General features: G+C 45.0%; 1 protein-coding gene and 1 long non-coding RNA gene across 4 annotated transcripts; one reads left to right on the top strand and one right to left on the bottom strand.

Annotated features, from left to right (window-relative positions):
* Nucleotides 1–12,045: 12,045 nt before the first annotated feature.
* GLDN (gliomedin) lies at nt 12,046–75,540 on the bottom strand. The gene is made up of 10 exons (XM_026518474.4): nt 75,160–75,540; nt 43,917–43,968; nt 36,230–36,247; nt 35,771–35,878; nt 24,885–25,022; nt 22,606–22,734; nt 19,855–19,938; nt 19,631–19,756; nt 18,482–18,632; nt 12,046–15,909 (listed from the first exon to the last, which is right to left on the bottom strand). Exons 1-10 carry the CDS (start codon nt 75,520–75,522, stop codon nt 15,432–15,434), a joined length of 1,647 nt encoding a protein of 548 aa, XP_026374259.2. The 5' UTR covers nt 75,523–75,540; the 3' UTR covers nt 12,046–15,431.
* LOC125282776 (uncharacterized) lies at nt 21,398–25,726 on the top strand. 3 transcript variants are annotated; one of them, XR_008957090.1, is made up of 4 exons: nt 21,398–21,767; nt 22,441–22,578; nt 25,107–25,287; nt 25,535–25,726. It is a non-coding gene; the product is annotated as an uncharacterized LOC125282776 (long non-coding RNA). The 3 variants fall into 3 exon arrangements; XR_008957089.1 differs by having other exon boundaries at nt 21,407–21,767; nt 25,211–25,287; nt 25,446–25,726; XR_007190050.2 differs by having other exon boundaries at nt 21,408–21,767; nt 25,211–25,287.
* Nucleotides 75,541–113,456: the final 37,916 nt, after the last annotated feature.

Genomic DNA, 113,456 nt, shown 5'->3' with positions numbered 1-113,456 from the left:
AGGAATCACTAATGAAACCATCTGGGCCTGGGGCTTTCCTTTTGGAAGGTTATGAATCATTGATCCTATTTCTTTAATAGATATAAGCTTATTAAATATATACTTCTTTCTCATTTTGTGAGTTCTGGTACATCGTATCTTTCAAAGAATTGGTCCATTTCATCTAAATTATTAAATTTTGTGGGCATAGGTTAATATTTATTTTCTTTTTAATGTACATGGGATCGGTAACGATGACCCCTCTCTCATTTCTGATATTAGTACTTTGTGTTTTCGCTTTTATTTTCTTGGTTAGCCTAGCTACAGGTTTGTTTTTTGTTTTTTGTGTTTCTTTTTTAAGATTTTTTAAGTAATCTCTACATCCAACCTGGGCTCGATCTCATAACCCCGAGATCAAGAGTTGCACACTCCACTGACTGAACCAGGCAGCTGCCCTTACAGATTTATCATTTTAATTGAACTTTTCAAAGAGCCAGCTTTTGGTTTTGTTGAATTTCTCTATCGATTTCCTGTTTTTATTTTTTTTTTATTTTTATTTTTTTAAAGATTATTTATTTATTTATTTATTTGACAGAGAGACAGCCAGAGAGAGAGAGGGAACACAAGCAGGAGGAGTGGGAGAAGAGGAAGAAGCAGGCTCCCAGCGGAGGAGCCTGATGTGGGGCTCGATCCCATAACACCAGGATCACGCCCTGAGCCGAAGGCAGACGCCTTACGACTGAGCCACCCAGGTGCCCCGATTTCCTGTTTTTAATTTCATTGACTTCTATACTAATTTTTATTTTTCTTCTACTTTCGATTTGCTCTTATTTTTGTAGTTTCCTAAAGTAGAAACTTAGACAATTGATCTTAGATTTTTCTTTTTAATAAATGCATTCAGTGCTATAAATTTCCCTCTAAAAGCAGTGCTTTTGCCAAGCCCCACAAATTTTGATAAGTTGTACTTTCATTGAGTTCAAAATATTTACTTTGAGACTTCTTTGACTTGCGGTATTTAGAAGTGTGTTTAATCTCAGATATTTTAGAATTTTCCAGTTATCTTTGTCACTGACTTGTAATTCAACCTCATTTTAGTCCGAGAGCATACTTTGCTTGATCTCTATACACTGACATTTGTTCAGGTGTGATTTACAACCCAAAATTCATCTTAGTAAATATTCCATATTTACTTGAGAAGACTGTGTATTCTCTTGTTAGGTGATTTAATTTTTAAGTGTCCATTAGATTCAGTATTTGTGGCGCTGTTAAATTCAACTGTATTCTTACTGATTTTCTGTCAATTACTGACAAAGGGGTGAAGCCTCCAACAATAGCAGTGGATTTAACAATTTCTCCTTCCACTTCTGTTAGTTTTTGCTCCTATATTTAGACACTGTGCTGTCAGGCACATTCATGTCAAGGATCATGGACCTCTTCAGCATGTCATGTTTCTCTTTATTCTTATCATTTTACTTGTTATAAAGTCAGCTTTGTCTGAAATTAATAAAGCTGCTTTAGCTTTCTTTTGATTTGTGTTAGCATGGTTTATCTTTCTTTACTTTTATTTTTTTTAATGATTTTTTTATTATATTATGTTAGTCACCATACAGTACATCCCCGTCTCTTTCTTTACTTTTAATTGATCTGTGATTTTATATTTAAAGTGGATGGTGGTGAATCATCGAGCCTCACATCAGAAACCGGGGATGTACTGTATGGTGACTAACATAATATAATAAAACATCATTAAAAAAAAATAAAGTGGATGCTGGTGTTTGTTTAATCCTGTCTTATTGGTTTATTTACACTGTTTGCCTTTACAGTGAGTATTGATATAGTTGTATTAATATCTACTATCTTCCTAACTTTTTTTGCACTTTTATACTTTTTGCCATCTGATTTTAATCGAGCATTTTACATTACCATTTTATGTTCTCTTATTGTATCAATTATGCTTTTTAAAAAGGAGTTTAGGTGGTGTCCTAGAGTTTGCAGTGTACTTTTAAAAACTAAGCTACGTTCAGGTAACCTTACACCACACCGTAAGGAGTGCGGTACATTATAACACAGCATCCCCAGTTGCCCCCTCCCATCACGGTAACACTGCTGTCGTTTACGACCTTGTCTATAATCCCAATACATTGCCACTGTTATTACTTTGAAAAGTTATCTGTTAGATCAGTTATGAATATGAAAAAGAAAAAGTTCCATTTTACCTTCGCTTATTTCTTCTCTAATGCTCTTCTGTTCCTGGTGTAGATGTTTCTGCTCCGTATAATTTTCCATCTCTCTGCAGAACTTCCTTTAACATTTCTTGTAAGGCAGGCCTACTGGCAAAAGAGTCTGTTTTTACTGACCTGAGAAAGTCCTTTCTTCACTTTGGAAGGATAACTTCACGGGATACAGAATTCACCCCTCAACACTTTAAATATTTCACTCCACTTCCATGGTTTCTTATTCCTCTACTTACCTTAAGAAGTTGGTGAGCTTCTGGCGGTAAATCCCACAAACGTGTGGGGTCCCTTAAGACTGGGCTCCAGGAGTTTTTACCTCTCAAGCTGGTCCACACCCAGCCTCCAGGAATTTCTTAAGTACCTCTTAAGTGTTCCTACCAGTGACTGGCTCTGGCAGCTTCTGCTCGAAGTAGGCTGTCATTCCCTGTATCAGCAGTCTCTCCAGTTCTGGAGTGGCACTTTTCCCTGGGCTTTCCCATCCTCTAATGGATCTAAGAAAATATGCTGATTTTTATATTCTGTGCTTTTTTTCCCGAGATAAGGACAGGAAAGAGGACTTCCAAGCTCCATACCTTCAGCCTGAAACAAAGTTCTACTTTGTGTTTTTATAACCATTATAAACTGTTTCTGTAACTAAAATTTTTCTGTGCCATTGTATAATTTATATAAAGTTAAATTTGCATGAGTCAATGTTATGTACCCAGAGTACTTATATATTTAGGCTCCACTGGAAGTTTTAAAGGATATTGAGATGCAATTATGATGGCAGTTTCTCCAGGGAAATGATGATTTTTTATGGATTACTTACTGTACCCTAGCCCTGGGCTAAGCAATTTACAGAGATTATCTCACTCCCAAAACCTATGAGACATTGTGTCGGTTGTTAGAGATAATGCATTTTTAAAAACCCTATTTTTCAGTTCGTTTCTCAGAGTTCAGAGGGGAGGGGAGTGGGGGAATGGGATAGACCGGTGATGGGTAGTAAGGAGGGCACGTATTGCATGGTGCACTGGGTGTTATACGCAACTAATGAATCATCGAGCTTTACATCGGAAACCAGGGATGTACTGTATGGTGACTAACATAATAAAAAAACATTAAAAAAATAAAATCCCTGTTTTTCAAATGAAAAGTAGTTGACACTTAGAGAATTGAGTAATATAACTCAGAAGTATAAGGATTCTACATTAGTTTGACTCCAGAGTTCACACCCACTTAACCCTACATTATATTGTAAACATTCTCCACAGATGTGTAAGTCCTCTCCACAGATCCCCTGAAGTTCCTCACAGAAACATAAGCTGGGTATATATTACTCGGCAGATCTTTGAACTCCATGGGAGATTCTTTAACATAAGCTATGTGTCAACAAAAGCTTAGCAGCTGAAGCAGACAAAAACAAAACAAAAACCTTGACTTACTACCTACCCAAAACTCAAATCTGAGTCTTGGCTCCTATGTTGCTTCAAAGTAGAGTACACACATGTTGAAAAGGAAAAACAGAGCTGGGGGCATCACAATGCCGGATTTCGAGCTGTACTACAAAGCTGTGATCACAAAGACAGCATGGTACTGGCACAAAAACAGACACATAGACCAATGGAACAGAACAGAGAACCCAGAAATGGACCCTCGGCTCTTTGGGTAACTAATTTTTGACAAAGCAGGAAAAAACATCCAGTGGAAAAAAGATAGTCTCTTCAATAAATGGTGCTGGGAAAATTGGACAGCTACATACAAAAGAATGAAACTTGACCACTCTCTCACACCATACACAAAGATAAACTCCAAATGGGTGAAAGACCTCGATGTGAGACAGGAATCCATCAAAATCCTAGAGGAGAGCATTGGCAGCAACCTCTACGACATCGGCCAAAGCAACCTTTTTCATGACACATCTCCAAAGGCAAGAGAAACAAAAGCAAAAATGAACTTGCGGGACTTCATCAAGATAAAAAGCTTCTGGAGGAGGAGTTAAGATGGCAGAGCAGTAGGGGTCCCCTTTTTCAGCTGGTCCCCTGAGTCGAGCTGGACAGGTACCAGACCATCCTGAACACCCACAGAATCAGCCTGAGATGCAGGGAGATACACCTGGACCTATACAAACGAACATCTCCAGCGCTGAGTATTGAGGTACGAAGAGGGGAGCCGTGAAACCGAGCACAGATATCGGAAGATAAACGGAAGGGGGAGGGAGCCGCCGCGTTCGGGCGCCGGGAAGCGGTAGCCACTTGTGTTAGGGAGCGGGCAGACTTCGGGATGGGCACCTGCAAGAGAGCGGACTGAGACTGTGAGCCTGAGAACGTGCGTGCGACTAGACTGAAAACCAGAGCTCCGGTGTACTCACTGGAACTGGACTGAGACCGGGAACTCAGGAGCGCGTGCGTCCAAACTGAAAACCGGTGGTACAGAGACACGCCGGCCCTGGAAGTGAGGGCTGGGACGCCGGCTGTGGGGCGCACATCCCAGGACGCTGCAGGGTTGAGCAGCACCAACAGTAACAGAGTTAAAGCGGCCAGAACATCAGTGGAGAACGGGCCGCAATCCCTCTGTTCTGTGACAGAGGCTGAGATTTGGCCACTGCTGCTCTGACTCTCAGAAGAGGCACAGCAAACCGTCAGGGAAAGCCGCCAGAGAACAAAAGCCTGGAAACACCGGCTCACAGTGTGCCTATCCCCATCCCCCCTCGCAGGGGACACGGAGACTCTACCCAAACAGGGTTGCCTGAGTATCAGCGCGGCAGGCCCCTCCCCCAGAACACAGAAGGCAGGCTGAAAAATCAAGAAGCCCACATCCCTAAGATCCCTATAAAACAAGGGTGCACTGCCTGGGTCCTGGTCAATAATTTGGGCTCTGGACAACCCCGCAACCTCTCCTCATCAGAATGACGAGGAAGAGAAATCCCCCCAGCAAAGAAAAGATAATGAGTCTGTGGCCTCTGCCACAGAACTAATGGATATGGATGTAACCGAATTGTCAGAAATGGAGTTCAGAGTAACAATGGTCAAGATGATGCGTAGACTTGAAAAAAATATTAACGAAAATATTAACGAGAATATAGAATCTCTAAGGGCGGAAATGAGAGTGAATCTGGCAGAAATTAAAAATTCTATGAGCCAAATGCAGTCAAAACTAGAGGCTCTGACGGCCAGGGTAAATGAGGCAGAAGAACACATCAGCGAATTGGAGGATGGGTTAGTAGAAGAGAAAGCTAAAACAGAAACTTGGCTCAAAAAAATCCAATCTCAAGAATGTAGGTTACGGGAGATTACTGACTCAATGAAACATTCCAATGTCAGAATCATCAGCATCCCCGAGGGGGTGGAGAAAAACAGAGGTCTAGAAGAGATATTTGAACAAATTGTAGCTGAAAACTTCCCTAATCTAGTGAGGGAAACAAACATTCGTGTCCAAGAGGCAGAGAGGACCCCTCCCAAGCTCAACCATGACAGACCTATGCCACGTCACGTCATAGTGCAATTCACAAATATGAGATCCAAGAATACAGTATTGAAAGCGGCCAGGGCAAAGAAATCTCTCAGGTACCAAGGCAAAAGTATCAGGGTTACGTCAGACCTGTCTACACAGACCTGGAATGAGAGAAAGGGTTGGGGGGCATTTTTAAAGCTCTTTCAGAGAAAAACATGCAGCCAAGGATCCTTTATCCAGCAAGGCTGTCATTCAGAATTGATGGAGAGATAAGGACCTTCCAGAATTGCCAGTCACTGACCAATTTTGTAACCACGAAACCAGCCCTGCAGGAGATATTAAGGGGGGTTCTATAAAGGTAAAAAGGCCGCAAGAGTGATACAGAACAGAAAGTTACAATCTATAGAAACAAAGACTTTACAGGAAACATGACATCATTAAAATCATATCTCTCAATAATCACTCTCAATGTGAATGGCCTAAATGCTCCCATAAAACTCCACAGGGTTGCAGATTGGATAAAAAGACATGACCCATCCATTTGCTGTCTACAAGAGACTCATTTTGAACCTAAAGATACATTCAGACTGAAAGTGAAGGGATGGAAAACCATCTTTTATGCCAATTGACCTCAAAAGAAAGCTGGGGTAGCAATTCTCATATCAGACAGATTAGATTTTAAACTATAGACTATAGTTAGAGACACAGAAGAGCACTATATTACTCTTAAAGGATGTATCCAACAAGTGGATATGACAATTATAAATATCTATGCCCCCAACAGGGGAGCAGCTAAATACACAAGCCAACTCTTAACCAGAATAAAGAGACATATAGATAATAATACGTTAATAGTAGGGGACCTCAACACTCCACTCTCAGCAATAGACACATCACCTAAGCAGAAAATCAACAAAGAAACAAGAGCTTTGAATGACATACTGGACCACATGGACCTCATAGATATATACAGAACACCACACCCTAGAACAACAGAATACTCATTCTTTTCAAATGCACACGGGACTTTCTCCAGAATAGACCATATACTGTGTCACAAAACAGGTCTCAACTGACACCAAAAGACTGAGATTATTCACTGCATATTCTCAGACCACAATACTTTGAAACTGGAACTCAATCACAAGGAAAAATTTGGAAGAAACTCAAACACTTGGAAACTAAGAACCATCCTGCTCAAGAATGATTGGGTAAACCAGGAAATCAAAAATCAATTTAAACAATTTATGGTCCCTGGGTGGCTCAGTTGGTTAAGCGGCTGCCTTCGGCTTGGGTCATGATCCTAAGGTCCTGGGGTGGCACAGCGGTTAAGCGTCTGCCTTCAGCTCAAGGCATGATCCCAGCGTTCTGGGATCGAGTCCCACATCGGGCTCCTCCGCTATGAGCCTGCTTCTTCCTCTCCCACTCCCCCTGCTTGTGTTCCTTCTCTCGCTGGCTGTCTCTATCTCTGTCAAATAAATAAATAAAATCTTTAAAAAAAAAAAAATTTATGGAGACCAATGAGAATGAAAACACAACGGTCCAAAACCTATGGGACACTGCAAAGGCAGTCCTAAGGGGAAAAAACATAGCCATCCAAGCCTCACTCAAAAGAATAGAAAAATCTAAAATGCAGTTTTTATATTCTCACCTCAAGAAGCTGGAGCTGGAACAGAAGAACAGGCCTACCCCAAGCACGAGAAGGCAGTTGATCAAAATTAGAGCAGAAATCAATGAATTAGAAACCAGGAGCACAGTAGAGCAGATCAACAGAACTAGAAGCTGGTTCTTTGAAAGAATAAATAAGATTGATAAGCCACTGGCCAGACTTATCCAAAAGAATAGAGAAAGGACCCAAATTAATAAAATTATGAATGAAAAGGGAGAGGTCACAACCAACACCAATGAAATAGGAGGATCATTAAAAACTTTTATCAACAGCTTTATGCCAGTAAATTAAACAACCTGGAAGAAATGGAGGCCTTCCTGGAAACCTATAAACTACCAAGACTGAAACAGGAAAAAATTGATTAAACAGACCGATTAATTATGAAGAGATTGAAGCAGTGATCAAAAAACGAGAGTCCAGGGCTTGACAGATTCCCCGGGGAATTCTACCAAACATTCAAAGAAGAAGTAATACCTATTCTCCTGAAGCTGTTACAAAAAATAGAAACAGAAGGAAGACTACCAAATTCATTCTATGAGGCCAGTATTACCTTGGTCCCCAAACCAGGCAAAGACCCCATCAAAAAGGAGAATTACAGACCGATTTCCCTGATGAATATGGACGCCAAAATTCTCAACAAGATCCTAGCTAATAGGACTCAACAGTATATTAAAAGTATTATCCATCGAGACCAAGTGGGATTCATCCCTGGGATGCAAGGGTGGTTCAAAATTCGCAAATCGATCAGTGTGATAGATCATATCATCAAGGAAAGTGTCAAGAACGATATGATCCTCTCGATAGATGTAATAAAAGCATTTGACAAAATACAGCATCCTTTCCTGATTCAAATCTTCAGAGTGTAGGGATAGAAGGTACATTCCTCAATCTCATAAAAACCATCTATGAAAAGCCTACAGCGAATATCATTCTCAATAGGGAAAAACTGAAAGCCTTTCCCTTAAGATCAGGAACACGACAAGGATGCCCACTCTCACCATTATTATTCAACATAGTACTAGAAGTCCTTGCAACAGCAATCAGACAACAAAAAGGGATAAACGGTATCCAAATCGGCAAAGAAGAAGTCAAACTGTCTCTCTTCGCAGATGGCATGATACTTTATATGGAAAACCCAAAAGACTCCACCCCAAACTACTAGAACTTATAGAACAATTCAGTAATGTGGTGGGATACAAAAATCAATGCTCAGAAATCAGTTGCATTTCTCTACACGAACAATGAGACTGAAGAAAGAGAAATTAGGGAATCCATCCCACTTACAATAGCACCAAAAATCATATGTTATCTCGGAATTAACTTAACCAGAGACGTAAAGGATCTATATTCTAGAAACTACAAATCACTCTTGAAAGACATTGAAGAAGATACAAAAAGATGGAAAAATATTCCATGCTCATGGATCGGAAGAATAAACATAGTTAAAATGTCTATACTACCCAGAGCAATCTACACTTTCAATGCTATCCCGATCAAAATACCAATGACATTTTTCAAAGAACTGGAACAAATAGCCCTTAAATTTGTGTGGAACAGAAAAGGCCCCGAATCACCAAGGAATTGATGAAAAGGAAAAACAAAGCTGGGGGCATCACAATGCCGGATTTCGAGCTGTACTACAAAGCTGTGATCACAAAGACAGCATGGTACTGGCACAAAAACAGACACATAGACCAATGGAACAGGACAGAGAACCCAGAAATGGACCCTCGACTTTAAGGGCAAGTAATCTTTGACAAAGCAGGAAAAAACATCCAGTGGAAAAAAGATAGTCTCTTCAATAAATGGTGCTGGGAAAATTGGACAGCTACATGCAAAAGAATGAAACTTGACCACTCTCTCACACCATACACAAAGATAAACTCCAAATGGATGAAAGACCTCGATGTGAGGCAGGAATCCATCAAAATCCTAGAGGAGAGCATAGGCAGCAACCTCTACGACATCAGCCACAGCAACCTTTTTCATGACACTTCTCCAAAGGCAAGAGAAACAAAAGCAAAAATGAACTTGCGGGACTTCTTCAAGATAAAAAGCTTCTGCACAGCCAAGGGAACAGTCAAAAAAACTAACAGGCAGCCCACGGAATGGGAGAAGATATTTGCAAATGACACTACAGATAAAAGACTAGTATCCAAGATCTACAAAGAACGTCTCAAACTCAATACACGAGAAACAATCAAATAAAAAAAATGGGCAGAAGATATGAACAGACACTTTTCCAATGATGACATACAAATGGCTAACAGACACATGAAAAAATGTTCAAAATCATTAGCCATCAGGGAAATTCAAATCAAAACCACCCTGAGATACCATCTTACACCAGTTAGAATGGCAAAAATGGACAAGGCAAGAAACAACAAATGTTGGAGAGGATGCGGAGAAAGGGGATCCCTCTTACACTGTTGGTGGGAATGCAAGTTGGTACAGCCACTCTGGAAAACAGTGTGGAGGTCCCTTAAAAAGTTAAAAATAGAGCTACCCTATGACCCAGCAATTGCACTACTGGGTATTTACCCCAAAGATACAGACGTAGTGAAGAGAAGGGCCATATGCACCCCAATGTTCATAGCAGCATTGTCCACAACAGCGAAATTGTGGAAGGAGCCGAGATGCCCTTCAACAGATGACTGGATTAAGAAGATGTGGTCCATATATCCAATGGAATATTAGCCATCAGAAAGAATGATTACCCAACATTTGCTGCAACATGGACGGGACCTGAGGAGATTATGCTAAGTCAAATAAGTCAAGCAGAGAAAGACAATTATCATATGGTTTCACTCATTTATGGAACATAAGAAATAGCAGGAAGATCAGTAGGAGAAGGAAGGGAAGAATGAAGGGGGGGTAAACAGAAGGGGGAATGAACCATGAGAGACTGTGGACTCTGGGAAACAAACTGAGGGCTTCAGAGGGGAGGGGGTGGGGGGATGCGCTAGCCCGGTGATGGGTAGTTAGGAGGGCACGTATTGCATGGAGCACTGGGTGTTATACGCAAACAGTGAATCATGGAACACTACATCAAAAACTAAGTATATACTGTATGGGGACTAACATAACATAATAAAAATTATTATAAAAAGAAATTTAAAAATGAACTACTGGGACTTCATCGAGATAAAAAGCTTTTGCACAGCAAAGGAAATAGTCAACAAAACTAAAAGGCAGTTGATGGAATGGGAGAAGATATTTGCAAATGACATGTCAGATAAAGGGCTGGTGTCTAGACTCTATAAAGAATTAATCAAAATCAACCCCAAAAATAATCCGGTTAAAAAATGGGCAGAAGACACAAACAGACTTTTCTCCAAAGATGACATACAATAGGCCAACAGACATATGAAAAAAATCCTCAACATCACCCATCATCAGGGAAATACAAATCAAAACCATAATGAGATACCACCTTACACCAGTCAGAATGGCTAAAATTAACAACTCAGGAAACAACCGATGTTGGTGAGGATGCAGAGAAAGGGGAACCTTCTTACACTGTTGGTGGGAATGCAAGCTGGTGCAACAACTCTGGAAAACAGTATGGCATTTCCTCACGAAGCTAAAAATAGAGCTACCCTACAACCCAGCAACTGCACTTGTAGGGATTTATCCAAAGGATACAAAAATGCTGACCCGCGGGGCACCTGCACCCCAATGTTTATAGCAGCGATGTCCACAATAGCCAAACTATGGAAAGAGCCCAAATACCCATCAACTGACGAATGGATAAAGAAGATGTGATATATACACACAATGGAATATTCCACCCACCAAAAAGAATGAAATCTTGCCATTTGCAACGACATGGGTGGAACTAGAGTGTATTACGCTAAGCAAAATAAGTCAGAGCAAGACAATATCAGACGATTCGCTCGTATGTGGAATTTGAGAAACAAAACAGATGAACATGGGGGAAGGGAAGGAAAAAATAGAATGAAATAAAAACAGAGAGGGAGGCAAACCATCAGAGACTCTTAACTCTAGGAAGCAAACTGAGGGTTGCTGGAGGGGAGGTGGGTGGGGATGGGGTAACTGGGGGATGGGCATTAAGGAGGGCACGTGATGTAATGAGCACCGGGTGTTCTATGCAACTGATGAATCACTAAATTCTACCCCTGAAACCAATACTACATTCTATGGCAACTAACTTGAATTTAAATTAAAAAAATAATAAAGGGGCAAGATTACTATTTTTAATGGGCTTTTCTTTTTGCTTTGTAATCTTTTATTTACAAAAGTCATCATCAGTGCACACAGGGGCTACCCAGTAGCACGGACCCTCCAGGAGAGTTCTGAAAGGAGCTCTACAGGTCACACCAACAGGTTTTCAAACAGTATTTTTCATTATTTGGGCCAGTTTTATCATAAATTTATTTTAGAACTAAGAACCCTTTTTTGCTTAGTGCTGGTATGAAGTGTCAACTACCTAATCGAACAGGCCAGCGGACAGAAACCATGATGCCGGCTGTGGTCCCGACCCCTCTCTGCAGCCCCTGAATCAGGCTGTGAGAACAACAGGGTCACTCTGATTCTCCGCAGATATGAACTATAAAAGTAACAACAATCATTTCTCCAGAATTGTACAATTTTCACAGCATTTCTCATTTCACATAGAAAAATGCAAGGAGGTAAGAATACTGTTAGACATTTTACGGATGAAACGGAGGCGCCGAGGGATGAAGATACCTGCCCCAATCCACACAAAGTCAATTTTTAAAAATCTGTCCTTTTTTATTTTTAGGCCAAAAGGTGATCCTCTTTTCAAGTTGCTTTGCCTATGCCAATAAGTTAGCAGATCTTCATTGCATTTATATAGTTGCAATTATAGTTTTACAGCTTTCATGTTTTCCTATAAAGAACACACAGTCCATAGCAATGACTTTTCAGTTTTCAGAAGGAGTTAGCAAATTGCAGGAGTTTCAACAGAGGAGCAACCAATGTCATTCTTCAACAGTATTGTTTTTGGTGGTTACCTTCTCCTTTTAAATGTGACATGTAAATTAACAGGAGAGAAAAAACAGAATACACTTGTTTCAACACCTGATTGTATTCAGCAGGGATTATTTTACTGACTAACGTCAAATAAATGACAACCAAAAAAGATCCATTCACCATGATTCACTCATTGCTCAGAACGGTTCAGATCTGTGGTCACAGCCTGGAAGTCATGGTTTTGAATAGCGCCCTCCACCGGTCACAGCAGCGGACTGAACACTGAAAAGCCCCGTCACGTACTTCCCCAGATGGTTTGACATCAAATAGTCACAGCCTACATGTCGTCTTGCACTTGGGAAAGGACTCCTGGCTCTTCAAGCATCGTAGGGTCTCATTTGACCCTTCACTTTACAACCTTGAAGGTAATAGGACTATGGTGGCAGGGTGGGGGGGGCGCGAAGCAAAGACCAGAACACCTCATTTTAAAACTTTCACCCCAGATCTGTTTCTCTGTCCTAACACCTGTGCTTAGTGATACACTGAGACCCTAACTGCACGGCTTCAACAGGGCACGTTATCAGTTTGAGAGGAAAATGCTTTGAAATAGGGTCCGGCCTACAGTTGAGGTTGGGAGGACGGTGTTATTTACTTTCCAGGGGAAAGCTATCTGCTTTAGATTAAAGAAGAATTGGAGCATTCTCTGCTTTGATTCTGACATCAGAAGTGCAGATATTTGGAAAGTGCTCTAAAACAACTTTGATTATAAATGACAGTGTAAACTTCTAAAATGATATCTTGGCTTTGAAACATTAGGTTGTATGTTCTTTTTTATCAGGGAGCCCAAACTTTTTTTTTTTAATAGACTAGTGCTTGCAGGCAAGACTGAGTAAAATCTTAATTCTTGAAGTTTTCCAAATCTTAAAAAAATCTCTCCTCCATGAAGACAGACTTTCAACCATATTATAACATTACACATTATACCTCAGTCAGACTCCGTTGTCCTGGTAGTACTCTGCCATGGGAAAAATAAAATCCCAGAATGAGCTTTTCTAGAAGTATTATGATTCCATCCCCACAATTAAGGGAGCCAGGATAGCTCAGATATCAAGACGGAGGTTTCTAAAAAATTTGCTCTAAAAGGAGTACTACTAAGTCAATAACCTTTTTTGGTTGCTACCAGATATACAATTAGTATTGTATATGTTACTATTACTAATATACTATTACTATGAAACTATATTCATATCCAGGTCCCCTGTGTCCAGAAACAGCAATGCATATATTTAAATACTTTAAAAGAAGACTAGTATTCATTAGATATATTGATCTTAAACATGAATCTGAAAAGTATTTTTTTTTCAAAGCTATGCTGACATGACTACAATCAGTCTGATAGAAAAGTGGAGAAAAAGTTTCAAATATTGGCTATTTTGAGAATACAGCAACAGTCCCCAGTAGCTGCCTAAGTGTTTTTAGGGGTTAGGGGGATTTAAATATTCAAATCTGTATGGCCCCTAATTTTTAAAATGCTTCTATTAATAAGGCATGAAGCCAGAACGCAGGGCCACTGAGTATGAATGGGAACTCACGGGGAAAAACGCCCGAGGGCATTGCTCTCCTCCCACACACACATGAATTCAGTGAAGGCAAATGGATGAAAAATCCCTAGGTCCCCTTTCTGGCTGTAAGACCCCAGTAATTTTCCAGATTCCGCTCTCCTCTTAGCAGCCCTGCCTGGACCCCAGGCTGCAGAATGTCTAAAGAACAGATATGGCAGAAAATATATACTTAAGGGCATTCAGGTGCAAGTTAAGCTGGATTTTTCTCCTGGCGTCCAAGGGGACCCCATCACATCCTGTAAACCTATATTAGGGAAAGAACAGTTTAGGAACTGCTTTGGGGAGGGCCGCTTCATTTTATGCTGTTCTCACCCTTCCCCTCGACCAAACACCCAAACCATATAAATCGTTCCTTCTTAGTGTGGAACCAAACAAAACATAATAAACTGCCCCTGGTGAATAAGCCTTCCAACAGTCAGGTTCACTTTATATCCTAGCTCAGGGGTCGGCAAGCTTTGGCTGTAAAGGGCTAGAGGGTAAGGGTTTTAGGGCCTTTGCGGGCCCCTACTCGACTCTTTTGCAACGACTCAGTTCTGCTATTGGACAGCAAAAGTAGTCAGAAACTAGGATACGTGCGCAAATGGGTGTAACTGTGTCCCAGTACAACTTACAGGAACCAGCAGTGGGCATGCTTGGCCTCAGGGCCATAGTCTGTCCGTCCCCGCTCTAGGTAATAGCCACATACGGTGCCTCTCCCGCAAACTGCCAAGGGCTTCCCGTGGTCTAGCCGGGTTCATGCCTACTTACACAATATTTACTTCTCTGAGCGCAGAGGCGTCGCTGGGGAAGAAGCCGCCAGGGTGACCCAAGGAGTCGGCGTTTATCCACAGCTGCAAATCAGCACTATCAGAGATGGATGGGAGCCTGCAAGGGCCTGTGTCTGTTTCACTAGCAAAGCCGAGCATGCGGCTGTGCCTGGCTTTTGCTAATCCTGGAGCAGCAATCAGGAGCTGAGGATAATGGTCATTCTGGTGCTGGGGTGGCAGGTGTGGAGGCAGAGAAAGGTGATAAAAAAAGGGCACTCTGGTCCCTCCGCAGCCTGAAAGGGTCCATGAGGCTTCCCAAGGCACTGAAAACAAGTCAGTGCTCAGGAATTCACTGCTCAGCTAATTGGGCTTAGAAACGCGGAGGTACATTTGCTCAGCACGTGGCCAAACGCCCCAAAACCAAAACCAAATGTATAACAGTCGTGACAGCAGCAACAGCCAAGAACCACAGTTTCCCACAGGTAGAGGGATTCTTGCCAGTCCTCTTCGCCAGCCCTTTCATATTACCGGTCAGGAAAACAAGGCCCGAAGAGGGAGGGGTAACTCGCCCAGCTAGTCTGTGGAGAAACCACCCAATCTCAGCCATTTTGGCTTAGTCTTTGCTATTTTCTCCTCAGGAATCTGAACTTCAAGGGGGTTCCCTGACCACATCAACACTCATATCATGAGATTATGACAGCCGAGTACCTGGTTACCCTAAAGACAAGTTTTATGTTGGGGATTAAATGATGCCAGAGAACATCTGGAAGTTTCTGAGGGGAACAGGTGCCTCTCCTCACTGGTTTAATGGAGATGACAAAAACTGCACAGGGTAAAGCATTAAATGGCCATCTTCCCACGAATATAAATGCTGGTCTCTCATATTGTATGATAACATGGCAAGAACAGACTGGGAAGTTCTTAAATCAAAGTTAGCATTGATCTGTCTCCCTCCTAACAAATCAAAAGCAAATGTTATCCTCATATCTTTGGTGTCTGTGACATAAAGGACCCCCCGGGCAATGAAGGCGTTGCCGGCCTTGGCTCTGGGGTACGTGGTATTGACGTGCTGTCCCACCGAGAATGTCCTCTCATCCAACGGGGCGACAAGAATGCTCGAGCCGTCCACACTTGAAGCATAGATAACCCAAAGCCCCTTTTCATCCACAGCTATATTGAAGTACGTCTTGGAATTTGCAAAGAGGTATTTTCGATCAAAATACAGGGCATTTTCAAGCTTCAGAGTTCGGGAGGTTTCCTGGCCAAAATCAAATCTGAAATGTGGAAGAAGGCAGATATGAGTCAGCGTTTCTGTGGACAAGGGTGGTTTTGTTCGTGACTATCCTCTGTTAAACTGGGTGGGGCCTGGGACTCTGCATTTCTAAGTTCTAGGTCTTGCCCATACTAGTGGTCTACCCACAAGGCTCTGTGCATCAAGGATGTCAAGGACGGTCGCTACATGTGAGTGGCCGCCTGCGAGCCACGTGACCCTGGAAACGTTCCTTACCCTCATGACTCCTCAGGTGTTTGCTAACCTCCTGAAATGCCCTACGATTCTTAGACCTGCAGGTGGCCTTAAAAATGATCTAGTCCAGTCTTTGCATTATACAAATGAGAAAGGAGAGGTGACTGGCCCGGGAACGTAAGTAGCCAGAGTTTGAATTTAAGTTTTCTAACTGCAAGTTTGCGGGTTCTTCCTCTACCCCTGCTGGAGTTGTTTTTTTTTTTTTTTTTAAAGATTTTATTTATTTATTTGACAGAGACAGAGACAGCCAGCGAGAGGGGGAACACAAGCAGGGGGAGTGGGAGAGGAAGAAGCAGGCTCATACCGGAGGAGCCTGATGTGGGGCTCGATCCCATGACGCCGGGATCACGCCCTGAGCCGAAGGCAGACGCTTAACCGCTGTGCCACCCAGGCGCCCCCGTGCTGGAGTTTTTAAGATGAACATGTCACAGCAGTCTAAATGAAGCGGGAAATCGCCCGCCGAGAAGAGATGTAGCAAAGTCAGTGTGGTGAAGTCAATGTTCTCATCAGGAAAGTGATTCGGTAACTTGACCTGCGGCGTGGACTCCCCCTGCCCTCGGCTCCTGGAGGCTGTCTGCTTATGCAGACTCCACGCCCAGACCAGATCGAAAAAGCTGATAGTGATCCAAAGGTTACCTAACTCCAGGAATGAAAATTCGGAAACGTTAGGCTAAAAGAAAAGAAGAACACAAGAGGGTGCCATTGAGCAGCAGAAGAAACGGGGACAGTGGGACTGTGGCTGGAGCCTCACAAGCTGGAGGCCAATTAGGAAACCCTGGAGCAAGCGTGAGAAGAAGCCAGAGGCAAGCGAGGGCTGGAGAAGAGCCCGCCTGCCCAGCTCAGCTCACGGGCTTCTCCGAATGCCTGGAGGTCAGGACTGCCAGTGCTCTGGTATTGGTGCCTGGCGGCTGCGTTTCTCAAAAAAGCACACCTCCTTCGCAGGAGAAACGGGGTCTAATTCCAGCCTGCCCCCTGCCCCGCCACCTGCGGCTGGCGGAGAGCAGGGCTGCAGGACAGTCCTAAGCAGCACATCACACGGGCTAAGCTTCGTTTGAAGCCACTCTTTCTTGGAGTGGCTGATCCTCTTTCTGGGGCTCATTCACCCCAGAACTCCCTCACCACCCTCACCCCTAGGTAAACACAGCCCGGGGGCAACAAGGAGGAGAAACACATGAGGAGAAAGGGCACAGGAAGGAGTGCGTCTGGGGAGTGCTGGCTTCTACACAGGAGGGGGGTTGGTTGCTGTTTTCTGTTAGCACAAGACTCTCCAAATGAGGCAGACAGGGAGATGTTGCAATGATGGGGGGGCCGGGAAAGGGGGGGATGCTTCCAGCCCCAACTAACGTGTGTCCCCAGCCTAACCCACACTCCAATGCCAACAAGGTTGTTGTGGCTGGGCCTCATCGAGGGGAGGGGGGAAGGTGGGAGAAGAGGGACCCAGTTTTCCCCCAGATCCTTATCTCTTGTTTGGAATGACTAGGACCATAGCTTTCATCATACTGGCATTATTTCAGATCGGACTCCCGCTGGAGGGCTGCAGGGGCCCTGGTCCATCCTCTCATTTTTACTGAGGACCTGCAGACCACAGGAGGTGGCGTCTTGTCCAAGGCCACGGAGTGAGTAGGCAAAGCTGGAACCTGACCGAGTTCGCTGCTTTCCTGATTTGCCCAAGATGACCTGCTTCTGTCTCTAAAACCCAGAACTTGATGTCTTCTTCAGCCACAAAGACAGAATTTAGCAGTTCTTTTGGGGAGCCAGGAAGACTTGGCTCAGTCTACCCAGACGGCCACCTCCCTCCCCCCTGGGGGAGCGAAGGGGAGGAGAGGTGGCCTGGCCAGGGCTCCATCGGGATGACAGATCAATCTAAACACGAAGGTGCCCGACTTTGCCCTGTCTTCAGTCTTCAGTCTTCAGTGATCTGAGCTGCGACATGAAATTCTTCACACCCCAAGTTTTTCAGAATACAAGTGATGCCTTCCTGACAGGGGAGTGCTAGGTTCTGCCTGCCTCTTTTTTCAAAAGATAAGAAAGCTGCAGCCCTTATTACTCCAGATCTACTTCTCTCTGGTTCTGACCCTACTCCTGGTGTCCCCACCAGCAGCATGCAGACCCCAGGCTGGGGCTGGGTTATGGGGCTCACTCACTGTGTCCTGTGGTTCATTCAGTCAGCAAACCCTGACCGACCCCTGTGTGCCAGGCTCTGGGGCAGAAAGATGAAGGAACCATGGTCCCTACCCTTAGGCAGCTCTCAGATAACGAAAGCACCACACAGGTGCTGTCTGGGATGCGTGAGGAGGGCATCTGTGGCCTGAACGCCTCACCTCACTATGGTGTTGGAGCCTCCTTTGTGGTAGTAGAGCGAGTTGTTGTGAACGGCATGCCCGCAGCCATGGAAATAATACGGCAGGTGCACGAGTGTGTAACTGCCATTCAGCAGTGAGGGCTGGTCTTTGAACTCCTTCACCCTGATGCCTGCAGGGGAGAAGCCAGGGAAAGGCACAGGAGTTAGTCGGGAGGGAGTTTAAAGGACGAAAGTTGAGAGCGAAGTGTCTTGCAAGAGTCCGTGTCCACGTTGGAGTCTCAGACTCCCAGATACAAAGGCCAGTTCTCTTCTCTGGATTCCTGAACCGTCCTTCAAAGGTAGAAGCCACAGAGTTGGCTTTGCCCCTCCCAGGACAACTGTATGGCTCCCTCCCAGACCACTCTGGATTGTTTATAACCTCTTCTATCAGACTGACAGAGGCTTGTCCTGGGATCAGCGAACCCTTGGCGCTTCTGCGATCCCCTCTGCCTGCTCCTGCCACTGCTGAGTGTTCCTCTTTCCTTCTGAGCCAGAGTCCTTCTCAGATGCTAAGCTGGGCCGTCACTGAACCCTGATGAGATGAAGCAGTGTCTCAGCAATCGCTCTGACCAGTGAGTGTGGCCAGACCCCTTCTGGAACGAGGCTACTGCTACCACCGCTGGCCATCCCTGACCACGTCTCTCTGGGACCGTGCAATCAGAGTCATGCTTCAAGGCAGTATGCCTGCAAGTAGGCACTTCACCTTCTCCCTGGGCTCCCTGTCCAACAGATCTCTAAGAAAAATGGCCAAAAGTGCCCTCCTTCAAGAAAGATGGACAGTGCACAAGAATTTGACATTTCTTCCATGTTATGGTTTTGGGCTTATAAGGCTGTCGTCATAATGCTATTTGTTTCCTTCTGGATCCTTTGCCTGAAACTGGATAAGCTACACTGGGAGCACCCTGGTCCTGCCCCAGTGACCTGAACTGCAAGGCTCATCCCCAGTGAGAAATCCCCAACTGAGAAAAAGTGTGCTGCCCATGCATTCGTGCTTTGGAAACAAAGAGCAGTTCTGTGACACCGGTCGGCAGGTGTTTCAGACACACAGACATAGAAAGAGCCTGCAGGCAGGCACCCAATGGAGGGCACAGCCCCCGCACAGATCTGCCTCCTTGCCAAGGGAAGGTACCTGAGAAGTGTTCAGTCACCCAGATCCGCTCATCACTCTTGTGCGCAGACTCTCTTATCCACGTTCCAAATGTCTCTTTAACTTTCAGGACTTGGGTTGGACTTCCGATGGAAGCGATCATGGATTCTACCAAAGGAAGAGAAAGGAAAATCACTCATCTACCAGCTAGGACTTTAAGGCATCCAATTTCTGAATTTCAAAACAAGACGCTTTGCTCCATGTACCTGCTGGTGGAGAATGGTGATCCCCGACCTTCTCATCAGCTTTTCCAACCAAGGTGCCATCGTTCGGTGTAACGCATGTCTCACCTACAACGACGACAGCAATCAGAGCGCGTGCAGGCACTGCGGTGAGAGTCCTGTAACTTCCTAACGGGCGCTTTCCCCACTTCACTCCAGGCTCTAGTCCTATAAGCGTCCCTTACAATAGGCCCACCGCATTTTTTGGTTGCTTGCTTATAAGCAACAAGTCAAATACTTCCAATTCCCCCCACCCCACTCCACCCCCACCCTCCGCTTGGGGAGTTCCCAGCAAGCTTTCCATAATCACAGTTGCTAAAATAATGCAATCCCAAGAGAATGTCAGTCAAAGGGAAAAAGTGGCCTGTTCAAGCCCTCAGCATTCTGGGGTGGGGGAGGGGAGAGCCGTACTGACACTTTCCTGGCCCCTCTGGCCAGGTGGTATCGCTATCATGGATTGCATTTTCCTGGAAGGATTTATACCTTCAGGGAAGCTGATGGGACCTCATGACAGGGTGGCCCCCTTTATCTTGTCTTCCTGGACTGCCAAAGGGAGGAACCACAGAGGAAGAAGGAGCCCGGAGATGTCTGAGCTCCCCTCCACCATTTCCCACCCGCGTCTGCTTGAAGGTCGGTAGGACATGCAGGTCCTCAACAGGTGGCTGATTCACAGTTAGTTTGAGGCTATCCCTCATCCTACCTGGGTTGCAATTGTTCCCTTTAACAGATGGGCTTAATTCAGACCTTTGGCGAAGAGGTGTCCAGGGTTGGCAGAAGCAGGACAGAAGGGAGGAAGCCAGCCAGTGTGAAGACAGAGGGAGTGGACTGGGGAGAAGGACCTGGTCTGGGGCAGGATGGGGCAAATCAAGCTTTCTGGACTTCAGCCCACTTGCCTAGACCAATTCTGAGAGGTTCAAATGACCTGCTAGTTAGGAGCTAGGGGCACCTCCATTGTTCCAAGGGAAGCTCACAGGTTTCTTTATCAGTAAAATAAAGGGCAGGACCCCCTGTACTCTAAGCTTCTTTCTAAAAGCGGGATGAGCCTGTGTTTCCCTGAAGTCCTCCTGTCCCCTGCTGAGAGCAGTCCTGGGGACAGTGTTATCACTCCCCCACATGCAATCCTGCTGCCTCGGAGTTTCATCTGGAGTTTCTGTTAAGGAACGTGGGTTTTGCGCAGGAAAGGGACAGAGAGACCCTCCTGTTCTTAGTCTGAAGAAAAGGCTCTCATTAATTCATGTTGTACCAACCTGCTTCTAAACCTGCGGGGGCAGGTGGGGGCTTAAAGAAATGGAATTGGAGGAGGAGAGAAGGCCACGTTCAGATGCAGGATGCCTGGCAACCGAGCACTCATTTCTAGAAGGCAGCGTGGAAGATTACGGCCTCTCATTTCAAGCAGTTTTCACAACCCTGAGGCCCAGCCCCTGCTGACCAGCCTCTTAGTCGGAGGGCGAGGCAGGGGCGGGTCCTTCTGCAAGCACCCGTGTGCTGGCTGACACAGCCTATGGCAAACTGGGACTCTGCAAACGCTCAGCTCAGACTCCCCTCCCTTCTCCCGGGCGAAGGTTCCCGCTTGGGTCATTGTGGGAGGGCAGCTCAGCAAAGAGCTGGCGCTAAAGGAGGGGGTGGTGCTGAGCGCCGGGCAGAATCATAATCAGGCTCCACTGACTGGGGGGTGGGGGGTGACATCTTTGAGAGCACAGATTCGCCCACTCTGACTGCTGAGTGTGCCCCCCACACTGTCTTCCCAAAAGAAGAGGGCACTAAACAGAACGAAAGAGCATTTAGGGAAGTGGCCGTGAAATCCACAGCAAGAGTGGAAGAAACTCCAGGCAGGCTCCTCCTCTCTGTTTGCCACTGAAGTCATGGCATCAAGTTGTGCCTTCTCATGGCCTCAGCAGGTGAGTAGGTCCCAGGTCACCTCCCTGGGGAGAAGTTCTAGCATCACCTTAGAAATATTTCTCGTTACGATGGCCCTTCATTTGTAATTAGCTTTCAGTCCCATGGCCACCTCTGTCACCAATTGGCCCACAAACAAGTCCTCCTGGCCTTCCAGAGATCAGGCGTCCCTTGCCCTTGGTTGGCTTAGTCTCAAAGTGTGAATTTCCATCTCTGAAAGGAAGATGCTCGAAGAGCAGAGCTTTAGAGGCAGGCAGGCGTGAATCCCAGCTCTGTCACCTACTGACTGAGTGCCCTTGGGCAAGCTACAGGGCTCCTTGGCGTTTCAGTTGGGATCTGTAGGTTGGTGGCACTATCGATTCCCATATTGTGGCACCGCTGGGAGCCTCCAACAAACTAAGCACTTAGCACCGTACCCCGCACATGGTTAGCACGCAGAGCTTAGCGGTGGTGAGCGCAGAACCGTAGTACTGTGTCTCGCCGGCATCAGCCAAGCCCTTCATGCTCCCAGAGCAAATGGCTTAGCCTTTGAGACTGTTTCAGGGGAGAGGGATGGTGGGTTTGGCAAGGAAGAGGAATAGTCGGGATAAACGGGGGGGGGGGGGGGGGGGGGAGGTAGGGAGGGGAGGGTATGGGAGGCCCAGTTCTAAACCTGCTACAATTTCTCACCCCCAGGGCAGAGTGCTCAAGCAGCCCACCAGCCTGGAGCAAGGGGGAATCTCTCACTTTAGGCAAAATCTCCACCCTCTGTTTAAAAAATCTGGTTGCAAAGCCTGGGTGAAGCCTGAGAGTTTGGGATCATTAGCCAAAGAGGTGGGTTCCCTGGGAGGGGCTGGTGACCTGCACACTGGCCATTGAGCATGTTTGGCTGCCGAGGGCCTTTAGGTCTTCTGCTTCCGGGTGGTCCTGGAGGACCTGGAGGGCCCGGGGGTCCGGCGGGGCCAGGCGGGCCTTGGTCACCTTTGGCACCTGGTGAGAGAGAAGGGGGTGGGGAGAGAGATTTGTTCAAGAACCATAAACAGAGATGGGTTTCTCCCAGGGGAAAGGAGAATGAGCAGCTCCAGGGAGGATGGCTGGGCTCCCCCTTCCCAGACCTGACTGCATTCTAGCGCTCGTCCGTGCAAAGTTGAGGAAGCACCCACAGCCGGCGCTGCGTTCCAACTCTGTGCTGGGAACTGTGCTAAGAATTTTACAAATCTCCTCCCCGTTGTTCTCCCCACCCATTCTGTGAGATGGTGCTAGTAGCCCTTCAGTGGCCTGATCTTGGGGAAGTTCAGTGCTTTGCCCAAGCTCACAGCTGGGAACAGGCCTGGAACTCAACCTCAGGTGTGTCTCGCGACAAAGCTCATGCTTATTTCCCTGGCCATGTGGAAGGATCTCAACCTTGACTGCTTACTAGAGTCACCTAAGGAGCTGTAATACGATGCTAATGCTGGGATCCCACCAGAACAATTAGATCAAAATGGTGGGGAGACTGGTCGTCTGGATTTTTGAAAGCCTCCTCAGGGGAGCCTGCCCAGCCTGTGACCTTGGGCAGGCAGCTGAACCCTCTGAGCCTGTTTCTTCCTTTCCAGACTGAGTCTCATCCTCCCTGTCTTGCCCTGTGAGGAGCCCCTGAGGTCAGTGGAGTGAGTGCACTCACTTTCGATGGCCAGTGTGCGTGGGTACAGTCCTTTGCAGGTGCTCCTGTCTGGACCCATCATGGATGCCACGAGGCTGGACCATTTAGCCCTTTGGTTCTACCCTCCTGTCCTAAGCTGACTGGTGATCTCAGGTCTTACTAGCTGCCTCTTCTTGGCCAGACCAAATAAGCCTTTCCAGTCTCTCTAGAATGGGCAAGCCAGGGTCACAGATGCTAGCGGCAGGTCCAAGCCCACTCTGAAAGGGGCAGAGATCTGACGGCAGGGCAGACATGAGCCATCCTCATATGCCTCGTTTGCTGTCTGGCCAGGGGACACTCAGCTCTGCCCAGTGTCTGGAATTGGGATAAACTCAGGGCGGTTGCTTTTCTGCATAGCTTGTGGGCAGCCCTCACTTGCTAGGTACTGTAGGAGAGTGTGGTATCTGGCATGTGCGGATTCCCATATAACCGAAGTGGAACATGATCTCATATTTTCACAGTATATTCACCTATATTTGATCCTGTCAAATCCTTTCTTAAATTTTCTGTATTTTGCATAGCAACCTCCCTGTTTAAGAAACAAAACGTGCGAAACATAATTTGAGCTTTGGGCTTAGCACGGTACCTGGCAAACAGTAGGTGCTCAACACATTTTGAGTGGCTAGATGGGCTAGATGGGCGACTGCTTCAAGGTCCTTGCTCTTGACTTATCATCCTAGCTTCTTCAGGACAGATGTCCTGTCTCACTCACTCTCATCTTCATAGTCCCAGCTACTAGCAAAGTCTTGAATCCATAAATGGTGTTCTTTGACATTCACAAATATTTATTGAATACATAAGGAGAGTTATGTTTTTATGATATAAGTCCTCTGAAGTACTGTGGTTATAAAGTTCTTCTGCCTCTTCCTCCTCCATGACCATCAGCTGTCACCTACTCTTTCCACCATGTCTTTCTGTGGTTTGCTGTGCCTCTCCCCCCCTCACCCCTCCCAGGTGCCCACTGTCTGCTCTGAACCTGGGCTGGAAATCAGAAAAAGGAGATCAGTAACCCATGTCTGCTCCAATTCCATGTCACAAGGCTTAGGATAAAGATCTGAAGATGACCCTACCCGGACTGTGAAGAAAATGCCTGAGATTTCTGTCACTTGTCCCCGGAAGTATCTTAAGTTGCTTGCTTACTTGTCTTGTTCTAGACTGTGCTAGACTTAAGAGATATTTGAAAAAAGGAAGTCCCCTTCATCCTCATTCAATCTAACCATGATGTTGAGACTGGAGTTATCTAAACTACTTATGCTTGGATCTCAGATTTGGTCTCGCCAACATTGGGATAACATGCATGGTTTTCTCCTTTTTGAAAGCACCTAACTCTAAAACATGCTGCAAAGCAGATGGGCACAGAGAGCAGGTAAGGAGAGAAGACCCAAGCAGCCTTTCTGCTAAAAACCAGGCCGGGTTCTGGGCCTGTTCATCTGAGAGAGCCCGAGTGCCAGCTGCTTACCTGTGGGGACCACATCATTGGACACGTCCCCTTTGTCTCCTTTGTCACCCTTTGGCCCTGCTGGGCCCTCATTTCCAGTCAAGCCCAGCTCACCAGGGTCTCCCTTCTCCCCTGGAGTTCCTGTGGCTCCAGGCAGCCCTAAGGGGAGGAAAATGATTTATTAGCCTGTAATGCAAGAAATTCTGGTATACCACGTTGTAATATTGTACGTTGTCCTTTTAGGGTGAACAACCAAATACCTAACATTTGTGACCATTTGAGGACAGCAGCATGATATAAACTCATTAAAGACTAGTATTCCCAGGTGGTTCTTCTGAATATTTTAGGGACCTTTGGCTGGCCCAACAGGTTGGAGAGAGGAATGAACCAGAAAAGGGGCAATCACAGCAAGAGCAGAAGGAAGGTAAGGCCTGATCCAAAGTCTGCCACCCTGGGAGGATGGAGCGCGCAGAGGGGTCTGTGCGGCGCCCTGAAGGGTGGGTGTTGTCCGCTGCCTTCTGGGTCCCTTCCTCACAACATATGGGGTGGTGGGCCGCTCAGTCATCCTAACTCTCATTGTAGGGAAGCTGCAGCTCAGGCTTGCAGTGCTCATCACTGAGGCCACCAAGTGAGCAGCAGAGATCTGATTCCATGCTCTCTGTGCATTCCAGTGCAAAATGTTCTTCATCAAAAGAGCACAATGGGGGGCGCCTGGGTGGCGCAGTCGTTAAGCGTCTGCCTTCTGCTCAGGGCGTGATCCTGGCGTTCCGGGATCGAGCCCCACATCTGGCTCCTCCACTAGGAGCCTGCTTCTTCCTCTCCCACTCCCCCTGCTTGTGTTCCCTCCCTCGCTGGCTGTCTCTCTCTATCAAATAAATAAATAAAATCTTTAAAAAAAAAAAAAAGAGCACAATGGGTAAAGTTGCTGTAGCACAGCGTTAAGAGGGATGGTGATAGTGCAAACAAAATCCGCAGCGGGCGGACTGTCTGCCTCTGTTCCCGGGGAGCCATAACTGCAGGGATGGCGGACCTGCCCCTCTCGGCTAGACACGGGCAAGAGTCTGGGCAATGGCCCCTCTCAGCAGGGATCATGGACCGCACAGCATTCTGATCTCTGGGAGGAAGGAAGCAAACTAGGTGCATGATACGATTGCTCTGGTCCCTGCTGGCAGGTAGTTTCCAGACAGCAGCAAAGGGAGTGGTGCCCGAATAGAGCCTCGCAATTTCCCCGAGGTGAGGAGACAAGAACCAGAGTCTGGGGAGATAGAGGGGGCTAGGTTTCATGAGACAGAAGGAGGTTGTAAAGACGGAGCTCTGGAGAACTTCAGAGGGCTCTCCTTGGGTCTGCAGGGTGCATCTCTGCAAGGCAGAGCAAGAACAAATAGGAAGTTCCCTGTACAACTCCCCGTGCTTGCCCAGGGAAAGGGCTTCATTCCCACCAGTCAAAGCAGAGAGATCTCAGAAAATGATAGGACGATATTGGGTAAAGTTCTTGGAAGTCTTGTCTCAGTACTGAGGCTAAATTAGCCCAAGAGTCAATGCTGCTGTGGGTCCATTATAACTAAGGCTAAAAACCAGCTTCAGAAGTATGAAGCAGAGCTGGAAGCGGTTTTGCTGCCAGAATGGAGTCCACGATTTGAATCGTTCAGTGAATGTCATGTAGCCCATTAACAATTTAAGAAAGAAAAGGATCGTATCCTCTCAGCAGATGCACAAAAGGCATTTGTAAAATGTAACACCCATTCTTAATAAAAATTCTCATCAAGGAAAAAAATAGAAAGAAACCTCCTCAATCTGAAAAAGGGCCTCTCTAAAAATACCAATTGCTAACCTCATCCTTAGTGATGAAAGACTAACTGATTTCTCCCTAAGAACAGGAACAAGGCAAGGGCATCAATACTCATTTCTTTTATTTCACACAATACCAGAGGTCCCAGCTAGTGCAATAAAGAAAAAAAAGAAAGAAAGAAAGAAAGAAAGAAAGAAAGAAAGAAAGAAAGATTGGAAAGGATGGGGCGCCTGGGTGGCACAGCGGTTAAGCGTCTGCCTTCGGCTCAGGGTGTGATCCCGGCGTTATGGGATCGAGCCCCACATCAGGCTCCTCCGCTGTGAGCCTGCTTCTTCCTCTCCCACTCCCCCTGCTTGTGTTCCCTCTCTCGCTGGCTGTCTCTATCTCTGTCGAATAAATAAATAAATTCTTTAAAAAAAAAAAAAGATTGGAAAGGATGGATTCAAATCATCTTTATTTGCAGATAGCCAATTGTTTTGTAGAAAATCTCATGGAACCTATAAAAAAGCTACTAGATCTTCTCAGCACCCAGGGACCCTGGGGCCCTGAGAAGGAAAGGGATTGCCTAATATCAGGCAGAGGTATTGCCAGATATGAATCTATTAACACAGTCCCCTATCTGCAGGGCCCACATGCTCATTTTCACAACAGCTTCCTGGAGATACTGCACAAAGTGACAGATTTCAGGCAACAGGGAAGAACCAGAGGCATGTTTTAGTGCAAACAGACCTTTAGTTCCTCTCAACCTCTATAACCAAGAGGGCTTAAGATCCAACCATTTTCTTTTCTAATTACCCTGCCGGTCCCGGAGATCCCCTCTTTTTTTTTTTTTTTTAGACTATTTATTTATTTATTTATTTATTTAAGAGAGACAAGAGGGGAAAAGGGGACAGAGAGGAAGAGGGAAAGAATCTCAAGCAGATTCTGCAGTGAGCATGGAGCCCAAAGCGGGGCTTGATCTCACAACCCTGAGATCATGACCTGAGCTGAAACCAAGAGTCAGATGCTTATTGGACTGAGCCACTCAGGTGCCCACCCCCACCCCATGTTCCTTCTTATAGGCTCTGGCTAAGTGACCGCCCACAGCCCCTCTCTTACGCCCATCAGCTTGGCTGGTCCCCACTCTCCAGTTGTCCTCCCTCCAGATAAACACTCCAGATTTTAAGATCTGCACCCACCGCATCCCCACTTCCTACCAACCCCACAAGATTCCAAAATCCCTGTCCCAAGAGAATCCGAGAATTCGGGATTGGAAGGCACCTTGGAGGTCATTCAGATTAACCTCCCGTGGCAGCCTAGAAGCCTCTCTACACTACCTGATTGGCTCTTCTCAAGCCCTGTCCGCAGTGGGGAGGTTAACACATCCCATCATAGATCGTACTGGAAACCCTGTACTGCCCTCAGAGGCGTTATTCCCCCAAACCTACATCTGCAGCCCTTAGCACCTTTCCTTTATGCCGGGGAAGTGATACACACTCCATATGGCATTTGCTCTTCCAAGTTCAAGGGACCCTGCGCGGACCACCCCCAGGAGGACGGCAATGAGCTCAGGAACCTTCAAGTGCCGGTCACTGTTAGACAACGCAGCGCACAAAGGCGTGTTCGCTGGACTTCAGCCAACCACAGAAACCGCATCTTCGTGAAAGCCCTGACCTGCAGCCGCTGCGGGCGCTTAGAGCCCGGGCTTCCCGCCTCTGCCCTTGGCCGCGCCGGGTGGGCGTGGCGCGCGGCTGGAGGCGCTGGGGACACGGCGGGAGAGGCCGTGCACAGGAGCAGGGGCAGCCCCTCCGTGGCGGGCGCGTGCTCGGCGTGGACTCGGTCACGCAGACGGCAAACCGCGCGTGCGGGGAGGGCCAGGCTTCCCTCGCAGCGGCCCCAGGTCACCCCTGCCCACGGTCGCGAGGACAGCTTGCTGGAAAGTGGCGCATCCCTCAAGAAGAGCCCTTAATCAGGGGCCTCTGCCTAGGAAGACGTCCTTTTGTGGGGATTTTAAACAGGCAATCGGGCACATTATCCGAAGGACACAAGAGGCAAGAACGTTGCCATAGAGCCGGGCCACGCGATGCGCCGGGGAGAACTGACACCTTCTACAGGTTTCACAGGACCCAGATTGCGCCGCGCTCAGGGAAAGGGGGTCTTCTAGTTCCTTCCGGGTCTTCTCTTTCAGGCGTCTATTCTAGTCACAAAGAGCCTCTGCATCAGCATCCGATTTCCCCTCCATTCCTCCCTCGTGTGCCTTTGCTTTCTCCAGGAGGCCGTGTGTGAGACCGGAAAGCGTTCATTCCGGGAGGCGGCTGTGGTCCTGCCGCCCCCACAGGGGTGACAGTCTGCCGCTAAAGATATTAAAGACCTTTGCTGAAGAATGGATTTTGACTCTGAGCGGGGCGCGCATGATCGTTTTCTCCTCTTCTGTTAAGGAAGGGTGGGGGTGTTCTGTCTCCATAGGGTCTGTCTTTCTCTCATGACAGGTGCCTCCGACAGTTTCCTCTCGTCCCACCTTGGCCGTGCCCTGGCCCTCTGGCCCCCTGGCCCCCTGGCCGTGGCACGTCGGAGGTACAGCACCGCCTAATCCCACTCACCGCCGGAGGTTCCGCGGGGGGCACTTTTTCCCCTGGCCTGACTCAGCGGCGCCGCGCAGCGCTGTTACACTGTGCGCATCCTGGCCCCCCGCACAGTGCGTCCCCCGTGAGTCCCGGCAGGCTTCGAGTCAGCGCATTCTGCAGAGAAGAAAGGCCGGATTCTGCTCCTCCGCCTCGTGTGCTAGGAGTGGCTCTCTGCTATTTTCCTTCCCCAGGGGCGCCCACTCAAAACAAACTGTCTCACCAGCTTTAGAGTTGGGGGTTGCGTGATGTTGCTGGGGTCAGCTTCGGCATCCTCGCGGCAGGGGGTGAGGGAGGATGGCTTATTTTTGACGGAACCATCTGTCACTGACGGAGGCAGGGCTGCGAGAGGGGGCCAGGGGGTGTCATAAAAAACCCGGTCCCAAGATGGGGATGAATAAAGAGGAGGGCATTTATTTCTGTTGCATGAGGATTCGATTTTTAAAGAAGGCGATGCAGTATTAACTCTTAGTGAGGAAGCGAGAGACAGATGGGGAAAAAGCAAATGCTTGGTTTTGAGGCAATGGAATGTCAAACTTCATAGAAGATGCCAGTTGCAAAACCGACCATATTTAAGTCTCTTTAGTTCTTCTCTCCACATCTAAGTTGATGTTTTCAAATGAATACAGGCATTTCAACTTACATTTCCCTCTGGGTTAAAATCAAGTTTTGGAAACAATAGCTAACACCAATAGGGCACTCACTACGTGTCAGGCCCTATTCCAAGCTCTATATAACTTTCTCATTTAATCTTCTAGATGGCCTTATGAGGTTGATACTACTATTGTTCCCATTTTACAGATGAGGAAACTGGCACAGAGTGATTAAGTAACTTGCCCAAGGGCACACAGCTACCACCGGCAGAGCCAGGACCCAAACCATGCTATCAGACGCTGGCTGCAAGCTATTCCACTGTTGTTCTCAGCACTGCTAAGGTCAGAAACCGAGGGTTATCTCCGGTACTTCAGTCTCCTGGAAACAGTGGTTAGGCTAGAGCTCTATACTCTGGTTTCATCAGATTCTTCATCTCAAGAGCCCACAGGGGCTCCCTGTGGGCTCCTGCAGACATGCATCTGGCCAGGGTCCCCTCCGGCGTCCAGGGGCAGTCTCACTAACAGTCCCTCCAGGCTAGGCCTTTCTCTTCTCCCCCTGCAACGCCCTCCACGGCTCCCCTCTGATTATTTCTAAGATGCTGATCACACTTCTCTCTCTTGTCCCTTACCCTTAGCCCTACTATACAACCCATCTTCTACACACGGCCCTATTTGTCCATTATGTGCCCAGGGAAGTTCTGCATTCTCTTCTAGCTGTAAGATACGGCTTCTCTTTCACTGGACGGGAAGCCCTCACAGACAGAAAGTACACTCTATGCGTCTCATTCACACACACACGCGTGCATTCTTCATTCGTTAATTATTTAGTGAGCCTCACCTGGGCCTGGGGAGAGCTGAGCCAAATAATAGAATATATAAGACATGGTCGCTCCTTCCTGGACAAGCACTAGAGCAGAACTATTTAAAAATTAGAAACCATGTTAGAGTTGTGGGAACCCGACCTCCTCACTCTACAGATGGGACCAAGGCTCGATGGTGAAGTGACCCATCCAAGGCCTCAGAGCCGGTGGGGGACCAAGGCAGGTGCTCCCGGAACTCCTTCCACTGCCCTCCTCTGCCTGGAGAGCAGGAAATAAGAGGCACAACATCCACTCCGCCCGCCTGCCAGGCTATTCCTCACTGAGCTGCATACTCTTGCTCACGTTGTGCAGGCGTCTCTGAAGGGCTGGGGGCCTCCCAGCCTTCCCCGTAAGACTCAGTGTCAGGCTCAGGCTGGAGGGGTCCTCTGCCCTACGTCCTGCAGGAATTAATGGCACTAGCTCCCAAGGCCAGGCCTCCTTCCCGTCCGCTCCTGCTCTGTGGCACCTCTGGGGCCGCGGCTGTCACAGCTGGGGGCCGGGCCCTCCAGCCTGGAAGCTCAGTGTATAAGAGCAGGGGTCCAGGAGTCAGAGACACCTCCTCCACTTCTGACCTTTGCAACAGTGGACAAGTTACATCCATTCGTGTCAACAGTGACTTTATTGTCCCTCTTGGCTGTGTGTTCCAGGCCCTGGAGTTTAGTTCAAAGCAAGATAGACATGGCTTGGCTGTCATGGACCTCCCATTCTCCCTAGGGAGTCAGACCACCAGCGCATATACAAGCAAACGCAAGGAGAGGGTTTCTGGGAAGGGATATGTGTTTTGACAGAACAGGGAATGTGACCATGTTGATGAGGCAGGGGCTAGACACAGAGGTGGGGGACGAATTTGAAGAGGGGTGACAGTAGAGCTGAGACCTGCACCAGGACTAGCTGCAGGAAGAGCAGGGAAAGAGTATTTCAGGCAGTGGGCACAGCAGTGCAAAGGTCCTGGGGCAAGGGTGGGCTTGGCCTGTTTGAGAAACAGAAAGATAGGGCTTCTTCATCTGGAAAAAATATGGCCAACAAAAATATCCATCTCCTTAAGGTTGTTTTCAAGAGCAAATGAGATAAGTATAGAGAGTCCATGGTAGCATGCCTGACAATAGATATTAGCTACTTGCATGCTATTGTTCAGAGGAGCACTGCTAGAGGGCATAGTCCAGCCTGAGTACTGTCTCTGTGGAACACAGGCTCTTTTTCCCATTTTTAGAAACAGTACTTGTTGTCCCCTCTTTCTGGAATGCACACCCACTCCTCCTCTCTCCCACCCCTGCCTGGCAAACCACCATGGATCCTGAAACTCCCAGCTGGAATCATGCTTCCTTCTCCACAGTCATGACCCTGGCCCAGCAGGTCACATCCTGTGTGAGACCCTGCAGTGCCTCCCTGGGAGCTAACCAGGAGACCCAGACTACTAGTCAGAAGGCTCTGGAAGGGCCTCCCTTCCCCAGCCACACCTGTCGGGCTTTTGTGGGTGCCATGCACTCCGCCTGGGCCACCCTCTGCCCGCTCACATCCTTCAAGTCTGACCTCAGACTTTGCCTCCCCGACCGTCTCTGTACTGTATCTCTTAACCCCCTGCTCTCTCCTCCAAACGAGTAGCTCACATTGTGATTGCAGATGTATTTGATTATCGACTGTTAAATTCTGCATTCCCACCAAAGATGGAAAGTTCCAGAATAGGGGTTGCCTCTGTTTTGTTCCCCCACTGGCGCTGGGAACCTGTTCAATAAATATTTGCTGACAGATGTTCCCACCCTCTCCTGGTATTCTTGCTACTCAGGGCCGTTCTTGGCCTCCTTTGCTGGCTCATCCCCCTCCTACTTGGTCATTAGATGTTGCTTCTCAGGGCTCAACCCAGGCCCTTCTCTCCGTTAGCTCCCTCCAAAAGTGACGGTGCCCATGCCCACATGCCCACTGGCCCCCTCACGTATACTCTAGCCCCAGGGTCTCCTCTGACCGTAGACCTGACTGCATCTCCAAGGCCCCCCTGACATCCCTCCTGGACGTTTCAAGGCACCTTAAACTCAGCACACGCCATGCTGAGCCACACTTGTTTCCCTGAACCTGAGTTGATATGGGGCTCCTCTCCTCGGGACAGAGCAGTCATCAGGGACAGAGATCTCAGAGTCGGTCTTGGGGTCCCCCTCCTCTTCCGCCTCAAATCCACCCACCCCAGGTACTGCTGATTTCCCCCCAGAATATCACTCAACTCCACCACATTCTCCATCCCCGGGCCTGCCATCCCTTCGACGTGCACGCTTAGTAGCTTCTGAACTGTCTCCCTCCTTCTGTCCTTGCTCTCCTCGGGTGCTCTCCACGCAGCAGCCACAGTGTTATTTTGGAAAAGCAGACCTGACCTTGTCACTCTCTCCTACCTGAGACCCGTCAGTGGCTTCTCAGTGCTCTCCGAACAGAGCCCAGGCCCCCTGACCAGCTCTCATCTCTCCTCCCTGCAAGAACACTGAGTGCCAGGCAGGGTGTGCACCCATCGTAGGGCAAAGGAAGGAAGCAGAGGAAGAAAAGCACAGCTCCAGGGCTTTGGCCAGGTGACCGGGCCCTCACGCTGGAGCTCAGGGTCCAGGTCAGAACCGAAGCTGCCCCATGGTGGAGCTGTGCTTTCAACAACCTCTCCATAGAGCCAGGCTTGTCAGACAATCTTTGTGTTTGTACCTCTAGGATGGTGTTAGTCCCCCCTTCCCCTGGCCTGCGGCAAGGACAACTGCCTGGGCCCTTAGTGACTCAAGTTCTCTGCTTAACCCTAGTGGAGGCTTCTTGTTCTCATGCTGCTGACTCCTGAGGCTTCCTGCGCTGGGAGACAGCAGCAGAGGACGGTCTGTGTCCTTGCTGGAGGTCCTGTGGCATCTCCAGGAGACCACGGATTTGGTCCCCCTCCCCTGACGAATGGATCCTGACCCCTCTCACTGCTCCACCGCGGCCCCCCTGCCCTCCCTCGGCACAGGTGCAGGGGGATCCTTTCCTGGTGAGGCAGGGCAGCTCTCCGTGCGGCTGCCAATGCTCCCAGGTCCCTCCGAGTAACAACCACAGTTCTTATGATGCCAGGGCCAAGCTGACTTGGCTGCTGTCTCTCTGGCTTCGACTCCACCACATTCGCTTTGCATCCCCCCTGTCCGGCCGCTCTGGCCGCCTTGGTGTTCCTCAGACCCTGTGGGCACTCCGGACTCACACTCTGCTGGAGCCCCCTCCCCCGATAGCCCGCGGCTCCCTGTCTCCCTTCCTCCAGGTGTTTGCTCAAAGGCCTCCGGAATCCGCAGTCACCCTCATTGCCACCCCTGCCGCATACACACACTGGTCATTCCCTCTCTCCACACCGCGTTTTCTCTTTAGCGCTTAGCACCGCATAACAGATGATTCTTTCTACTTACTGAGCTCGTTCATTGTCAATCTGCCCAGACTGGAATGGGGGTTTCACAAAGGTAGGGATTTTGTCAGCCTTTTCATTTCTGCATCTCTAGCACCTAGAACAGTTCCTGCCACATAAATAGGTCTTACAGGGATGAATGAACTTTTTCTGTCCTGGCTTCCCTGGGTCGTGGGCTACATATCAAGCACACGTCTTCAAAGCCAGGGATCTGTAAGCTTTTCGAAAATCACCCCTTTCCCACCTGCTCCATACCCATGCTAGCTAGCATGGTGGTTTCCTCCCCCTCATAGACGGCTCTCAGAATATTCATTGCTGAATCCTCAGAAAAGGACTGGATTACATCTCTGGGGCCTTTCTGGGATAAACCAAATGTCTGCACACTGAGGGCCATCATTATTCAATGCCCATGCTCATTTATAATTATGATTATTATCTAATGTGGAAGGATCCGTTTCTGCTCCATAATTAAAGCTGGGACGGCTAGCCTTGTGAGGACTGAGCTGACTGTGACCGTGTGGACCCATCTTCACAGAGGCTGCCCCGGGAAACAGGAGCATGTCGGCTTGGCCAAGCGGCAGAGCCACTTAACAACTTTCTCTCTTTCCACTGGTTCTCACTTAAAGTGCTTCTAAGAGCAGAGGTGATGGGAGAGGGTACTGTGCCATTTGGAAGAATGTTCTAGTAATTATTCTAGCCCAGAGCCTGTCTAGGTGAGTTGGTGCCGCAGAGCTAAGAGGCTGGAAATAAACAAGATGGTTTGGTCGAGTCGGTAGGGTCTGCAGTGGCTCAGAGCCAGGCCTTCTGGAAGCCTCCTGGGGAGTCTCTCTGCCCCCTGCACTGACGCCTCCACTGTGCCACATGCTGGCTCTTGCCAGCTACATCTTCTAGGCCTGCTCCGTGGACGCCCCAGAATTGGTGCTCAGAGCCCCTCAGAACTTGCCTACCCCGTCCTACAGCCTCCTGCCAGGCTCTGCACGAGCCCCTGCTTCTCACTGCTCCCTGGACACGTCTGACACTGATGTTTCCAGGGCTTTGCTCGTGGCAATGCTGCCCCTCACTGCAGAGCAGCGGAACCTCTTCGGAGACACCAGCCACAACGGTGTCATCATCCTGTGATGCCAGGACAGCAGACGCCGGCCGCCGGGACCACATGATCAGAGTGCCAGCCTAAGGGGGGCCCAGACGCTACCCTGCTACCCAAATGGTTTAGCTACTCCTCTAGCTGAGAACACCTAGGAGCCAGTATCGATCAGCTGATTTTCAGTCAAACACAAGGATTTGCTGGGCAGGAGGAGGCAGTGAGAGGACAGCACAGGACTTGAGCCTCAAAAGAACTTGGGGCGTCAGCACACACGGCCGTTACACAGCCCCTGGAGCATCCCTCCCCAGGGCTGCTTGCACTGGCCCATCCCATCCCTCCGTCTGCTTCCAAAGTAAGCAGAAGAGCGGGAATCAGTTCCCAGGGAGGCCGCTATCCAGGGAGATGTAAACCTTTGTCAGGGTTTCACCCAAAAGCATGCCCTTGGCACCTCAGCACACAGCGGCTTCCTGGCGAGAGTTAGAGCAGTCCTGCAGGCAAAGAGGAAACACTTTCTCCCCACTGCATCCTGCTTGGGCCCATCCGAAAAGCAATAATTGAGATAAGCAACAAGAGAATTAACTAGAAAGTTGCCAAAATACCCATTTTTCCTCTTTTTCCAGTTGCTCCTTTTTCTCCTTTTGGGCCCTGGGGACCAGGATGTCCATCTGATCCATTGTGTCCTGGTAACCCACCAATTCCAGGAGGTCCTGCGTCGAAACATGGGAAACAAGCACATTTTAAAAAATTGTCACTGAACTTAACATGATTTGCTTTAGCAAATGGATAGGCATCAATGCCTTTTCCAGATCTTTTCCTGCCTCTTCCCCTTCTTTTTCCACCTTTGCTGCACCCCCGCTCCCAATGCAGTGACAGATGGGGAATGGTAATGGCAGGTTCTCAAGTGCGAGGGGACAGGAGAGCTTATGATTTGGGTAGAGACAAGGAGGGGGACACACTCCAGATTCTTCCCCCTTTCCCACCTCAGTCCCTCTGAGTGATCCTGGGGAACTAGCCCCCCACAACCTCCCCAGGAAGTAAGGAAATCCATGGGCTCTTACCTGGTGGGCCAGGTGGTCCTACAACAGAAAAAGAAATTTAGATGATAAAGCATGGCTGGAAGGAAGTGAAGCTAGCATCACAACCCCCAAATCAAAGAGCACCTACCCCGTCTTAGTAAGTACTAACCATCTACTGGCCCTAAGCAATCACTCCACGCCTTTTATTTAGAACCCAGCACGTTCACTCAAAAGATCCTTAAAAGCAATTCAACACTTTGCCAATCAAAATCACTTCTGCTTGGGTTTCAGTGGATTAAGAATAATTTCTGAGTGGGCTTCACCATAGATTCATAAATCAGTCATCTCTCAACATTCAGCTTTACTAAATGAGGCTTGGTTAGAACGCAGAAGGGTGCTAGTGCAGCCCGGGCCCAGGTAAGCATCGGGAATTGGTCGTGCTGTCATTGCAGGACTGAGGTCTGGCTGTCGTGAGAAAGCAGTCCCAAGAGCTCTCATTCAGCCGAGGTGTCTCCTGCAGGCCACCCAGGGCGACTGAGAGCAGGAGCTGATTCTCAGGTCCCTATTCTGTTGCACAAAAGGCCTGAGAACAACTGACAGCCCAGATCGGGTAACAAACACCTTGCTTAGTGTGTAATTACCCAAGGATCTAAGGGGTTCAGATGAACCATTTACACAGAATCTTGCAAAACAATTTTGCTTCCACAAATAGGAGAGTCTCATTGTCAGTTATTTTGTTTAAGCACTCAGACAAGCCAATGGGTTTATAACATGTGCGGCTGAGGTCCTTCTGTTTCTCCAGAACATATATGATGATTACCCATATTGGAGTAGAAAGGTCTTTCTACAAATCCAAGTCTGTGACTTTTCAGAAGACCACCGTTTAGTAAGCACTTACTGTGTGTACCACGCAGCAGCAATCGTGGTCCCTGTGTCTCTGGTGTTTACAATCTAGCTAGACAAGGAAGACACCCTGAAACCACAATGAAACATGAAGGAGAAAGCTACAGAGAAGCAGCCCCTCCAAAGGGTACTGGGGTGGTCTGGTACTCGGCCGTCTGAGAAGATGTCCAGAGAGGGTGAGCCTTCAGCTGTGGCCCTGACACGGCCACAGGGGTGAGGGCTGGGCAGCTCAGGTCGGGGGACCAGCAGGAGCAAAGGCACAGGGGTGGGAACTTCCATGATTCAGGGTGAGAGAAAGGAGGAAGATTGGCCAAGCGGGCATGTGTAGAGATGAGGCTGAGTCAGCACTCGGCAGGGTGGGTGTGGGGCAGCGGCATTTGAATGCCAAGAGGAGAGGTGTAGGTGGTGTCTGCCAGGCAGTGGGGAGCTACAGTAGGTCTTAAGTGGGGGCTGACACCGTGAATCAGTGTTTTTGAGATCCTCTCTGTAGATGGAAGTTGAATACAATCAGGGAACAAGATGAGAGAGAGAAAGAGAGGTGGGATGGGGAGAAAACACCCAGAGGATCTTTGTAGTTAAAATGAGGGGCAAGGTTGTGGACAAATTGGTTGGTAACTATAGAGTTGTAGGGAAAACTAGAAATTCAAGAGGTATTTCAGCAGAAGAATGAGCAGGGCTCCATATCTGATTGGGTAGGGGCAAGAGAGGAGGACTCTTGGATGATGGGGAACCGAGGATATGGATGGAAGGAGACATGAGGACTCTTGGAAGAAGTGTATGAACGTATACTTTCTATACATGCAGTTCCAATTTGAGCAAAAATGATTTGATGAAAATGGTACCACATTTTCCAGGGTCAGTGTAGCCTGTGGCTGCACGACTTTACCACCAGATGGCGCGTTGTGTGTACAGACACGTAAGGAGGTGATGGGAACAGTGGACAGACGGCCGAAGAAATCAATCATCATTCCTGACTACAGATGGAACCATATTCAGATGTGCAGATTGGTAGAAAAAGGTCACCAAGCAGGAATCGGCTGTCTATGTAGGTTTCAAGAGTTCTCGGGACAGCCCAATAACCATTTCTATGCAGCAGGAGTATTGGAGAGAGGTCCTGGCTAGAGCCGTACATTTAGGACACTTTGGTCATGGCCAAAAGTGTCACTATGGCGAAATGTGTAGATTAGGGTTTTCTGACATTGACCTGAGGTTCATTGACACTTACTGGCTACAGTTCTTAGTCATTTGAGTCCATAGAATCACCTAGAATGCTTGTTAAAATGCAGATACCCAGACCCCAGCTAGAGATTCTAATTCAGTTTGCATTTATTTTTTTTTTTAAGATTTTATTTATTTATGTGACAGAGAGACAGCCAGCGAGAGAGGGAACACAAGCAGGGGGAGTGGGAGAGGAAGAAGCAGGCTCCCAGTGGAGGAGCCCGATGTGGGACTCGATCCCAGAACGTTGGGATCACGCCCTGAACCGAAGGCAGACGCTTAACGACTGCACTACCCAGGCGCCCTTCAGTTTGCACTTAGAGTGAGGCCCAGGAACATGCATTTTCACCAAGCACCACAGGTGACTGGGAGGCGGATGGTCCTGGGTACCCCTGACCAGATGTGAAACTTTTCTGGAAAAAGAATCAGTCACTATCAACAGAGTCCTAAAGGGTTCCCTTCCTAGAAAGGCTGAGAGCTATTAGTCTGGAGGCAAGAGTAAATGTCAAGTGAAGTTGTGGGATGGAGAGAGAGGGGGACACACACTACATCTGGAGAAGGCAGGTGATAGAAGAGGCACCAGGAAAGAGAAAATGAACCAAAGGCATAGGAGGGAATCCAGGGGGTCCTGAGACCTGACACTAATGGAGAAGAGAATTTCAGAAGAGAAAGGAGACAAACACTTCCAAAGAGCTAAGAAGCAGAGTGCTATCGTGATGGTGAGCCTGTATCCTGACGCCCACTCGGGATGCCTGCAGGGCTGCCCAAGGGCCCCTTACACCGGAAGAAGCCCTAAGTATGTGTCATTATAATAATGTCAAATGTCAAATAGTATGTGCCAACTGGGCCTTGAGAAAACCATTTTCAAGGTGTTTTCTCAGCTCTTGACTCTTCTCTTCTTCACTAACAGAACCCCTGGGGATACACATGGACAGCCAAGTTCATGTTAGCACTGTATGCGGGGCTGGCCCAATGGGATAATGGAGCCTGTCTCAGGGACTTTGAGCCTTGGTTCCTACGTGGTCCTGCCTCCCACCGCCTCCCTGTTTCACACTGCCTCCTGGGCTTCTGATGCATTTGCCCCACTCCCCGCCCAGTCAAGGACTGTTGTCACCTTCCACACTGGTGGGGGCCTGGGCTGGACATGTGCCCTGAATGCCTTCATCACAGAGTGGGGTCTCCTGTGCTGGTGAGGGCTTGTATCCATTCTATGAGAATCCCACACCTGGAGGACAATGGCAGTAAATAGCAAATAAAAAGCCCCACTACAGCAAGTGGAGAGTAAAACCACTGAAGAAAGGAGGAAGCGCTTGTCCTGCTTTTTGACCAAGGAACTCTGCGTTTTCATTTGCACGGGGCCCCACAAATGCCCCAGGTGGCTCAGAGTGTCCCAACCCACATTCCTAACCAGGATCAGGTAGAAGTCGGTGGATGCTATAGGACCTGCGCCGCTAGAGTTTTTTTCTCCTTGCAATCCAAGACTGACCCGCAGTGCCCCTAGTTATGTAAACTGGAGGTCTGGGGATGGCCCTGCAAGGTAAAACAATCCAGAGAGCCCGGGGAGAGATGATCAGAGAGGAGAGGAGAGGCGGTGACTGGTGTTGACATGATGGAACCACAAGATGGCAGCACTGGGACCCCGGAGTCCCCAGAACCAACTTGGAGTGTCCCGGACTTTGAGGACAAAAAAGCCTTTTTTGCTGTGTTATGCCACTGAGGTTTTATGGTTCAATTATGACCAGAGCGTGGCCTAACCTATCTTGACAAATACATCCCTCTATCCTTACAATCACTGGTAACCCCTTGACCTTTTTTTTTTTTTTCTCAAATAAGCTTTAGCAGGTTTCTGCTAGTAACAAAGAGAAGAATTTCAATGCAGACAGGAAACGCAGGCACAACAGTTATGAGGAAGGAATAATAAAGAGGTGTAAGACTCACTTCCAGTCTCTGAAGGGGGGGCGGGGTATTGGCCAGCGGCTCAAGCTACAGTCTCCAGAGAGCCTGCCCACATGGCTCCTCTCACCACGGCCATTCCAAATCACAGGGCAAGATTTTACTACTTTCCCCTTACACCCGGGATGGTGTCACAATCGCTGTTGCCAGACCCAAGGCACCTGCTTAGCACAGCAATGACCACGAGGGATGTGGCTGACAGAGGAACACAAAGAAGCCCCCAAAGAAAAACTCCAAATAGAAACATGTCAGAAAGGGAGGCCTGGTTCTGCCACTTTAGAAAGAGCTGGTAAAAGACGCAGCTTCTCAAACCTGATAAGGCCAGGCCTGGCCCCTGTGAGATCGATAGCCCTGATTCTCTTCCTCTCCTGTTCCCAGCAGGGACTCCCCGGGGCTTGGGACTCAGGCCAGCCAGCACAGCTTCGGGCCCAGACGGGAGCCCTAGCCAAAGGCAGTGTGGCTCCCCTTTCCCTGGGGAGTCAGGAATACTTGGCCGTCCTTCAGGGATGGCCTGAGAGGGCCCTAGCTCCCACACGTGGAGCTGGAATCTCCCAACTCTAAACAACAGGCTAGCCGCTCAGTGGGGTCAGCTGAGCGAGAGCGTGAGCAGCTATACCAGCTGTTTCTGAGAACAGCCTGTCTGTCGGTTTACCACATGTTGCCCTGGCCACAGCTCTGAGGCCTCGAGACCCACCTCTGTGTGCTGCTACACCCTTTGTGGCTGCCCCTGCTGCCAACGGCTGGGCCGGTCCCAGGGCACCTAATGTGGAAAGGCGTCTTCCCACACACATCCCCACTAAACCGCAGCTTTGGTCCAATCCCATTTATTTGGTGCATTTCAACTTTGGACTATGGCGTGGCAACCTTAAAGAATTAGAGTAGGGATGGCAAATAGGTTTTATTTCAAGTGCCAATTCTTATCCATTAGTACAGCTTTCTGGAATGCCAGAAAAGAATTACATGAGGCCATGCTCAGTGATGGCTGTGATCCATTCTCAATGTCTGCCCGGGTATAGGGTAAGGAGGAGTAACAAGTGGGGTTGGAGTCCCGCGGCTGTAAGGAGAACAGGAACTATGGATGCAAAGTGGCTCTGCCCTGAGAAGCAGTTCAGAAATGGGATAGTTTAGACATTTGCTGAAAAAGCCCATATGCAGAGTCCACTGGAAATGAAGAGTTACCCAAGTACCTGCCTTCTTCAAGATACCTGCTATTCCAGAAGATATGTCTCTGGGGTCCCAAGGACATCTGGGCTTAGGGACAGGCTGCATCCCGAAAAGCATGCTGTTCGTACTCAAAAGCACAAACGGCACTAGCAAAACCTGTAACTACTCTAGAAGCTGAAGGGCCCTCACTATTTGCCTGAGAGGTTCCAGGCTGCACACATCTGTCCTTGTCTCCATAGCAACCACAGCTGTCTCCAGAGAAAGGAGCAGGGATGGGGCTTCACAGTCAGAGCTAGACTAGCCTCAAGTTGCAGGGCCTGCTTTTTCAGAGGTCAGTCCCGTCTAAAGCTAGATCTTATTCTCAGGCCAAGGGACCCGAGCCCGGGGTCTGCTCCGGCAGCCACTCCTGCCCGCATCTTCCTGGGGCTCTGGACCAAGGCCCTCTGCCCTTCTCCCTGTAGTTCCCAGTTCACTCCCGGGTCCTGTCACCTTCCTGCCCCCAGTGCAGACGGCGTGGTCTATCCCAAGGTACGACCTCACTGGGCAACCTGTACTTTTCATACCTAAGTTTTAATTGAAGAGCTTTCTGCGTTAAAAGGGGGCCCAGTTTCAAGCTGGCATGAAGGGAGAAGGTGCTGATTTTTGAAAAGATTTCGAGGTGCCAAAGAACAACCTCCTCGACCCATTTCCAGCACAGATGTGATCCCCAGCCCCCCTCCCCCTTCTTCCCTAAGTGGTCTTAACAGCTCCATCTGCATTCACCGAACAGCCTGGCTCTCCTTCTATCACTTCTATAATAAATATAAAAAAGGAAGAGGCTTTTCCTGTGCCTCTCAACGGGGCTTTTGTGCCTGTCATTCCATCCATCTGAGCATTTCTCTAGCGCTCATTACTGTCACACAGGGGAACTCTGAAAAGGACTTCCAAAGATGGAAGAAAGGTGCTTAAGACCCAAGAGTTTCAGAGTGAAGGACCAAGCTGTTCCGAAGATATTTAGTTTTCTGTGAGGGCCGAAATGTGAGTTGAGTAATTCAATTAGCATTTTCCAAGAAGCCATAGGATTATAGCTTTTCTCTCTAAAACTAAACTAAGCAAACAAGAGGCAGACTTGGACTCGGGGTTCCTCGGGGAAGTGTCTTTCTTACCAGCCCACCGCCCCTGATTTAATCACTTCCATAGACCACCATCGGTTTAGTGGTTCAGCAACTCCCACGAAGCTCCTAGTGCATGGCAGGTAATGAGCGGTCGTGGGGAGGATGCTGGCGAGCGGATGGCTTCTCACGGCTGGATGCACACTGCAGGGTTTCTCCGCCACTCTCCGCCAGTGGCGCCCTATCAACGCGACCTCCCCAGGGCCTGAGGCCAGACACTGAGAAGGTTCAACAGAAGCTTCAAAGTCTCGTGCTTCTGTTTTAAAGTTCACGAGAGCTGTGCATTTACTCCATATCAGATTTTTAATGCAAAGATCATTTCCCCATTGCCTCAGAATGCGGGAGAGGCACGAAATGCTGTATCTGAAATCAGGCTCCGTAGGCCCATCCTTGGGCCTGGCCAGAGCCTTCCTTAGTCTGGGGTAAAACAAACTGAGTGACTGTTCTGGGGTCTGTGTTCTTCCTTGCCCCAAGCTTCCGAAGGCAGGAGGCAGGCACCACCCCCCCACCTCAGTCAGGAAGCAAGCACTCCCCCCTCAGGCAGGGATCAGGCACCCCCTCAGGTAGGACACAGGCACCCCCCCCCTTAGCAGGAGGCAGGCAACCCCCTCCCAGGCAGGAATCAGGCTCCTCCCCTCAGGTAGGACATAGGCAACCCCCTCAGCAGGAGGCAGGCACGCCCCCAGGCAGGAATCAGGCACCCCCCCCCCCCACCTCAGGCAGGAGGCAGGACACCTAGGTGCACGTGGTCATAGCAAGGACACTCTCCTCCTCCCCTTCGCAACCCATTAGCCATTCGGTGTCCCTTGGCTTGATGTGCCTCCTTGTTGATTCCCTCCCTCCTGTTTATTTGTCCTTGATTTCCTGAATGGAGGGGAGCCATGATATAACCTTCCATCCCACCAGCACACAGTAGACACCACATACAGAGCACTCTTCATAAAGATGGTTTTCTTGACTAAGTAGCAGTTTGCTTCTAGAACTTTCCATTCATGCCATAAGATAAGGAAATAATTCCTTCTGATAAGAGAATACCCCTTTCTTTCTTTTCTCTTTTAAAAATGAATGTGAATAAGGAAAACATCTATGGCCCCAGTTCAAGGTACCACACGTTTCTAATTATCCAAGACCTTGGATATTATTTTCTGTGGCTATATTTCTATGGCAATACCAAAAATATTATTTTTCATAATTATATTACAATTGATTTTCAGCTCATTCAAAACATCTGGTAAAAGTAAACCAGTATGTGTTTTTAGGTGTTCGTTCTGCCCTGGCCCTTTCGCTAGCACACGTGTGTGCGGTGTGAGCACCACTTTCGCAGAGCCAGGCCAGCCTACCTGTCAGGCAGATGCCCTTGGTGCTGTTGCAGAGGTCCACCATCACCCGGATCTGCAGGGAGAGAGGGCGGTTAGCAGCACAGAAGACAGCGGGCCCTGAACCCACCCTTCATCCAGACGAGAGCAGTTACAAAGGTTCACAGAGTCACCTCAGGAGAACATGCAGAAGTCTGAGGAAAAGTTAGCCTCAACTGAAAGAGAAACTCTTAAAAGACCCAAAGATATATGATAACAGAAGCTCATCTATCAGTATTGTCAACCAAATCTCCTTGATGGCGAAGGAATTGCTAAATCCAATTTTCGAGGCTGTCATGAGCCAGCCCTCCAGCATCTGAAGGGCTCAGTCTGTGTGGAATAAAGAGGGTGGGCTTGGTAGTTGGGGGTAAGTACCCACTAGTGGGCGAGCACAGGCAAGGTACTCAACCTCCGGATACTTTGGTTTCCTCTGAAAAGTGTAAATCCTGTAAGCACCTGTCCTGAGTTCTGTCCCCGGCATGCGGATGCCGCCACAGATGGTAGTCATTCTCGTGCCTTGTGGATACTGCCCGCTCATCACTGGATGGCCGCCTGTGGCAGGCGGTCACTGCGGCATGGTATCAGCCGGGTGTCTGGACTCCCCACACCCGTTTCGCAGTCCCTTCCCCCATCCACTCTCCATGCTGCTCACAGTGAATGTCATAAAGACCAAATCTGAGCGGGTGAGCCCTGATTCACACACCCTGCTGATTCCTTGCTGCTCTAAAGATAGAACAAAATTCCTTCTTCTCTGGACTCATCTCCCACCACTCCCCTTTCCCTTTCTGTTTCCCAGCTTCAGTTTGCTCATCCACAAAATGGACATGGGAATAGTGCTTTCTTTTTAGGATTTTTGTGAAGAGTAAAATCATTTTATGTGAAGTTCTTAGAACAATCTTGGAAGCACACCCAAAAGTATTTTCCGTTTCGTGGAGGCAACAGAGAGTGTAGACAGAAGAATGGATTCTGAAGTCAACTTGCCTATGTTCAAGTCATGGCTTTGCCACTCACAAGCAGTGTGACTGGAGGGTACTTACTTAACCTCTCTGTGCTTCTGTGTTCTTATCTGTAAATGGAGCTAATAGCACCTACCTTATACCATGGTTATGTGGATTAAATGAGTGAATATTGCAACACACTCAGAGCAGGGCCCAGCACATGGTAAGCACATGCTATTTATGTTATTGTGTTAGTTCCTTAAACATGCCAAGAATGACTTAGTCAATTCATCAATTTACCATCCAGTTGTTTTCTACTTACAGATTCAGTAATTTTTAGACCCCACTAATGTGACATTTCAAAACTATGGAGAGAACTTATTAAGAAGTGGATTTGAGACAACTGGATAGACATCTGGGGGAAAACCAAAAAGTTGAATCCTTACTTCACTCCTTACACTAAATAAGTTCATTAAGCGATATTGATAAAACAGTTAAAAGTAAAAACCAAACTCAGAAAAGCACTGGAAGAAAACTTGGGGAAAAAATTTATAATGGCATGAGAGTAGGAAAGAATTTTCCAAGAAAGAAACAACCCCCATACTATATGGAAAGAATGTTTAAATTCGACTGTCTGATAATTTAAAATTTCTGCGAGAGGTAAAATACTACAGGCAACAACAAAGGAGAACCATAGACCTTGAAAAACAGTTGTGAAGCGCTGGTATATAAAGAGCTATTGCCGTAAGGAACAGGAAACCAAAAGAAAAATGGGCAATGGGCCCAAACAGGAAGTTCAGAGAAAAAAAAAAAAGTGCTTCATTTTCACTTATAGTTAAAGAAATACATTCGAACAATGAAATGCTATTTCCCACTTCTTAGATTTGTTAATAAAAAGACTAACAGAGCACATATCCTGAGAGCGGCCAGAAAGCAGCACTCTTTCGTCCTGTTGATCAAGTGTGAAGCCATACTAACCCTTTTGGAGGGCATTTTGGCAAAAACTACCAAAATTTAAATGGGTCTACCTTCTGATCCATCAACTGCACTTTGGGATTTATTCTTCAGATGTATCCATATGCGCGTGAGGAGACAGAAGTACAAAGATGGTCATTGCAGAAATGTGGGCAAGAGCAAAAACACCCTCAATATTTATCAGAGGGTCTTGTGCAATGAAGTGTAGCATATCCACAGAATGAAATACAACGAAAAACAAAGCATTTAGATCTGCGAGAATGACATTGAAATATCTCCAAGATAAATGAAAAAAAATGCAAAGTACTGAGTGGCATGTATAATGTCCTCTCATTTATGTAAAAAAAGTGGTGTGCACACAAATGTTTCTATATGCTTCTCTCTTGCTGCTTTCAAGATTATGTTTTTGGCTTTCCAGAATATGTATGGAGGGTGCCTGGGAGGCTCAGTTAAGTGTCTGCCTTCGGCTCAGCTCATGATCCCAGGGTCCTGGGATCGAGTGCCTCAAGGAGACTGCTTCTCCCTCCACCCATCCCCCCTGCTTGTGATCTCTCTCTCTCTCAAGCTGTCTCTCTCTCTCTCAAATAAATAAAATCTCTAAAAAAACAAAACAGAATATGTATTGAAAGAAACCTGAAAAGCCTCAAGTGAGGGGGGAATAGAGGACTAGGGTGGGAGGAAACTACTAAACATGATACATCCTTTTGTTTCATCAGAAATTTTCACTCATTACTCTTTCAATTAAATTCTTTTTAAAAAGAACATGTTTTGATTTGAGGGGAAAGATTGTTTTGTCTTCTACCTAGGCTTAGTCTGTTTGCTAGGAGATCCAGAGGAAAACTCACACCTGTGTCTACTTTGTTAAGTATATCAACAAGTATTTGTTGACGGCTTTAGAAATTTATTGTGAAACATACATATCACAGATATATCAAAGGAGCACAACTTAAAGATGAATCATAAAACATACATGTATATTCCATGCCCCCTCGGTAAAAAACGGGTGCTTCTTCCCGTAACACACCAGCCCCATCAACTCTGAGACAGTATACTGTGCAGTGTTCCTCTCCCTTTCATACAAGTAAGAACACAGAGGCATAGAGAGGTGACGTCATGTACTCAAGGTCACATCACTTCCTCGGAGCAGAGCTGGACTCAACTCCAGCTCTCCTGATGCCAGGTCTGCTCTGCTTTCTATTATGACTCTGATGATTCGCTCAACACAACCAGGCAGAAGAAATTTCGACTCGCTATTTTTAGTCATTTTCATAAATGAATGTAATCAGCTGCACTATGGACAAGATTAATTATCTTAAAAAATGTATAATTGCCCATTGAGAGAACCATTAAAGACTTCACAATGCTTCATTTGTTGCCTGGGGGATCACAGCAGAAGGAATAGTTTGAAACAACAGAAGCATCAATAGGGAAAATTAGCCTTTCTCTTTCCTCCTCATCACCGGTCTGGGGTAGGCACAGTGTCTACAAAAGACAATGAAGAAAGAATTTTCATTTCCTGACCCTTGGGCTCCATTTATATGCTAAATGTCCATTTAGATATTAATCAGTAAATTGTGTTAATCTTCACACAGAAATATTCCTCTAACAGACTTGGTCTATATAAGGTTGTACCAGAGGGAAACATATGGTATGAAAAGTTGTGGCCATAAGAAAGTCAGAAACTGTCTTTTCTGATAGTGATTAAGAACTTGGATCAAAATAAGAGAACTCAGGGGCGCCTGGGTGGCGCAGTCGTTAAGTGTCTGCCTTCGGCTCAGGGCGTGATCCCAGAGTCCTGGGATTGAGTCCCACATCAGGCTCCTCTGCTGGGAGCCTGCTTCTTCCTCTCCCACTCCGCCTGCTTGTGTTCCTTCTCTCGCTGGCTGCCTATCTCTCTGTCCAATAAATAAATAAAATCTTTAAAAAAAAAAAATAAGAGAACTCAAAACTCATTGTCACACAATCTAGGTTGTCAAATTATGGAATCACATTTGGTATAGAGAGCTTTCTAAATCTTAATTTAGGACTTGAGAATGGTGAAGATGGAAGAGACCTTACAGCTCATTGTTCTGGGGGTGTTAGGCTTGATCTGTCCATGATGTGGCCCTGCCCCCTCCAGCTCCCACCACTTCCCGCCTCCCCCCCCCCCAACCCTGCTCCAGTTACACTGACCATTTCTGGTCTTTGCTATGCCTGTAGGTGGTACTCACCTCTTTGATGACACCTCAGCTCAAATGTCACCTCATCAGGAACACTTTCCCTGACTCCCCAACTGAAAATAGCCCTAGGGGCCACACGCCATCACCTCACCTGGCTTTTTGTCTCTGTAACGCTCATCATTATCCAATATTATCTTACTTACCTCTGCATTTATTTATTATCCGTCCCTGCCTCCCAAAGAATGGAAGCATTTTGAGAGAATTTGCTCTCTGTTTTGTCTCTATGCCCTGTGTATAAAATAGTGCCTGCTTCCAGACCCAAAACTTCTCCACTGGGGAGATACAGTTCAAGTAGGAAAGTACATCAATGGTCTCGAAGGGAGAGCTTACCTTGACAGAGGTGACAATAAATTGCTGACCTGGGTTTATGATGTGAGAATCTGATGGTGTTGGGAAGAGAATGGGTGAGATGCAGAAAAAGCTCCATAGAAGGGGGGGGAAGGCCCTCCCAACCCACCAACACTATTTGGAGGATGCCTTTTACCGGAACAAATGGCTGTCACCCTCAGTGCAATATAAAGAATGGTACCCCTGCGAGCTCAGCTTTAGTGCAGCCTTGGTCAACGTGTCACCAAGGGGGAATCACCTCCCCGGAAGAAACACCATGGCCCGTCGGGGTCATCTCCCCAGTAGGAAGAGCAATACAGTAATGGACAGCTACACCTCGTGTGGGGGACTTGTTCTTGGCAGTGACAACATATGGGTGACGGGAGTAAAGACAACCAAAATGGGAGGGAGGGCCTTGGGTTCCTCATCAGGACGGTTCTTGGCTTTGCCTGAGGAAGAATTCAAGAGCAAGCCATTTAGAAGAAGGGCCAAAGATTTATCAAGTACAGAAGTAAGAAAGGTTTATCAAGTATACTTCACAGACGAAGTAGCAGCCTCTCCTCCCAGAGAGGGAAGAGGAACCCCCTTTGCCTCTAACCAAAGGCTTTGTACATTTTAAATATTCGCTATGCATATGGGGAGGGGCTTACTCTTTAACTTCGGGTTTATCATTTACATTGGGCAGTTCGTTTTTCCATTGTCCTAGGGTTGTGAAATTACGTACAGGGAACAATTTTAAGAATGCCGAGGCCTTGTGGTTTTTACTGTCTGGTGGTCTTCCATGAGTCAGATCTCGTGACTTTTTTTTATGACTTGCTGACTTTTAAGTTAAGGGTCAGCCTAAAACCAAAATGGCTTTACTCTGGTTAACTTGTCTTCTGCATTTCCCTTCCCTCCTGACTCAAAGTGGCTTGTTCAGTGATCTTACATAACTGAGTTTCAACTTTTCCAGAAGTGTTAATCTGGGTACAGCGGGTGGTGTTGGCCACAGCACAGACACCTCCCTGCTCTGCTAAAAGAGAGTCAAGGGTTATCCCACTATCAAGAACAACTTTGGCCAGAGAATCTAAGGATCTTTGCTGGCCAGAGAATCTAAGAATCCCAGGATCTTAGCACCAGATTCTGCAATCATTCCAAGAATTAAGAAGTTAGGCCTCTACATTTATCTCTAACCAGGGAAACAGGGCAGTTAGAGAATCTCCTAGTCTGAAATAAAAGGTTGTTCTAAACTCCAGAGGTTACCTGCGTTAACAATAGCCTGGGAGATAAAGATGAGGGCATTATCTTTCCAGGCCAATGCCAGGGTAAATGGCAGAAAAGTAAGGAGAAAGCATTTCATGTTTAGTTAATACATGAAGTCTCTATCTGTCCTCTTGAGTGGAAGGAGTGCATCCTGATTTCAGCTGCTTTTCTTCCTTGTCAGTCTGACTTAGAGATCTCCAGATTTTGTAAGGTGGACACTTCTGTGGCTATGTGATACGTACCCAAGGCTCCACACCTTCTAGTTTTGAAACAGAGTCAGTGGACAGGAGCACTGGTAAGATCCCCTTTCAAATGGGGCTTGAGGGACATCTTTTTCAGAACACCCAATCACCACGCTCTAACTTGTGACCAAGTTAGATTCTCTGAACTGGGACCTGGGAAGACTTCTTTAACCTACTGCTGATAGGCTTGAGTATAAGACATTAGAGACCTACAGTAGCTGGCCATAGTAGCACGAGATGACAAAGGATAAGCAGAAGGTTGTATACTGATCAAATTTTAAGAAGTTTGTAAGGTTTTTGTTAAGGCTTATATGATACGTCCAGTGAAGTGGGTACCTCAATCATGGGAGATCATGAAAGGTATACCCCAAGAGGGACACAGGCTTTTTACCAGTTTCTTTGCTACTGTGAGGGCATCAGTCTTGCAGCAGGGGGAAGCTTTAGCTCATCTGGAAAATACACATATGGTAACAAGAACGTATAGATAACCCATATTAAATGGCAGTTGAATGAAGTCCAGCTGCAGGTGTTGAAAGGGTCCAGAGGGATGTCTGAGGTCTCTGGGAATAAAAACAGTTTTTTCAGGATTATGGACCTGACAAGTCAGACGTAGCTGGTAGACTGTTTTTGCAATGTTACAGAAGTTTCCCTACCAATGCCTACTCATAATTTGAGTCATCTCAAATGCACTCTGGTGGGTGAAGGAATGTGGGGGGGAAATGGGGTTTTTCAGGGAGCTGAGAAGCACCAAGGGATCTGGGGTTCCCTACAGCCCCAGCTGTTCACTTCATCTACAGCCATTGCTTACCCACCTTAATTTCTCTGATTTAGGAGCAGATTGTTGCCACGTTCCAAGGACATCAGGATGGCAAAAATCTTACTAATATTTGTGGAGATTTTTAAGACTTATGTTTGTCCCTGGAATTAAAGAGGTTGTGCTAGAGTTTGGGCACAAGAGACCTTTTAACTGTATTTTAAAGGTTTTGTTCCCTAAGCCTGGGTTGTGACAACCAAAAATGTCTCCAGACATTGCCCAATGTCCCAAGGGGCTAGGGGAGTGGGGTTAAAAGTCACCCTTGGTTGAGAACTGCAGTTCTAAATGTTAGTCACTCTAACCAGTAACACTGTGCCAAGTTGGTCCTCGGTACCCTCTTGTTTTATCCTCAGGCAATGTTAAGAGGTAGGTTTTATTGTTCCCAAGTTACAGAGAACGATTATCTTCCCCAGAATGCTGAGTAACTTGCCCAAGACCCCACAGCTGATTAAAGCTAGAGCATGGAATTCAACGGCATTGAGCTGAAGCAAGTATCCCCAGTGGTGTGATATAGGACCAAAGTTGACCACTATGGATTTTAGGCAACTGTGTTAGCTGTGAATTCTTCTGTATGGGTTGTGGTTTCCCCGAGCAGATTTCTAGACATGCCATACTGTTGCTTAAAAAACGTCACTGGAGTTTTGCTATTCACAGGGTAAAGTCAAACCTTTAGTTAAGGACCTGATATCAACCTTACAAGCCTGGTCCGGATGAGAGCCGTGTTCCCTGTCTGGGTGCATCGTGGCTCTCACTGGCATGTTAAGTTCCCCCAATCTGTTCTTCTCCAGTCCTTCAGGTTGACCCCTGACCTATGGCTAGAAGGAAAGTGGGGTTGCATTCTTTTTGTAGCTGTCCCTCTTCGAATAAAATGTATATCTGCAGTAAGATGCCTGGGTGGCTCAGTCGGTCCAACTCTTGTCTGACTCGTGATTTCGGCTCAGGTCACGATCTCAGGGTTGTGAAATCGAGCCCTATGTTGGGCTCTGTGCTGGGCATGGAGACTGCTTGAGAGTCTCTCTCCCTGTCTGCCCCTCCCCACCTCTCCCTTAAAAAAAAAAAAAAAATGGGTATCAGCAGAATATCAAAGTGGCTCCTGCCTTTAGAAGCTAAGTTGAGGACCTCCTAAAAACTTTTCTCTCTTAAAAGTTTGTGTCTTGAAAATTTCAAAGAACATTGGATTTTAAATCCATTTTCTGGGATGAGATTAAGTATGTGTAACCCATAGAGAGAGCAGATTAATAGACTGCCAAGGCCTGGGGGGCGGGGGTGGGCAGGGAAGGGGCAGTGCCTGCTCAAGGGGAACAGGGTTTCTTTTTGGGGCGATGAAGAAGTTATGGAACTGGGCAGTGATGACAGTTGTACAGCACTGCAAATGTAAGCAGCACCACAAAATTGAACACTTTATTTTATTTTTTTAAAGATTTTATTTATTTATTCGACAGAGATAGAGACAGCCAGCGAGAGAGGGAACACAAGCAGGGGGAGTGGGAGAGGAAGAAGCAGGCTCATAGCGGAGGAGCCTGACGTGGGGCTCGATCCCATAACGCCGGGATCACGCCCTGAGCCGAAGGCAGACGCTTAACCGCTGTGCCACCCAGGTGCCCCAAAACTGAACACTTTAAAGGGTTAAAAGGGTAAATTTTATGTTAGGTGAGTCTAACCACAATAACAAAGTATGTGTTTAGAAGTTTAACTCTTTTAGGATAATTTGTGTCCTCCCTTTCCTAGAACAACTCAGTATCCTGGGATCATAAGGAAATGTGTTGGGGGATAATCTTAGGTTAATATTTCCAACATTACTACACCACACGAAATTCTCAGGTTTAAATATTTTTCCGTATTCTGCAGAGTTATGACTAACACAGTTTTGCCTTATATCTTGTTCTGATGGGAAGATATAAAAACTGACATGGTTAAAACTGATTTTAGGAACTTCACATGTAGTTATATTTAATTTATGGCAAAAGAACAATATTGTCCCAATCTACAGGTGAGAAAACTGAGCACACTTCTTTACATTTGGAGCTCGGAATCGAGGGGGCCATTCAGACATTTAAACTACCATTTATTATAAAAGTGGGCATTGAAACAGTAATAGTAGGAGTTACTTACTTTTTTTTTTTTAATATGTTAAATCATTTTGGGAGTTGCTTTCCACCGTGTTAAATATAGGATTAGTTGGGGATGGTGTCTAGAATTGGGGTGAGGGGTTTAGAGGGGAAGTGGGGCAAGAAGTTAAACTAATCTGGTTCAGAAGAAAAAACAAACAATAAAAAGACCTTATTCCCTTTTATTTTTTTCCTTCAGTCTCAGGTGATTGTGGGCTGTGTTTATATTTCAAAGACATGATAAAATGTATACAGCAAGGGACGGAGAAAGAATATAAGTTCTTCTAAGAAGGGCTTGGGTTTCCTAAGGTCAATAATTTACAAGTCTTTTAAGATACACAGGGGAAGTTTGGGGATTGATGAAGGAATAGTGAATTTTGAATTGCCTCTAGAGCTAAATTCTGTTTTGTGAAAAATCTGTAACATTAGGATCATTGCTCTCAATTCCTCCAAGAATTGGCTTATAACTGAAATGACATCATAGATCGATCCATCTGTACAAATACATTATTCTCAATTTGTTTCTTTCCTTTTGGGTACATATTTCTTTTTTTTTTTTTTTAAAGATTTTATTTATTTATTTGACAGAGATAGAGACAGCCAGTGAGAGAGGGAACACAAGCAGGGGGAGTGGGAGAGGAAGAAGCAGGCTCATAGCAGAGGAGCCCGATGTGGGGCTCGATCCCGGAACTCCAGGATCACGCCCTGAGCCAAAGGCAGACGCTTTAACCGCTGTGCCACCCAGGCGCCCCTGGGTACATATTTCTAATTTTAAATTCTTCTGGTGGTATTGCATAACTCCCCTTGGTATAAGACAGGTCCCCAAAGAGGGTGCAAAGGGTATTACCTTCCCAAAATCTAGAGCCACTCCCAAACACAGCCCAAAGAAAGAACCAACAATATGATTGTCCCAGTCAGGCAGAAAGCCAAACCCTTTTATGCAAAACAAGACAAGCTAAAAGGCAGGAAGTATCCTTGGGAAAGAAAGAATCAACGAACAATGGTTTTGGATTTGGAAAGGAAGGCACAAGTGATATTTTATTTTCCTCTCTTGACTGGGTACTACAGACAGAGACTCAGAAGAACTGTTTCTGGTAAGAATGTTCACCTGTCGCTGGCTTCGGCCAGTGTTCCTCAGATCCCCTCTGTAGGCTCTGGTATCTACCAGAGTGTCCCTGGGCTGTTTAAAGGAATAATTAGCAGTTTGCAAGAAAACCCCTCCATTTTGTCAACTTTGGGGGCCCTCCTTTGAAGGTAAGGATGGGGGTGTCTCTAAGGCCATTAATTTGGCAGTCTTTTGTTTACAGTTGTATAGTCTTTTCAGAGTGGAAAAAACAATTCAGACACAGGATTAATAGAATGAGCATTCGAAGGAGGAAAGGGGAGAACAGTAGGAGTGACGTCAGTCTTATGGGTTTTTTTTAAAGCAACCTCTTACATCTTTAATTTTTCTTTAGCCTTTTGCAATGAATCTTTTGATGAGCTATTTTGGAATTCTGAAACCTTTTGGAGATGTCTGCTTGCCCATTAAAACAGGTATCCTATTCTGTTTAAATTGGCAATGCTTGCTTTCAAGTGTACTTCTTCAATGATCTTATCTAACTGGAATATTCCCCATCATGGCCATTGTGTTTCTAGGTTGTAATTCCTCTGAGGGCTGGCAGCAGCTTGATAGGACCCTAGCTGCAAACAGAGTTAACTTACATTTCTGTGTGGCCATATCTAGCCACATGTGGGGTACAACTCACATTTCTGTTTAGCCTTATTTCGGGGCCCCTAACCCATTGGTTACCAAGCCAAGTTCTTTAGGACATAAAATAAGCTTGTATATTTTTATAACTTCCAAGACCAAAATTCTAAGATATAAAATAAGCATGTGTGCTGGAAGGTGGAGCTCTTAACTCCAGAATTGAAGGATATTAGTCAAGGCTTTATTTACACAATACAAGACAAAATAAACCTAAGCACCTAAATACACCAGCAGTGACCAAAAGATGGCACCATGGACTGGCCAAGAGAAGGCAATGTACACCACCAGTATTTCTAGCATGGAACAGCAAATGGGGACTGCAGACTGGAAGTGGATTCCAACATGGAACTGTAGACTGAACCAAGGGCTAGGGACTGGTGTTCTGTTAGAGCCTCCTGTCAGTCTAGACTAACCTGTTCACCCTGGATTAGAAAGCCAATTAGATGGTAACTCAAGCACAGAGAACCAAGAGTGACTCACCAACGGCCCTCAGAAACAGCGAGAAAGACAGTGAACTCAAAAGGGCTCACTGAGCACCAGGACTGTGTTTCCCGTTGTCCCTGAACGCCATTAGAAGTCTGCTTCAGATCCCACCGCTGCCACCAAATCTGTTAAAAAACAAAATTCAACTGAGTAAATTTGAAGGTTTAATTGGCTTTATTAAAATGGTTCATGAATTGGGAGCATCGCATCTAGCAAGTAGAGGGGAGCTCTGCTGAGCTAAACAGAAGAAAGGGCTTTCAAGGCAGAGAGAGGGCATTTAAAAAAGAAGAAGAAAGGAATTTATTAGCAAGGAATGCATAGTTTAGGCAAGGTTGCCCTCTTAATGGGAGCAGCAGGGATCTATCAGTAAATTCCCTAGTATTGACAAGGAAATTGCCTGTTGACTAGCTAAAGGTTATATTCCTTGGAGGTGGGGCAGGAGGTTGAAACTGCTGCTAGGTTAGGTACTAAGTCTTAGTTTGCTGTCTTGGCCTAAGTGATGCTATTTGGGGCCTGCAGCTTTCCTTTTAACATAAGTATATCCTGGACAAGAATGCTCGTGGCAACATTGTGATGGCAAAAGCACTTGAACAATCTAAATGTTCATCAATAAGGCAGTTGTTAAACAGATGAAAAAGAATGATGCAACATGTTATGTCCTCATCTGGAAAGACGGCCTTAGCATACACTTAAGCAAGGTGCAGTCAGAGCCACAACACACAATACAACTTTCTGGTTAAAAAAGGATATCTAGACAAGTCTGGTTAAGCACAAAGGAAAGTTGGGAGCATCATGAACCAAATCACTAATTGAGATTCCTTTTTCTCCTGGTGGCTGAGACCAGGGGAATAAAAAGGAGATTTTCACTTCTTAGCGTATACAGTTTTAGAAGATATGTTGGGATAATGAGTGATTTTTACTTTGTTAGGTTTTTAGTAATTTAGAGGGAGAGAAGAGAGCATACAAAACATTATGTGAACTCAAAAGATGGGTCTAATGGCCCAGCTTTCCCTGGGAACCCAAACATTATACCTTCACAATTACTCCCATCACTTGGAATAACCCAGACCTCTGTTGCTTCTAGACAAATGAACATAGAATGAACTAGAACAATCATCTAGTCCAGTGATTTTTAAAGTGTTCATTAGTCATAAGATTTTTCTTTTTCCCACATAAATTGCCAAAACCCAAAACATAAAACAAATAAAAATTGAGCTACTCTGGGTGAACTGGGGTGAGGTTGGCCTTATTTATCTGCAAATGAGAGGTTTGGACTAGACATGATTTCAAATTCTGCTCCAGCCGGAAGATGGGGGAGAGGAGGTGGGGAGGGACACCCAGAGACCTAGAGTCATGGGAGGACGGAAGGGAAAGCTGAGGACCCCAGAGAGTAAGTGGAGTAGCTGGTCCAGGTTCACTCAGCTGCTTTCCAGAGCTGAGTACTATTTTCTTCCACAGGTACCTTTTCATACTGCTGAGCCTTTGCAAAAGGAACTGTCTGAATTCCACTCAAAATGCAAAGTTTTGCTTTAGTTTAGTTTGAATATGAATAGGATATTAGATTTTTACTACTTGAAAATGCATCAATCTTAAAGAAGTCTTTTCTGGGCAAAAGTGAAAGGTTTAGTCAAAAGTGCTTCTCATCAGAATGAGTATTGCTAACTGCAGTGAGTCGCCACTGTTCATCTGAACACAAAACTGCCTGGTGATAGGCTGGCTCCCCTCTTTTACTCTCAGAATTGATTCATGAAAAAGTAAGAGAGCAGACCTGCACAACCACACTGGCTTGCTCTGGTTTGAGCCCTGCTTAAACAATGTATGCTGCTGTGGCTTCTCCTAAGTTCCCCAAGCATAGTCTCTGGTTTATTAGCTGGAACACTGTTCAAATTCCAAGTTACCTTTCAGATCTGACCTATTCTGTAACTTAAATTCCATTTTTCTTAGACAATTGAACACTCTTGATGACTCCCTGTAATTATGCAAATTGCTGTTATTATGCACATACAAACGATCCTTTAGAAACGGCTCCAGGGAGCTGTTAATCAGCCTGCCATTGACTGTAGAGATGGGGCTCTGAATGTGGGGGCCCAGCTGCTGGAGGGTTAGACCACAGGTGTTGGAGGAATCCCTCATGGGGTCTGCAGCTGAGGTCAGCCACCCTGGACTCATCCCCGTGAAAGACGAGAACTCACACTGGAGCCAAGACATGGTGATGACAATCTGCAAATCCCAAGAGGAAGGTGAAGTTTGCCTTACATGGGGCTGAAATTCTTGAGTATGAACTTGGTCCTGCAGGCCCACAGGAAGATCAGCCAAAGGTCCAGGCATTTGTCAGCTCAAATAAGAAAGCCCTGGCCATCCCACACCAATGGCCTTGGGGCTGAATGCTCCTGTCAGTTCATCCTGACTGGAATCCTGGGAGTCCAACTAAACCCTGCCCAGCCTTCCCCAAAGACCTCTGTTCCCACTGATTGCTGCCCCCCCACCCTTTGAGCCCAGCAGCATCACCATATGGCTGGTTGTTGGCACACTTCTCATGTGTTGCTCTGGCTTCTCAACCAGATGGGCTCATCGGTAGGGACTGTTTCATCCTTTTTCTGTATGCTCCACTGACTCATTAGTTCTCTTCCCCAATGCATTAGAATGGCATTGGGCACAAAGTAGGTGCTCAATAAATACTTCATAATTGGTTACTCACTCAACTGGAAGGAGAATGTACTCCTCAACCAATGATAATATTTCTTTCCGACCAGCAGTAACATTGCTGATGGGAAGCGAACATCTAGCATGTGGCTGCCTATCTCTCTTTGTGCCTGCTTGTTTAAGATAACTTTATTTTGGCAGACATGCCGCTAATGCCTAGAAAACAGGAGCTTGGAGCCTCCGGGATTATCCTATCAGGGTTCCAGAGACAGGGCTGTCCCCTTCCTGCCCACATGAACATGGCTGCAAAACCAGAAACAATTGATATTCCCCTGGTATGCAGGGAAATAACCCAAACCTTTCACGCTCTCTTGAGCAGAGGCACCTGAATGAGCTCTGCACCCAGCTGGTTAAGGCTGGGGCAGCTAGGCAGAGACTGGGGTGCTGACATGTAGGGGAGTGTCAAACATTAGTGAAAATCCAATGCCATGCTGCTATTTACCAGCTACTCTTGCTTTACTAAGTGGATTAGGATGGGGGTAGAGGCTCGTCTGCCCTCCAAGCAGAGGTTGGACTACTTCTCCCTGAGGCATTTCCTTTGCAGAGTAGCGTCTGCAGAGCTGAACTGAATTGCTGGAGACAGTACAGCCTCCTGCCGTCCTCCTTCTCACCCTGGCTCAGTCACTGCCCAGACGCTAACAAAATGCTGAACAACTGATTACGGGGTGCTGGTTTAGAGTCCACGCACAAGCCTCAGCCAGCCCTCTTGCATGCAAAGTCATAGAAGCTGAAGCAGCTTGGGTTGGGCTCAGGACTCATCAATCCCAGTTGGAAGAGGTGGTTCCAGCAAACATCCTCACCCAATGTCTCTGACAAAATTGCTTTCAGCTGGAATCAGGGCCCGGGGACATTTATTAACACTGGGAACATCTGAAAATGTGCAGTGCAAGTTCCTGAAGGAGCATTTCCTCCCCAGGGTGTGCTTCGAGGACGTCTTTGGGCTCTGACCTCAGGTCCAACAGTGGTGGCAGATATTTCTTGTGTCTTGTTGACTGAGCAAGACCTTGTACAAGTGCTCCAGACCCTTGACAAAATCGGACTCATGACAATACTTACTCCAAGCAGCAGCTGGGAGGAGTAACGTAGTCCTCATAAAAACAACTTTATATGTTTGTACTGGTGTTATATAAAGATATTGTTTCATGATTTGAACATAAATGAAGTGGTTCTACTTTTTGAAACATCATTAATTCATGCTATTTAAAAAAATATTAGACTAAAGTCTAGTTGCTAGCTTGAAAATGTAAAACAGAGTAAGATTTATAAAAACAGCCAGACAAAACAATAAGCTCCCTAAGCCATTGAACAGAAATTGCCATTGGTCATTACGACTCCCTTCTTAAGCCTTTCCCTTCTCCTACCAGGCACCCCTCAGAACCAACAAGTCCCGGGTTCTCAGTCTTATCCTGTGTGCAGTCCAAGTAACTGCCCCTCAGGAATGGCCAGACCTTTTGCTTTTCCATCTGTTGATAGGCTGGGTGAGAGTCATTGGCAGCAAGGAGCACTGCTCACACCAATGGGCTGACCCAACTCCAGAATCAGAAACCTGGGCCACTCTCGGAGAAGGCTCAGAACACGTCCTCCCAGTATCTCCTATGCTCACATCATTCTTCTACCACCAGATAGGAGACAGATGCAAACACAGAGATGATGTGACATTGGGCCTATCCTGAAACAGTTCTCCCCACAGCCCCCATCATAAAAAAAAAAAAAAAAGCAGCTTAAATCAAGTTTTTAAGCTCAAATCCTTGCCCATACTTTAAGAAGTTGTCTTGGAGTGAATCGTCTATTTTCAAATCCAGCCATCTATTGACTAATTCTGGCCAATTGTTTCTTAAAAGGAAAAGAACAATTTCTTTTTATTTCTGTAGAGTAAAAGCACATGCAAATGTAATGGAATAGCTTCCAAACAAAATTATATGTAACTATGAGAAAATAGCGGTGATGATTTGATCTCAAGATCTTGAGATGGGGAAGAACATCGTAAGCGTAAAAGCAAAAGGAGAACCCATAAATGAAAGGCTTTATAGATATGACTACGTGAAATGAAAAATTTTAACCCCCCTTGAAACAAAAAAACTCTAGAAAAAAAAATTAAAAGAGAGGAAATACCCAAGGCCAAAAGGTGTGGTACAAAGAACACGGGCTTTGGAGTCAGATCCAGCTCCATCTGATCTGAATTCCAGTTCTTTCACTCACTGGCCTGTGATGTCAAGCAGCTTAACCTCTCTAAGCCTCAGTGACCTGTCAGCCATGTGGAAATTACCCAAGGCCATATGTTTTCTTCCCCTTGGTATTATTAAAAGGTGCCTAATTGGGGCACCTGGGTGGCTCAGTGGGCTAAACATCCAATTCTTGATCTCAGGGTCGTGAGCTCAAGCCCTGTGTTGGGCTCCATGCTGGGTGTGGAGCCGACTTAAAAAAAAAAAAAAAAGAAGAATGTCTAATTGAGCTATAAGCACCCAAAACAAGGTAAAACTCACAATGTCTAGCATCCAATAACAAATTACCAGACCTGAAAAGAAGCAGGAAAACAGAACCCATAATGGGGGGCGGGAAGCAATCAATTGAAACTCACCGAGAAATGGTATCAGTGAAGGAATTATTAAACAAAGACAATAAGACAGTTATTTTAACTGTATTCCAAATGTTCAAGAAGCTAAAAGCAAGACTGAACATGTTAAATAGAAACATAAAAAAATATAAAAAACACCTAATTCAAACTTCTGGCAATGAAAATTACGATGTCTGGATGAAAAATGCACTGAATGGGACTAAAATCAGATTAGACATTGAAGAAGAAAGATTAGTGGAGACACAGCAATATCAGCTAGCTAAAATGAAACAAATGAACGGATCACCAATGAGCCGTGGGACAACTCTACGTGTGTAATTAGAGTCCCTGGCTGGCGGGGGTGGGGGGGAGAAAAATATTTGAAAAAATAATAGCAGAAAACTTTCCAAGATTTCAAGAAAACTATAAATCTGTATCTCCAGCAAGTTCAACAAAACCCAAGCACAGGAACCATGAAGAAAATGATACTAAGGCTTATCATAATAAAACTGCTTAAACCTGTATTAAAAGGAAAATCTTTGGGGTCGCCAGAGAAAAAAAGACACAATCCATACATAGGAATAAAGACAGGGATAACAACAGTCTTCTTGTTGGAAACAAAGCAAGTCAGAAGACAGTGGGATAACATCTTTAAAGTATTGAAAGGAAAATCAAAATAATTGTCAACGATGAAGGCAAAGACTTCTGACGTTTTTATGCTGACCCGTATCATGCTGGAGCTAAACAAACCACCTGCTGTTCAAATGCCTTCTTGCTCCCGCCCAGCACTTGCCTTGTGAAGTCCTGCCCATCCTTCCAGGCTTGGCCCAAATGCCGCCTCCTTCTTGAAGCCTTTCCTGACTGCCCACTGGATTTTAGTCTTACTTCTCTGAGGATCCTATTATCCTTTGCTCTGTGTCATGAGTGTTTGAGGGTTTGCCTTTTCCTTTCCATTAGCCAATAAATATGTTGGGGGCTCCTGTCTTGTTCTTCCTCATCACCCACAGCGTGCACCCTCACCGCCCAGGATAGGCACTTAGCATTTGTTATATTAACCTACATATTACTTATTTGCTTAAAGGATTCCGTGAAACTTCTAAGATATTTCTGACTGATTTAGAAGTACCTATTTATTCATCAGCAAACATTTGATAAGCCAGGCCCTGTGCTTATAAAGGTAAGAGAATATCTCTGGGCACAAAAGGCTCACAACACAGTTAATTGGTTTAAATTGGTTGCTTATAAAAGATTTTTTTAAAGCAGTCTGAGTTTAATATGGAGTGGAGGGATTCTTGGTTAGAGCACCCCAGGGTCCAGGTAATGAATATCCTCCTGTTCAGAATTTCTACTATATCCTGGGGACACTTCCAACTGGGACCCCTTCCCAGACTCGTATGCAGCTCCCTCTTTGACCTCTTCACGTGACCATCCAAAGGAAATCTCAGGGTTAACATACCTGACACTGAATTCCTGATACTCCCCTCAAACATCTATAGTTCGGCCACCTCAGTTAATGGCGATTCTATCTTCCATTGCTTGGCCACTAACCTTGAAGTCATTTAACATCACTTCTTCCCCTCACACCTGTAATCAGGCTGTCAGCAAATTGTATCAGTTGGACCATCAGACATATCCACTTCTTATCATAGCTGCTGCCAGCACCCTGGTCTAAGGCACTCTCTTCTTTCACCTGGATTATCACAATACTATATCGAAAGCCTCCCTGCTTCCACTGCCCACCCTGCTCCCGTAGAGAGTCTAGTCTAAGCACAGTGATTTCCTTGAAAAGACAGGACACACCAATCCACTCCTCTGCCTAAAATCCTGCAAAGACTCCCCCTAAAGGTCAGTGTCCTTACAACAGCCCGCAAAGCAATGTGCGAACTGTTCTCCAGTCCCCCCACTTTTCTCTCTGACCCCCTTTCTGACCTACTTCTCCGTCCCACTCACTCTGCTCCAGTCTCCACCTCAGGGACTTTGCATTTGCTGCTCTGCCTGCATGGCCCTTCCCCAGATATCCACATGGCTCGCTTCTTCCTCCTATGAGTTTTCGCACAAATGTCACGTTCTTGGTGGGGCCTTCCCCACCCACATGACTTATAATTCCATCTTCATCGTTCCCACTCTCTAATTCTTACCCCTGCTTTATCATTTTCCACAGCACTTATCCCCTTCTAATACTGTAGGTAATTATGTACTTTGGTTCTTGCCTGCCCTTCCCTTCCAGAACATAAAGTCCAAGAGGACAGGGATTTGTATGCTTTCTTCAGACTGTTTCTCATGCACCCACAATAGTGCCTGGGACATACTAGGTGCTCCATAACCACATATTGAATGAATGAACCTCTGACAGGTAGAGTAGGCCCCTAAGTCTTACCAATACCTGACACCATCTTCTTTTTGGTGAGTAGCATGAATTCTGAGGAAGGAATTCAAAAAATGCTCCGGGACCTACCTTCGAAACTCTTAGCAGGGCAAGAAACCAGAGTCAGAGACTGACAGATACCTGACTTTAGATTTGCATTTGTTGAGTTGTGGAAGAATTCATCAGTGAAGAGGTATTCATCAGCTACCTCGCTAGAAGCATGGCGAAGAACGGTGAGATGTATTTAAAGAGACAAGGTGACTAAAGGTGACAAATTGGAGACCAAAACTGTACACAGAGTTTTAGTTTGTGTGATATAGACAGATAAGTACAGAAGGAGTGAGGGAAGGAAAAGATGAGTGTTTTGAAGTGAGCTGAGAATCACTTGTCCTCTCCTGGCCTCTAATGGAGTTTTCTGAAGCATGAGTGTTGCTGGAATAATCTTTCACCAACCATTAGTAACAATATTTTGTGCTCACATTGTTCCCTTCAACAAGCATCTTCAGATAATTTCTGATTTTTATCTAAGCATTCTTATCCTTACCTTATAGTCAGAAAAATATATATAAACCATAACAAGTAACTCGTCAGTGCTGGGGAATGGACAAAGAATTAAGCCATTATCCCCAAACTCTGCCCTGTGGCATTCTTTGTACATAGCAAAAGCATTTGTGAAGATGTTTTATCAACCTACTCCTTACTCAGACCCCTCCTCCTTCCTCCTTGTATCAGAGAATAGCTATAGGCGGTTACTCCAGAGAACGTTTGGAGAAGGTCCGTAGGGGTGAAATGCTCACCCACAAAATAATTAGTGATGCTGTTAGCCATAGAACACTGGCTGGATGGGACCACTGGTCTGACAAACACGCTGTTCCTATGGGGTTTAAAAAATGTTGGTCAATGAAAGAATGAATGCATGAGTTCACATTGGACATGAATAAAGATGTTTGTAAAGTATGCTTAACATAATTAAATTCCCTAAATATCTAAAAAATACATATATTTTTTCCTTTTGGACCTGATAACCAGAAAAATAACTAAGAAACACCATTCTTTCTAGAGGTCTGTGTGTTTCCCCCATCACCTGAGATTCCAAACTTTAGAGTCATCCTACGATCTGCCCTTTCTCTGGCAAATTCTGTTCATTCAATCTGCATTGTTTTTATTAAGGTTTCAAAATTCCCTGAAGCACAGAAAGCAAGCATTGGAGAAATACTAAATTATCAGTAATAATAAGCTAACACATACTGAGTTGTAGGCACCATGCCAAGGGCTTTACATGGATTACTGAATTGAATCCTTGTGGTAACACCTAGGATAGACACGGCTATCATTGCCTTCTTAAGGATGAGACAACGAAGCACAGAGAGCTTGACCTGTCAAAGGTCACACACCTAAAAGGGAGCCAGGAGTAAACACATAGTATGATTCTAGTACTCATTGTAAAGGCCTTTCACTTTTTAGACTTGTAAAGACCTCTCTCTCAAAGCAAAGACAGAGTTCTTGGAAGCAGGATGTTCTCCTTTCCCTGAATGCTTTCTTTCTTCAGTTATCCTTCCCCCCCTTTTTTCTCTCTTTTCGTTTCATATTCAGTCTCAAAACAAATTCAACATCCTCACTTAAAAAAATTTTTTTAAATTATTTTTTAGAGGGTGGGGTGGGGCAGAGGGAGGGGGTGAGAGAGAATCTCAAGCAGGCTCCACGCCCAGCATGAAGCCCAATGCAGGGCTCGATCTCACAAACCTGAGACCACGACCTGAGCCAAAATCAAGAGTCGGACACTTAACCGAATGAGTCACCCAGATGCCCCTTGGCATCCTCACTTCTAAATTAACCTGCTTCAGTGTTTCCTCAATTTTGCGCATCTCAATGTTGGATGGATCTGGACCAGATGGTTCCTTATTCTTTCTTATATCCAATTAGTTACCAGTTCAATTCATTCTCTGTCTTGGCATTTGTAGGATAAAGATTTTCTTCGCCATTTCTGATGCCACCACCTTAGCCAGACGTGAATCCTTTCTTGCCCGGACTAAGGCAATTACTTCCTATCTTTCTTCTTGCCTCTGATCTCTCCCCTGCCTGTCCTGCACGACACCACCAGACCAGTCCTATAAAACCACTTTCTTCATGACTCCTTCCTGATGAAAGATCTACAACGCTCCCAGTTGCTATCAGATTCATTCTCAACTTCTCAAGAGTGTAAATTTAAGGAATTCCCCTCCTCCTAGCCCAAACTCCCCAGCGCAGGAAGATCTCCTTCCTCGCTCTTCCAGCTTGAGACCATTGTCATTTCAGTCCCTCGAGCTTGGCGTAAGTTATCATCTGCCCTTGGAATGATTCACCCTCCTTGCCTTCCCAAATCTTACCAACCCTACATTGCTCACTTCAAGTTCTGTCTCTTCCATGAAACCTTCCTTCATAACTTTAGTGAGAATTGATTTTCTCCCTTCTTAACTGCTCCAATGTTCATCACACATCTCACTATAAAGGATTTTCCTCTAAAGTCTCCCTGTTCAGAAAGATTGATTCCAAGGTCCTCAAGGGTTGCCTAGAGGGAGAGGGCATTTTTCACCTCTGAGTGAAAATGAATCCAGACTCCAATAGTCATCCATTAAGTTACTGAAAAACTGGGGAATTATTTTGCAGTTGTCAGTTCATCATTTTAGCTTGGGTATAGTTATCCACATTTTTCCCCCACGTACTTTACAGTCTTTACGTACAGCCCAGGCAGGGTCTCCAAAGTTTCCAGCACTTCGGCGAGCACAGGAAACTTTCTGAATGGCAGATGAAAGGTTGTTCTACCTTTTGCGTTCAGAACAAACTCCACAAATTGCATTTTGAATGACCTTTAGTTGGCCTTGTTGTTTTAACTCTACCTTTCAGTAAAGAAAATTGTGCCTTGAACTTTAGTTAAACTGGAAGTAAATTATATCTACTTAAAATATAGAGCTGTTAAAACCCAAAGAGCTACATAAAAGCAACTGATGGGCTGAAAAATGCTCTCTTTGTAGCAGAATCACAACCGAAAAGCTTCAGTTTATTTCACACAACATGACCTTTAGTCTGTAGATAAAATGCATGTAAATTAAGCTTGAATGTCAACTAGATTTGGCCAAGGATTTCTTTTACGGGAGCAGGCAGGGGAGGGTGAGTTTGAGGAATGTAGAGAAAAAAAGTATCTTTTTCTTTTTTCCTCAGATAAGTGTGTTTTGTCAGATCTGAAGCCTGTTCTGATAGTTCCCACATAGGTAATCCTATTCTCGAAAACATGAGACCCCTAAGAAGTAAACTGTTCTTCTTTCTTAGAAGTTGTTTTTGCTCTACCTTCTGCTCACATTTTGTCGATTTTCCAAATGAAAGCATCCAAAACATTTTTTAGGACTGCCACCATCAGTAACCAGTAGGAGTTAACAACAGCTGAGCCTGTCAGAAAGGGGGTCAAGATGACTCCCTCTTAGTGAGTGTCGAACCTCGTCATTGGTGGCCATGTAGAAGGGGCAGGGGCCCAGGAAATCCTGACCAGTTCCAGAAGCCCTGTCACCGCGTCCAGGCTAACTCTATTTTGCTTTCATGACAAGGTGATTTAGGCTGGTGTGATGTCAAGCTGGTGTCAAGAGGCCAAATATTATCCCAAAGCAACAGCTGATAAAGCACATGTGAACAGACAACTTGGCATTCTGAAAGAATTGGTGATAAAGCATAAACCCCGAAACAAGATGCTGAGATAATGGGGCAAGAAGGGCTAATGATAAAGTAATAGTGAAAAATCTTCATAACAGCAACAACAAGTAGCTCCTGGGAACCTGACTACACCAGGTGCTATATTTGACCTACATCATTTCCCTTAAACCTCCTAAGGGCACTATGAGGTGCTTGATAGTATCTCAACCTTACAGATGAGGAAACTGGAGTTTGGAGAAGTCCGAAGATTTGTCCAAGGTCGCCCAGCTACAAGGCTGTGGGCTCAGGATGTGAATCCATCTGATTCCCTGGTTCACACTGCTTGCCACCACAACACACTCAGGGAAGCAACAGAGAGAGAGAATTTGGCTGGGAACCTACGAGTGAAGAAGGAATCCCAGGTTGCTCAAATTAGGGCTGCCACACAATGGCTGAAGGTGGCAGGAGTACCGTGTGGAGGTGAGACTGGGCCAGCCATAGACAGGACCCTGGGACAAGGGCACTGGAGATGATGAACAACCTCTTGGCATTGGAAGACTCATGATATGAGAAGTCATTCTGGAACTCACCCAGAAGAGGGCTTCTGCCCAAAGATCTCTCAGCCTGTGGTCTAGTGGGCAGGGCCACTAAATGACAGGCTGTTTGGGGGGTTCTGCTGTCTTCCCAGAGTGGAGTGGCACTATTCCAGGGGGCATGTGGCTTTGAGTTCCAAAGGGACAAAATTCTTTTTATCTCTGGACTACAGGCAGTATCGGTTGAAGGAAAGGCAGGAAACAGAGAGAGTGGACAATTGACTAGGCCCCAGAAGGTCCATCCTGCGCAGGCAGTAGAAGTTTAGCAGGCTTATTCCTGCTTCCCTCACCTCTAATGCTTTGGCGAGAAAGAGACTAAGGGCTTTTTAATAGTGCCAGGATCTAGGAGCAGGTCCAAATGGCTTAATGCCATTCATGTGGTCAACACAACTGCCCTGTTCTCATGGGTCCACATGCTCAGTCCTGGCCCACTTGTTTTTTACATATGTCCTTAGAGAATCATGACAGCTTATATCTACACTGAATATTTTATTTGCATGGATGCAAAATGTGTTTTGATAAAGTGTCTGAAGGATGTAACTACGGAGCTGGCTCTCACCTGACTTCCTCAATGTGCCATCACGAGTTAAGTTTATGGGTGTGTTCACAGTACCAACATCGGACATAATCTTAGCAGGCCTGTAGCTTCAAGTTCTCCTCCACCCTTAATAGACACTCAGAAGTGGCTTCTGACATGCAAACCAACACAGCGTCAGGTGTGACATCCCAAGTGCCCATGTGCACCTGCTGCTTTAAGGAAGGCCAGGGAAACATACGCAGGCACTGCATGTGGGTTTGTGCCTTTGGCAGGCCTGTCTTTTCTTGTTCTTCTGTATCAGGCCTCTGATATCTCATTAGGGACCATTCTGTAGGACCTAATGGTCCTTCCAATTGAAGAGAACAATGGGGTTTGAAAAAGGCTTAGATATAAGATTAACAGTGGTTAAAAGCTGTCCTAACATGACTGCTCTTGACTTGTGGAGCTGGCCTAGAAGGAGCAAAAGGCCTGAGGGCCAACTTGACCCTGCAGCCCTCCTCCAGGGTGGAACCACACTTTGGGTCAGCTCCATCCTAGATTCTGTCTCCTCGGGGGAGGTCTTAAACCCTATTAGAATGGCTAAAATTAACAATTCAGGAAACAACAGATGTTGGCAAGGATGCAGAGAAAGGGGAATCCTCTTACACTGTTGGTGGGAATGCAAACTGGTACAGCCACTCTGGAAAACAGAATGGAGGCTCCTCAAAAAGTTAAAAATTGAGCTACCCTATGATCCAGCCATTGCGCTACTGGGTGTTTACCCCAAAGATACAGACATAGTGAAGAGAAGGGCCATATGCACCCCAATGTTCATAGCAGCAATGTCCACAATAGCTAAATTGTGGAAGGAGCCGAGATGCCCTTCAACAGATGACTGGATTAAGAAGTTGTGGTCCATATATACAATGGAATATTACTCAGCTATCAGAAAGAACAAGTTCTCAATATTTCCTGCAACATGGATGGCACTGGAGGAGATAATGCTAAGTGAAATAAGTCAAGAAGAGAAAGACAACTATCATATGATTTCTCTCATCTATGGAACATAAGAACTAGGAAGATCGGTAGGGGAAGAAAGGGATAAAGAAAGGGGGGGTAATCAGAAGGGGGAATGAAGCATGAGAGACTATGGACTCTGAGAAACAAACTGAGGGCCTCAGAGGGGAGGGGGGTGGGGGAATGGGATAGACCGGTGATGGGTAGTAAGGAGCGCACGTATTGCATGGTGCACTGGGTGTTATACGCAACTAATGAATCATCGAGCCTTACATCGGAAACCGGGGATGTACTGTATGGTGACTAACATAATATAATAAAAAATCATTAAAAAAAAAAATAGAGCCATCTTACGACCCAGCAATTGCACTACTAGGTATTTATCCAAAGGATACAAACATAGTGATTCAAAGGGGCACATGAACCCCAATGTTTATAGCAGCAATGTCCACAATAGCCAAATTATGGAAAAAGCCCAGATGTCCATCGACAGATGAATAAAGAAGATGTGGTATATATACACAATGGAATATCACTCAGCCATCAGAAAAAATGAAGTCACGCCATTTGCAATGACCTGGATGGAACTAGAAGGTATTATGCTAAGCGAAATAGGTCAATCAGAGAAAGGCAAATGCCGTATAATTTCACTCTTATATGGAATTTAAGAAACAAATAGATGAACATTAGAGGAAGGGACAGGAAAATAAAATAAGATAAAAACAGAGAGGGAGGCAAACCACAGAGACTCTTAACTCTAGGAGACAAACTGAGGGTTGCTGGAGGGGAGGTGGAGGAGGGTGAGCGAAATGGGTTATGGGCATTAAGGAGGGCACATGATGTATTGAGCATTGGGTGTTATAGTGTTCTGTGCAACTATGAATCACTAAATTCTACCCTTAAGCTAATAAAAAAAACCCAAAACAAAACAAAATCCCCCCCGGGGTTACCCCAATCCTAGAATAACCCTGATGTAGTTGCTTAGGTTCTCCAAAGAAACAACCTCTAGGATCTCCTCCGCTCCAATGGACCACAGTCTATTGAGGAGTTGGCAAGCTTTTTCTGTAAAGAGCCAAAAAGAAAATATTTTAGGCTTTGTGGGCCATATGGTTTCTGTTGCAACTACTCAGTTCTGCTGTTGTCATGTGAAAGTAGTCACAGACAATATGTGAACAAACGGGCATAGTTGTGTTCCAACAAAACCTTATTTATGGTGACTAAAATTTGAATCTCACATAATGTTTGTGTGTCATGAAATATTCTTCTTTCGATTTTTCCCCCTAACCCTTTGTAAATGTAAAAATCATTCTTACTTTGTGGGCTGTTCACAATGGAGCAGCAGACTTGACTTGGCCATAGGGCACAGTCTGATGATCCCTGGTCTGAACTCATCTGGAAGTGACTCCCTCCAAGACGTAGGAAAGGGAGGTTAACCCCGACACAGCCAATGTAGGGCTTTCAAGGAAGTATGGCATCGACGGAAACAGGAGCTGTGACTATAGGTAACGTGATTTTCCCCCTATAAACAAGATAATGTATAGATCCATATAAGTGTCCCTCATTACCGCCATCACGAAAAGCTCTGTTACAATAATGCATTAGCTCAACACAGCTGCATCTCCTCCTTGAGAACTATCCTTAGAACTGGAGCACATGATTTGAACAGCCACAGTGCCGGGAATCTCCATCCCCTGAAGGTGGAGCTGATTTTTAGAAAGAGCCAAAAAACAAAACAAAACCCAACCAAACCAAACACACATAGAAACCCATCTCCACTCAACCAACAATAACAATGGCACAGTTACTAGTATCCTTGCAGAACCAGGGTGGGAAATTTGTGGGGGAGGGGGTGTGGGGGAGCTAAATAAAGCCATTTCTGTTCAAAACCACTCCTGATTGTAAGATGAGATTGCTGGGAACTAAGCTTGGTAGTCCTAAGATGGCCCCTAACAATGTGAGTGTTATTTGGCCAACACACTCGGCCAGTTAAAAACATTTTTTTGGAATTTTTTGGTCAATATTTTAAAGCCAAGAGATTTCACATAAAAAGTCAGATTGTTTTTACTTCTCTTGAAAAATAAAATAAAAAGATCAGGCACAGTGAGCTCTTGCCCTTCCTACAGGAACAATCGGTGAGAGCCCCCCCTTTAGACAGTGCATGCACTTCAGGCTGGCACCGTCTCTGCCACGCCCTACTGCCCCCCCCCCCCGGAGTCCAGGGGCAGCAGCCATGTAACCTTGTGGTTATGGCCTTGTCACTTACAGTTAGAATAACACAATCACATGGTTCAAAAGTCAACATAATACACAAAGCTGTACAGTGAGAGGCTCATTCCCATCTTATCCCCGCCCTCCTTAAGTAAAGCACTTTTGTTAATATCTACACTTATTTTTCTGCTTCTTCCTTACACACGGTAATACAATATATATATTTTTTCTGTCTTACTTTCTTCACTTAAAATATATCCTAAGGATTATTCCCATAACAGGACATAGAGAATTTCCTCATTCTCATTTTACAGCTACCTATCCCAGTGAGCGCACAGGTTGGTTTATTCAACTAATTCCGTATGGACGGGCACGGGCTGTGAATAGTCTTTTGCTTTTACAAATATTCTACAATGAATATGTGCATATGTCATTTCATAGGTGCTAAAGTCTGTCATGCAGGATAAATTCCCACAAGTGAGGTATCTGGGTCACAGGGCAAATGTATTTGTGTTATTTTCAGGCATTGCCAAATTGCCTTCCACGTGAGTTGTACCATTTTGTGGTCCAGACAGCAATGCAAAAGCCTGTCTATTTCCCTTCAGCTTCCCCAGAAGAATGCGTGGTCAAACTTTCGTAGTTTTGTCAGACGGGTACAAATTATATTTCAGGGCAGGTGTAATTTGCATTTTTACACCAAGGCATCTTTTCTCACACGTTTACCTGGAGACGTTTGTATTTCTTCTTCTGAGAACTGTGTTCCATTTTCCTATTGGATTCCTATTTCTGTTGATTTTCCTATCAAATTCTTGTTTTTTTTTCTTGTAAACTTATAGGAGTGCTATATATATGCAGAAGAGTAGCCCTGTATCTATGATATGAGGTGCAAATATTTTTTTTCCAGTTTGTCCTTTGTCTTTGCCTATGTTTATGAGGTGTGTGTTTGTGTTTGTTGTTGTCTGCCGTCCAGATGTTTTATTGTTGTGTGTGCTTTTTAAAATGTAGTTAAATTTATTTACTCTTTCCTTCTGGCTTTTGAGTTGTTAGAAAGAAAGATTTCCCCCATTCCAATATTAAAAAGGAATTTACCCATATTTCCTCCAGTCATTTAAGGATTTCATTTTTTTTTAAATGTAAATCTTCAACCCATTTAGAGCTGGTTAAGATGCACATTGTGAGAAGTAAAACCTTTCTCCTACTGGGAGCTTGACCCTAGATTTTGGACAGGATGCTGAGGCTGTCGGAACATCAATACCTGTAAGACCTGGAAGATGGGATGAGAGAGCAGCTGATGGGAGGAGAAGTGAGACAGGGTGGTGTGAGGTGGGGTGGGGAACTAGACAGGAGGCCCCTCGCCTGCAGGAGTTCCTGGCAGGTGGTTTCCCATTATTGGTCTAGCTCAGTGGTACCCAAGGCCCTTACTACTTTTCTCCAAAGGACCTACTTACTTTTAAGGATTTAATGTGCTTGGTTGTACCAAACTAACTGTTCTAAGTAATGACGAGTTATGTTGCCCTTTTAACAACCCGTTTCTGGGCAGAATGTGCTAGCCAAAATTACCATGCTGAGCTGATACACTTTCAGCCAAAAGCACAGAACTCTGAAGCGTCGGTTAGCTGGAGGAGGCTCAGCTTTTGGATAAATGAGCCATTTGGAAGACTGTTTGAAATGCTGACATTGGTGTGCCTACAGCTTATTTCTTTGTTCCTAGATCTCTACGGACATGCAACCACAGTGGGGGGACCTCTGATCTCATCCTCATTCAAAACCTACTGGTGCTGTATAACCGGGTGGGGGAAGGTGTGACTTCAACCATATGAAGTGTGCACACAGACCTCCACGGTGTATACTAACTCTAACTGTATGCGTACTAACTGATGCATGTTAACTGTGTAAGTTCTCTTAGCAACTTTGCCACTAGACGTGCCCGTGAAAGTGCTTTTTCTTTTTCTTTTTTTAGGATTATTTATTTATTTAAAGATTTTATTTATTTATTTATTTGAGAGAAAGAGTGTACGCGAGCTGGGGCACAGGGAGAGGGAGAAGCAGACTCCCTGCTGAGCAGGGAGCCCGATGTGGGGCTCAACCCCAGGACCCTGGGGTCATGACCTGAGCCAAAGGCAGACACTGAGCTGACTGCGCCACCTAGGCGCCCCTGAAAGTGCTTTTTGAAACATTGTTTCCTCGTGTGAATAATTCTCTATTCGGAGAAAAACAGGGCGTAAAAATGAGAAAAATTTGCAAAGATGAATGATGCTGGAATAAAGTAAAAGGCTTTCAGCAATAAAATTGGTTCCTGTGCTTGAAGCAGCGGCCTCAAGAGAGACCTGGTGGGAGTGAGATGCTTAATGCAGCTCACTATCAGGAGGAAGGCATGCCAAGGTCCAGGCATGCCAGACTGCACCTCTAACAGCTCAGAATCTCTGGGGGTGGGATCTAGGTATCATTTTTAAAGCTCCCCATGTGATTTCAATGTGCAAACACTGCTCTTGAACCATGCTGTTCAAAGCGTGGTCCTCAAATTAGCAATATTGGTGTCAGTGGCTGCTTACGAAAAATTCAGAATCTCAAGCCGGAAATTAGAACTTCTGAGTCAGAATCTGCATTTGAACAAGACTGTCAAGGTATGCACATGCATATTAAAGTAGAGAAGCAGTGATCTAGGGCAGCTTTCTCAAAGTGGCACCTGGAACCCCCTATATCTAACTCACCAAGGGGCTGGGAAGGTAGGGGAATGGGGGTCAGCTGACTTCTTCAGGAAGACAATTCTGGAGATGATCGTTCTGTAAGTGTGAGGGTGCGACGGTGGAATCTGCATTTCAGTGCGCTTCCAGGTGACCCCCTTAGCCTACTGCTTGAGAACTAGTCCCAACAGGAAAGCTGTTTTCTCCTGACCTGCATGGAAATTCCCGCAATGGCACTCTAAGGTCAAAGCATACCCACTGCAAGTGGGGGATGAGTCGGTGATGATCTGTGAATGCTTCTCCGCCTGCCAAACGTGATGTTTCTACTCTCTGACCTATAAGAGAGCAGGTGGTGATAGCTGAATCTAGCTTTCAGACTGACACAGAAGTGGGTCTCTCTGCTCTCTTGGGTTAGTGACTGAACAAGCTCCAATACGCAAGCTTCTACCTTAAAAGCAGGATTAAAAATATAAAATGTTGATGCTCACATGCGTCCGTCTTGAAGGGTTTAAAAAACCCTCAAAATGCATGGTAGAGAGCCAAGAGAAAGAGTAAATTCCCTGAAAGGAGATTTCTTCATTTTACAGAGGTCTTTTTAATGTTTTTGCTTGGGCCCAGATTTTTAAATGATAACACAGGTGAAAAGCAAAAAAACCAAAAAAAAGCCAAGAATGGAAAATTTGATCTTTCCCAAAAGATGCATTTGTGGTATGGAGTACTTCCATGATGCAGTTGTAAAAGCATTTCAGCTCATATAAGATATTTAAAAGCTTTTCTGATACAGAAGCTTTAAGTGAGTTTATCTTCAAATACCTAGGATTCCGAAGTATGGCTCACACTTGGGTTGGGGTGCCAGAACCAAAATCTTTGTACTTATAAAATGAAATAAGACCAGTGCGGTTGTAACGGATAATGAAACGGAATGGGGAACTGCAATGTGATCTAAATGTAATTGTTAATTATTGAGTTAAAAATCAGCAAAAGCAAAGAAACTTCAAACCGGAAAAAAAAGTTTTGAGGCTTTTACGTTTTTAAGAGCAGAGTTTCTCAAACCTTTTTGGGGGAGACCAAATCTAATGAAAATCTAGTGAAAAGCCATGGGCTCTCTCTAGATGCATGCCCCCTGAGTGCACAGTGGTAATTTCTGGAGTTCCATAGACCCGCTGGAGCCCACATGCCCACCTCAGCTTTCACAGTGGATTTTAAGAAAATTTCTCTATTTTGATCTCTCCCACTTGGAACCGCTTTAGACCCAAAAGCACCTTTCTCAGCACCAAGGTTCCAGGTGATTGGTAAAATTAGGGCTGATTGTTTTGCCTTCAGCCAATCTCATGAGGATGGTCCTAGACCAGGTTAAAAGCCAGGCCACTAGTTGAAGCCAGGGAAAGAATCCTTTTACTGAAGAAGTCTGCGTTCTCAGAAATGTTTTCCCCCGTGCTCTTAGGGGGGGCCCCACCAGTGGCGCAGGCCGAGCCCGGAGCCTCCGTGGCTCCCTTCACACCACACTGTGAAAACTTTTGTCCGAAGTTAGGAAGGAAAGTAGGCTCTTAAAAACACCGCCTGCGCCCCTCATTTTACTTGCAGACCCACAGATGTCAGAGTGGAAGACAGCCCTTTCAGTCCCTCCCCCATTTAACGGAGGAGGAAACGGACCTCAGAGGACTGAGGTGCTTGCCCATGTGACCTCCCTAGCCGCACTCACACCCAGGGCCCCTCTCTCAGCACCTCGCCGTCTAGCCAGGGGAGCCCAGGGCGTCTGGGCCTCTCTCCCCACGCTGCCCGCCGCCCACCCTGGCGGAGGCACCACGGGGAACCGAGCCCCCGCCTACCGGCACCATGGAGTAGGTCATCATCATCAGCATGTCGTGGCTCTCGGCGCGGATGTGTGGCGCGGGCTCCCCGCCGTGGCTGCGCTTGTTGCGCGCGGCGCCGGCGGGATCCGGGGGTGGCGCGGGCGCCCGGCGCGGAGCGCAACTCAACTCAGCCAGGAAGGAGCGCAGGGCGCTGTCCTCGCGCTGCTCCTGGCCGCGCTGAGCCTCCAGCGCCCGCACCGCCGCGCTCAGCCCGCGCCACTGGCACAGCGCAAACACCGTGCCCGCAGCATTGAGCGCCGACAGCAGCGCCACCGCCGCCAGCGCTCCCCGCAGCCCCCAGCCGGCGCCCCCGCGGCCTCGCTCCGCGCCCCTGGCCATGCTCTGCGCGCCTCGGGCTGGGCTGGGCAGGGCTCGCCGCCTCCCTCCGGGCAGCCTTTATACGCCGCGGGCAAGCCGTGGGCTGGTGGCAGCGCCGTGAGTCACGCTGCCCTTTGCCCGGGCTGGCGGGGCGGGTTGGGGACAGTAGTAGTGGCGCCTGAGAAGCCCGGAGGGACAGGCGGGTGAGAGGGGGAGAGGAGCAAGTGGAGATGGGGGGGCGGGGGGGAAGGGGTGGGCAGTGCTCATGCTCCTGGTGCCTGGCCAAGAAAACCGGCAAGCCCAGGTCTCCCTCCTTTTCTCACTGCCCTGCCTGTGGGCACTGTTGTGGCCCAGGCCTGCAGAGTGAGCGGCAGACTGAGGGGGAGAGCAGGAATTCTTAAGGCGGCAGAAGCCACTGGATTCCACTCCCTTCTCCCCCCACACTGACCTCTTCAGAGAAAAGGATCAGCATGCCCAGATGCCAAGACATGTGCCCACTGTCCCTAGTGTTCATGAAGGACCCTAGGTTTGCTGCTGGGCAGGGACCCAGGCTGCCCATCACGTGGCCACTGAAGACCCCATGAGATCTTTCTGAGGAAGGGAATGGATAGAGACAAGGAGACAGTTGGCATTGGAGGGTTAAAAAGGCCACCCATCAGAACCAGAAAAGCCTTGTCCTGACTGAGAAGCAGGAGTCCTCTGTGAAGGAAAATTTCTAGGATGTGACAGGCCAAGATCTCCCATGAGACCCATATCTAGGAGGCAGCAGGGTGGGGAGAAAAAAAAACTCAAGGGTGGAAATCAGGAGACCTGGTTCTACCCCCATTCTGCTACTACTCAACTGAAGGGCTTTGTGCATGTTGCGAGACCACTCCGAATTGATTCTGAGGTGCTTTTTGTCTGAAGAGCTGGGACTATTAGTAGACCCTTTCTGGACCTTACTTAGCCTGCCTTGTTTGAGGGGGCAGTTGCCTCATGCCTCCCAGTTACCTCTTCCTTTTCCTGTCAGCTCAGATGCCTGTACCTCAAGGATCACTATCCCCCAAATGCAGAGTCACTTCTCAGTCTCTTCAGAGGACCTCTCCACCCTGTTTCTCACCTTTCCCCAGAATGGCTCTGCCTCCCTGGTGCCCCAGGGCCCACAGGAGACCCTGGTGGTGTTGGAAGACCCCAATTAGAAGCCAAGATTGCTGTTTCCAGAGCCCATTATTTCAAAGGAGGAGATGGCCCTTTGCCATCAAGCCAGCTGGAGCTGTCACGGTTCTGTGTCAAAGTCTGGATTCCTGAGTTTTAATTGGGACATTGACCAACTGGCATATTCCTAGGAGAGCATCCAGGATGAGAAGGACTTAGGAAAGCATGAAGTTCCAAGTGGTTCATGAAGGACCTCAACTATGGGGACATGATGTCTAAGAGGGAATGGAGGTGATAAAGACTTAGGATTTAGGAAAGCATGAAGTTCCAAGTGGTTCATGAAGGACCTCAACTAACATGGTGGACATGATGTCTAAGAGGGAATGGAGGTGATAAAGACAAATTTGTCCAGTTTCTCTGAACTCTAACATACGTGATCTATTTGAAGAATGCCATGTATCTTTATCTTATCCAGGCTTAAGATGCCAGGCTTAAACCAATGGAGAGAAGCCACAGAGAGACAGCTGGGCATCAGGCTCAGTAAGATCTTCATTTAATTCACTAAAAATTTAATGAGCTGTGTGTCAGGCATAGTGATGGGCATTGGAGGTACTGAAATGAACAAGGCAAGCAGCTTGCAGTGTGAGCAGTTGGAGTCCCATGGAAACTCCTGAGTTTCTCTTTATCCTGGCATTCATTGTAGTTACTACTGCCTGACCATGTCATCAGTGCCCACTGGCAATAACAGAGTAACAGCAGCTGAAGTTAGGGGCCACATATTGTTTGACCTTGTCTCTCCCAACACCTAGCACAGTCCCTGGCTTGAAATGGCCATTCAGTAATTACCTGTTGAATGAGTGAACGAACAAATGAATGAATAAAAGGCTGTAGAGTGAACATATGTCTATGTAAAATGATGTGTGCCTAGTGGTAGTAAGGCTTAAGCATGAAACTCTTCTTGTGCCACTGAACTGGAGCTACCTTCCTTGAAAGACTGCCTGTCCGGTGGTGGGGAGAGTAACTGTAGCCTGACACACACACCTTCAACCCCTCTGGTTCAGAGCCCATAGTTAGTAGAAGGAAGGGAGTTTCAGTTCCATTTGGAACCAGCCAGGCTTTATCTGATGACCTCAGGTGAAGGATGCTACCCTTCTTGGGATGTAGGACTCAAAAGGTTTGTGGGATTGACTTTGGGCTGGATGGCTGGAGTACCTGGGATACTGCACTCAGAGCAGACAGGCAGAAAGAGAGCAAAGGGAAGGCAAGATTCCTCTCCCACTCAACACTTCTTCCCATTCCCTCTCCAAGTCTTTCTGTGTAGGAATATAATATTTTATTGGAAAGGAGAAGGGTGGGGCAAGTTGTAATGGCCCCAAGATGGCTGTATGCAAGCATCTGGCCTTGCTCTGTTCTCTTTTCCCTTTCTTCTCTGTCTTCTCTCTACACCCTTGCTCCACCACAGCTCCAGGCATTGACCCTTCTCCTTCACTGTCCTGTCTCAGAGTTGTGCCTGTTTAAGGCCTAGCTCAGAACCCTGTTCCTCATCAAGCCTTGCCTTTTGTACCATACTCAATTCTCCCTCTTCCTGAACTCTGCAAGCCCCAGGGACTCGGAGGCTAGAGGCATGGGCTTTGGAATCAAATAGAACTAAGCTTAAAACTGCATTCTAAATTTACAACTTTGGATATGTTACTCAGCTTTTCTAAGGAGAGTGTAATCATATCTATCTCATAGGTTGTGAAGATTTAATGAGAAAATACATGTAGAGCACATGGCATATAGAAACACTCGGGGTGGACATTAGTGCTATTGCCTATGGGCTGTCTGAACTTGCTGACACCCTTGCTGTGCCTTGGGCTGTTGACCGAGATCTTCTAGATCTTACTTCTTTTGTTGGGTTATAATATGCTTAAGAAAGGGACCTCTCTCCACTGTGACACATCAGGGGCTTATGCCAAGTAGGAATGTTAGATTAATAAATTGATTAGCTAATTACACTTTTTCGGATGCTTTTTGAGGAACAGAACTTTTCAACGCATGGTAAACTTGGCCGCTTTTCTGAACACAGTGGCTTTGAGTTTGGTTGTTTGGGGCCCTTCCATCTCTAACTTCCTAAGCCTGCCATGACTCCTTGAGGGATAGATACATCTGTGTAGACTGTCCTACCTAGTGTTTCTCAGGATGGGCTGGTACTTTTAGTAATAAGTAATTCTAAAAAAAAAAAGTTAGCTATTAATCTGGCCTATTTTGTTGACACAGGGGTTCAAGATAGAGTGAGGACACAGGGAGATATCTGACTTTCTTTTTCTGGAGACCAAAGAAGCGAAGAACATTCTGTGCTATCTTTACAATGAGAAGTAGCTTTTCCATTAAAAGACAGATGCTTCATTTTCAAAGGTTAAATAGAATGGTCCTCAAAAAATGATTCCAGCTCGTAAACTTTAGGGCCCTGGAGAAAAATATCCAAGTCAAGAACATACTCCAACTTTAAGTCCACAGCATTTCCTCATGACCGTGAAGTGAATAATTTTCATTTACTCTCAGGCCTGATCTTGGGTATTGTCGTCCTCTGTGATGAAGTTGGCGGGTATGCTGTGACTCCTGATGGTGCTGCCTCCCCATCCCCACTCTTCCTCCTTGCCAGGGGTTAGGGAGAAAATCTCTGTAATAGTTGCCACCAAAGTATATTAACCGCCCAAGCATGTTGGGTTTTTAACTCAACATTTCTACATTTTAGCCCCATGAAACTTCAAGCTCCCCAACCAAAAAGAGTCAGAAATTTCTTTTCTTTGTTCATTCACTCATTCATTTATCCATTTATTCAACAAATCAAGTGCTTACTATCTGTCAGGAACTGTGCTAGGAACTAGGAATAGGATGGAGAGCAAAACCAGACACCATTCCTGCCTTCCTGCAGCACGTGGTCTAAGTGGGGAGATGGAATTATCCAAGTAATTGTGTGAGGGTATAATTCTAAATGAGACAATGAGATAGATGATCTGAAGGAAAGGAGTGCTATTCTGTGAGTTCGTATCACTGAGGAACCTACCCTAGATGTGGAGTGTGGGGTCAGGGAAGATCTCCCTGAAGAAGTGATGGTGTTTGAGCTAGAATCGGAAGATTAGCAGTTGTTAACTAGGTGGGAGTGTGGGTGAGAGAGTTGTAGTAAGAGGGGACAGCACGTGTGAGATCCTATGGCAGGAAGCACCATGGTTTATTTGAGGAACCATAAGAAAACCAATATGGCTGTAAGATGAAGACCATAGGGAGCAAGGAGGAAAAGGGAATGAAGTGAGGCTGGAGACTGAAGTTAGGGGCCAGACTGTGGGTGGGACCTTGTAGGACTGGGGTCTTTAGTGTAGGAGAAATGGGAAGTTAGTTAGGGGTTTTGTGTGTGTGTTGGGGTGGGAAGTTGGGTTGATGAAGGACAGATTTTCATTTTCAAAGATTACCTTTTATTGCTAGGATTTGCAGTGGCTTCTGTCACTACAGAAACCATCTCTGACCTCCACCAGGCTTAATCTCAGCCTTCAAACCCATCTTTCCAAATGAAATAAGAAGACATTGAGTTCTAGAAAATGCCATTTTCTCTTTCATTGCACATTTAAAGATAGTTAAAAAAGACTCATGACTAACATTTAGACAGTTTGGCTAATTGTGATACTAGCTGGAGTTTTTGTATGATACCCAGCAGGTATTTGCATTTTTTGAGAAGTCGGCCTTTGGTATTTCAAGGTGAGAGCATCAAGTCAAGTCATCTCTAGCACTGGAAATAAGAATAGATATTGCTTCCCCTATGATATTTTGGTCTAAGCTGGGGAAGTAACAACAGCTTTCCACCTGTCATAGGTGCAGTATCTGAGTCACCCAAACATTGTTAGACATGGAGCTGTCCGAGGTTGTGCAGTAGGGCTATTTCAAATTCTCTGTCTATACTTTCTGTGCTTTATTTCCTTTGTTTGTGATAAACATGTACCCCCACCCCACCCATCCTGCCCTCCCAGTGCATCCTAGCCAATCATCACAGGTTGGGTTCTCTGGAATAGATGAAGTGGAATTTGGGGTGCAAGATGTTTATAAGAGATCAGTATCTGTGGAGGAAATAGAGGAAGCAGGATTAGGTAGAGGGAAAAGTCCAACTCAGTGCAGTCTCGCAAAGCCACAGGCAACTCTTTGGGGAGCTCTGAATTGAGTATTGTCCATTGGAGTGTCCCTTGTCAGGCTAGAATGGGCTTGGTTTTCACCTCAGTCTTACCCAGTCACAGGACACATGTGGGCTGCCCCAGAAAAGGTGTGAACTTGGGCCAGGTGGCTCTCAAAGCTGAGGCATACCCTGACCTCACTCCCTGCAGCTGGGCAGCAAGTTCTTCCTTGAAAGGGAAGGTGGGGCATATCTCCACATCTACCATATCAACCACCTGATTAGTGTCTAAGACAGGTCTGCAATTCCAATATTAGTGAACTTTACATTGTAATCATATCAGACAGTGGAGAGAAGCTTTCTTTTTCACCTAGAGTGATGGCCTTTCGGTAAATAAAAAAGTGATTGTTTTCAGAAACAGAATGAAAACACGAAGAAAAGCTCTTCCGGTAGCTTTGAAATGGCTAGATCCATGGAAGTAACTTAATTCTGCAAAGTCCCACTTAGGAAACTTGAGCCACTGTTTTTGAAAGGACAAAACAAAGCTTTACATGTGTAGGGCACTTCAGTTTTCAAAGTACTTTCTCATGTCATTTGAGCTCCATAATCAGCTTGTGCAGTGAGCAGAGCAGGTCTTATAACCATTTCACAGATGAGAAAGCAGGGCTCACAAAGGTTAAGCGACTTGCTCAAGATCATACTGTTGAAACCTCACCAGCATTCATTGAAAGTGGGAACCTTCTTGACCCAAATCTTGGGCCAGTCAGGAATGCTCAAGATGATGGACAGGAAGTGGAAAAATAGGGCAGGGAAAGGATTCAAACTGATGAAATGGAAAAGGACTTAGAGCGGCGCTTGGCTTGAAGACTTAAAAACAAAGGCGGGGCAAGCCCTGATTGCTAGATATGTAAACTATGCAAGAGAAAGAAAGCCAGTCCCTAGTCCAGCATTTTATGGAGGGTTCAGGGAGAGCAGTGATGTCAGAACGATTTCCTGGAGACCAAGTAGGGGAACTGTCATCCCTGCATCTCAGAGATGAATATGGAACCTGAACGAAAGGTGAATTTGGGGCCTGGGAAACCAAGACTTTTCCTCTTTGGGGTCAGAAGTCAGAATGACAAGCAAACCTAGATATGCCTCACCTCTCCAAAGTCTAAGTGAAAGGGACCAAAAGGGATTCCTGCCAATACCGAGTCTGGAGAGATGGCACTCCATCTGCAGAACCAGGGGACTGGAGGACTGTCCTCAACCAGGGGGAACGCAGGTCAGACTACAGACCCTGAACCGAGATGACTTCTTCTTCTTCTTCTTTTTTTTTTTTTTTAAGAGATGTGCATAACTATGATGTTAGGTTATAGCCCTCCTATACTTTCCTTCCTTCCTTCCTATTCTTCCTTCCCTTTCTTTCTCCCCCTTCCTTCCTTCCTCCCTTCCTTCCTTCCTTCCTTCCTTCCTTCCTTCCTTCCTTCCTTCCTTCCTTCCTTCTTCTTTTGGTTTACAGTCTCACAAAGTTATCAGGAATGAATTATTCTTGTATGTCATTTTACTTGGTCTCTTTTTAAAAAAAACTTATTTTATTGTGGTAAGAATACTTACATGAGATCTACCCTCTTAACAAATTTTTAGGACACCTGGGTGGCTCAGTTGGTTAAGTGTCTGCCTTTGGCTCAGGTCCTGATCTCAGGGTCCTGGGATCGAGCCCTGCATCAGGCTCCCTGCTCAGCGGGGAGCCTGCTTCTGTTGCTCCCCCTGCTTATGCTCTCTTGCCCTCTCTGTCAAATATATAAATAAAATCTTTAAAAAAAAATTGTTATATGATACAGTATTGTTGACCATAGGTGCAATATTGTACTACAGATCTCTAAAACTTACTCATCTTGCTTAACTAAAGCATTATGTCCTTTGATTAGTAACTCCCCATTTCCCCCAACCCTAGTCCCTGACAACCACTAATTCCAGTCTTTGATTCTATAAATTTAGATACCTCATATTAGTGAAATCATGTGATATTTATCTTTCTATGACTGTCCTACTTCACTTAGCATAATGCCCTCAAAGCTCATCCATATTGTCTCATATTATAAAATTTCTTTTTTAAGGTTGGATAAGATTCTATGATATGTATATGCCACATTTTCTTTCTCCAACCATCAATGGATATTTAAGTTGTTTCCACATTTTGGCTATTGTGAATAGTGATGCTATGAATACCAGAATGCAGATAGCTCTTCAAAATCCTGATTTCGATTCTTTTGGATAAATACCCAGAGTGGGATTGTTGGATCATATGATAGTTCTATTTTTAATATTTTGAGAAAGCTTCATACTATTTTCCAATGCAGCTACACCATTTTACAGTTCCACCAACAGTGTCCAATTTCTCTACATCCTCAACAACACTTGTCTTTTTTTTTTTCTTGACAATAGCCATCTTGACAAGTGTGAGGGTGATATCTCATTGTGGTTTTGACTTGCATTTCCCTGATGATTAGTGATGTTGAGCATTTTTTCATATACCTATTGGCCATTTGTATGTCTTCTTTGAGAAATTATCTACTCAATTATTTAGCCCATTTTTTAATTAGGTCATTAAGGTTTTTGGGTTTTTTTTGCTACTGAGTTGTAGGGGTTCCTTATATACTTTGGAAATTAGCCCCTTTTCAGATCTATGGTTTGAAAATATTTTTCCCATTTCATATGTTTCCTTTTCACTCTGTTGTTTCTTTTGCTGTGCAGAAGGTTTTTAGTTCGATGTAGTCTCACTTGTCTATTTTTCCCTTCTCTATTTTTGCTTTTGCTGCCTGTGCTTTTGTGTTAGATCCATGAAATTATTACCAAGACCACTGTTGTGAAGCTTTTTCACTGTTTCTTCCAGGAGTTTTACAGTTTCAGGTCATATATTTAAGTCTTTAATCCATTTTGAGTTGATTTTTGGGTATGGCGTAAGATAAGAATCCAGTTTCATTGCTCTGCATATTTATGTCCTGTTTTCTCAGTTGAAGGGATTATCCTTTTCCTATTGTGTATTCTTGGTACACTTGTTAAAAGATCAGTTAATCGTATATGCATGGATTTATTTCTGGGTTCTCTATTTTGTTCCATTTGCCTATATGTCTTTCTTTATGCCAGTACCATGCCGTTTTGATTACTGTAGCTTTGTAATATATGTTGAAATCAGGAAATATGATGACTCCAGCTTTGTTGTCTTTCTTAAGTTTGATTTGGCTATTCATGGTCTTTTGTTGTTCCATATGGATTTTAGAATTATTTTTTCCATTTCTGTAAGAACTGTCATTGGGATTGTAATAGAGATTGCTTTGAATCTGTAGATAACTTTGGACAGTATGGACATTTTCAACAATATTAAGTCTTCAAATCCAGGACCTTGAGATGTCTTTCCGTTGGTATTTTCTTCTCTTTCTTTTATCAGTGTTTTGTAGTTTTTAGTATAGAAGTCCTTTACCTCCTTAGTTCAGTTTATTCCCAAGTACTTTATTCTTTTTGGCACTATTATAAATGGGATTGTTTTACTATTTCTTTTTCAGAAAGTTTGTTGTCAGTATACAGAAATGCAACTGATTTTTGTATGTTGATTTTGTATCTTGTAACTTCACTGAGTTATTTTATTCTAACAGTTTTTCATGGAGTCTTTATTGTTATATATATATATATATATATATATATATATATATATATGATCATGTTGTTTACAAACAGGGATAATAATACTTCCTCTCTTCTGATTTAGATGCCTTATATTTATTTTTCTTACCTATTTGCGCTAGCTGCTACTTCCAATGCCATGTTGAATGGAAGTGGTGAAAGTGAGCATCCTTGCCTTGCTCTTGATCATAGAGCAAAAGCTTTTAATTTGTCACCATTGAGTCTGATATTAGTTGTGGGCTTTTCATATATGGCCTTTATTATATTGATATAATAATTATATATTATATATATATTATATAATTATATTAATTTCTTTCTATTCCTAATTTGGTGAGAGTTTTTATCATGAAATGGTGTTGAATTTTGTCAAAAACATTTTTGCATCTGGAGACAATCATATGATTTTTATCCTTTATTCTGTTAATATGATGTATCCCATTAATTGATTTTCAAATGTTGAATCCTCCTTGCATCCCAGGGATAAATTCCACTTGGTTTTGGTGTATGATTGTTTTAATGTGCTATTGGATTCAGTTTGCTAGTATTTCACTGAGGATTTTTGCATCTATGGTATTGGCCTGCAGTTTCCTTTTTTTGTATGTGGTGTCTTTGCTTTTGGTATCACGGTTATGCTGGCCTCATAAAACGAGTGTGGAAGTGTTTCTTTCTTTCCAATCTTTTATAAAAGTTTGAGGATTGGCATTAATTCTTTAAATGTTTGGTAGAATTCACCCAGTGAAACCATCTGGTCCTTGGCTTTTGTTTAGTAGGAGGTTTTTAATTACTGATTCAACCCGCATGCTAGTTATAGGTCTGTTCAGATTTTTAGTATCTTTCTGATTCTGTCTTGGTAGATTGTATGTTTCTAGGAATGTATCCATTTCTTCTAGGTTATCCAATTTGTTGTTGTATGATTGTTTATAGTAGGCTGTTATGATCCTTTTTCTTTCTGTGTCATCAGTGGTAATGTCTTCTCCTTCATTACTGATTTTTTTTATTTGAGTCTTCTCTCTTTTTTCCTTAGTCTATCTAAGGGCTAATCAATTTTGTTTATCTTTTGAAAGAACTGACTCTTAGTTTCATTGTGTTTTTTTAATTATTAATTTCCTATCCCCTATTTCATTGATTTCTTTTCTAGTCTTTGTTATTTCCTTCCTTTTGCTCATTTTTGGCTTAGTTTATTTTTTCTAGCTCCTTGAGGTGCAAAGTTAGATTGTTTATTTGAGATCTTTATTCTTTTTCATTCCTTCTTCTTTTTAATCTCAATAAATTTCCCTTTTAGTACTGCTTTTGCTACATCCCATAAATCTTAGAATGTCCTGGGTTTTGTTGTTGTTTGCTTGTTTGAGCTGAGGTATTTTCTAATTTCCTTTTGGTTTCTTCTTTGAACTAATTTTTGTTCAAGAGTATGTTGTTTAATTTCCATGTATCTGTGAATTTCTAAGTATTCCTTCTGGTATTGATTTATAGATGCATTTCAGAAAAGATATGTAGTATGATTTCAATCTTCTTAAATTTGTTATGACTTGTTTTGTGACCTAACATGTGATCTATCCTAGAGAAAATTCCATATGTATTTGAGAACCATGTGTGTTCTTCTGCTGTAGGTTAGAATGTTTTGTATACGCCTCTTAGGTTCATTTGGTCTATAGTGTTGTTCAAATCCTGTGTTTCCTTATTGATATTCTGTCTGAATGTTCTATCCATTATTAAAAGGGAAGTACTGACGTATCCTAGTATTATTGTATTGCTATACATTTCTTCCTTCAGTTCTGTCAATGTTTGCTTTATATATTGAGGTGCTCTGATATTGGGTGCATCTATATTTATAATTGTTATACCTTCCTAGTAAATTGACCCTTTCATTCTTATATAGTGTCCTTCTTTGTCTCTTGTGACAGTTTTTGACTTCAAGTTTATTTTGTGTGGTACGTCTATAGCCACCTCTGCTCTCTCTTGGTTACCATATGTATGGACTATCTTTTTCCATCTCTTCACTTTTAGCCTATGTGTGTCCTTAAATCTAAATAGAGTTTCTTATAGATAGCATATTGTTGGGTCTTGTTTTCTTATCTATCCTGCCACCCAACAGTTTTGATTGGGGAGTTTAATCCACTTGCATTTAAATTAATTATCTTTAGGCATGGATTTACTATTGCCATCTTGTTGTTTTCTGTTGGTCTTGTAATTTTTTGGTCTATCTTTTCCTCTCTTGCTGTCTTATTTTGTGTTTTGTTGATTTTTTGGTACGAATATTTTTAAAATTCTTTTTTCTTTTTTTTTTGTGTGTAACTTCTAGAGGTATTCCTGGTGTTGGTGCTTACCATACTTTGGGGCTTACATAAAGTATCTCATATTTAAAAGCCTATTTTAAGGTCATAAAAATAGTCTATTTTAAGCCGTTCGATCACATAGAAAAACGCTACACTATAACTTCTCTCTTCACATATTTTGTTGTTGTGTCAGCACAATATCTATTCATATAGTTTCCCTTTTAACAGAGTAATTTTTAATATCTTTGCCTTTTTTATACTAGAATTAAAAGTAATTTACCCACTACCATTATAGTAACACAGTATTCTGTATTTGTGTATATATTAACCTTTACCAACACGTTTTATACTTTCTTATGCTATCTCAACTTGAAGAACCCCCTTTAGTATTTCTTGAAAGGAGGCCTAATGGTGATGAACTCCCTTTACCTTTTGCTTGTCTGGAAAGTCTTTATCTCTCCTTCATTTTTGAAGGGCAGTTTTGCCAGGTACAGTATGCTTGGCTGGCAGTTTTTTCCTTCGAGCACTTGGAATTTATCCTACTATTCCCGTCTGGCCTGCAAGTTTTCTGCTGAGAAATTGCCAATAGTCTCATGATGGTTCCCTTGTATACGGCAATTTGCTTTTCTCTTGCTGGTTTCAAAATTCTCTTTTTGTCTCTGAATTCTGACAATTTGATTATAATGTGTCTCAATGTGAACTTCTTTTACTTCACCGTTTTTGGTATTTTGGGGGCTTCTTGGATTTGGATGTCCATTTCCTTACCCAGACTTGGGAGAAATGTTCAGCTATTATTTCTTCGAATAAGCTTTTTGGTCCTCCCTCTCTCTTTTCTCCTTCTGGAATTCCTACAATGTATATGTTGGCCTGCTTGGTGATAACTCATATGTCCCTTAAGCTTTCTATATTCTTTCATTTTTCCCCCCTTTTTACTCCTCTGACTGAATTATTTTCAATGACTTATCTTCAAATTCACTGATCCTTTATTCTGCTTGCTCTAGTCTGTTATTGAACCACCTCTAATGAATTTTTAAGTTTAGCTATTGCATTCTTCAGATCCATGATTTCTATTTGGCCCTTTTTTTATATTTTCTATTTCTTTATTGAAATTCACTTCACTCATGTTCTCTTGACCTCAGTGTGCATCTTTATGACAGTTATTTTGGTTTAAAAAAATTTTTTTATTATATTATGTTAGTCACCATACAGTATATCCCTGGTTTCTGATGTAAAGTTCGATGATTCATTAGTTGCATATAACACCCAGTGCACCATGCAATACATGCCCTCCTTACTACCCATCACCAGTCTATCCCATTCCCCCACCCCCCTCCCCTCTGAGGCCCTCAGTTTGTTTCTCAGAGTCCATAGTCTCTCATGCTTCATTCCCCCTTCTGATTACCCCCCTTTCTTTATCCCTTTCTTCCTCTACCGATCTTCCTAGTTCTTATGTTCCATAGATGAAAGAAATCACATGATAATTGTCTTTCTCTGCTTGACTTATTTCACTTAGCATTATCTCCTCCAGTGCCGTCCATGTTGCAGCAAATGTTGAGAACTCGCTCTTTCTGATAGCTGAGTAATATTCCATTGTAGATATGGACCACAACTTCTTAATCCAGTCATCTGTTGAAGGGCATCTCAGTTCCTTCCACTATTTAGCTATTGTGGACAATGCTGCTATGAACATTGGGGTGCATATGGCCCTTCTCTTAACTACATCTGTATCTTTGGGGTAAATACCCAGTAGTGCAATGGCTGGATCATAGGGTAGCTCAATTTTTAACTTTTTAAGGGACCTCCACACTGTTTTCCAGAGTGGCTGTACCAACTTGCATTCCCACCAACAATGTAGGAGGGATCCCCTTTCTCCACATCCTCTCCAACAATTGTTGTTTCTTGCCTTGTCTATTTTTGCCATTCTAACTGGCGTAAGGTGATATCTTAGTGTGGTTTTGATTTGAATTTCCCTGATGGCTAATGATTTTGAACATTTTTTCATGTGTCTGATAACCATTTGTATGTTATCATTAGAAAAGTGTCTGTTCATATCTTCTGCCCATTTTATGATTTGTTTATTTGTTTCTCGCATATTGAGTTTGAGAAGTCCTTTGTAGATCTTGGATACCAGACTTTTATCTGTAGTATCATTTGCAAATATATTCTCCCATTCCGTGGGCTGCCTGTTAGTTTTTTTGACTGTTTCCTTGGCTGTGCAGAAGCTTTTATCTTGATGAAGTCCCACAAGTTCATTTTATCTTTTGTTTCTCTTGCCTTTGGAGATGTGTCATGAAAAAGGTTGCTTTGGCCGATGTCGTAGAGGTTGCTGCCTATGTTCTCCTCTAGGATTTTGATGGATTCCTGTCTCACATCGAGGTCTTTCATCCATTTGGAGTTTATCTTTGTGTATGGTGTGAGAGAGTGGTCAAGTTTCATTCTTCTGTATATAGCTGTCCAATTTTCCCAGCACCATTAATTGAAGAGACTGTCTTTTTTCCTGCTTTATCAAATATTAGTTGCCCAAAGAGCCGAGGGTCCATTTCTGGGTTCTCTATTCTGTTCCATTGGTCTATGTGTCTGTTTTTGTGCCAGTACCATGCTGTCTTTGTGATCACAGCTTTGTAGTACAGCCCGAAATCCGGCATTGTGATGCCCCCAGCTTTGTTTTTCCTTTTCAACAGTTCCTTGGCGGTTTGGGGCCTTTTCTGGTTCCATACAAATTTAAGGACTATTTGTTCCAGCACTTTGAAAAATGTCATCGGTATTTTGATCGGGATAGCATTGAAAGTATAGATTGCTCTGGGTAGCATGGACATTTTAACTATGTTAATTCTTCCGATCCATGAGTATGGAATATTTTTCCATCTTTTTGTGTCTTCCTCAATGTCTTTCAAGAGTGATTTATAGTTTCTAGAATTTAGATCATTTACGTCTCTGGTTAAGTTAATTCCAAGGTAAGGTATGGTTTTTGGTGCTATTGTAAATGGGATGGATTCCCTAATTTCTCTTTCTTCAGTCTCATTATTCGTGTATAGAAATGCAACTGATTTCTGAGCATTGATTTTGTATCCCGCCACATTACTGAATTGCTCTATAACTTCTAATAGATTGGGAGTGGATTCTTTTGGGTTTTCCATATAGAGTATCATGTCATTTGCGAAGAGAGACAGTTTGGCGACTTCTTTGCCAATTTGGATACCTTTTATCCCTTTTTGTTGTCTGATTGCTGTTGCAAGGACTTCTAGTACTACGTTGAATAATAATGGTGAGAGTGGGCATCCTTGTCGTGTTCCTGATCTTAAGGGAAAGGCTTCCAGCTTTTCCCCATTGAGAATGATATTCGCTGTAGGCTTTTCATAGATGGTTTTTATGAGATTGAGGAATGTACCCTCTATCCCTACACTCTGAAGGGTTTTAATCAGGAAAGGATGCTGTATTTTGTCAAATGCTTTTTCTGCATCTATTGAGAGAATCATATGATTTTTGAATTTTTCTTTCTGGATAAAATCTAAGACACTGATAGATTTGTAAATGTTGAACCACACTTGCATCCCAGGGATGAATCCCACTTGGTCATGATGGATAATCCTTTTAATGTACTGTTGGATTCTATTAGCCAGGATCTTGTTGAGGATTTTGGCATCCATATTCATTAGGGAAATCGGTCTGTAATTCTCCTTTTTGTTGGGATCTTTGCCTAGTTTGGGGATCAAGGTAATATTGGCCTCATAGAATGAGTTTGGTAGCTTTCCTTCTGTTTCTATTTTTTGAAATAGCTTTAGGAGAATAGGTATTATTTCTTCTTTGAATGTTTGGTAGAATTCCCCAGGAAAACTGTCTGGGCCTGGAGTTTTATTTTTTGGAAGATTGTTTATCACTGACTCATCTCTTCATAATTAATTGGCCTGTTTAAAAAATCAATTTCTTCCTGTTTCATTCTTGGTGTTTATGGGTTTCCAGGAAGGCCTCCATCTCTTCCAGATTGCTTGATTTATTGGCATAAAGCTGTTGATAAAAGTTTCTAATAATCCTTCCAATTTCATTGGTGTTGGTTGTGACCTCTCCTTTTTCATTCATAATTTTATTAATTTGGGTCCTTTCTCTTTTCTTTTGGATAAGTCTTGCCAGTGGTCTGTCAATTTTATTAATTCTCTCTAAGAACCAACCAGCTTCTAGTTCTGTTGATCTGCTCTACTGTACTCCTGGTTTCTAATTCATTGATTTCTGCTCTAATCTTGGTCAACTGCTTCCTCGTGTGTGGATTAGGCCTGTCCCTCTGTTGCTGTTCCAGCTTCTTGTGGTGAGAATATAAAAACTGCATTTTAGATTTTTCTATTCTTTTGAGTGAGGCTTGGATGGCTATGTATTTCCCCCTTAGGACTGCCTTTGCAGTATCCCATAGGTTTTGGACTGTTGTGTTTTCATTCTCATTGGTCTCCATAAATTGTTTAAATTGATTTTTGATTTCCTGGTTTATCAAATCATTCCTGAGCAGGATGGTTCTTAGTCTCCAAGTGTTTGAGTTTCTTCCAAATTTTTCCTTGTGGTTGAGTTCTAATTTCAAAGCCTTGTGGTCTGAGAATATGCAGGGAATAATCTCAGTCTTTTGGTATCAGTTGAGACCTGTTTTGTGTCCCAGAACATGGTCTATTCTTGAGAATGTTCCATGGGCATTAGAATAGAATGAGTATTCTGTTGTTCTGGGGTGTAGTGTTCTATATATATCTATGAGGTCCAACTCGTAGAGTATGGCATTCAAAGCCCTTGTTTCTTTGTCAATTTTTTGCATGGGTGTTCCGTCTATTTCTGATAGTGGAGTGTTGAGGTCCCCTACTATTAACGTATTATTATCTATATGTTTCTTTATTCTGGTTAAGAGTTGGCTTGTGTATCTTGCTGCTCCCCTGGTGGGGGCATATATATTTATAATTGTCATATCCACTTGTTGGATACATCCTTTAAGAGTAATATAGTGCTCTTCTGTGTCTCTAACTATAGTCTTTAGTTTAAAACCCAATCTGTCTGCTATGAGAATTGCTACCCCAGCTTTCTTTTGAGGTCAATTGGCGTGAAAGATGGTATTCCATCCCTTTACTTTCAGTCTTAATATATCTTTAGGTTCAAAATGAGTCTCTTGTAGACAGCAAATGGATGGGTCATGTCTTTTTATCCAATCTGCAACCCTGTGGCGTTTATGGGAGCATTTAGGCCATTTACATTGAGACTGAATATTGAGAGATGTGATTTTAATGATGCCATGTTGCCAGTAAAGTCTTTGTTTCTATAGATTTTGACTTTGTTCTGTATCACTCTTGGGGCCTTTTTACCTTTATAGAACCCCCCTTAATATCTCCTGTAGGGCTGGTTTCGTGATTACAAAATTGGTCAATGACTGGCAATTCTGAAAGGTCTTTATTTCTCCATCAATTCTGAGTGACAGCCTTGCTGGATAAAGGATCCTTGTCTGCATGTTTTTCTCTGAAAGAGCTTTAAAAATGCCCCCCCCCCCCCAACCCTTTCTCTCATTCCAGGTCTGTGTAGACAGGTCTGACGTAATTCTGATACCTTTGCCTTGGTACGTGAGAAATTTCTTTGCCCTGGCCGCTTTCAATACTGTATCCTTGGATCTAATATTTGCGAATTGCACTATGACTTGACGTGGCATAGGTTTGTCGTGGTTGAGCTTGGGAGGGGTTCTCTCTGCCTCTTGGACACGAATGTTTGTTTCCCTTGCTAGATTAGGGAAGTTTTCAGCTACAATTTGTTCAAATATCTCTTCTAGACCTCTGTTTTTCTCCACCCCCTCGGGGATGCCGATGATTCTGACATTGGAACGTTTCATTGAGTCAGTAATCTCCCGTAACCTATATTCTTCAGTGTGGATTTTTTTAAGTCCAGATTCTATTTTAGGTTTCTCTTCTACTAACCCATCCTCATTCGCTGATACGTTCTTCTGCCTTATTCACTGTGGCCCTCAGATCCTCTAGTTTTGACTGCATTTGGCCAATAGAATTTTTAATTTCTGCCAGATTTGCTTTCATTTCCGCCCTTAGAGATTCTATATTCTCGTTATTATTTTCGTTAATATTTTTTCAAGCCTACACATCATCTTGACCATTGTTACTCTGAATTCCATTTCTGATAATTTGGTTATATCCCTATCCATTAGTTCCGTGGCAGAGGCCATAGACTCATTGTCTTTTCTTTGCTGGGGGGGATTTCTCCATCTCGTCATTCTGATGAGGAGAGGTTGCGGGGTTGTCCAGACCCTAAATTATTGACCGGGACCCAGGCTGTGTGCCCTTGTTTTATAGGGATCTTAGGGATGTGGGCTTCTTGATTTTTCAGCCTGCCTTCTGGGGGTGGGGCCTGCCGCGCCGATACTCAGGCAACCCTGTTTGGGTAGAGTATCCATGTCCCCTGCGAGGGGGGATGGGGATGGGCACACTGTGAGCCGGTATTTCCAGGCTTTTGTTCTCTGGCGGCTTTCCCTGGCGGTTTGCTGTGCCTCTTCTGAGAGTCAGAACAGCAGTGGCCGAATCTCAGCCTCTGTCTCAAAACAGAGGGATTGTGGACCATTCTCCACTGATGTTCTGGCCACTTTAACTTTGTTTCTGTTGGTGCTGCTCAACCCTGCAACGTCCCGGGATGTGCGCCCCACAGCCGGCATCCCAGCCCTCACTTCCAGGGCCGGCGTGTCTCTGTCCTTTGTGTTTCTAACACCGCCAGCCGCCAGCTGCCCTGCACGGGCTCCCAGAGCTCCTGGTCTCAGTCTGGTTCCAGTGAGCACACCGGAGCTCCGTTTCAGTCTGGTGGTGCATGTTTCCTGGCTCACGGTCTGTCTGCTCTCTCGCGGGTGCCAGTCCGTGAGTCCGCCCGCTCCCCCATGCAGGTGGCTACCGCTTCCCATCGCCCGAACGCGGCAGCTCCCTCCCCCTTCCATTTATCTTCCGATATCTGTGCACGGTTTCATGGCTCCCCACTTCGTACCTCAATACTCAGTGCTGGAGATGTTCATTTGTAGAGATCCAGATGTATCTTCCTGCATCTCAGGCTGATTCCGTGGATGTTCAGGCTGGTCTGGTACCTATCCAACTCGACTCAGGGGACTGGCTGAAAAAGGTGTGCCCTACTACTCTGCCATCTTAACTCCCTATAACAGTTATTTTGAATTCTCTGTCAGGTATGTCTATGATGCTATTTCACTAGGGTTGTTTTGTGAAGATTTATTGTGTACCTTTGTGATATTTTTGCCTGATTCTTCATTTTCCTTGACTCTGTGTTGGTGTCTGTGCATTAGACAAAACAGTCACCTCTCATAGTCTTCACAGACTGGCTGTGTCCAGGAGAAGACCCCCATCAATTGGCCTGGCCAGAGATTCTAGGGGCTTCTCAATCTTTTGTATTAAACCAATCCAATTTCTATGTTATTTGCAGCTCCCAGATGTCTAGAGTATGCTGGATCCTATCAGTGCACTGGGACAAGTGAGATTGAAGCCAGTTCCTTGGATGGTACACAGAAATGTTGGATCATTGGACACTCTGTCCAACTTTTCCTTCCCTAGGGAGAATCTGGGAACAGTTTTCTATCTATCTATCTATCTATCTATCTATCTATCTATCATCTATCTATCTATCTATCTATCTATCTATCATCTATCTATCTATCTCTGCTTGCTCTGTGCAGAACCAGGAAGGGGTACCATAGGATGACTGCCAACCCAAATCTTGTTTCTGATCTCACTAGCCTCCAGACAGCCAGAATATGTCTGGCCACATCAGCCCTCCAAGACAGGCAAGTCAGAACTAGTCCTTTGGGAAGCTCCCAGAAAAGTTGTGATGTTGGAAGCCTGAACTAACTCTTTCCCTCACCAGGGAGAAGCAGGCAGATGTGGTTTTGCCTGCTTGCTCTGTGCTGAGCAAAGGGGAGGAGTCATGGCATTTACCAGTCTAAGTCACTGTCTCTGTTCTCCCCTGGGTGGCTAGACTGTGTTGGACCCATAAGAGTGCCAAGGCTGGCAAGACAGAAGCCAGTTCTCTGGGAAGCCCTTTTCGAAAAGTTGGGCTACTAAAGGCATGAACTAACTCTTTCCCTTCCCTGTGAAAACCCAGGACTTGGAGAGTTTCTTCCTGATCATATCTAGGGGTGGGAATTCCGGCAAAACTATGTCCTGAATTTCCCTCCTGGCTTCAATGAGCCTGGTTTCATGTTTGCAAAAACCTTTCAGTTAGTTTCTGAATTTCTCACAAAAGGAACTTGTCTGTGAGTTGTTGCTGAATCAACGTGTTTATGGAGAAAGAAGGTCTTCCTACTCTGCTGTCTTTCTCATGTCACCCTGAGATAACTTCTTGAATGGAACCTGTGTTGCTTTCTTAAAGTTGTTCATGTAAGCACCTAGTCTCTGAACTGCCCCTTCTTCTTTAATCAGAAGGCCCCAGTATCTGGGTACCACTAGGTATCCTGGCAAAGAGACTCAGCTGGATTGAGGGGGGTGTGTGTGGAACTGTACAGGTGTACTGTGTTCTACTTCTACTGCCAACACTGGGCGATGTGAGAAAACTAGAGAATGAGAGTCTTCCTCCTGGCATCTTGACTGGGTGAATACTGCCCACCACTTGTGGGTCTGCTCCATCTTAAAGCACCTCAGTGATTGTCACTGAGCCCAGAGAGCAGACAAAATAATCTACAATACCTAAGGAGCCCAGCAATACTCTTAGGAAAGAGGTTTGCATAAAAACAAGCCACTAAAGAACAATAATAACTTTAAAAATAATTAGAACATTAGGATGTAAAGATTCTAGTAGAGTACGGAAAAACTTTCTGGAGCCAAAAGACAAGATCTGCACACAAGTTAAGTAGATGGAAAAGAGAGAGATAATATTTCAGTAGTAGAAAATAAATCTCCCAAGCTAAAAAAAGACCCAAGACTGCTGATTAGAAGGTTTTTGGCAAGTTCTGGGCAAGACAAATGAGTCACAGCTTGGTAAATTCCTGAAGAATCTAAGGATACAAAGAAAATGTTACAATCATCCAGAAAGAAAGTACAAGTTACTGACAGAGGAAAAAAGATCATGGGGACATCAACTTTCTCTTCTATAACACTTGAAGCAGAGAGGATTATGGTGAATCATGTGAAGATCATTAAGAAGAAATAGTGCATACCAAGAATCCTGTAGCAAGACATTGTTCCCGTCAGAGTGAAAGAAATATATCTGAGGATATGCAAAGATTCAAAGGATGTGCCACCTACATCATCCATCAGAGAAAAAGATATTAATAAAGGATCTAACCAAACAATATATGTATCAGTATAAAAGCTTCAAGATGGGTGGAGGATAAAAAGGAAAAAAAAAAATAGTGATGAGCAAAAATCTTTACAATATATAGTTACATTTGTATGTATAATAATAGACTGTTTAAGGATGTGTAATAGAAGTACTCAAAATAGAAGAGACATATTTCAAGGGAAATGTTAATAATAGCCTGGAACTGAAAGTACCAAAGGAGAAAGAGGGGAAGGAAAACTTTCCCACACGTCTCATGTTGGTGTGAGAGTGGGAAGTGAAAGCGTTCTAAAGGATTCATCCTTCAGGGGAGGAAGAACAGCAGGAGAATAGAGTTTGGGGAAAATAGTGGGGGTCTTATCTTCATGCAATGGAAGGAAAATATGAGTCTGACTATAAGTGACAAAAAAGAGAAGAAAGCTGATATATTACAGAAAAAGTGGAGATCCCAAATTAACTAGGAAAATAAAAGAATTGAATAACAACTCAGTACAACAACTAATTAGTACAAGGAAATGGAGGGGAGATGAAATAAGCAATGAACAAAATAGAAGAAACAAGTCACTGATGACTTGTTTGCTGAATACAATGTATACTTTTCAGTCTGAAGGTCAGCCTTATTTGACCTCTCTGCAACCTTTGATGGTCTTCATCACTCCCTCCTTCTTGGCATTCCTATCTTGGCTTCCACAACATTATTTTCTTCCAGGTTTCCTCCTACTTTTCTGACCATTCCTTCTTAGCCTCCTTCAACTGTTCTTTAACCCCTATTCACCTTGATTGCTAGTGTTCTCCAGGGTTTTGCACTACTTCCTTTCTATACAGGCTCTCCCGTGGTGATTTAGCTCACTTCCAAAGCTTCTGACCGCCACCTACCATGAATGACTCCCAGACTCTCTCTGCAGCCCAGGCCTCTCTCCTGAAGTCTGGACCCACAGGGTCAACTACCAATGGAGGGGCTCCATTTGGAGGCCCACAGGGACCTCAAATTCAACACATCCTGCATTCCCTAAAAACAAAGCAAAACAAAAACCCTTATGAAGTCAGAAGAAAGTACCATATCATTTCATTTATTTATTCATATCATTTATTGCTTATTAGTTATAGTAAGATGTTTTTCATGTTTTACTGATCAGTTGTGTGTGTGTGTGTGTGTGTGTGTGTATGCAAATCCTTTCTCTACTTAATATTCTGCATCCCCTTCCTTCCTCCCTGACTTGTGCCTTAATCTGGGTCCCCATCACACCTCCACCAAATTACTGCAACACTTTCCTGAGTGCTCCTTCTGCTCCTGGTTTGCTAGTCTATGCAACCAGACTCGATTCTTCAGTCTGAGTGATATGTTTATTATACAAATCTGATCATGCCACTCCCCTGCTTAAAATATTTCAATGGCTTCCTATTGCCTTCAGAATGAAAACCAAGCAGGCTAGCATGACCCACACAGGGCGTCCCATGATCCAACCCCTGCCTGCTCTCTCTAGCCTAGTTCTCATCACTCTACATCCTTACCTTATATCCCTTCTTGTAGATTCCAGAAGGTTCCTGCCCATCCTTGCTTCATGCCATTGCAGCACTCATCTCTCTACCTTTTCCCCCTTTTCTCCTTCTCTGTCTGGTTAACTTTAATTCATTCTTCAAAACCAAATTCTGATGTTCCCTCTAGTGAGTTTTCTTCACTCCTGACCCCACCTCCCTGGGAGGGTGAACTTCCCCAACTATGTGCTCCCACTGCAATTGTGTTTACTCATCCTGGTGTACATTCCATTGTTTTATAATTGCTTTTTACCTGTCTGTCTCCTTGCTGGTTCATGAACTCCTTGAGGACAGGTCTACATCTTCCTCATCATTATATTCTCAAAACTTAATGCAAGCCTGGCATACAGTAGACATTCAATACATTTTTGTATGACTGAGTATGTGATAAAATGAAATACTCTTGCTATACTTTCTTTCTGAGACTCCTTTCCTGACCACAGAATTAATTTGTTTACTTAGAAGGGAGAATAATCAAAGTAAATCCAAGTAATCAAAATTCCTCTGGTCTTCTCCCAAAGGCCCTTCCACCCTGTTTTCATAAGAGGACCCAAGCCTGAGTTTCCAAGAAGACACTGAAAAGGGACCAAAGTCTCAGGGCCAGTCAGCTCTCAAGGGTACCTTTTTGGGTCCCTTCCCCTGTTTGCTATTGCTTGATTCGTGCTAAGTTTGGGGTGGGGTCCTATGTGCTGCAGCTGGAGCCTCCTGAAATAGTGCTTCAGAGTGTCTTACAGTGGATCAAAAACTATGATAGTCAAGAGCCCAACACCCTGAAGCGGGGAATCAGAGGGCAGAAGGCAGTACATGGCAGAGACATTACTCAGACTTGAATGGGAATGTATTAGAACTCTTCAGAGAAACAGAAGTTTCCCATCCTATTGGCTGTATATAGGATGTATATATAGCTAAGTATAGATTTTGTATTATATATATAATAAGAAATTGGCTTAAAGTGATTATGGAGGCTGACAGGATGAATTGGCAAGGTGGAGACCCAGGAGATCTGATGATGTGGTTCCAGTCTGAAAGCTAACAGCCTTGAGACCCAGAAAGAGTCAATGTTTCAGTTTGAGTCCTAAGGCAGGAAAAAGCTGATGTCCCAGTCTAAGGCAGTCAGGCAGGAGGAATTACTCTTACTCTTACTCTAGGGAAGGTCAGCCTTTTTGTTCTATTCAGGCCTTCAACTAATTGGATGAGGACCACCCACATTAGAGAGTCCAATCTCCTTTACTCAGTCTATAAATTTAAATGTTAGTCCCATCAAAAAACACACTCACAGAAATACTCAGAATAATGTTTGACCAAATAACTGGGCACCCCATGGCTCACAGGTTGACACACAAAAATTTTTTTAAAGATTTTATTTATTTATTTGAGAGAGAAACAGAGAGAGCATGGGGGGGGGGTAGGGGCAGAGGGAGAGGAAGAGGGCTAAGCAGACTCCCCACTGAGTCCACTGCTGAGCTCTTATCCTGGGACCTTGAGATCATGACCTGAGCAGAAGTCAGACACCCAGCCAACTGAGCCACCCAGGTGTCCCAACACATAAAATTAACCACCTCAGGAGGCAATAGGGTGAGCAGGTGATCCCTACTTCCAGCTATTATAAGATGCATATAACCTATACACACATACACACGCACACACACCACACACTCACACCTGCCCTCTAATTTAGGCTTCCCAGAAAAGATAGTTTCACTCCTTAAGAGGCATTTTTGGAAATTTATGGAGGCATTTGTCACAATCACAATTTGTTACAATGATGGGGGGGTGTGTGCCGCTGGACGGGGGTGTCAGATGTTCTGCCATGGTCAGAACAGTCTATACCACAAAGTACTGTCAACATGACTTTCAAATGTCCCACTAGATGTTTATGTCTATGAAAACCCTGTTTGTAATTATCTGGTTCTAACATCCAACTCCATTTTATATATAAACGTGAAAGACTTTTTTCAGTTTTAACATGAACTGAATTTTTCTAGGAATGCGAGATCGAGTGAAGGTAGCCCATTTTGTTTATGACTTTACTGAGTTCCCCAGTATCCCCATGATTCTGGAAAATCATATAATGAATAGCAATGCCAATCAGTATTTGAGTGGCCCTTAAAATCCATGTGGATCTGTGCATTTATAACTATTGTATTCACGGTGATTCTGCACATATATGCAGACATCTAACTACTCATTAGGTCTTCCAGTGCAGCTGTATACACATTTTTTTCTGGTACTGAAATACTTAATATTTTACTATAAAATTTCTTTGCTCTTTGATTATAACAGTGCCTTATTTATATATTTTTTTAAATTATGGATTTTGGAGGGAAAATTCTGTGTGTAGACAGATTGTGTTATTTATGGTTTTCATTTGAGCATAACAAAGAGAGAGTTACAAATTATGTTATAAAAAGAGACATTGGGTGTAATATGGTTGAGAGCCACTATTCTAAATGAACAAGTGCCTCTGAAGGGATGTTCCCCTACCTGTCAGTCCCAAGCCCGGCCCCAAGGGGCCTGCATGCAGTGAGGAGGCTAGGTCCCCAGTAATCTTATCTTCCATTTTGGGGAAATGTCAGAAATTAATGAGTCCTGGGGCACCTGGCTGGCTCCATAAGTGGAATGTGTGACTCTTAATCTCAGGGTTGTGGGTTCAAGCCCCACGTTTGGGTGTAGAGATTACTTAAAAATAAAACCTTAAAAAAAATTAATAAGTCCCTAAGCAACTGGCTACTGTCACTGAGTGTAACTGAGATTTTTCTTTGTTCAATCAAGGGCTGGAAAGATCAAGAGGGCTTTGTGCCTACCTTTCAGGGGCTTACAAGCCCTGCCTCCTCCATGAACGCTGCCTGGATCAGGTCTACCACCTTGAGGAAGCTCTCTCTCCCCTCCTCTGCTCTGCCTACACGTGCTCCCCCTTAAATTCTTTTCATGAGTTCATTTCTTATCTCAAATGGGCTGTAAATTCCTTGAGAGGAGAGATTGATGTGTCCCATGTCCTGAGGCGCTAAGAATGTTGAATGAATGAATGAACAAATTAGTGAATGAATGGATGAATGAATAAAAGAATGCATGATTTGGGGGAGTCTAACAGATGGCTCTACCAATATAATACCAATATCTTTGGAAATCAAATAAGGGGGACCATTTTGTCCTTATACCCAGCCAGCTGGCCAGCTGATGCCTTGGGCTTTAATCAGGAATTTAATTAGCCCTGGCACCTGATTCTGGAAGAAATGGGGAACAATGATGAGCATAAGCAGGGGAGAGCTAGGCTGTTAACCAGCCTGACATATGGTGCCATGTACCACCCACTGGCTTTCGTTTAGGGCTGGACTCAGTCCTAAGTTACTTTACTTCTAAATGTTAGATGCGTTTATTCTCTTTCCTGATGTTAGATAATTAAGACCTTTTATTGACTGTCTGAAACCTAAAGTATGTGGTACTTTTGGATGTTGAGGGGTATATACAAAGTAGTTGCAGATGTAGAAAATGGAGGTAACATAGTTCTGGATAGGAGTTCAAAACACTGGGCGTGGTCCCTGACATTTTCCACCAACTAGCTGCATGGCAATGGAGAAACCAGTTGATATTTCCAGGTTGAAAAGTCTATGAATCAACGGAATGCAGTAAATGACTATTTAAATGAATTGCACAGTGATTCATTGGCAGAGGTAGATATACCATGAAACGAAAGATGCTCACACTTCTAAGACCCCTCGTTGCACACTGGCCTCTTCCCAAGGCCCTGTGCCTCATTTTGTCAGATGGTATTACTACCCTAAACCTGGGTCTCTGATTAAAGTTTCTTCCAGGTTCAAAATTCTATGTTTCTGGCTAATGGGCTTGAGGAAGGGCATTTTCTTCTCCAGTTTTATACCTTGCTATTTTTGAGGGTCAAGGAGAGTGCTCTGTCATAGGTACATTGTTTCTTTCTTTAGGTATTTGGCATGATTTTGGACAATTCCAATAAAGAAAATAAAACCACGGAGTGAAAGTCTAGATCTGTGGGATTTACTAGTAAAATATTTAAACTCGAGCCACATTCCATATTTTATTGTAGTTGAGAATTCTACCCACAAAATTCTTTGACTGTAAGGTCCATGTCATGTTCCTATTAATTTTGCTCAAGTCTCATTTCTCGTTGTCCAGGAGACCCAACATTTGACTTAAATATTACAGAGGCACTTCTCTTCCTTCATTTTCCTAGAAGAGCTCTGACCTGGCCTCTTGGAAGCCATGGCTGGGAGGTATGGGTAAACTATGAATTGAGCTGACAGTGTTCAGTAAAACAGGTGTTTACTGTGTGGCAACCCAACCTACACTAATCGAACTGGGATAACTGGGGGTGGTCAGGAAGTCTCTTCATTATTTGCCAGGTGAGTATGAGGCAGAAGCCCCAAGGTTAAGTGTCACGCTGCTAGCCCAAGAGGACACAGCAGAGACGGCAGATGGTGAAGGAGGTAAATATCTTCAGGCTCAAAGTCCTTACAATGGAAGTTTTCTTCTCTGTCTCCTCAGTCTTCACAACATCTTGCCCTGCCAGCAACAAGCACCCACAGGGTCTTCATCTTCAGTGGCTTTCCAGAAGCACTGTAAGGGCCTTGCTCTGGAGCGTGCTTTGGGCATGCACTCACCTTGACAGAGTTGATGTGGGCTCAGGAATTCTCTTAATTATTTTGTCTTTCTTGTTACTGACATTTCATTCCTTTTCATAGAGAGGGGAGCAAGAACTCTTTGTTTATTCTTCCTGGTGATTTTCACCAAAAATGAGGTCATGGTTCCTTTCTGCCTTCGATTTGTGTCAAACACAAGCCCCAGCCTTCTGTTATTGTTTTTGTCTTCAACCTTGTTTTCCCAATATAGAATCACTTCTTCCATGGCATTAGGACCCACTGGGAGCCCCAGAGCTGACAGTAAAAACTCCAGATCAGTGGACAGCTGAAGTGCAGTTCCAGTTCACATTTACTCTGCCTGTCTGATATTTGCATTTCCACTTATGCTTTTTCTCATTTCAATTTCATTTCCACCTATTTGTTAGTTGGATTTAGATTGGTGTTTAGTTTTGAACCAGCTTTGAATTTGCCTTTTTTTTTTTTGGCTCGTAATTTTTTAGTTTATATTATTTTACTGCTGTTATGTTCTCAACCATCCACAAAGTGGATTAGAAGAACTGTATTCTAACACAGCTCTGATCAGCGTGTGACCTTGTTCCCCAGCATGCATTACCTAATTTCATCATGCAGGAGCTTAATAAACATGATGGTTCCTCTCTTTGCAATGTTCTAGTGTCCCATGAATTGGCTTTGTTTTTATTCACTCTTAGTTCTATGTTTGTATTTTTAGACTAATTCCAAAACTTACTTGGGAGTACATTGTTAACGTATAAGCCTAATGGTAATTAAGAATAGCTAGATTAATTCCCATCAAGTTAGGGCTTTATAAATATAAATCTTTGGAAGTGAGGAGAAACGTCTACGTTTAAATAAGGAGAGTGTCCACTCCGTTGGGGGCTGGAGGGCCGTCCCCTGACCGAGAGGAATATGTGGAAATAGCCCCATTCCATGTGCTGCCTGATTGTAAAATAGCACCAAGCATGTCTTCGTGCTGCCTAGTCTTCAAGGGGACTGAGAGACGTTGGAAAAAGTGTCAGAAAGGACACAATTTTGTGTAGTTAAAAAAAAAAAAAAGCATGCCCCTCATGTCTCCTGATTTTGTCCACCACACAGACCTCCTCTTTCCCACCCTGCACACCCGTCTTCTGTTGTCCTGCTGTAGGTGTCAGAAACCCTGCGGTTTCAGAGACTTGGAGCGCTTCGTCTAGGGGGCACATACAAACACAGCACTTGAAATCCCTGTGATGATTAGGAGGTGGGGAGGGGATAAAGCGTGGGGAAGGCTGGAAGGCAACATGCCAGCATCTTTCTCCCTCTTGTTCTTCTCCCAAGGTAGTGGGAGTGAGCAGTGGAGCTAAGAAGGAGATGACTGGGGGTGGGAAGCGGGGGCATGGGCATAGGGGTCTATGCTGAACTATGCAGTTTGCAAGCACTTTCCTGTTATCTCATGGGGGTAGGTCAGTGGCTCCAGAGCCATTTTATAGTCCTAGAAATTGGATTTCAGAGTGGTTAAACACATTTTCCCAGAGGACAGGCCTGTAAAAGAAAGGGCAGAGCCACACCCAAATCCAAAAATCTGGTGTTGGAAAGCTCCCATGCCATAAAACCTCTTCCTCTCTTGGTTCCTCTTTGATGCCTCAAGTTCTACTCTTTAATTTCTTTGGGAACTTAATGAATTTTTTTTTCCTCCTATAGGACATCTGCATTTTAATTCTTTAGGAAGCATTATGTCTCGGTGTGAATTAGTCAGTTGGCTCCCTCCCACCTGAGAGCAGCTTCCTACAGAAGGAGCTTCTTAGCAGGCAGGGAACGAGAGGGCTGGAGAGGGCCAAGCACGGTAGGCACTCATTGGCCACCCAAGAGCCCAAACTCTTGCAGTGGTGATGGCATGGTTGTAGGGGTGTGGGAGGAGGTCCAGAGAAGGCGGCCCAGGAGACCACTGGAAGAGAATGCAGCAAGAGGGCAAAAGGTCAATTTCCTTCTTTTTACTGAGCCAGCTAAGTAAGGCCTGTCCAGGACCCTTGTGGTTCCAGCAGTCATTTGGTACAAAAGAAAACACTGAATTCCTTGGAGCCATTATTGAGGCTTGAAAACTTGGAGCCTCTGTGTTAGCAGCAGTCTGGGAACAGTTCAGCCAGAAGTGGGATATGTTCCCTGCAGACTCATAATTCTAGGAGCTACATTGTTTCCTAATGGGATCACTGGTTCTGCACTCATGGTGCTGAAAGGGACCCCTTTCAGCAGGAGAGAAGCTTAAAGGTCCTACAATCAGCAACTGAGACCAACAGCGATAGGGACTTGTCCAAGGCCACACAGTGAGTTAGCTTGGTCCAAAGTTGTTGCAATCAAGTGCACTGGAAAAACCCTAATGGGAGAGTTTGGGGAGGGAAGGTGGAAAGCATTCTGTCAAGCATTAGATTATGACAAGTTCTTCTCAGAAGGTTCTCTGTACTTCCAGAAGTTAAAAAATGTGATGACTGAAGGGGGCCTTGTGGGTAGTAAGCATTTTGGTGGTTATTGCTGACATTTGAGTATTTCCACTTGGCTTTTACTATTTGGATGGTTAGCAGCAGCAGCAGTAACAAACTCTTATGTAAAACTTATCTCTAAATGCCAAAGTGGTTTCTTTCTCTAAATATAGTCTACAAAAAGAGAGAGGTGTTTGCATAAAGTAGCTCTCTATTAGACTCCCTTTGTGCTTCCAGATCAGGTAAGGGGCTGCGTGGTTCAGAGAAAGCCCCCACCAGTTCTCCACTCACTCAACAGAAGATCAGGGAAGGACACTGGACCTGGCAATTAGGCCTCCTTCCTCTGAAGAGGTCAGGGCCCTCAAAACTCACCCATGAGTCCCCCACAGTGAGGCAAAAAGGGGCCCCACAGGCTCCCCTCAGTCTACTTCAAGCGCAGGAAGAGGCCCCTTCACCTGCGCAGCCCAGCTCTGGCTGGTGGTGGCTGAATACCACTTTCTCGCCTCTCACACAAGGGGAGGACTTTGCTCCCTGACAGTTGCTGCTCTCAGGAATTTCATTTAGCAGGTTTTTTCCTAAAGAGCATTTCTCTTCATTTAGTTCATAGGATGTTGATGGGTTTCTCTTCCTTTGGCTCCTCCATGAGGGCCTAGGCCTCCCCACTTCCCAGGACAGAGTCCAGCTGCCAGCATACTCTTCCGTAGGCCTCTGAGGCCAGAGGATGAATCCATTTTGTTGTCCATGTACTCTACTTACATCTGTTCAATTCAGCAGATGTTCAGTGAGGACGAACTCTGGAGTAGGTCTAGAGCACATGGCAAGGGAAACGTGTACTATCTGACCTTGTGGAGTGTGTAGGCCAGTGAGGGAGACAGCTTTGGGGACGGGAAGGGATATAGCTGAAAGGGACCTTGGGAGTGGGGCTGAGGAAAGAGGAGTGATGAGGCAAATTCCGTGTCTCCCCAAACTGAGGTATTTCTTTGGGCTTGTTGGGGCCACAGAGAGCTTCAAGAATTTCCAGTGTTCCCAAATGGAGCATCTGGGAATGTCCCTCTGTCCTTCCTACTCATCTGGCACCTGAACATGTACTGTTCTGTGTTCAGCTGTTGCTGTGTCTCTGAGTTCTTGCCTCAACCAGATGACACATCTTTTCAGGGCAGTGCCACTGAATCCCATCTGCTTTTCCCAGGGCTGAGGTGGAAGCAGGTGCTCCACGGGTATGTGGCTAACATACTTGTGTTGGGGAAAATCAGGCAGCTGGGCTGGGAGTAGGATTCATGGACAGTAGAGGCCCCAGGGGCTCAACTGCCTTCCCTTGGTCCTCTTCTCCCCACTGTGTGGCTCTTGAGGACTGATTTGCTGCCAGACTTAAGGCCAACAGCTCAATGATGTGCTGTTCACAGTGTGCAGAGGACAGAGCCATGAGCAGGGATGGTGCCATGGAAAGTGCCTCCTCCCAAAGGTGAAAGAACATTGGACAGGGAGACCTGGGTACGGACCCCAGGTCCTTCAGCGCTTATTCACTTGAATCTCCACATCTGTAAAAGGGGAAAATGACCTCTACCTCCTATTATTGTAAAGATTAAAAGTTAATGTGTATGATAAAATGGCTAACCTTTGAATGTCGAAGGGATGTCCCAACTATGATCTCATTTGAACTGCATGGTAGGGCAAGCATTATCATTTCTATTTCACAGATGAAACACCTGGGGGTGAGAGAGTATAAATGACCTAGTAGAGATCAATATCACAATTAAGAGGTAGAGCTGGGCCTTGTGCCCAGCTGGACTTTGGCCACCATCTGCTACCATGTAAAAGGACAGCTGACACATTGTACAGTGTTATATAGGGTTTCAAAGTCCTTTCAAGTCCACCAACTGCTGATGCTTCCTGGGGGAACATGTAAATGTCCAGTGTTGCCATGTATGAAACATCTGGGGCATAATTTTAATGAGGATGTTGCAGTCAAGGAAGCAGTGAGCCTTTGGTAATCATGTGGGTCCAACTGCCTAACTGGCCGTCACTTTTGGGTGACAATGACAGATTATGAGGATTGCATAAGAACCACTGATAAGAATGTCTACGAGGTGTAATGATAAGCTCTGGTGAGATAGTTTGACGACACTACAGTGCATAAAAGTATTTGTAAGAATTGTGCTTCTGCATTTGACAGAATCTGCTTATATCTTCAGAAAACTTTGTTATGAACAAATTTAAATTAGTCTTTCATGTCTGACTTCAGATGCTTAAAGTGGTGCATCTGAGAATAGGAATGTTGATTATAGTGTTGATAAGGAAATGGATGTATATTCTATCAATAACTATTAAAATCTGCTAGACATAGGCTAAGCCTAATGTATCTAGTTAAAATAAGGGAATTACATTCCACCTGCAGCCTGATTAGCCAGGGTGTGGGGTGAGAGTCTTAGGCTGAGCTTGGAAAGGAAGAGTGTTTTGCCAGTAGGAAGGGAGGCTGCACAAGAATGGGGTAGCCTGCTGATGACCCAGGGCAAAACCTGGCAAAGTAGTTGTTCTCTTAGAGTTGTGCAGAGAATGCAGAGGGGACGGGGTTCCATCAGTCACCTTCAGCTCTGCAGGCTACATCTCAGGGTGTTTCCTATGGAAGTTCCAGAAGAAAATCAGCATGGTCAGCTTAGGGGAATATGTGGTTTGTGTTGGAACACTGGACATACCACATTACTGGAAAGATGCACACTGGAGAACCAGCAAAATAAAACGCAACTTTCCAAATGTTGGCAATGGTAGGAGATTCAGTTCCAATGACCAGTTGTTTATTGAATGAATGCCAGTGCAAATCATAACAAATGCATTCTAACCATGACAGCCACAGGAAGGACACAAAGAATGCAGTGTCCCTGATTCCATGAAACAGCTCACTGGAATCTGTGAATTCTAGAACCTAGAATGGGAGGACTCTGACATGCTTGCCACATTACCAACAAAGACAAAGAACCCTGGGAGGCTTGAGGCCACAAAGATCTGGGCATCTGTAGGTCTACCTCCCCAGGAGATACCTCACCCATGCGATAGTCACGTGTAGGGCATGGGTGATAGGATTATTGGATAGGACGCTGACTGCTGACTGCAGGCGGAATGCGCACAGTGGGAATCTGGTACTGGTCAACCTATCAAACTAGGTAAGTCCTTGGTGTCTGAGTAGTAATAGAAGACTATTCCATGCTTTGGCAGGGATTGAGAAGACATTAAAATGTGGGGCTAAGAACACAGCTTTGGAGTTGAACAAATGTGGCTTTGAACTTCAACTCTGCCATCAATGGAGTGACTTTGGGTAGGTGGTTTCATTTCTTAGAGCCTCAGTTTCTTCATCTTTGTTGTAAAATAGGAGTGGTATTATAACTTTCTTGTTCAACTATTGTTGGCAGTAAGTTAGAAAATGTGTAGAGTGCCCAGCACTGTGCCTGACGCATGGGCACTTACCACATAGCAAAGCAGTACCCTGGCCACTGTAGCCTCATGGGGGTGGCTAAGCAGGAGGCTGAGGAAGGATCCTCTGACTTCAAGGTAGGTCTGGATCCTGAACTTCTAACCCCCCCCCAAATCTTCCTCTTAAAGGTGTGGGGGTATGAGGAGGGGCACAGTCTAGTTCCCTGGCTGTGTCAAAGTGCAAAACCTCCATTCCTACCCTGTTTGCCCCAGATTCTGTCAAGGACACCAGAACTATGGGATGGCACTGGCGCAAGTGTCAGTAGAATTGAGATCGGCTTGGTTCTGCAGCTTACGGGCTGGGTGACCTTGAACAAGTCCTGTAATCTGCCAAGGCCTGGGCTTTCTCATTCGCAAATTGGAGCCAAGCTTATCTGCTCTGTTTGCCCATCACTGGGTCAAGTCCAACGTCATTAGCCTGGCATTTAAGCTCCTTCCATAATATTCCTTGGCCTCATCTCGTAAAATCCTCTTCATGTCCACACAACCCTACCAGACCAAACCTTTTTTTAGCATTTCCTTCATACCAGACAGAGCCTTCCTGCCCAACTCTATAAACCTTTACATCCCCTGCAGCATCTAGCACAGGGTCTTGAATAAAATAGCGGATTATTTTATCAATTAGGGTTAGGTTTACATGTGCAAAGAAAACTAAAATAACAGTAGTTTAAAGAAAATGGAAATTATTTCTCTCTTATGGCAAAGAGGTCCAACAGAAAATAACTCAGGGCTGGGATGGTGGCTCCTGGTGTCAGGGGCCCAACTCCTTCTGTCTTGCTGCTCCACCATTCTTAGCACATCACCTCATGGTCCACTATGGCTGCCAAATTCCAGACATCTTGTTCACATTCAGCCAGCAGAAAGGAGAGGACAAAGAAGGCAAAGAGTGTATTCTCCCCCTTTAGGGAAGCTTTACATGGATGCTATACATGACATTTCTGCTCAAACCTTATCTGTTAGAGATTAGTCGCATGATCATCCTAGCTATAAGGGAGGCTGGGGAATATAGTTTTTAACTGAGCATACTGCCATTTCTAATAAATTGATAGGCAAGAGGGAAATAATGGATATTGATATACCCCTATAGCTGCCTCTGCCAGAGTTACTTTAAGAATTAAAAATATGAAAACTCACTACCAAGTTTAAAGCCTCATATAATATGTAAGATTATGATCACAAAAACACTTACCTTGTTTGTAATGATATGGGTATCCTGATCTTTAAGCTGGAAACAGCCCGATTCTTCCTCCTTTCTGGTGGGAATGTGCTGACATGTTTATTAATGAATGCTAACTCAGAGCTATAAGTGAAGATAAAATCTCAGTCCTTTTCCTTCCCGCATTTTACCAATTGAGGAAACTGAACTCCAGTGGCTAAGTGATTTGCCTGTGGTTATAGAGCTATTGAATGAAAGAGCCAAGACGTGAACTTGAATTTCCGGACTCCATCTAGGCTTTCTCAGCTCCTCCTTGATGAGTGGTCCATTCAGCTTCTGAAGGTCTTGAATTTTGTGGGTCTTCCTGCTCACCTAGCACCCCTGGGGGCAGATCTAGGTCACCGTGTTGTCAGCTGCATTCCTGTCAGCACGTACTTCAAAAAGCCTTCAGTCTGGAAAAGGGAAACAGCAAGAAATAGAGGAGCATTTTGTTTAAATAATGAGGGCATTACCCCTTTCCCTCCATACCTAGTATACACAGGTCCCTGAATCAGGCACTGAAGGGAGATACAGAGAAGCATATACAATGTTTATTGCCCTTGAAGATTTGGATGTATAGACTCTTTTCATTTATTTATTAAAAAATCATTTCTTGAGCATCTATGAAAGGTAGACACTGGGCCCAGCACTGGATATGTAACAGTAAACTGTGCAGATATGGTTTCTGCTCTGAAATTGCTTATGGTCTAGTGGGGGACAAAGACCAGTAAACAGGCACCTATAAAGTGGAATTAAAAGTATGGTGATGGGTAGGGGACAAGGTACTCTGGGTAGGTCACCAAGACTGGGGTGTCTGTTGCGAGGCGGGCAGGTATCAAGACTTAGTGGATGAGATAACATTGAGCTGGAGACCCGAAGACTGAATATGTGTAGGTGAAACAAGTGTTGTGTGAGACATGGTGGGTGGGAAGGAAGAGGATTCCAGATAGAATGTCCAGAAGAGTGTGTGTGTGAGGAGTTAAGAAGGATTTACCATGACCAGAATGTGGCAGGCCTCAGTGATAATCCTGGAAGTGGTTGGGGGGAGGGGAACGTTAAGAAATGTGACTGCAAAGGTGGGCAGGGACCAGCAAATGATGGCCTTTGAAAAGTCTGTTGAAAGTTTATATGTTATCTTGAGGTTAGTGGGATAAAGGGCTTGAGGCAGATTTGTATTTTATTTTTTTAAAAGATCTTATTTATTTGTCAGAGAAAGAGAAGTGCACAAGTAGGGGGAGCGGCAGGCTCCCCACTGAGCAGGGAGCCCAACATGGGACTCGCTCCCAGGACCCCAGGATCATGACCTGAGCTGAAGGCAGATGCTTAACTGACTGAGGCATCCTGAGGCAGATTTGTATTTTAGAAACAGTCCTCTGGGCTCAGGGTGGAGAATGAAATGGAAGCGTTAGGCCAGACTCAGGAGACTTCTCAGGAGGCCGCTGCAGTAATGGCGGCCTGAACCAGAGAATGACCCTGAGAGGTAAAGAAGAGTTGATGGATTTAAGAGAATTTTGAGAGGTACACCCAACAGGCTTTGGTGACTAGCTGGAAGAAAGAAATGAAAAAGATGGAGGAAACCAATAATCATGAAGAAAAAAATTAAAAATACCAAAGACAGTTGCTAACAAACAAAGCCATAGAATAAATGCTATCCAGAAAGAAAATGACGGCATGACCATGTGTTCTGAGGAAGAGATAATTTCTGTGGGCTAGAAAGATTTTGGAGGGCTTCCCAGAAGAGTTAGGACTGGTGCTGGGCCTTTTATATGGGTAGGATTTGGGTGAGGGGAGAGGACATTCCAGGCTGCACAATGATGCAAGTAAGATTATTGAGACAGAACAGTGTGTGATTTGTTTAGCAGATGGTTTGGTCATGTTTTTTTTCGGGAGAGATCCTGAGACCCTGGTTCTCCAGGGTGTGCAACTAAAACTTGCTGAGGGACTGGGGAGATGAATCTCTTTGGTCTCCCAGACTGGTTCAGAGTTCTTTGTGTACGCCAAGGCCACTTGTGTTGGAACCTCAAGAGGTCTGTGAACCACTAGACAGCCCAGTATGACCAAAACGCCATGGATCCCAGTTTCCACCAGGAAAAAAAAAAATAACAAAAAGTCTTCCTTCCCCAAAAGGAATGTTTTTATGTTTGCGAATCCTCTGCAGTAACCTGGGTCCTCATGTTGAGACCTACCGCCCTAGGGTGTTGCTACCCTATTTCTAGGCCTCTGCAGAGCCCTGACTGGCAGCTTGTATTGTGAGGTCTGTGAACCCATCGGGGAGACTGCCTGAATCCAACGCTGTGGAAAAAAATAGCTGTATGAGTGGGTACGTGGGGCAGCCCCTCTGGTCCTGGGGTGTGAACTCTTGCCAGACACCATCCCCTGTCTGAGCACCCTGCACCAGACCTCTAGGTACTGGCCCTAACCTGTATGCTGATGGCATCTTGGTCCCACCTTCTCTGGCTCAAAACCCACTGGTGTCTCCTGCTTTGACCCGGCACTGGCCCTAGGTAAGGTAAATACGGATTAACCTCTAATGGACCAGCAGCGCCACTTAAGGTCCTAGTGCTGTGCTGGACTCTTTACTATATCATCTCTAACACTCAGAAACCTCTCGCAAAGTGCATGTTATTATCCCAATTTACCAAAGAAGAAACTGAGGGATATTAAAAGAATAGCCAAGCGCACCCAGCCTACCTGTCCTCTGTCCTGTATATCACGTGAGTCAGGGAAGTCCCTGAAATAATTGTGGCAGATACTACATTTTATTCTCACAATACCTTATCAAGATAAGTACTATTCTCTTTTTATAAATGAGAAAACTATAAGTGAGATGCAGAGAGCTGAGATATTTATCCTAAGGTCACACAGGCAGGAAGTAGCAGAGGTAGGATCCAAACCTAAGTCTGCCAGCAAAGCCTCCTCTCTCCACCTCTTCAGGTACCTGAGCCAGGTGGGGGTTGAACCTTTTTTCCTGAATCAAGGTTCCAATGCCCAAGTAGGAAAGCACAGTGATTCAGAAAAATAGTTACAGTGAGGTCATGTACCCCAGTCCCCACCCACTCTTGTGTGATCCTTTTGAGGTTTTTATAGATGGGAAAACAGAGGTCAGGAGATGAACAAGGGCTTCATATGGCACCAAGCTACCATTCTATTTTCTCAGTCCCTTCTGCCCACTCCATGCCACAGGGACATGGCCCCAGCTTGGGTGTTACCTACACCCTGCTCCTCCCCCGTCACCCCCCAGCCTCCTGTTCAAAGGCCAAGACTACTCAGCTTTGATTCAGGTTGAATGAGTCATTAAGGGTAGAACAAAGAAGAGAAGGCCTACTCCCTTGCTAGATGAAATGAACCCGCCCACCTTTTGACATCTTTTTGTTCTAAATGATGATGGTATGCAATGACTCAGAATTATCATACTCAAAGAGACTACTTTGTATTTTTCTTGAAAATGAAGGAACAATGTGTGAGGAAAGGAGCCGAAATTGGCTTAAGAAGGGAGGGAAGGATGACCTCGGGGCACATCAATGCAGAGTGGAGGCTGAATGAATGTGCAGGAATGGGAGGGAACAGCAATTCCTCGGGGCAGAGGAGAGCAGAGAGGAAGCCCATGTGGGGGCCAAACAGCAAAGCCCTTCAAGGCCCCTCAATGGCAAAACCTGAAGACGAAACCACCAGTTCCCAAGCCTACTTGACTCAAAGCCAAGCACATTCTCAAGCAGCTGGAAGCAGGGGAGGAAAGACATTTTCAAAAGAGCTTGTGTCAAGTATCAGAGAGCCTCTCCATGCCAAGTAGACTGGCTAGTGGCAATGAGGGACTGGGAGAGGGACAGAGTGTATTGGAGCCAACTCTTAACATGGTGTTCCTCTTGGGAGGAATGATCTGAGAGGATCTAATGTACTACAGCCTGCCCTTAAAATGTGGAGTAACTAGCCTCTTGCCCAGTCGCTGCAGGTCACAGCTTGGCATTGCCTAGGGTCTGGTTCCTGGTGGTGGGAAAAGAGGACAGAATTGGAAGCCAGAGAGTTGGCGCTTTCTCAAGCTTAGCACTAGATGGGCCTGGGGTAAACCTCTCAACCTCTCTCAGAGGGTTTCCTCTGAGGAAACAGGAGGTGATTGCTACAACCTACTGCAGAGGTTGGTGGTTGGGAGGATGAAATGAGATTATGCGTGAAAGAACTGCT

This window comes from Ursus arctos, unplaced genomic scaffold (assembly GCF_023065955.2).
Source record: "Ursus arctos isolate Adak ecotype North America unplaced genomic scaffold, UrsArc2.0 scaffold_36, whole genome shotgun sequence".
NCBI classification, from domain to species: Eukaryota; Metazoa; Chordata; class Mammalia; order Carnivora; family Ursidae; genus Ursus; species Ursus arctos.
This window is presented reverse-complemented; position numbering and strand designations above follow the sequence as displayed.

Excerpts from the sequence above, each read along its gene's own strand:
- GLDN (XM_026518474.4), bottom strand. The coding sequence starts at position 75,522 with ATGGCCAGGGGCGCGGAGCGAGGCCGCGGGGGCGCCGGCTGGGGGCTG. Across the intron at positions 19,939-22,605 it reads GCTCAATGGCCAGTGTGCAG|GTGAGACATGCGTTACACCG; the intron begins GTCACCAGCCCC and ends TCGTCGTTGTAG. Across the intron at positions 15,910-18,481 it reads GGCTCCAACACCATAGTGAG|ATTTGATTTTGGCCAGGAAA; the intron begins GTGAGGCGTTCA and ends TCCACATTTCAG.